This window comes from Heterodontus francisci, chromosome 11 (genome assembly GCF_036365525.1).
Source record: "Heterodontus francisci isolate sHetFra1 chromosome 11, sHetFra1.hap1, whole genome shotgun sequence".
NCBI classification, from domain to species: Eukaryota; Metazoa; Chordata; class Chondrichthyes; order Heterodontiformes; family Heterodontidae; genus Heterodontus; species Heterodontus francisci.
This window is the reverse complement of record NC_090381.1, coordinates 62514232-62658410: the sequence shown is the minus strand read 5'-3', so window position 1 is coordinate 62658410 and position 144179 is coordinate 62514232. Positions and strand designations below refer to the sequence as shown.

Here is a 144179-nt window from a genome sequence, read left to right as displayed (position 1 = left end):
AGACACCTGGTTTGGTTGGCCTCACTCAGGGGAGGGGGTGCGGTTTAATAGATGGTACAATTTGGCTGGGTCTTTCTTTAATTTGGAAAGTTTTAATTGATATGTTAGCTGATCTGTGGAGTGACGGGATTGAATTAACAGTGTGTTGGTCCCACCACAATCGGAATCGTACATTTTGATTGGGGGCTTTGACAGGAGCGGTAAGTCGTAACACTGAAGATGGTTTCAAATGTTTCAACCTTGGCTTTTCCACTGGCAGACTGAGCTCCTCCATCATTGAGGATGGGGATGTTTTTGGAGCCTCCTCCTCCGGTTAGTTATTTAATTGTCCACCACCATTTACGACTGGATGTGGCAGGACTGCAGAGCTTAGATCTAATCCATTGGTTGTGGGATCACTTAGCTCTGTCTGTTAGCTTCTGCTGTTTAGTGTGCATGTAGTCCTGTGCTGTAGCTTCATGTTATTGTATTGTTATTGTTACCCACTGGAATTTACCATCAGGAATTCAAGTGGAATTTCCCAGAATTTTTCCAAGTTGGCAAAGAGTTTTTAAAATCTGTTTTTAGCTTCTCCGCGAGGATTACATGGCTGCTGGTAGGAGGGAAGTATTGGGAGTTTTGCTGCTTAGTTGCAACATGAATAAGTGGGACAGATCTCTTTCCGATGAAGGGTCACTGACCCGAAACGTTAACTCTGCTTCACTTTCCACAGATGCTGCCAGACCTGCTGAGTGGTTCCAGCATTTCTTGTTTTTATTTCAGATCTCTTTCTCCCATTTTGTATGTTTGTTCAGTAGTTACATGTACATATTTTTAAAAATCACAATTACCTTCCTTGTACAAACGTTTTACAGCCATAGCCATATACTGCATAACTGTTGTTGTAGTTCATCATATAACTGGTAACCTTTTGCATGCTCATGCATTTCCCAATCTGTTATACTTGAACCCTGTCCAGGCCCCTTTAATGTACATTCCTCAGGCTAGGGGAGTTTTTCTGAAGCAGTTAAACTTGGCATCCACTCAAAGCTTTGATTTTGATGAAAGGTATCCTACATTAGCATTAGAAGTGGGAACGAGAAAGGAAAATGCAGAAACACAGTGAACGCGAGTATTCAATAACCTAAAAAATAAAGAAATCCTTCTCTCCTTCATATCCCAATATAAGAATTGCCTCTTATCAGCTTTTCGGAAGTACACATCCAAATAAATCTTAGTTAGGCTCTGAAATTTGCTGAAAGTCAAACTGTTTTAACTCAACTCCACTATCCTTCCTCTTGAGAAAGATCAGTGACCATCTCTTGTATTGTTCAGCACTGCATTTTCTGAAAGGTCATCTGATGTACAGGTTAGTTGTGGTGAAACAAATAGCAAAAGCTTCCGATGCTGGAATGATATGGTGGAAGACGGAGTAAATGAAGGTAAAAATTAACAACGAGGGCAAACCTCTGGAATGGATCACTCGCCCATTGTAGAATCCACCCCATTTTAATTTTGATGGACTTAAATGGAGATGATAAGTGGGCAGGCTTCAAAACATTGAGCAATCTGCTTCATTAATTTATCACCTGGTGATGAAGATGGCACTGCAACATACGATACAAGCTCGAAAATCTTTTCCTCACCTATATCTTCAATCCCTCCTTCATTGCAAAATTTTATGGACGGGATTTTATGATAGGTGGACAGGAGCCGGCCACGGACTGAAAGGTTGGTGGGGAACCCGCTTCGGCCTCACCTGGGGATCTGTCCCGTATGTTGAAGGTTGCCGGGCTTCAATTGGTGTGAGGCAGGACTTCCACCCGCTTGAGGTAGGAAGTCCCGCCTCATTGAGCTGCCGGCCAATCAGCGGGCCGGCAGCTCTTGACCCCAGCAGCGCCACAGGGAGTGGTGGTCACTGCTGGGACTACAGCTGAGCTCGAAAAAGATGTCGGGGAACCTGGAAGGCATGTAAGTTTTGGTTGCCTCGCTGGGGGTAATCAGTTGGCAAGGCAAGGGTGGGGAAGGGAGGACATGTTGGGTCTTGGAGGTGGTTGGGGTAGCAGGGGCGGCAGTGCCTGATCATGAGGGCCCCTCTGGGACATTCGACAGCCGCCTGCGTTTGTCAGGCGTCTTCTCTCGGTCCTCAGCCGTCTGACCAACCACACATAAAACCCAGGTGGAGGCGGATGAAGGCCCTTAAGTGGCCATTAAGTGGCCACTGAAGGGCCTTGATTGACCTAGGGTGTTTTTTGCCCCCGCCCCCTACATAAAGTGGCGGTGGAGGCAGGAGCGGGTTGGGAAGGCATCCGGGAGCCTCCTGCTCCATTCTATGCCACTCCCCCGCCACTGTCCTGCTCGTTGGGGTGGCATAAAATTCAGCCCTATGATTCTTTCTATTTTGGTGATCATACTGTTGATTTTACATGGTCTTCTACTTCGTGCACCCTAATTATGTTGAAATCAAAAATGACTGCAATGTCTCCTGCTCTAATTCAATCTTTGCTAGGACATCAAACCTGTGGAACTACTTACCTCCTTCAGTCTCTTCTTACTCCAGCAATGTGGAGGGGTTTAAAACCCAAGCTTAGTGTTACCTAACCACTATTTCATCAGGCTGTTTGTAACCTTTGTGTCCTGCGTGACCCTGCCATTAGTTTCTTATCCTCTCCATCGCAAAGACTACTTACTTCCATATCAGCAGCATCACTGGCCTTAGTCCCCTACTGCTGAAACCCTTACACATGTTTTCATCATCTTCAGACTCAACCACCCCACTGTTCTCCCTGATGATCTTTCTTTACCCTCTGTCAACTCCAGCATGTCCAAAACTCTGCTCCACTTTAAATTCTGATTGTCCATTACCTCTATCTTCATTGACATAGATTGGGTCTGTGGACCCCAACATATTAAACTTCAAAACCTTGTCTGGCTCAGAGCTTTTTGTATTTGTTTCACAATCAAAAGTTCAGTAACTAGAAAAATGGACTATTTACAACTGCTTTGTTATTGACGGGAGAAATAAGTCTGGATGGATTTTTCTGCAGCTGCAATGGATGAACTTTTATTTTCCTTCATGTTCCTTTTTCTTTTGCTCTGTGGGAAACTTGCTGTCCTGCAGCTAATACACAAAACACTAAGATATTGCTAGTCTTCTTCTTTGGGCTCCTTATCTCGAGAGACAATGGGTAAGCGCCTGCAGGTGGTCAGTGGTGTGTGGAGCAGCGCCTGGAGTGGCTATAAAGGCCAATTCTAGAGTGACAGGCTCTTCCACAGGTGCTGCAGAAAAAATTGTTTGTCGGGGCTGTTACACAGTTGGTCTCCCCATGCGCTTTTGTCTTTTTTCCTGCCAACTGCTAAGTCTCTTCGATTTGCCACACTTTAGCCCCGCCTTTATGGCTGCCCGCCAGCTCTGGAGAACGCTGCATTGCTAGTACATTAAGCAATATATGGTACTGTTATCGAAGACACTAAACCCTATCTATAGAAGATTATGGCATAGAAATTCAATTGATCTGTGCCATTTTTCTAGGGCTAATGCTCAAATGACTACTGGCAACACCTATGCAGTCGTATTCAGATGGCCTCTGACACCAGAAACATCAGAGGAATGTATGATGGCATTAAGAGAGCTTTTGGGCCAACCATCAAGAAGATCACCCCCCACCCCCCCTCAAATCTAAATCAGGGGACACAATCACTGACCAACGCAAGCAAATGGACCGCTGGGTGGAGCACTACCTAGAACTGTACTCCAGGAAAAATGTTGTCACTGAGACCGCCCTCGATGCAACCCAGTCTCTGCCAGTCAGGGATGAGCTGGACGTACAGCCAACAATATCGGAACTCAGTGATGCCATTGATTCTCTAACCAGCAGACAAGCCCCTGGGAAGGACAGCATTACCCCTGAAATAATCAAGAGTGCCAAGCCTACTATACTTTCAGCACTCTATGAATTGCTTTGCCTGTGCTGGGACGAGGGAGCAGTACCACAGGACATGCATGATGCCAATATCATCACCCTCTATAAGAACAAGGGTGACCGCGGTGACTGCAACAACGACTGTGGAATCTCCCTGCTCAGCATAGTGGGGAAAGTCTTCGCTCGAGTCGCTTTAAACAGGCTCCAGAAGCTGGCTGAGTGTGTCTACCCTGAGGCACAGTGTGGCTTTCGAGCAGAGAGATCCACCATTGACATGCTGTTCTCCCTTTGCAAGCTACAGGAGAAATGCCGCGAACAACAGATGCCCCTCTACATTGCTTTCATTGATCTCACCAAAGCCTTTGACCTTGTCAGCAGACGTGGTCTCTTCAGACTACCAGCAAAGATCGGATGTCCACCAAAGCTACTAAGTATCATCACCTCATTCCATGACAATATGAAAGGCACAATTCAGCATAGCGGCGCCTCATCAGACCCCTTTCCTATCCTGAGTGGCGTGAAACAGGGCTGTGTTCTCGCACCTACAGAAAAGACAGAAGTGCAAGGAGGAGCATGACCGGACCATGAATGTCAAAGTGGGGGGGGCCGGGTGGGGACTGAATTTACTGAGCCCTTCAACCCTTCGCAGGTCCTGGCAGAAGTGGGTCCCGTTGCCACCTGTGATGCAAGTGGCAGGTGGCAACTTTACATAGTGGAGGCGTGGGGCCTGCCCAATTATGTGAGGGGGGTAGGCTCCGAGGTGGTGAATGCAGCATCAGATGACTGCAATGCAGGTGCTGGCGCCATATTTAAAGCGCTGCCAGCCCTGCTTGTAATGCTGACCTTTACTAAATCAATGATTCTGGATTTCTGGTGGACCCGATGAACAGCTGTTGGAACTCTTGAACCCCCAACCCCCCAACCTTGGAAAGGAAGTACAAATGTTGGCACACAGCGGGAGCTACTGGGCACTATGGCTGAGGCAAGACATCGGGTGGCCCCATGGATTAGCGATGCCTCCCTGGAGATTCTCCTCCAGGCTGAAAGGGAAAGTCAGGAGGTCCTTTCGAAGCAAGTCTGGATGGAGATCACAGAGGAGGTCAGCAGCCGTGAGGTCACCCAACGCAACAGGTTCCAGTGCAAGAAGAGTCAATGACCTACTTCATTCTGCCAAGGTGAGTGCTCCATACCTCTCTCCTCTTTGGCGATTGCAGGATTGCATGTGGCTATACAGGAGGCAGTGTAACACAGGGAGGGAGCCACCACAAGGTGATGGCATGGGGGTTAGACATCACCATATCCATGGTTGCAACATGGCTACAGGGCGCCTTCTTTCACAGCTCAGGCCAATGACATTCCCTCAGAGCGGAGGGGGGGAGGAACCAGGTAGGAAACCCCATCAGGGGATGAGGGGCTGTCACGAAGAGAATTGATCTCTTGCTCTTCCTGCAAAGTCTTACTATGTCCCTTTTTCCATTTTCAGGAGAAACGGGGTCATAACTCCAGGGAGACCTCACAGACTGGCAGAGGAATAGCTGAATCCAGTCTCTTTCCACCAGGTGAGGAGGTATCACTGGAGCTAGCGGGACCCAGGGCGGCTGCTCAATAGTAGATATTGAGACTGGAGGCTCTGCACAAGAGAGTGAGGATTGTCTTCATTCGACGTCCACCACACTTCTGGAGATCCACATCACAATTGGTTGGCATGACAAGATCTGCACAGCCTAACCCACAGTTGTTTGTTTTTTCTCATGCAGGTTGTCGTCCGCAGGAGGCTCCAGCTGAAGGGGCACAACCATCAATCTCTGATGAGGAGCAGTCAAAGGATGCACCATCACATGACTCTCCTGTACCTTCCACCAGTGCAAATACTTTCACCTCAGTGGGGTTGCACTCAGCCTTAGAATCAGGGTCACAAGTTTGTGTGAACACTGTACATGTGCCCGAGCAGCTGACGGAGGCTGTGACAGCCAAAGCCACAGACAGTCAGAGGTCTGTGCATGGCCAGGCCCATGCTGAGCCCCAGGCTGATGATGAGCTTCTGGTGCTGACAGCACAGGACATGCTAGAGTTGCAGAGAGAGGCAATGCACAGTCATGCGCAGATGATGGAGGAGTCCATCCATGCCATGACTGGTGCCATGTCTCAGGCATGTGAGCACATGACTTCCTCCATTGAGAGGTTGGCGATCCTCATGGACAGCCAGATTCCACAGATGCACACAACCTGCACACCATCACCTTGGCCATGAGCTCAACACAGCAGTGGCAAGGCAAGAGGAGGACGAGGCAGTCTGAGTCTTTTCCAGGTCCTCATCCTTCTCTTGTGAGCAAGGAGGTTCAAGTGAGCCTTGAAAGGGAGGAAGAGAGGCTGACCTCCACAGCTGCGGGCTGTCCTCAGAGTGCTCTGAGTGTGCAAAAAACACTCAGGCAGCTAGAGGACGGCGCTGAAGTCATCCCAAGCCAAGGGGCAGCCTGATCAGCAGCCTGCCTCCAGCTCAGCTACTAGCGCAGGGGTCACACCTCATAGAAACACACGAAAACATATTAAGAAAAGCACCTAGACATACCTGGAGTTTCACAGGTGTTTTACATTTGCCTTTTTTATTGTGTTATAAAGTTCTGTTGCTATTGCAGTTCACATTCATTGTTGTAAAATGCTTATTTTTTCAGGCCTTAATTGTGAGATGCAGCCTTTACTCTTGCTCCCTCAATGGGATGCCATTGTAGGCACAGGCCATGTTTGGTAAGCATCTCAGATGTGCCAGAGCATGTGATGCAGCTGGGCACTAGGTGTGGAATCCAGGTAGAAAGGAGGCGACAGACTGAATACATTTCGGTGAGTCTTTATTGAGTTCACTTTGAGAGGCCATCACGGTGGCTGGAAGCGGGTAAGTATAAGACTGTCTCTTGCCTCCCTTGCCTGTCGCTCAATGTGCCTGGCCTCCAGTGCAACAGGCTCAAGGTTCAGCGCTGCCTGCTCATTAGCCTCCTACACATCCTCCTCATCGGTTTAGGACTGTGATCAATCATGTCCTCTTGATGTAAGGCCTCCCCACACTGCAGTGCTAGATTGTGCAGAGCACAGCAGACACCATGATGCACGAGACCCTCGCTGAGGCAAACTGCATACTGCAGGGCTCCACCAGGTCGATCGAGACAATGGAATCTCATCTTCAGCAGTCCAATGACCTGCTCAATGTTCACTCAGGTGAAGCCATAGCAAGTGTTGTACCTCTCCTCTGCTGCATTGCAAGGGTTCTTCACAGGTATCAGTAGCCACGTCTTCAATGGGTCGCTCTTTCCTCTGAGAATCCATCCCTGAACGTGGGTGGGGGCCTGAAAAGCTGTGACATCTGAGACTATGAAAGTATGTAGGCATCGTGGCTGCTTCTCGGGACGTTGACACACACCTGCAGGAAACTCTTATCGTGGTCACAGACTAGTTGAACATTGATTGAATGAAAGCCCTTCCTGGTGATGTCAGTGACATTTGGAAGTAGCTGAATCAAGTTCAGTATACTCTCTAGTGAAGGTGGGCCCTTCTTGGCATGACTGGCTCCTGTGACTCTTGTCGTGGAGCTTCACTGGCAGGCGCAGCTGCCTCCTGGCCCTCCTTCTGTTGGAAGTGCTGCATCACGCCACGGGTCCACAAAGACAGGGTTTAAGAGACCCATGCCAACTGATCAGTAGGCCTCCAGAGCACTACCATTACAGAGACGAACTTGCTTTGGCATCTTTGCCTTTGCTACTCTCCTCAGTTTACACGCTAATGGCCCTCAGTGCCCACCGTTGCTGAGAGCCATCGCAGCACCCAGTAGTATGTCTACCCGACCCTCTCAGCCAGCACTATGGCCACCTGACCCTCTCACCCAGAAGTATGGGCACCAGAGACTTTCACCCAAGACCAAGCACACCTGTGTATAGTGCACAGCACATCAGACTGGCAATAGCCTCCGCTCCCCCTTCTTCACCTATCCACTGCTCCTCATGGCTGCCTTCCCGTCATGGCACTGAGGCCTTGCCTCGGTGCCACCACCTTTCAATGGCTGGGGATTGAAAGGACATGAGGTCTGCCCCCCCCCATTCACCTAATTCCAAATGCCCCCAGTAACTGGTGATCAATTGCACACTAATGTATTACTATGACTTCACAGAATCACAGAATTGTTACAGTGCAGAAGGAGGCCATTCTGCCTATCGTGTCTGCACCAGCTCTCCGAAAGAGCAATTCACTCAGTTCCATTCCCCCGCCTTCTCCCAGTAACCCTACACATTCTTCCTTTTCATATAACAGTCTAATTCCCTTTTGAAAGCTTCAGTTGAACCTGCCTCTACCATACTCTCAGGCAGTGCATTCCAGACCCTAACCGCTCTCTGTGTGAAAACGTTTTTCCTTATGTCCCTTTTGCTTCTCTTACCAAATACTTTAAATCTGTGCCCTCTCATTCTCGATCCTTTCACAAGTGGGAACAGTTTCTCTCTATCTATTCTGTCCAGAGCCCTCATGATTTTGAATACCTCTATCAAATCACCTCTCAGCCTTCTCTTCTGCAATGAAAACAGTCCTAACTTCTACAATCTATCTTCATAACTGAAGTTCTTCATCCTTGGAACCATTCTCGTGAATCTTTTCTGTACTGTCTCCAATGCCCTTGCGTCTTTCCTAAAGTGCGGCACCCAGAACTGGACGCAATACTCCAGCTGAGGCCGAACTAGTGTCTTATACAAGTTCAACATAACCACCTTGTTCTTGTACACTATGCCCCTATTAATAAAGCCCAGGATACTGTATGCTTTATTAAACGCTCTTTCAACCTGTCCTGCCACCTTCAATGACCTATGCACATATACACCCAAGTTCCTCTGTTCCTGCACTCCCTTTAAAGTTGGATACTTCATTTAAATTGTCTCTCCATGTTCTTCCTACCAAAATTAATCACTTCACATTTCTCTGCATTGAACTTCATCTGCCACCTGTCTGCCCATTCCACCAACTTGTCTATGTCCTTTTGGAGTTCTGCACTATCCTCCTCACAGTTCACAATGCTTCCAAGTATTTTGTTATAATTCATGGGATGTGATCATCGCTAGCGAGGCCAGCATTTGTTGCCCATCCCTAATTGCCCTTGAGAAGGTGATGGTGAGCTGCCTTCTTGAACTGCTGCAGTCCATATGGGGTTGGTACACCAAAAGTGCTATTAGGGAGGGAGTTCCAGGATATTGACCCAGCGACAGTGAAGGAACAGTGATATAGTTCCAAGTCAGGATGGTGTGTGGCTTGGAGGGGCTTTGCAGGTGGTAGTGTTCCCATGCATCTGCTGCCCTTGTCCTTCCAGGTGGTTGAGGTCGTGGGTTTGGAAGGTGCTGTCCAAGGAGCCTTGGTGCTTTGCTTCAGTGCATCTTGTGCCACCGTGTGTCGGTGATGGAGGGAGTGAATATTTGTGGATGGGATGCCAATCAAGCGGGCTGCTATGTCCTGGATAGTATCAAGCTTCTTGAGTGTTGTTGGAGCTACACTCATCCAGGCAAGTGGAGAGTATTCCATCACACTCCTGACTTGTACCTTGTAAATGGTGGACAGGCTTTGGGGAGTCAGGAGGTGAGTTACTTGCTGCTGGATTCCTAGCCTCTGACCTGCTCTTGTAACCACGGTATTTATTTGGCTACTCCAGTTCAGTTTCTGGTCAATGGTAAGCCCTAGGATGTTGATAGTGGGTGATTCAGTGATCATAATGCCATTGAATGTCAAGGGGAGATGGTTAGATTCTCTCTTCCTGGAGATGGTCATTGCCTGGCACTTGTGTGGTGCAAATGTTACATGCCACTTATCAGCCCAAGCCTGGATATTGTCTAGGTCTTGCTGCATTTCTACACGGACTACTTCAGTATCTGAGGAGTCGCGAATAGTGCTGAACATTGTGCAATCATCAGCAAACATCCTCACTTCTGACCTTATGGTTGAAGGAAGGCCATTGATGAAGCAGCTGAAGATGGTTGGGCCTAAGACACTACCCTGAGGAACCCCTGCAGTGATGTCCTGGAGCTGAGCTGATTGACCTCCAACAACCACAACCATCTTCCTTTGTACTAGGTATGACTCCAACCAGCAAGTGTTTTTCCCGATTCCCATTGACTCCAGTTTTGCTAGGGCTGCTTGATGCCATACTCGGTCAAATGCTGCCTTGATGTCAAGGGCAGTAACTCTCACCTCATCTCTTGAGTTCAGCTCTTTTGTCCATGTTTGAACCAAGGCTGTAATGAGGTCAGGAGCTGAGTGGCACTGGCAGAATCCAAATTGTGCATCAGTGAGCAGGAGGCTGAGATGGATCATCCACTCGGCACTTCTGGCTGAAGATTGTTGCAAATGTTCCAGCCTTATCTTTAGCACTGATGTGCTGGGCTGCTCCATCATTGAGGATGGGGATATTTGTGGAGCCTCCTCCTCCAGTTAGTTGTTTAATTGTCCACCACCATTCACAACTGGATGTGTCAGGACTGCAGAGCTTAGATCTGATCCATTGGTTGTGGGATTGCTTAGCTCTGTCTATTGCATACTGCTTACACTGTTTGGCATGCAAGTAGTCCTGGGTTGTAGCTTCACCAGGTTGACACCTCATTTTGAGGTATGCCTGGTGCTGCTCCTGGCATGTCCACCTGCACTCTCCTCATTGAACCAGTGTTCATCTACCGGCTTGATGGTAATGGTAGAGTGGCGGATATGCAGGCCATGAGGTTACACATTGTGGTTGAGTACAATTCTGCTGCTGCTGATGGCCCACAGCGCCTCATGGATGCCCAGTTTTGCATTGCTAGATCTGTTCAAAATCTATCCTATTTAGCACAGTGGCAGTGCCACACAACATCGTACAAGTTTCCTATCATCTGCAAACTTTGAAATTGTGCCCTGTACACCAAGGTCTAGGTCATCAATATATATCAGGAAAAGCAAGTGTCCCAACACTGATTCCTGGGGAACTCCACTACAAACCTTCCTCCAGCCCAAAAAACATCCATTAATCCCTACTGTTTCTTTCCTGTTATTCAGCCAATTCCATATTCATGTTGCTACTGTCTCTTTTATTCCATAAGCTCTCAGTTTGCTCATAAATCTGTTGTGTGGTATTGTATCAAACGCCTTTTGAAAGTCCATGTACACCACATCAACAGCATTGCCTTCATCAACCCTCTCTGTTACCTCCTCAAAAAACTCCAGCAAGTTTGTTAAATATGATTTTCCCTTAAGAAGCCCATACTGGCTTTCCTTAATTAACCCGTATTTATCCATGTGACTATTAATTGTGTCCCGAATTATTTTTTCTAGAATTTTCCCCACCACCAAAGTTAAACTCACTGACCTGTAGTTGCTGGGCTTATCTTTACACCCTTTTTTGAACAAAGGTGTAACGTTTGCAATTCTCCAGTCCTCTGGCACCACCCCTGAATCTAAGAAAGACTGAAAAATTATGGCCAGTGCCTCCGTGATTTCTACTCTCACTTCCGTCAGTATCCTTGGATGCATCTCATCTGGTCCTGGTGCCTTATTCACTTTAAGTACAGACAGCCTATCTAATACGTCCTCTTTATCAATTTTAAACCCCTCTGGTGTCTGAATTACCTCCTCTTTCACCTTTGCTTGGGTTGCATTTTCTTCCTTGGTAAAGACAAATGCAAAGTATTCATTTAATACTTCAGCTATGCCCTCTGCCTTCATGTGTATATCTCCTTTTTAGTCCTTAATCAGCCCCACTCCTCCTTTTACCACACTTTTGCTACTTATATGTCTATAGAAAACTTTGGGATTTCCTTTAATGCTAACTGCCAGTCTCTTTTGATGCTCTCTGTTTGCTTCCCTCATTTGCTTTTTCACTTCCCCTCCGGATCTTCTACATTCAGCCTGGTTCTCAAAAGTATTTTCTACCTGGCATCTGTCATAAGCGCACTTTATCTTCTGCATCTTAATCTCTACCCCTTTTGCCATCCAGGGAGCTCTGGATTTGTTTGCCCTACCTTTCCCCTTCAAGGGAACATACCTTGACTGTGCCTGAACTATCTCTTCTTTGAAGGTAGCCCATTGTTCAACTACTGGTTTTCCTGCCAACATCTGACTCCAATTTATTCACCCCAGCTCCATTCTTATTCCATTGAAGTTGGCTTTTCCCCCAGTTAATTATTCTTACTCTGGATTGTTCTTTGTCCTTTTCTATAGTTAGGCTAAATGCTCCCGTACTGATACTTAATCCATTTGGCCCACCTCATTCCCTTTCGCTTTGGACGAGCAACGCACTGCTGTAGTAAATTTTCCTGAACACACTCTAGGAACTCTTGCCCCTCACTGCCCTTTACATTACTACTATCCCAGTCTATGTTTGGATAATTAAAGTCCTCCATTATAACTATCCTATATTTTTTCCACCGCTCTGTAATTTCCTTGCATTTGGTGGCTTATAGACAACACCGAGCAATGTATCTGAATGTTTTTTGTTCTTTCACTCTCGCCAAATTGATTCTGTCCTCGGCCCCACTGTTATAGACACAAGATCATATTTCCACATGGCAATCTCCACCTGTACCTCACCAATCTCATTAACCACACTCCGTGCATTCACATACAAGCACATTAACCCTGATTTATACTTTATTACTTTCTCCCTTACTCTGACCCCACCTAATAACTTACAATTCCACAAGAACACAAGAAATAGGAGCAGAGGTAGACCATATGGCCCATCGAGCCTGCACTGCCATTCAATACGATCATGGCTGATCTTGGGCTTCAGTTCCACTTTCCTGCCCGCTCCCCATATCCCTTGATTCCCTGAGAGACCAAAAATCTGTCTATCCCAACCTTAAATGTATTCAATGATGGAGTATCCACAACCTTCTGGGGTAGAGAATTCCAAAGATTCACAACCCTTTGAGTGAAGTAATTTCTCCTCGTCTCAGTCCTGAATGATTGACCCCTTATCCTGAGACTGTGTCCCTGTGTTCTAGATTCCCTGACCAGTGGAAACAATCGATTCCCTACTCTAGTGCTATCTATCTCCCCCAGTATTCTGTGCACCTTGGTATTCCTCTCAGATATTTGCTCCTGGTTCCCACACCTCTGACAAGTTACCAGTTTTACTTCCATCCGATCTGAGCTCCCTCTCAGGTTCTGATCCTCCTGTCAATCTTGTTTAAACCCTCCCCAACAGCACTCGCAAATCTCCCTGCAAGGATATTAGTCCCGGTCCTGCTAAGATGCAACCCGTCCATCTTGTACAGGTCCCACCTGCTCCAGAACTGATCCCAATCCCTCAGAAATCTGATGCTCTCCCTTCTGCACCAGTTCTCCGGCCATGTGTTCAATCGCTGAATTCTTCTGTTCCTATGCTCACTCGCACGTGGGACTGGGGGTAATCCTGAGATTACTGCTTTTGAGGTCCTGCTTTTTAATCACCTTCCTAGCTCCCTAAAATCTGCTTTCAGAACTTCATCCTCCTTCCTACCTATGTCATTAGTGCCAACGTGGACCACTACCTCTGGCTGGTCACCCTACCCCAGAAGAATGTCCTGTAGCCATTCCATGACATCCTTGACCCTGGCTTCAGGGAGGCAACGCACCATTCTGAAGTCCCGTCTACGGCCGCAGAAATGCCTGTCTGTTCCCCAAAATAACGAATCCCCTATCACTCCTGCTCTTCCACTCTTCATCCATCCCTCCTGTACAGCTGAGTCACTTATGGTGCCACAAACTTAGCTCTGACTGCACTGCTCTGAGGAACCATCACCCTCACCAGTATCCAAAATGGAAAAGCGATTAGCAAGTGAGATCATCTCAGGGGACTCCTGCAATACCTTACTGGTTCTCTTAGACTGCCTGGAGGTCACCCATTCCCTATCTGCCTGCATGCTCCTAACCTACGGTGTGACCACCTCCCTAAACGTGCTATCCACGTAGTCCTCCGCCTCGCAGATGCACAACAGTGCTTCCAACCGCCGCTCGAGTTCTGAAACCCGGAGCTCAAGTTTGTGAACCGGTGTTACTTCCTGCAGATGTGTTTGGCTAGGGCACCTGGTGTGTCCATGACTTCCCACATGCCACAGGCTGTATATCCACTCGGCTGAGCATCCCTGCCATACCTTAACTTTACAGACTATTTATTATAAGTAGAATAGCTTACCAGCTACTCACCAACCAGCTCCTTCCACTGCACCAAAGCAAGAACCAAATACTGAAGGGCGAAAAAAAGTAGGAAAAAGGGAGCACCTCCTCCCTCCTTCACTGAACTCGCCACTCACCAAACTCGTATCTCTGCACTCAGCTTGCAATCTGTTTTCTGTTCAACAATTCAAATGGCAGTCCCATTGTAACAGGGTGGCAACATCGCCTTGGAGCTTTCCCATTGCTGACTAAATCCGGAACCGATATCATAATGTTGGATTTCCAGGTGGGCGCATCCGTTGATCTTCTTCGGCCCCCCACGCCTCTATTCCTGCAGCTAAAGGCCTCACTAAATTCCACCCCGGGATACATTCTGGGGGTGTATTGCAAGGCATTCCCCTTGAGTGATCTAGGCAATGGAATTGTTGCTTCAAGATTTAAGGTGCCACTCAATGTCACATTCTTTCTGTAAAGGTCAGCATGTAGGAGGGTGCATTCTCCCTTGTGATTCAGAAGAAGTTACTGAACAATGATAGGAGACCTTTCAAATACTCAGAATATCTGAAGAATGTAGTGACTCACAGTGCTGCAGGCAAGCTACCTCATTGCCAAGCTGTACCTGTGAGGTTCAGCTTCTCCATCTTCTATTGCCTCCTGGTGTGTCTGCCCAACAGCTGTAGACCTTCCTCCTGATTCCTGATGGTTGCAGGTCCTCTACCTGTGTCATTTAGTTGCAACAAACAAGAAGGTATAAAAAGGCAAGGAATTAAATGTGACCACAAAACTGCAGACATTCCATAACGATCATGCTCACAGATGCAGGCTATACAGAATTCGTTTCACTTTTAACTCATTCATCTTGTTCTCAGAAAGTGGGCTAAGGAAATGTGGAATGGTATGAGAAGAATGCTTTGCTATGCTTGTGTGGAGTATGTGGTGCTCAATAACTGTCTCAATAATCTCTTTATTTCCACTGTGTGAACATGAATGGTGCAGAAGTGAGATGAGTCGTGCTACTAGATTATTTCAGAATGTGCATGGGTACATGTGCCTTCACTCATTTTGGCCAACCTAGAAACCTTTGTGGCACTCTTTTCAGGTGATTAATGTTGAACTGAATGCCTGTGCCACCTCCCTCCAGATCTACCAGCATCATCTTTCACGAGAGGTTTCTGCTTTGGATTCCAAATGCCACTGGGAACATCAACTCCATGGAAGCTTCTGCAAATCTTCAGATCTTGACCAGAGGAAGACCATCTTCTGCCATTCTTCACTCACTGTATTTTTCTCTGGCTTAGACCCAGTATATAGTTGGGTTCCCCAGGGGTCAGTGTTAGGACCAGCGCTTTTCTTGATATATATTAATGACCTAGACTTGAATGTACAGGGCAGAATTCCAAAATTTTCAGATGACACTAGAATTGGAAGTATTGTGAACTGTGAGGAGAATAATGATAAACTTCAAGAGGACATAGATAGGCTGGTGGAATGAAAGGGCAAGTGGCAGATGAAATTTAATGCAGAAAAGTGTGAAGTGATTCATTTTGGTAGGAAGAATGAGGAAAGGCAATATAAATTAAAAGGTACAATTCTAAAGGGGGACCTGGGGTTATATGTGTAAAAATCATTGAAGGTTGCAGGGCAGGATGAAAAAGCAGTTAATAAAGCATCTGGGATTCTGGGCTTTATAAGTAAGGAGCACAAGAACAAGAAAGTTATAAAACACTGGTTCAGCTTCAACTGGAGTATTGTGTCCAGTCTGGGCATCATACTTTAGGAATGATGTTAAGACATTAAAGAGGATGCAGAAAAGATGCACGAGAATGGTTCCAGGGATGAGGAACTTCAGTTACGTGGAGAAGCTGGTGGTGTTCTTCTTGGTGAAGAGAAGATTAAGAGGAGATTTGATAGAGGTGTTCAAAATTATGAGGGGTCTGGACAGAGTAGTTAGCAAGAAACTGTTCCCATTGGCCGAAGGATCAAGAACCAGAGGACACCGATTTAAGGTGATTGACAAAAGAAGCAACCGGGACAGGAGGACAATTTTTTTTTATGCAGCAAGTGGTTCAGATCTGGAATGCACTCCCAGAGAGACAGATTCAATCGAGGCCTTCAAAAGAGAACTGGGTAATTATCTGAAGAGAAAAAAATTGCAGGGCTAAGGGAATAAGGTGAGTTGGTCGTACAGAGATCCAGAACTTTCACAATGGGCCAAGATGGCCTCCTACTGCACTGTAACTATTCTATGATTCTAGACTCTTTAACACTTCCAATGCCTTCTGATTCTTCAAGCATCAGCAGCCTTTATAAATGCCTGCCACAAGTAGGTGTAGACCTCATTAAATGTAAAGACTGGTCCAATGATATCCTTCAGATGCCATCTCAAGTTTGACTGAGGATTGTGCAAGTCACACGCTGTGCCAAGCCTCTAAGCAGTAGTGAGGACAGAAGAGGCTGAGATAAGTTGAAAATGTTAATTTTTTTAACATAATAATAAAAAGGAATGAAACCGGATGGACCACCAGGCATCGACCTAGGCACCGGAAACGACAACGGCAAACCCAGCCCTGTCGACCCTGCAAAGTCCTCCTTACTAGCATCTGGGGACTTGTGCCAAAGTTGGGAGAGCTGTCCCACAGACTAGTCAAGCAACAGCCTGACATAGTCATACTCACGGAATCATACCTTACAGACAATGTCCCAGACACTGCCATCACCGTCCCCAGGTATGTCTCGTCCCACCGGCAGGACAGACCCACCAGAGGTGGTATACAGTAGGGAGGGAGTTGCCCTGGGAGTCCTCAACATCGACTCCAGACCACATGAAGTCTCATGGCATCAGGTCAAACATGGGCAAGGTAACCTCCCACAGATTGCCACCTACCGCCCTCCCTCAGCTGATGACTCAGAACTCCTCCATGTTGAACATCACGGAGGAAGCACTGAGGGTGGCAAGGGCACAAAATGTACTCTGGGTGGGGGACTTCAATGTCCATCACCAAGAGTGGCTCGGTAGCACCACTACTGACCGAGCTGGCTGAGTCCTAAAGGACATAGCTGCTAGACTGGGTCTGCGGTAGGTGGTGGGGGAACCAACATGAGGGAAAAACATACTTGACCTCGTCGTCACCAATCTGCCTGCTGCAGATGCTTCTGTCCATGACTGTATTGGTAGGAGTGACCACCGCACAGTCCTTGTGAGACGATGTCCCGCCTTCACATTGAGGATACTGTCTATCGTGTTGTGTGGCACTATCACTGTGCTAAATGGGATAGATTTCGAACAGATCTAGCAATGCAAAACTGGGCATCCATGAGGCGCTGTGGGCCATCAGCAGCAGCAGAATTGTACTCAACCACAATCTGTAACCTCAAGGCCCGGCATATCCCCCACTCTACCATTACCATCAAGCCAGGACACCAACACTGGTTCAATGAAGAGTGCAGGAGGGCATGCCAGGAGCAGCACCAGGCATACCTCAAAATGAGGTGTCAACCTGGTGAAGTTACGACACAGGACTATCTGCGTGCAAAAATTGCGTAAGCAGCATGCGATAGACAGAACTAAGCGATCCCATAACCAACGGATCAGATCTAAGTGCTGCAGTCCTGCCACATCCAACCGTGAATGGTGGTGGACAATTAAACAACTAACTGGAGGAGGTGGCTCCACAAATATTCCCATCCTCAATGATGGAGGAGCCCAGCACATCAGTGCGAAAGATAAGGCTGAAGCATTGGAAACAATCTTCAGCCAGAAGTGCCGAGTTGATGATCCATCTCGGCCTCCTCCTGAAGTCCCCAGCATCACAGATGCCAGACTTCAGCCAATTCGATTCACTCCGCATGATATCAAGAAACGACTGAAGGCACTGGATACTGCAAAAGTTTTGGGCCCTGACGACATTCCGGCAATAGTACTGAAGACCTGTGCTCCAGAACTTGCCACGCCCCTAGCCAAGCTGTTCCAGTACAGCTACAACACTGGCATCTACCCTGCAATGTGGAAAATTGCCCAGGTATGTCCTGTACACAAAAAGCAGGACAAGTCCAACCCGGCCAATTCCCGCCCCATCAGCCTACTCTCAATCATCAGTAAAGTGATGGAAGGTGTCATTAACAGTGCCATCAAGCGGCACTTCCTCAGCAATAACCTGCTCAGTGATGCTCAGTTTGGGTTCCGCCAGGGCCACTCAGCTCCCGACCTCATTACAGCCTTGGTTCAAACATGGACAAAAGAACTGAACTCAATAGGTGAGGTGAGAGTGACTGCCCTTGACATCAAGGCGGCATTTGACCGAGTGTGGCATCAAGGAGCCCTAGCAAAACTGAGGTCAATGGGAATCAGGGGAACAACCTCCACTGGCTGGAGTCATACCTACCGCAAAGGAAGATGGTTGTGGTTGTTGGAGGTCAATCATCTGAGGTCAGAAGTGGGGATGTTTGCTAATGATTGCACAATGTTCAGCACCATTCGTGACTCCTCAGATACTGAAGCAGTCCGTGTAGAAATGCAGCAAGACCTGGAAAATATCCAGGCTTGGGCTGAGAAGTGGCAAGTAACATATGTGCCACACAAGTGCCAGGCAATGACCATCTGCAACAAGAGAGAATCTAACCATCTCCCCTTGACATCCAATGGCATTACCATCGCTGAATCCCCCACTATCAACATCCTAGGGGCTACCATTGACCAGAAACTGAACTGGAGTTGCCATATAAATACCGTGGCTACAAGAGCAGGTCAGAGGCTAGGAATCCTGAGGCGTGTAACTTACTTCCTGACTCCCCAAAGCCTGTCCACCATCTACAAGGCACAAGTCAGGAGTGTGATGGAATACTCTCCACTTGCCTGGATGGGTGCAGCTCCAACAACACTCAAGAAGCTTGACACCATCCAGGACAAAGCAGCCCGCTTAATTGGCACCCCATCTACAAACACTCACTCCCTCCACCACTGATGCACAGTGGCAGCAGTGTGTACCATCTACATGATGCACTGCAGCAATGCACCAAGGCTCCTTCGACAGCATCTTCCAAACTTGCGACCTCTACCAACAAGAAGGACAAGGGCAGCAAGTACATTGGAACACCACCACCACCTGCAAGTTCCCCTCCAAGTCACACACCATCCTGACTTGGAACTATATCGCCGTTCCTTCACTGTCGCTGGGTCAAAATCCTGGAACTCCCTTCCTAACAGCACTGTGGGTACACCTACCCCAAATGGACTGCAGCGGTTCAAGAAGGCAGCTCACCACCACCTTCTCAAGAGCAATTAGGGTTGGGCAATAAATGCTGGCCTGGCCAGTGACGCCCACATCCCATGAATGAATTAAAAAAAAAATTATCTTGTGGGTCATACAAGTAAACTTGGGCCTCCCATGCTCTGACTTCCCTTTCCCCACCCGTGATCCCCTTAAAGACTCCTTTCCCTGACCATTTACCTCAATGCAAGGGACTTTTTCCCTGGGTCTCTGGCAGTGGCACCACTGTCTGGATCATGATTCCCATTGGGCTCAGGCAGGAGTCCCTCCCGCAGCAAGGTAACGAGGCCCAGGAGTTAAAATGGTCTGCACTTCACATCAGTGCCATCATGGGCTATTCTCTCTTGCCCAGCCTCCGTACACTGCAACTCCTGCTCAGAGTTAAAATTGGGGCTCTAGATGAAATCCTATCCCACTTCTTTTTCATTATGAGCACTTGCCCCTCTTTTTGGTCTCCATTATTTGGAGCAATATTCAATGTGACCTAGTATTCCTGGTATTCCTCCTTTGCATGTTGCTGGTTTCACATGCATGTTTTATTATCAAACACAACCTTATTTCCGAAAGCAGATTTTAAAATCTCAGCAGGTAGCCTGTTTCCAAAATAGAGGCTGAGTCTTTAATGGAAAATATCATTTTGATCAGGCTTCCACACACAGTATTACAATCACATCTGTGCTTTAGTAGTAGAATTAATAACCATAGATAATAAGAGCAAAAATACAGCTGAAACTTCTTAAAGATCCAAATTAAATTCAGAACTGTGATATAAATGTTTAATATTGCTTGAGAGAGGAATGCAAAACCATGTTTTAAAAATAGTAAATTTCCATAGTTTATTCACAAATAAAATCATTTTTGATGTAAATACAGCTATTTTGTAGAGAAATCCAGCTTACACCATTTCATTTCCATTTATTTTTGATCAGCAGTATATCTTTACGTGTGCAGTTTCAAATACATTTTTGCTACTTTTAACAACCATGTTTATGAACTAAGCTACTGGAAAAATTAATCCTGTTGAATTGCCCAACAGAAAGTACACATTCCCTCTCCTTACAGACATACCCTACTGCAGTAAATTTCGAGAATTTTTTTTTAGCTGTTTGTGGAGCATCGGCTTAGGGACCACAACTGTGCACAAAATGTGTTGGGAGTTTAACCAGTTAAAACCAGTTTTTCATGCTGGTTGCACCATTCTCTATTTCCCAATCATTCAAACTGGCAGCCACTGAATGGAAGGGAGGCACCTTGCTAGAGATGGGAGGTAAATTTGGAGGGACATTCATTCTCTTCTATCTTGAGTGGTCAGTTTCAGAATGGAACAGGCTGAGGTCTGGAAACAGGTCATTCAACCACCTTTCAGTTGCAAAAGATGTGCAGCTTGGAGAAAATCCAAGGGTAAGAGGAAAAATATTCACAAAAAAATGAAAAGGATCTATAGAGGTGAATTTTATTTTTTACAAATTGCTTCAGCTCTAATGCTAAGTGCATTTTTTTGACCAGGCAGTAAAATTCAATTCTATTTGTGTAAATCATACTTCTTGTATCATAGAATCATAGAATGATTACAGCATAGAATGAGGCTGTTTGGTCCATTGTGTCTGTGCCAGCTCTCTGCAAGAGCAACTCAGTCCCATTCCCCCACCTTTTCCCCATTGCTCTGCAAATGTTTTCTCTTTAGATAATTATCCAATACCCTTTTGAAAGCCACAATTGAATCTGCTTCCACCACACTCTCAGGCAATGCAATCAATCCAGATCCTCACCACTCACTGCATAAAATGTTTTTTCTCACATCGCCTTTGGTTCTTTTGCCAATCATCTTAAATCGGTGTCCTTTAGTTCTTGACCCTCCACCAATGGGAATGGATTCTTCCTATCTAGTCTGTCCAGACCCCTCATTATTTTGACCATCTTGATAGAATCATCAAATAGATATTCAAATGTCATTCATGCAAGCTTCTGTGGTCCTGGCTTTCACTGACACCTTAGAGACGTAGGAATTAAAAATAGACAGCCTCACCAAATTCCCATCTAATTTTTTTTTATTAGTCTAATTTCATAAGTGCTTAGGCTTGCTGAACGGTGTTACATCGCCTGTTCACTCTTAGACCGAAGATGGGTGGTAAATCCCAGACCGTTCCTTAGTGAGGAGTGAAAGTGAGGGAGTTAAGCTTTCATCTGTTTCCTTGTTATATATATTTGTCAGGATACCTAAAGCCAAATTCTTACAAGTGTTACATCAATATACCATGGCATTACTATGGTGTTTACAAAGCAATGTGGTGTTTAGCCTTGATCATATGCTGTTGCCTGAACTGAATTGACTATGTAAAGTACCTACATTGAACTGTTTGAGGTCAGTTTGTAAATAGCAGTATTTAAATTTTGCCCAATTAAAATTTCTATTATTTTTAGTGCTCTTATTTGATCATTAGAAATCAAAAGAAACCAGGGTTTAAAGAGTCAGCTGTGCATTTACAGTCAGTCACCTTGCCTGGTAAAGTCGTCATATGGAGAGTTGTATAATTCTGCATTGATCTGGTAAAGAAGAACCCCATGTGATCAAGACATTTTTAGGAGGCTATGAAATGATTGCTGGGCATTGGGCTGCACCTCATCTTCGAGTCATAGAGTCATACAGCACAGAAACAGACCTTCCGGCCCATTGTGTCTATGCCGGCCATCAAGAACCGAACTATTCTAATCCCATTTTCCAGCACTTGGCCCGTAGTCTTGTATGCTATGGCATTTCAAGTGCTCATCTAAATACTTCTTAAATGTTGTGAGGTTCCTGCCTCTATCACCTCTTCAGGCAGTGCGTTCCAGATTCCAACCACCCTCTGGGTGAAAATTCTTTTCCTCAAATCCCCTCTAAACCTCCTGCCCCTTACTTTAAATCTATGCCCCCTGGTTATTAACCCCTTCACTAAGGGAAAAGTTTCTTCCTATCTGTCCTATCTATGCCCCTCATAATTTTGTATACCTCAATCAGGTCCCCATTAATCAGGTCCCCTTCTTTGCCCAAAGGAAAACAACCCCAGCCTACCCAGTCTCTCTTCATAGCTCAAATGCTCCAGCCCAGGCAACATCCTGGTAAATCTCCTCTGCACCCTCTCCAGTGCAATCACATCCTTCCTATAGTGTGGTGCCCAGAGCTGTACACAGAACTCCAGCTGTAGCCTAACTAGCATTTTATACAACTCCATCATAGCCTCCCTGCTCTTATATTCTATGCCTTGGCTAATAAAGACAAGTATCCCATATGCCTTCCTAATCACCTTATCTACCTATGCTGCTGCCTTCAGTGATCTATGGACAAGTACACCAAGGTCCCTCTGACCCTCTGTACTTCCGAGGGTCCTATCATCCATTGTATACTCCCTTGCATTGTTAGTCCTCCCAAAGTGCATCACCTCACACTTCTCAGGATTAAATTCCATCTGCCACTGCTCTGCCCATCTTACCAGCCCATCTATATCGTCCTGTAATCTAAGGCTTTCCTCCTCACTATTTGCGACACCACCAATTTTCGTGTCAACTGCGAACTTACTGATCATACCTCCTATATTCACGTCTAAATCTTTAATGTACACAACAAACAGCAAGGGTCCCCGTACCGATTCCTGTGGTACACCACTTCCAATCACAAAAATAACCCCAAAAATCAACCTCTGCCTCCTGCCACTAAGCCAATTTTGGATCCAATTTGCCAAATTGCCCTGGATCCCATGGGGTCTTACCTTCTTAACCAATCTCCCATGTGGGACCTTATCAAAGGCCTTACTGAAGTCCATGTAGACTACATCAACTGCTCTACCCTCATCTACACATCTAGTCACCATCTCGAAAAATTCAATCAAGTTAGTTAGACACGATCTCCCCCTGACAAAGCCATGCTGGCTATCCCTGACTAATCCCTGCCTCTCCAAGTGGAGATTAATCCTGTCCCTCAGAACGTTTTCCACTAGTTTCCCTACCACTGATGTTAGACTCACCAGCCTGTAATTACCTGGTTTATCCCTGCTACCCTTCTTGAATAATGGCACCACATTTGCTGTCCTCCAATCCTCTGGTACCCCTCCTGTGGCCGGAGAGGATTTGAAAATTTGTGTCAGAGCCCCTGCAATCTCCTCCCTTGCCTCACATAACAGCCTCACATACATCTCAAATAATAGCAAAATACTGTGCATGCTGGAAATCTGAAATAAAAACAAGAAATGCTGGAACCACTCAGCAGGTCTGGCAGCATCTGTGGAAAGAGAAGCAGAGTTAACGTTTCGGGTCAGTGACCCTTCTTCGGAACTGACAAATATTAAAAATGTCACAGGTTATAAGCAAGTGAGGTGGGGTTGGGGCAAGAGATAACAAAGGAGAAGGTGTCGATTGGACAAGGCCACATAGCTGACCAAAAGGTCATGGAGCAAAGGCAAACAATATGTTAATGGTGTGTTGAAAGACAAAGCATTAGTACAGAAAAGGTGTTAACGGACTGAATATTGAACAGCAGCAAGCAAGTGCAAACATGAAAAAAAACAGTGGGTAAGCAAACTGAACAAACTAAGATGAAATGAAATAAATGCAAAAAAAGATTGTAAAAACTGTAAAAAAGAACAAAAGAAAAAACAACTAAAAATGAAAGTAAAATGGGGGGTTGTCATGCTCTGAAATTATTGAACTCAATGTTCAGTCCGGCAGGCTGTAGTGTGCCTGATCGGTAGATAAGATGCTGTTCCCCGAGCTTGCGTTGATGTTCACTGGAACAATGCAGCAATCCCAGGACAGAGATGTGAGCATGAGAGTAGGGGGGAGTGTTGAAATGGCAAGCAACCGGAAGCTCAGGGTCCTGCTTGCGGACTGAGCGGAGGTGTTCCGCAAAGCGGTCACCCAGTCTGCGCTTGGTCTCCGGACACAGACACGGTGCTCTTGGTATGACCTCCTTTTTCCTCAACCAAGGATTCCCCCCCACTGTTGTTGACAGGGCCCTCAACCGTGTCCGGCCCATATCCCGTACCTCTGCCCTCAACCCTTCCCCTCCCTCCCAGAACCGTGACAGGGTTACCCTTGTCCTCACTTCCACCCCATCAGCCTCCATATCCAAAGGATCATCCTCCGCCATTTCCGCCACCTCCAGCGTGATGCCACTACCAAACGCATCTTGCCTTCCCTTCCCCTGTCAGCATTCCGAAGGGATCGTTCCCTCAGCGACACCCTGGTCCACTCCTCCATTACCCCCACCACCTCGACCCGTCCCATGGCACCTTCCCCTGCAATCACAGGAGGTGTAATACCTACCCATTTACCTCCTCTCTCCTCACTATCCCAGGCCCCAAACACTCCTTTCAGGTGAAGCTGCGATTTACTTGTACTTCTTTCAATGTAGTATACTGTATTCGCTGCTCACAATGTGGTCTCCTCTACATTGGGGAGACCAAGCGCAGACTGGGTGACCGCTTTGCGGAACACCTCCGCTCAGTCCGCAAGCAGGACCCTGAGCTTCCGGTTGCTTGCCATTTCAATACTCCCCCCTGCTCTCATGCTCACATCTCTGTCCTGGGATTGCTGCAGTGTTCCACTGAACATCAACGCAAGCTCGGGGAACAGCATCTCATCTACCGATTAGGCACACTACAGCCTGCCGGACTGAACATTGAGTTCAATAATTTCAGAGCATGACAGCCCCCCATTTTACTTTCATTTTTAGTTGTTTTTTCTTCTTTCTTTTTTACATTTTTTACAACCTTTTTTTGCATTTATTTCATTTCATCTTAGTTTGTTCAGTTTGCTTACCCACTGTTTTTTTTCATGTTTGCACTTGCTGCTGTTCAATATTCAGTCCGTTAACACCTTTTCTGTACTAATGCTTTGTCTTTCAACACACCATTAACATATTGTTTGCCTTTGCTCCATGACCTTTTGGTCAGCTATGTGGCCTTGTCCAATCGACACCTTCTCCTTTGTTATCTCTTGCCCCACCCCCACCTCACTTGCTTATAACCTGTGACATTTTAAATATTTGTCAGTTCCGAAGAAGGGTCACTGACCCGAAACGTTAACTCTGCTTCTCTTTCCACAGATGCTGCCAGACCTGCTGAGTGGTTCCAGCATTTCTTGTTTTTATTTAAGATTTCCAGCATCCGCAGTATTTTGCTTTTATTGACATACTGTACTTGGATTTCCAGAAGGCATTTGACAAGGTGCCACATAAAAGATTATTGTGCAAAGTAGGACCTCGTGGTGTAGTCGGTAACATATTACCATGGATAGAAGATTGGCTGGCTGGCAGAAAACAGAGTATGCATGGATGGGTCCTTTTCTGATTGTCAGGATGTGACAAATGGAGTCCCACAGGGGTCTGTGCTGGGGCCTCAACTTTTTACAATTTATATCAATGACTTAGATGAGGGTAGCGATGGCATGGTAGCCAAATTTGCAGATGACACAAAAGTAGGTAGGAAAATATGTTGTGAAGAGGACATAAGGAGGTTGTAGACCGATATTGATAGGTTGAATGAGTGGGTAAAGATCTAACAGATGGAGTATTACGTGGGAAAATGTGAAATTGTTCACTTTGGCAGGAAGAATAAAAAAACAGAGCATTACTTAAATGGAGAACGAAAGCAGAACTCTGAGGTGCAGAGAGATCTAGGTGTTCTAGCACATGAGTCACAGAAGGTTTGTATGCCAGTACAGCAAGTAGTAAACAAGGCTAATGGAATGCTATCCTTTATTATGAGAGGAATTGAAAATAAAAGTAGGGATGTTATCCTTCAGTTATCCAGGGCATTGGTGAGACCACATCTCGAATACTGTGTGCAATTTTAGTCTCCTTATTTAAGGAAGGATGTAAATGCGTTGGAGGCGGATCAGAAGAGGTTTACTAGATTGATACCTGGAATGAGCAGGTTGTCTATGAGGAAAGGTTGGACAGATTGGGCTTGTTTTCACTGGAGTTCAGAAGAGTGAGGGGAGACTTGATTGAAGTTTTATGATCCTGAATGGTCTTGACAAGGTGGATGTGGAAAGGATATTTCCTCTTGTGGGGGAGTCCAGAACTAGGGGGCAATGTTTTAAAATTAGGGATCGTCCTTTTTGGACAGAGATTAGGTGATTTTTTCTCTCTCAGAGGGTTGTGCGAGTTGGACCATTCTGCCTCAGAAGGTGGTGGAGGCAGGGTTATTGAATAATTTTAAGGCAGGGGTAGATAGATTTTTGTTAAGCAAAGGAATCTAAGGTTATCGGGGGTAGAATGGACTGTGGAATTTGAGGCACAAACAGATCAGCCATGATCTTATTGATTGGCGAAGCAGGCTAGAGGGGCTGAATGGCCTCCTTCTGCTCCTAATTCATATGTTCGTATGTTTGTATGGTCATGTAAAGTCCAAAACTGAAGAACACCGACTGGAAATGCCTAGTGGGGGAGGAGCCGTTGAGAATACCTCTTCTCTTACAATTTCCTCTTCTTGCACTCTCGGATATAAATGGAGGCAGCTTAATTGCTGAAGTCACCTTTTTTTGATGGAGAGGAAACTGGTAGAAATCAGACTTTCCTACTGTTTTTGCAGCTTGTCTTCTTTTGATTTCCTTGCTGCTTTTGCAGAGTATGAATTTTCTTGCTGGAAGGCCTTACAGAGAAGTGTGCAGCTTCAGGCAGCTGTGGCTTCAGAACAAGCTGTACCCTCAACTGTTGCAGTTTCAAATCCAGTCAAGCTGAAAAGAGTGGTTCCTGGATGCTGTGACTGGACCCCTTCAGGTAGTTGTCCCACCTGATCTCCCTCCTCTATTTTAACAAGTGGAACACAGAAGTAAAAACTTAAACATGCTATATCTCATGGTTGTTGACATTAATCCCCAAATGCACAAAACACAATTTACAGTTGGTTCTCATCTATTCATGACATTAAAGACGTTATAGCAGGGCAGTTAGAAAAATTCAAGGTAATCAGGCAGAGTCAATGCAGTTTTGTGAAAGGGAAATCATGTTTTACCAATTTATTGGAGTTCTTTGAAAAAGTAACATGTGCTGTGGATAAAAGAGAACCGGTGGATGTTCTGTCTTAGATTTCCAGAAGGCATTTGATAAGGTGCCACCTCAAAGGTTATTGTGGAAAATAAAAGCTCATGGTGTAGGGGGTAACATTTTAGCCTGGATAAAAGATTAGCTAGCTAACAGGAAAGAGAGAGTAGGCATAAATGGGTCATTTTCTGGTTGGCAAGCTGTAACGAGTGGTGTGCCACATGGATTAGTGCCGAGGCCTCAACTTTTCGCAATTTATATAAATGACTTAGACAAAGGGACCAAAGGTATGGTTGCTAAATTTGCTGATGGCACAAAGATAGGCAGGAACGTAATTTGTGAAGAGGACATAAGGAGGCTACAAAGGGATATAGATAAGCTAAGTGAGTGGTCAAAGATCTTGCAAATGGAGTATAATGTGGGAAAATGTGAAATTGTCCATTTTGGCAGGAAGAATAAAAAAGAAACATATTATCTATATGGTGAGAAATTGCAGAGCTCTGAGATGCAGAGGGATTTGGGTGTCCTAGTGCATGAAATGCAAAAGGTTAGTATGCACATCCAGCAAGTAATTAGGAACATAAATAGATGTTATCATTTATTGCGAGGGCAATTGAATACAAAAGTAGGGAGGTTAGGCTTCAGTTATACAGGGCATTGGTGAAATCTGGAGTACTGCATACAGTATTGTCTCCTTATTTAAGGAAGGATGTAAATGCGTTGGAAACAATTCAGAGAAGGTTTACTGGACTAATACCTGGAATGGGTGGGTTGTCTTATGAGGAAAGATTGGACAGGCTAGTCTTGTATCCACTGGAGTTTAGAAGAGTAAGAGGCAACTTGATTGAAGCATACAAGATTTTGAGGGGTCTTGTTAGGGTGGATGTGGAAAGGATGTTTCCTGTTGTGGGAGAATCTATAACTAAGGGGTCACTGTTTAAAAATATGGGGTCGCCCATAAAGAACAGAGATGAAGAGAAATTTTTCTCTCAGAAGGTTATGAGTCTTTAGAACTCTCTTCCTCAAAAGGCAGTGGAAGCAGAGTCTATTAATATTTTTAAGGCAGAGGTAGATAGATTTTTGATAAGCAAGGGGGTGAAAGCCTATTGGGATAGGCAGTAATGTGGACTTGAGGTTACAATCAGATCAGCCATGATCTTATTGAATGGTGGAGCAGGCTCGAGGGGCCAAGTGGCCTACTCCTTCTCCTAATTCGTATGTTCGTATGTATCATCGGAGCATCTTGTGCAGTTCTATCTTGGACCTCTGATGAGCAACAAGAACAGCAACACCAACACAAACAGCACCAGAGCAGTAGAATCAACACCAAGAGCAGCAGTAGCTGCCTTGTCCTCAGGCATGTGCCACTGAACAGCACAGAGGGCATGGACACAGAGATCCAGCTCAAAGGAGGCGATACCCCCAGCACAGGATAAACTGACAGAGAGATTAACTTCCTCTACATGATGAGGCGACAGAGCCTTAGGAGGTGCAGGCTGTCATGGCAAGCCATCTGCATTCTCCTGGAATAGGACCTCCTTTCCAGTGGACCAGGTGGGCATGCATGGCCAATTCCTGTCCAGATCATCACAGCCCTGAATTTCTTTATTTTTGGCTCCCTCCAGGGATCTGCTGGTGACATCTGCAGGATTTCACAATCTGCTGCCCACAAGTGCATCTCCCAGGTGACCAATGCCATGGCTGCCACTTACTTCCACTTTTCTAGTGATAAGGACAGTTAGAACCGGAGTTCTCACATTTACTGCAATGTCTGGATTCCCACAAGGTGCAGGGACTGCACATATGTGGCAATGAAGTCACCCTCAGATCAATCAGCAGTATTTGTCATAAAAGCAAAATACTGCAGATGCTGGAAATCAGAAATAAAAACAAGAAATGCTGGAAATACTCAGCAGGTCTGGCAGCATCTATGGCAAGAGAAGCAGAGTTAACGTTTCAGGTCAGTAGTATTTGTCAATTGGAAGGGATTCCACTCCATCAATGTTCAGTTGGAATGTGACCACTGAATGGTTTTCATTGATGTCTGTGCAGGATTTCCTTGAAGCTGCCATGGTGCCTTCTTTCTGCGCTAGTCACATCTCCCACAGAGCTTCGCAATTCCACACACAGTCAGCGGGTGGCTCCTTGGAGCCAAGGACTACCTTCTAAGGATGTGGCTGATGACTACTGATGCAGAGCAGAAGTACATGGGCACTCATAGAGAAGCCATTGGATTGCTTAAGATGCGATTCAGATGCCTAGTGTGATGAAAACGTGCTACCTCGAATGATGATTTTTAAAATCTACTGGCTGGAAACCTGAATATTAAGCAGGTAGATATGAACCACTCAAACCTTGTAAGCTTTGACCTCTGCCTGCTGACTGTGAACACCGAGGCATATCCCCTGCTGCAGACAGTAGTGTTCAGTGGTTTAATTCACCTGCGTTTGATTAAGTTAGTCCGTTCACTGATCGATGTTCACCGTACTTAATTACTAAAGTCTGACGGTGGAGCAAGTGAGCTTGAGAAGGTTTCGGAAAAATCAGAGATCCCCTTGAAGGAAATCAGCCGCATTGCTGCCTCCCGGAGAACCACCAAATCAGCCATCCTCATCTTCAATCAGAAGACTCAGGACTACCAAAGGAAAGTCATGCGGCCACTGAATTCAGCCAGAAGCCAGCCAAGTCACCAACCCCCACAGACTGTAATACCCTTTTATTTTTGTGGACTCTAATTCAACCAATCTACACTTTTCCACTCTGTAATCTATTTGTGTGTGTGTGTGTGTTTGTGTGTGTGAAAGTTGGAGCATATTTTATTATTTTACTTAGATCGGTATAAGTACAATAAAGCGAATCTCTTTTTTTGCTAAATTCTAGGAAACCTGTCCGATTGGATCTTTTTATGATCACAGTGTATAAACAGTTAAATACTCACCGAATTGGCAAGTATATCCACTTCAAAAAAGAAATAAACCTGTTGTGGTCAAACAAAGAGGGAAAAGAGGGAGACCTTTGACCCCCCTCCTTACCTGATGAAAACAGAAATTTGGGGGCTCTACATCCGAGATCAAACCCAAAGACAAACGAGAAATTGGAAGTGGGAAGCCAAATTGATCCCTAGCAATAATTAAAAAAAAACCTTTAAAACAGGTTTTCTTGTGGTTTTCATGCTGCAGTACTAAAATGTCCACATTTAAGGCCAATACCTTCCTCGAACAGAATGAAGCATCTTGGGACAGTTTAAAAGCCCTATCCATTGAAGAGTTAAGGAGTATAGCTAGGCATTTACAGATGAATATCCGTCCAAAAGCTAGGAACATGAAATCCAAAAATTTGTGGCCAACCACTTTGAAATTGAAACTGAAGAACTGGAGACAGGCACAGAACTTATAACAGATACAAAAGCATTAGCCAAGATTCAGCTAGAACAGTTGAGACTAGAACTAGAATTCTGCTATGGTCAAGTGAGAAGGCTTCGAAGGGCTTCCCTCTTTTCCTTCTCTTTGTTTGACCACAACAGATTTAATTCTTTCTGAAAGTAGATATTATGTCCATTTCAGTAGGTGTTTGATTATTTGCTTGCTACGATCAGAACAAGAACCAATCAGACAGGTTTTCTTGAGTTAACAAAGAAATAGGTTAACTTTATTGTACCTAAATCGAAATAATAAAATTAATAAACAATGTGCCAAACTTTACTCACCCTCACATTGTGAAGGTTTACATACACACAAGTAGGTTATAGAGTGGGGAAAGGTAAATTGGTTGAGTTAGAGTCCATAAAAAGGCAGTATACAGCCTGTGGCATTTGGTGATTTGGTGGACTACTAGCTGAATTCAGTGGCCCTGACGCTTTTAGTTTGAAGTGGTAGATGACTGGTTTGGTGTGTCTCCTGGAGACAGCGATGCAGATGATTTCCTCCAGTGGGGTTTCTGATTGTAGCCGGAGTATGCAAAGGTCAACAGGCAGGATTTTAAAGCTTTCAAGCTGGAATGGGGTGAGAGTGAGAAAGAGATAGAGAATCCCACTCGGGTCTGCATGTGTCAGAGTCCAATTGCTTCTCCTCTCTCTGCTGCAGAAAGACACAAGCTTAAAACCACAGATGGGGAGGGGCTTGTCACATGACAGTCACTCAGTCATTCAAACATAGCACTTAGCAGTATTTCTCTCTTGCTAAAAAGAAAAAGAACAAACAGTTCCCTTAAACTTCCTGGCTTTTTTTTCTTGCTGGGGAATTAGCAGACACTTTATCTCCCTTCCCTCAGTCCTTGCATGTAGGATACCGTGTTGCAAATTAGGTGGCCATCAAGCTGCCAGCAAAGTCATACTTTGAGCTTTTCTTTTTTAAATGTCTTTTTAAAAGAATTATAAATTCAGATCTCCAGTCAGTGGATTAAAGAAAATTATCATTCAACAAAGCACATTGGCATAACAATTCCAAGAAAGAGAATTCCAGGAAAGGAAGCAAGAAAGAGCTTTCCAGAAGGAGAAGCAGGAAAGAGAGTTAAGGCAGCTCGAACTGAATAGGGGAAGGCCCAATGTACCCAGTGAAGGAGGCACTGCTAGTGAGGGAACTATCCCGAGCCCAGGACCAAGTGCTGAGCTCTTAAAGTTCTCCCAGTTGTTTCCAAAGTTCGCTGAGGGGGATGTGGAAGCATTTTGCATCTCTTTTGAAAAGGTTGCAAAACAGTTGAAGTGGCCAGCAGACCGCTGGACACTGTTATTGCAAAGCAACCTAACAAGAAAAGCCCATGAAATTTATTCACTGTTGCCTGATGAGAGTTGATCAGATTATGAGATGAGTAAAAATGCTATCCTGGGCGCATAAGAGCAAGTCCCGGAAGCTTACCGCCAAAAATTCCAAACTCTCCGAAAATGGCCTGAACAAACTTACATTGAGTTTAAAAGGGTTAAGCAACTTGCTTTCAACTGATGGATACGGGTGCTTAAGATAGAGTCTACCAATGAAAACTGCAGAGAGGTGATCCTCCTCGAGGAGTTCAAAAACTTGCTTCCGCTTTCCATAAAAATCCACATGGAAGAACAAAAGGTTCCAAGAGCTAGGCAGGCAGCAACCTTGGCTGATGATTATGAGCTTGTCCACAAGCCCTTGCCCGAAGGGAAACCCTTCCCTAGTCTCCTCCAAAAACTTGAACAGGATAGAAGTTGGGAGAGTGATAGGAGGATGAATAGCCATGAACGAGAAGGGAAAGCTGGCAACACAGGGAGCCCTCCTCAGGCCAAAAAGGAAGGTGCTGAGAACAAGAGTGATGCCCGAAAACCTATATGTTTCCAGCACAACAAGGCGGTCACCTTCGAGCTGACTGCTGGAAGTTATGGGGAAAACCCATAGGTTTAGTCTGGGCACATCAGATGAGTGCAGGAAAATGGGCCCTAATGGAGAGCACAGCAGACTAGACTGTGGCTCTAACTGTGGCAGTAAGTCCCTGTAAACTTACCACTGTGAGTGCAGGAGAACTTAAAATCCCTGTGAGTTACCAGGATTTTGTTTCAAAAGGAGGCATGTAATACAGGGGCCATCCAATCCCTTCTGTTGGGAAAAGGCATGACCTTTCCCTCAGAGAGTGCATTGAATAAAGTATTAGGGAACGGTATTGGGAGAGGTATATGCCCATACCTTTATATTGGGTGCATCTTATTTCAGGACCATTAACTGTGGGGATTGTCACTAGTTTACCTGTGGACAGGGTTGTCCTGCTCCTTGGTAATGACCTGGTTTGGGTGAATGTGATAGCTTCCCCAGTGGTTTTAGAGAGAGGGAAAGAGGTCAGGGAGACAGAGAAGTTACAGGAAAAGGTCCTTGGCATTTTCGCTGACTATGCGGTGACCTCGGTCCATGGCCAAACAAGCTCCATTAGAGGAGGCTGAACTGGCACTGCAGACAGATAAACCTGCTGTCTGGTTATCTGAAACCTTCTTCCGTAATTTAGAGGAACCAAAGGAAGTGTTAAGCAGATCTTCCTTGGTCAAGGCTCAGCAAGCTGACCCAGTGTTCAAAAAGTTAGCACAGACTGCCCAAACTGAAGCTGAAGCAGAAGGAGTTCCAAAGTGCTACTATTTAAAGGATGAGGTGCTGATGAGGAAGTGGAGACCCCCTCACAGACCTGTGGACGAAGAGTGGACAGTGGTTCACCAAGTAAGGGTGTCACCACTGTACCATTGGGAAATATTGAGAATAGCCCACGAGATTCCAATGGCTGGACATGTTGGTATCCAAAAAACCCAAGCCCGCATAAGACAGCATGTGGTGGAGTTCTGTAAAACTTGACACATGTGCCAGAAGTGGAATAAAACCTGTGCACCTAATTCCCAAACTGGCTTTTCGGGAACCGTTCAGCAGAGTGCTGGTGGATTCTGTGGGGTCCCTGCTGAAAACAAAAGGGGGCTACCAGTATCTTCTCACCATTATGGATGTGGCTACCCAATTTCCAGAGGCTAAACCTCTAACAACTATCTCTGCCAAGGTAGTGGGGGAGGGACTAACCGAATTCTTTACCTGATGTGGGCTGCCTGCTGAAATCCAGTCAGATCAGGGCACGAATTTTATGTCCAGCATGTTTCAAAAAGTCATGGATAATCTGGGCATAATCCAACTGAAGTCCTCAGCCTATCACCCACAGTCACAAGGTGCTTTGGAGCGATACCACCAGACCCTAAAGACAATGATCAGGCCATACTGCTAAGAGTACCCCCATGACTGGGACAAAGGGCTGGGATTTCTTCTGTTTGCTACCAGAGATTTATGCAATGAATCCCTTTGAATAAGTTTATGGACATGCATGCGAGGTCCTCTTAAACTAATCAAGGAGAGGTTTATAGGACACTGGGACGAACCTTCCATGTTATACCACATCTCCATGTTCTGTAAGTGGCTCGCGAGAGCCTGTGCAGTGGTTCAGGAATACCTAAAAACCTCCCAGACAGCTATAAAAAGGCAGGCAGATAAACATGCCAAGACCAGGACATTTCAGCCCGGAGACCATGTGTTAGTACTACTCCCAAAACAGGGCGAACACCTGAAAGCCCAGTTCAGTGGCCCCTCTTGAGTAGTAAGGAGAATTGGCAGAGTGAATTATTTAATTGACACCCCAGACCACAGGAAAAAGCAAAGGCTGTGCCACATCAATATGTTAGAGCAGAATCACAGCCGGGAAGGGGACAAACAAGCATAGGTCTGTCAGGTTGTTAGTGGGGAGGAGGACGAAAGGGACATTGAGGACAATTTAACGGGAGGCTTGGAGGATTCCCAAATCAAACCCCCTACCATCTGGTTAGCTGATACTGAAATATTAGGGAGATTAGACACCGTACTCTCCTATTTAAATGCAGAACAGAGAGGAGACCTAACAAAGCTGTGCACATCATTTAAAGAGATCTGCAGGGACAAACCAGGCTGCACAACCCTAGCACTACACTTACTGAATTGGCAATATATCCACTTCAAAAAATAAACCTGTTGTGGTCAAACAAGGACAGGGAAAAGAGGAGAGCCCTTCGATCCCTCCTCACCTGACCCATAACACTGGACAGATCTGGACCAGCAAAGGTTCCCATTGTGGTAATGGGTCTGCTGTACCTTGCAAAGCATTGCGATATGGAGAGAACTGGAGCTGCAGGAAGAGGAAGGTGGAGGAGGAGGCTGAGGAGCCTGCAGCTGCTCACTTGGCTGCCAGAGAAGCCTGCGATGGGTGCCATACATGCACATTTGAGATAACCTGAGTGTGAAGTCATATGGTACAACCATGTTGAACCCACTGCCCCTCCCTCCCACTCCCACACAAATCATTTCCACAGTTAGAAATCCTTCCATCTCATTCACCCACTTTGCTCATCTTCCACTCTGATCATTGCATTCTCATCAAAGCTAATGTCCATTTGGAAGGCGGGAGGCAACAATGGAGATGACTGGATAGTGGAGACTCAAAATAAAGTGCATGATTCATTCATATTTTCCAATACGTGAAGACAATGGCATTTTAATAATCACCCAAGTGAATCCCCTTGTGCACTAAAGCTTTTCTTTTCCTTTTTCTATTACTTATACATATTGCTACCCCTGTGGCTTCAGCAAAACGAGTCAGGCTGCTTGTTCCCTGCTCTGACAGCTGAGATGCCAGTGGTGGGTGGACATTCTCTGTGTTTTGGAGCCTATCTGGGCTTCACCAAAGTCTGCCCCACCTGCTGGAGAACATTTTTCTGCCCTTCAGTGAGGTGCTGAATGGCCAAGGTGAGGCTTTTCTCGATCCTATTTAAAGTGGTAGACTGAATGTGGAGGCCATTGGTCAGGGCAAACATGCACTCGGTTGCCTGTCCCATCTGATTCTCCATGCAGGTGGCCTCTTTCCATGGGGGTAGGCATCAATGCAAATGCCTGAGACATCATGACACTCATTTTTTTTTAGATTTAGAGATACAGCACTGAAACAGGCCCTTCGGCCCACCGTCTGTGCCGACCATTAACCACCCATTTATACTAATCCTACACTAATCCCATATTCCTATCACATCCTCACCTGTCCCCCTATATTCCCCTACCACCTACCTATACTAGGGGAAATTTATAATGGCCAAATTACCTATCAACCTGCAAGTCTTTTGGCTGTGGGAGGAAACCGGAGCACCCACGCAGACACAGGGAGAACTTGCAAACTTCACGCAGGCAGTACCCAGAATTGAACCCGGGTCGCTGGAGCCATGAGGCTGCGGTGCTAACCACTGTGCCGCCCATATGTTTGAGACAGACTCCTCCAATCTCTCTCCAAGGCTGCGCAGTACCTCTGGGAATGTTGACTGAACCTCACACATTTTCTGTTGCTGCTGCAGAATTGTCCTCTTCGTGGATGGTTTCTGAGGCTTAGCATCTGTTTCTAGTTGAGCATAGCTTCGAATCTCCTCCACCCTCCGACAGAGACTCTCTACTGCTATCTCTGTCTCCAGCACCTGCACCTGCTCACATGTAATGTGTGCCTCACCATGTGACAATCTAACTGTCTCCCATGGAGGTCCGCCGAGGTATGTGTATCTGAGCTTGTGGAGGGTGCGCATGAGTCTTGTGACGATGCTTCCTCAGAGTGCGCATCCTCTCCTAAGGATTCCACAGCCTCCTCCCACTCAAGCTCCTGGGTCACGCTTGAAGGACCTATGGGAGATGAAAGACATGAATTAGAACTGACATGAGGAAAGGATAAAAAGTTAACATTGCACAGAGGTTCACATTTCAGTTAGTGGTGTCAGCAAATTGATATTAGTGATTGTTATGTGCCAGGTGTTAGTGTGATTTCTAATTCTGTCACCAGGTATCTTGGTGACTCCAATCACTCCATCTCCAATGGCCTTGCACTTCACCATCCTGCTGATCTCCAAGGCCTCCTCCTCCACAGCAGTCAGGGTGGTTATCATTTAGAGGCCTACTTTAGGTCAGGAAAACGAACCCGACCCGAACCACCATGGACCCGAGCCCGACCCTGCCCGAGTCCATCCGCTTTTGCCCCAAGCCAGACCCGACCCGAGCCCGTCCCGACTCGACCCGACCCCAACCCAGCCATCTGTTTACTTACCTCCCGACTCGGAACCTCCACGAAGCTGCCACGCAAGCGTGATGACGTCATAGTGACGTCACTCGCTCATTGCGCAGACTCAATTTCGTCCCGGACTCCCAGCTCAGGTAAGTTTTTTATTTTTAATACTTACCAGCACAGCACTGACCCTGCGTGTCCGACGCGAGCCCGAAAACTGGAGCCTAAAGATGGGCCTGACCCAACCCGAACCTGACACATGTTGTCGGGTCCCGTCAGGTTCGAATCGGGTAGCAGGCCTCTACTATCATTGGACGGCCACCCCATTTGCAGAGTGTAACTGTGAACGATGGATGTGAGAAGTCTAGAAAATGAGGGTGAATATCAGTGTTGGCTGTTCAGATGGGGTTGTGAGGAGGTGCCTCAAGAGAGAGGAATGAATGAAGCTGCAAGGTGTGTTGGCTTGAGAAGTGCTGTGCAAGAGAATGCTGGGAAACTCAAGTGTGAGGGTTGGCACCTGAAAATGGATGCCACTCACCTTTCCAGCCCTCAAGAGGTCTTTGAACCTCTTGCGGCACTGAATTCAAGTTCGAGAAACCACTCTCCTGCTGCTAACTGCATCCTCTAATTCCTGCTACTCCTGTTTGTTTGCGAGGCTGACCTCTTCCTCCCATCCCCGGGAAGCAATACATCTCTGTGCACCCTCACAGTCCATAGCAAGACCTCCAGGGAAGAGTTAGAGAAAATAGGGGCGTGGGGTGGGGGCAGCCTTCCCACATAGCGCTTCCATTCTTGTGCTTTCTGAAGCCCCAGGAACCAATCTAGAATGCAGCCATTCTGACTCCTTCCAGGATCACTTTAAATAGAAATCCTTCTATTGGCAGGTGCAGGTCATCATCATGTCCACACTCTGTGATTGGTTGGAAAATCCAGAAGCACAATACGAACGCCATGGCTGAGTTAAATAGCCACGACAAAGTCTGCTTCTCTCACAAACTCCCCCACAGCGAGCGAGTCAGTTTGATAAAAATTCCATGTGTCTGGAGCAGATGAATTGTGTGGAAATGTCAGTAAATTTACTTTAGCTTGTTATGCTAATGTATTAGACCCACTGCCTTGTTCAGTTTATTCTAGCAACAGAATAGTTGCTTGCTATTTACCAGAGTAGCTTGGGTGCTCAGAAGCTCTTGGCAACTTATGTTTTACGTGGACCAGCTTTTCTTCACTTGTCTCCTTAAGGGCATTCCACCATGTATTAATATCACCATTTTTTTCACTTCATAGTATGTGCAATTATATTTGGCCTCTGATGTTATTCTGGGCCTTGTTGTTGCTAGCCCTGATGGAGGACTCGATTCGTGGATGTTTTGGGGTGGCAGTAATTGTACTGCTGTTTTCTTCAGCAAACAGACTTAAAAGAACATGGATATGGAAGAATTATCTATGGAAACATGAAAGAAGGATGCTTATTAATTGAAGATTTTTTAAGCCTTTGGATTGCTCCAGAGTAAATAGAATTAAGTAATTAATTTACATAATTCATCCAATAAAACTTAGAGAATTAGAATCATAGATCTAATTTGTAAAATGTTACTGAATATTATTGCCATAAGAGCAGGGGTTAGCCATTCAGCCTGTCAGGCGTGCAATGTATTCAATATAATCATGTCTGATCTTCTACCTCAATTCCACCTTTACGCTCTATCCCCACAATCCTTGATTCCCTTAGTATCCAAAATGTAATCGGCCTCTATCTTGAATATACTCAGTGACTGAGCATCCACATTCTCTGGGGTAGAAGAGTCGATTCACAACCATTTGAGTGAAGGAATTTCTCCTCATTTCAGCCCTAAATGGCCAATGCCTTCATGCATAGTATGGAAGCAGTAATGCAAATCTTTACAACTGTTATTTATTTGTCCATTTTTAAAAATTTATCACACAACCAAAATTTGGATGCTGGAGAAGTTTGTGTTTTTGTCCAGAAGATGGAGAAAACGTATGTTGAGATTTTTAGGGTGATATATCCCATCCTTTTCCAATGATGGTATTATGGTTAACTTCATACAAGCAGCATAATTTAGAATTTTGCACATTCTGCAGTATTCTGAACCAATTGGTTCAATTCCAAAATAGTAGTTATAGTACGTCTGCGACAAAAGTTCTAGTTGAGTCCATAAAGTGGCGATTGTGTGGCTGATTTTCCTCTCCTATGTGCCTGAAGAATATTCAGTTCCCATGAAAAGGTTATGATGGCTGATGATGCCAGGTCTTTATGTTGCCCCAAGATTTCCAGGACTTTCCTGAGGGGCAAGGGAAGAGTGCCTGCGCCTATTACTAGTAGTGTTGAACAATAGCCATGGAAGTGGGGTTTTCAGGCCTCCTTTCTCATTTTCCCACACATTTGACAGAAGGGTGCCCATTTATAAGGGGACCAGAAAATGCCAATGTAGCCCTTGTGCAAGGATCTCTCACGTTAGACGATCTGGGGAGGGCTGGGGGTGTTAGGACAGGGGAGCATGTAACAGTGCAGAGGTCCCAAAAGGATAAGCAACATACTTTTTCTACAAACAGCATCCACATGGATCATCAGGTCTGAAGACCTTCTAGCTTCTGTTTTTGGACTATTTCTAGGCTTAAGGCCCTGCCAGAGGGCAGGCGTGTGACGAGGGCATGTCAGATATAGGGTAATGACCTGAAGCTTAAAACAGAGGTGAGTTAATGCATGCTTTGAGAGCACATTGTCTGCCTAGTCCTCAGGTTTGAGGAACAGGAAATTCCTTCAGTAACTGTTCAAAATATTTATTTTCCTGATAATTGAGTTAAGTTTAACAACAACAACAAATGAATGATAAAACATTGAGCACAAATGGAGATCATTTTGCCCATTATGCTTATGTCAATGCTAGTTCTACAACTGGAGCTGTAAATTCCAATCCCATTTCCCTGCCTTTTCTCCATATCCTTTTATGTTGTTCCTTTCCAAATAATTATCCAATTCCCTGAAATTTTGCAGGGATTTCATGAGTCTCCTGCCATAACGTCAGCAAGAGATTGATGGAATCCCCAGGAAAACAATGGAGATCCATTTGTGCCAGATCATCACTGTTCACAATGGTTTCTTCACTGCATTGTTAGGGGTGACCCATTCAAGGCAAATAACAGCCAAGTAGCAAAAGGCAGGGATTCCCAAGCTCTCTAAACCCTAAGGTTTGATCAGGAATCCATTATTTCTGTGGCAGCAAGCACACTGATTGAGTGGGAGTGTATCGGCTTCCAAAAAAGGTATATGCGAGCCAAACCAGTGATGTTCAGGCTAAGGGGGCCAATATGAACATTGGTGAATAAGAGATGAGAGGAGGGGATAATGAGCAAAATTCTTCCTCCACATGGATGGGCAGTCACAGAAGATTCAAATCATCAATGGGCAGCAGAAACGTACCCAAGAAGGTACTTTCATGGGCTAGGCAGCAAAACTGAGATGCACTCCTGTTGACCTCACACTCTCCAATGGAATTTCAGGGCTAAAGTCCCTATGTGAAGAGCCACTTGTAAAGCATTGTGCATTCTAATAATCCTCTACATGAAAAAAAAATCTTCTGATGTCCTTCTTTCTTCTTCTCGTGATAATCCTGAGTCTTTGCCCCCTCATTACTGATTTACTGATCTTTTAATTGTTACCTTTACAAAACCTTTCAAAATCTGGAAAACCTCTGTTATTCCTCACATTAATCTTCTCTGCTACAGAGAAAGACACCCCAGTTTTCTGAGTTTTTCTGTGTAACTATAAACTCTTTGCTTTACCCATTCCACAGATGTAGTATTGGATGAGACATTAAACCGTTTCACCTACTCAGGTTAATGTCAAAGATCACATGGCAGTATTTGAGGAACAGCAGGGGAGTTCTCCCAGTATCTTGGACAAATTGATGCTTCAACCAAGACCTAAATCAGATTATCTGGTCATTATTACATTGCTGTTTGTGGACAAATTGGCTGCTGTGTTTCCTACATCATAATAACGACTACACTTCATAAATACTTCATTGGCTATAAAGCACTTGGGGAAATCCTGAGGTCATGAAAGGCACTATGTAAATGCAAATCCTTTTTTTATATATATATGATGGAATGCCCAGAAATGCAATCAGCATTCCAACTATGGTATAACAATATCTTGGACAAAAAGTGAACATCACTTTTTTACTTTTATAATCAATATGTATTCAACAGAGAAGCTGTTTGCCTTCATATGGCATTTTCTGCCTGGACATTTAAAGATCGACTTATCTGCAGTCCTATATTTATCTGCAAAACCACTCTAAGAATCTTACTATTTAGTTCCTTTCATTGTCGATCAAATAAGCAGAAGGAAAGAACAAAATGCCCACATTAAAGGAGAACCATCCAGTACTCACAGGTGACAAAATTCCTGAATCACAGCTCTGCTTTGGAGTTCCTTTCTTTCTGCAGGCAACTGGCAGTGAAATGTTTGTATCACTGAGGTTGGACCATGGTGAAGATTGAGTCTTAGGAAAGCTGCCACTGCTCGTATTCACTCCTGAAGAACTAGAAATACAATAGAAATTTATTAAGGCATTGATAAATATTTTCCATACATTTGATTCTACTTTACTTACCTGATAAAATTCAGAAAACAGCAGCAATAGAGGATCGAATTAGACAATGATTTAACATATTACCTTTCTATCTTCGGAAACTGGATTCTGAAGCCATCCAGACTATAAAGGCCCAATTTTAACTCTATGTAAGTGGCTGGGTTTTGAATGAGTTAAAAATCTTACCCTAAATACCTAAAGAGACTTGGCAGTGCCAATGCTGTTCTTTTGTAAACCCATACCACAAAACAGTCCATTATTTAGCACTAAGTGTATTAAATTTGACTTCCCGGATTTCTGGATTCTCTGCCATTAGGACTATGCTGCTCCACACTATAAAACTCAGTGTCTGTGGTTTTTCTCTGTGACTCGATCACTACTGCTCTCCTCTGTTAAAAATGCTCATTATTCCTGAATCATCCTACAATGCAAAAGACTATTCCTGGCTTTTTTCTCAATTATCAACTATTTCCTTAAACCTCTCTTCCCTGTCCCCTCCAACAAGTGCAAAGAGCTTTTGGGCTTCTTTGTCATTAGGATTGAGATCATCCATTCTGCTGGCTCTGCTATTTCCCTTGCCCACTAAGCCAAACCTCCCAAGTTGTCTCTCAGTCAGAGTCCTGAACCTTAATCTTCCTCTAGTTTTGCTCACCTCATGCTCTCTTTTCAGCTCATCTTGTCCATGAGACCCACTCCTTGCTCGCTTGATCCAATTCCCAATAAATTGCTAACCATCCAAATTGCCTTCCTGGCTAGCTGACATTCTAAACATTTCCTTTTCTTCTAGTATTGTTCTCTGTCTTTCAAAACTGCAGTCATCACTTCCCTCCTGAAAAAAACATCCTTGTACTTGCAAACTACTGCTCCATCTCCAACCTCCATTACCTCTCCAAACTCCTTGAATGTGTGGTCCTCCAAAAAGTCATGCCAAAAGAGAATTTCACCCCGACCATGGCATTGAAACAGCCCTAATCAAAGACACAAATTACATTGTCTGTAAGTGTGGCCATGATAACTATCGCTCCTTGTCCTTCTTGACCTCTCTGAAACCTTTAACTGGGTTGACCACACAAACCTATAATTCCTCATCAATGTGCTGTCCCTTGGTGACATCATCCAAAGACATAGCATCAGATTCCACATGGATGCTAATGACACCCTGTTGTATCTCTTCATCTCTGTCAGCCTCTCTATTGTCTCTGTGCTCGGTGTTGTACAAAATCTATTCTTGTTAGTCTCAATTTCCTCCAATTAAACATTGGACAGACTGAAGCCATTGTCTTTGACCCTCCCCCCACCCCCGCGCTACAAACTCCATTCCCTCACCACCAATTGCATCCTACTCCCTAGCCAATATCTTAGGTTAAATCAAACTGTTCTCAAGTAACTAGACATACCGCCAACATTATTCCGCCAGTTGTATAATTAAAAACATTTTGGATGCAGTAATGGAAGAATTGTACATTTGGTTTGTATATGTGACCTAAAATGACCTTCTTCAGCTGCATATAATGTGTGACCTATTCACATCTCATCCATCAATTTTCCACAAAGTTTTGTTAGTTTTCACATTTATTTTTACATGATTTTTCTTCTATGCACTCACTCTATGATTCATTAATTAAAAGATGAGCAGCTGACTTACTGTCAATATTATTCTGTGACTGAGCGTTCAGAGTGTCTCATTCTCAGATTTTACTTTTGATTTGGTGATAAGTGCCGCACCACCATGGCAGCGCATTGTAGGTGGTGGAACAAATAGCAAAGAAGGGAAGCATCAATAAGGGGTACCATGCCATCATCTGTGCACATCAGTGTGAACCAGAAGCTGCAGTGCAAACATACTTTTCAATTTCTTTAAAATAAACCCTTTTGAAACTTTCATTATTTTAATGTGTGAGTGAGCCTCACTCTCTAAAAGTGGAAAAGTACACAAACGTGTAAATGTCTTTTCTCAACTGACTTGGCTTTCTGCAATTAAGTTTGGATTTGGGAGGAAAGTTGTGGATGATTCTTAAGATTTAGGTTACAATTAATTCCCAATTCTACTCCTGAGGTAACGGTGGTAACTGCATACATGAGCAGATGTAATTGAGCCATGAAGGTAACATGTTTCTTTAATCAGAAATACGTTCACAGCTGTGAAATATAATACCAATTGTACATATCTTACAAGGTTAACAGTTGTTCTTTCTCTGTCAGTATTTCTACAAACTTAGATTGTTACATTCTTTTAACTATTAAATGAAGCACTTACACTAATTTTAGCTTTGACAGCTTCAAACCAAAATGTTCTTGCCTCATCCAATGTGATTTGGATGCAGGTTGTCATCCCAACAAGCTGTTTTAAAGTTCTTACCTTTCTGACATGTCGTGCCTCCTTTATCGTCCGTTTGTTGGCTGTATGAGTGTCAATCACTTGTGTAAAATACTTAAATTGACCTGAATCCATGAGAAAGACAAAGGGCTTGAGAACCGACCAACCTGCACTGTTACTTGGTAACTTCCAAAACTAAAATGACAGACACGTGAGATGGGCATCAGGTTGCGAGTTAGGTTGCATGTCAGATGAAGGTGGTATCAAAAAATACTGCTCATGAAGGAAATCATTACTTATAACAATGGACAGCCAAGGAGAGTATCAGTTTAAACATATGCAAGCTGTCACTGTTGCCCAATACCTGTGTGAATGATATTCATGATGAACAAGTGTTCCTGTAATTCAATGAATGCATATTGATGCCAAGTCCGAAGGATTTCTGTGCTTCCCAGCATGATAATCTGCATTCAGAGTAGAACGGACAATGTGATTGTGTATCATGCACACGGCCTGAACAGAACTTAGGTCCTCCCAAAAGGCTAAAATGGCAAATACATTATGCAGAGAATATCCTCCGAAGTTTGCATTAAACACAAATCAATAGTTGATATGTTGATTGTGATTTTATTTGATAAAAATCAAATGATCAATTTTCTTTAATTAGTCCAAAAATGCTTCCAATAATGTCCAAATTACATCTTTGATAAGTCAAAGCTGCAGTTTAAAATTCCAGTTCCATTTTAGGAAAATTTACATTATGTTGCTCCACTATTTGTTTAATTCATTGGTGTGATGTGGTCTTTGCTGACAAGGCCAGCATTTATTGCCCATCCCTAATTGCCCTGGAGAAGGTGATGGTGAGCTACCTTCTTGAACCACTGCAATGTGGTGTAGATGCACCCACAGTGCTGTTAGGAAGGGATTTGCAGGATTTTCACCCTGCGACGATGAAGGAACAAGGATATAGTACCAAGTCAGGGTGGTGTGTGACCTGGCGGGGAACTTGCAGGTACAGGTGTTCCCATGCACCTGCTGCCCTTCGTCTAGGTGGTAGAGATTGTGGGTTTGGAAGGTGCTATCAAAGGTGCCTTGCTGCAGTGCATCTTGTAGATGGTATACACTGCTGCCACTGTATGCCAGTGGCTTAGGGAGTGAACATTTAAGGTAGTGAATGGGGTGCCAATCAAGCAGGCTGCTTTGTCCTGGATGGTGTTGAGCTTCTTGAGTGTTGTGGGAGCAGCACCCATCCAGGCAAGTGGAGAGTATTCCATCACACTCCTGACTTGTGCCTTGTAGATGGTGGACAGGCTTTGGGGAGTCAGCAAGTGGGTTACTCACCACAGAATTCCCAACCTCTGACCTGCACTTGTAGCCACAGCGTTTATGTGGTTGGTCCATTTGAGTTTCTGGTCAATGATAACCTCCAGGATGTTGATAGTGGGTGATTCAGCGATGGTCATGCCATTGAATGTCAAGGGGAAGTGGTTAGATTCTCCCTTGTTGGAGATGGTCATTGCCTGGCACTTGTGTGGTGGGAATGTTACTTGCGATTGATCAGTCCAAGCCTGAATGTTATCCAAGTCTTGATGCATGCGGACATGGATGCTTCCATATCTGAATTCAACTGAACACTGCAATCATCAGCAAACTTCCCCATTTCTGACCCTATGAAGGAAGCAAGACCTGTGATGAAGCAGCTGCAGATGGTTGGGCCTAGGACACTATCCTGAGTAATTCCTGCAGCACTGTCCTGGGGCTGAGATTATTGGCTTCCAACAACCACAACTATCTTCCTATGTGGTAGGTATGACTCCAACCAGTGAAGGGTTTTTCTCGGTTCTCATTGGCTTCAGTTTTACTAGGGTTCCTTGAAACAGCACTCTGTCAAATGTTGCCTGATGTCAAGGGCAGTTACTCAGCTCTGGCATTCCATATTAGGATTAAGGCTGTAACACGGTGTGGAACTGAGTGGTCCTGGCAGAACCCAAACTGTGCATTGGTAATCAGGTCATTGGTGAATAAGTGCCGCTTGACAGCACTATCGATGACACCTTTCATCACTTTGCTGATGATTGAACATAGACTGATGGTGCGGTAACTGGTTGGATTGGATTTGTCCTGCGTTTTGTCAAGGTCATCTTTTCCTTCTATCATTTTGCTGCTATTTCCTGCTAAACTATTGCTCACTAAGCAGAATGCTATTTATACTGTTGCTGTAGCTACTTGCCAAATGCTCGGCACACTGTATTTCTTCTTAATTTATTGATTCACAGGATGTGAGTGTCATTGACAAAGTCTGTATTTATTGTTCATATTTAATTGAAGGTGATGGTAAACTGTCTTCTTGAACCACTGCAGTGCACGTGGTGAAGGTACACCCAAAGTGCTCTTAGGTAGGGATTTCCAGGATTTTGACCCAGCAACGATGAAGGCACGGTGATATAATTCCAAGTCAGGAACTATACTGACTTAAAAACAGAAAGTGCTGGAAATACTCAGCTGATCTGGTGGCATCTGTGGAGAGGAAAATGTAGGGCAAAGGGCAGGAGGGATTAAATGACAAAGATGTCATGGGACAAAGACAAAGGGAGTGCTAATAGTGTGCTGAAAGGCAAAGCATTAGTCCAGAGACAGCGTTAATGACAAAATAATGAACAGCTCTGTCCAAAACCACAGACAGGAAAAAACAAGTTTAAGGCAGGCACATGGTTAAAAAAATAATAAAATAAAATAATAATAAAAAAGGCCAGTCATGCTCTAAAGTTATTGAACTCAATGTGGAATCCAGAAGACTGTAGCGTACCTAATCGGAAAATGAGTTGCTGTTCCTCGAGCTTGCGTTGATGTTCACTGGAATCTTTGCCTATCACACACTTTCCCTTTTGTTCTCTTCACCCCCGCCCCCGCTCCTGCTTCACTTGCTTAAAACCCCGATTACATTTCTAACCTTTCCCAGTTCTGATGAAAGGTCTGCTTTTCTCTCCACAGATGCTGCCAGACCTGCTGAGTATTTCCAGCACTTTCTGTTTTTATTTCAGATTTCCAGTATCCACAGTGTATTGTTTTTATTTTACTATACTGACTTAGAAGGGAACTTGGAGGTGGTGCTGCTGTTCCCATGAGCCTACTGTCCTTGTCCTTCATGGTGGTAGAGATTTTGGTTTTGGAAGATGCTGTCAAGGAAGCCTTATTGAATTGCTGCAGTGCATCTTGTAGATGGTATACACTGTTGCCACGTTGTGTGATGGTGAAGGAATGAATGGTTAAGGTGGTGGATAGCGTGTCGATCAATTGGGCTGCTTTATGGAGAAAGGAGGTCATTCATTTTCCACAGAATACTGTAGGTAGGTGAACCCACACCTTTCCTCTTATACTCTAATCCCAGAGTCCAACCTGAACCCGCCTGGGCGGGGTAAAATAGTCAAGGCTCACAACTCAGTACAACTCTGTATTCTTTTAACTGTTTATTGTATTACGGATAGCATACAAACATTCCTTTAACTTCAAACAATACTCACATACATTGTTCCCTTTAACTCTCTTTAATTTCAAATGCCACTCACCCTGGCGATCACTTGGAGGAATATGTTTTCATCTGTATGGGTGATCAGACCTGTCCACAGTTCCCTTGCAAATTGCTGAAGTTTGTCCCTAAACACACCTTTTTTATAATACAAAGATCATACCCACAACAATGGATTAATGCAATGCCCCTTCATTGATTGTACCATCTTGAATAAAGTCAGTTAAATTTAGACAATTACATGTCATTGTGTGGTTTGATTACTCTAACTACTTCTTTGGTTAGCATTTTTGTGAAGTCAATACATTGGGCTGAATTTTATTAGCATGCCGCAAATCACGGCGCCTTCAGGCGTGGATGCGCCATTGCTGAGTCCCCACGATATTTCGCACGGGAGCTCATTTAAATGGAGGGGGCAGCTGTTCCATCCCCAGCAACGGCGTCCGGCACCATTGCACAGGCGCCAGCGCCATTTTTAAAGGGCTTCAAGCACTTCAGTGCCATTTAAATGTTTAAAGAGACAGGGTTGTTACAAAATTAAAATAAAATTTTATTAACACTTCTAATCCCTTCTCCCACCCCCCCCGCCATGAATAATCCGTTGATTTTTTTTGTCCTATCCCCACCAAAAAAGTGAGTTTTCACTCACAACCATCCCCCCTGAACTTTATTTGCTTTGACCCGAAACCCCTTCCCACTATCCCCGCAGCTAGTCGGAGCAGTTTTCCCAGCACCCCCACACCCTGCCCTGAAATTTTCACTCCTCCCCCCTCCACACCAGTGTCATGCCTTGGAACTCCAAATGGAGTTCCGTAGACATGTGAGTTGCAGCCGGCAGCCAGAATATTGGCATGGGATGGCAGTCGGGACAAGGTAAGTTAATTTGCATTTATTTTACTTCATTCTAATATTTAAATGAAGGTCCCACCACACGGTGGCGGAGGGGGGTGGCGTACCGAGGCTTCACCGCCGCTGGTAAAATGTGGCGGGGCCTTCTCAGCATCGGAGGTCATGGCGGGCCTCTCCCGGAAGATTTTTCCGGGCTCCCCCGGCCATGACCCCAGAAGCCGGAGGCCTCGTAAAATTCAGCCCATTGTGTCTGTGTCTATATAAATAATTACCTTTCAGCTCACAGCTTGTTTTAAAAGTTCATTTAAAAGTCCCTCCAGGCAAGCTGGGATATGAAGCTTGGTCAAATTCTGATGACTGGTCAATTTACAAAACTGCCTTTACAGTACAGCCACTTAACTCTTTAATGTTAGTTTACTTTAAGTTAAATGCATTCTTGGTACAGTACTGGCTACCATACCCAGCCTCCAACCTGCTCTAATAGCCATAGTATTTATTGTGACTGCTCAAGGTTAGTTTCTGGCTAATAGTGACCTCCGGATGCTGATGGTGGTGGATTCAACAATGGTAATGCCATTGAATGTCAAGGGGAAGTGGCTAGACTTGTGCTTGTTTCACTGTGCTGCATTATGGAATCACAGAATGAGGACTTGTTCCCACAGTTCAATAATAGCAAATTGTTCATCTTAGACTGGCCATAAGACAAGGTGCCACGAATAAGGGGGAACAGAAAATTGGTAGTTCTTGCTATGGAGGGAGTGCAGCGAAGGTTCACCAGACTGATTCCTGGGATGGCAGGACTGACATATGAGGAGAGATTGGGTCGATTAGGCTTGTATTCACTAGAGTTCAGAAGAATGAGAGGGGATCTCATAGAAACCTATAAAATTCTAACAGGACTGGACAGACTAGATGCAGGAAGGATGTTCCCGTTGGCGGGGGAGTCCAGGATGAGGGGTCGCAATCTAAGGAGAAGCGGTAAATCATTTAGGACTGAGATGAGGAGAGATTTCTTCACCCAGAGAGTGGTGACCTGTGGCATTCTCTACCACAGAAAGCAGTTGAGGCCAAATCATTAAATATATTCAAGAAAGAGTTAGATATATTTCTTAGGGCTAAAGGAATCAAGGGATATGGGGAGAAAGCGGGAACAGGGTACTGAGTTTGGACAATCAGCCATGATCGTATTGAATGGCGGTGCAGGCTCGAAGGACCGAATGGCCTACTCCTGCTCCGAAGTTTCTATTAACAGGCTTGTCAGTATCAGTGAGCAATTTTTAAAGATTGGAAACAGGGAAGAAGCTATGGGGGGAACACGACAGGGTTATGAAGACGTGAACAGTATGGAGGGCCATGAGGGCTATGGGAAGGGCGGCTTAAATTAAAGCAGAGGCAGCAAATAAAGCTCAGCTGCTTCAAATGTGTCTCAGTGTTGCTATTGCTGCAGCTGGAAGAATTGAATTTCTCAGTGTTGAGTGGCAGGAAACCAGAGAGGGACATGAGGCCGTTGGCATCACTGTGGCAGCTGGGGTTAGCAGAGAAAGGCCTGGAGAATGCACAATGCCCAGCTGAAGGAGTTCAGATGGGAACAGGCCACACTGAACAGCCAGATCTAGTTGCCATCTCGCAGTCAGCAGCTCATCAGGCCATTGGGTGGCAAATGCCATTTTCAGAAGGGCAGGGGACAGACCGTACTGTGCAGGCACAGAGGGAATTGGAATCAGCCTCCATCACTAGATTCCCCCAGTTGAAGGGCATCATCATGCATGCCCATGTGGCTGTCAAGGCACCCAGTGACCGGCCAGTGAGATCCATCACCAGGAAGGGCTTCCACTGCCTCAATGTCCAACTGGTCCACGAACACAAGAGCTTCCTCTATTGATTGCTCTCGCATTCCTGGCAGATTTATTTATTTATTTTATTTAGAGATACAGCACTGAGACAGGCCCTTCGGCCCACCGAGTCTGTGCCGACCATCAACCACCCATTTATACTAATCCTACACTAATCCCATATTCCTACCACATCCCCTATATTCCACTACCACCTACCTATACTAGGGGCAATTTATAATGGCCAATTTACCTATCAACCTGCAAGTCTTTGGCTGTGGGAGGAAACCGGAGCACCCAGCGAAAACCCACGCAGACACAGGGAGAACTTGCAAAATCCGCACAGGCAGTACACAGAATTGAACCCAGGTCGCTGAAGCTGTGAGGCTGCGGTGCTAACCACTGCGCCACTGTGCCACCCAACCACTGCGCCACTGTGCCATGACTCCTCCATCCTCCGCCAGACCAGGCTGCCTCAGTACTTCACTCCATCCCTGAAGGTACATGGATGGATCCGAAGGGCCAAGGGAAATCCCTTGAAGAGGTGGCTACTGATCCCTCTACAGGAGCCCCATCTTTGCATTGAGCCAAATGGCCTCTCTCATCCATACTTTCCTTACAGATCACAGCAATCTCAAGCTACTGGGTTGTGAGAAGGGTGGCCCATGGTGCTTCATTGGAGCATGCCTGCAAGGAGGTAGAGACAGGGTTGAAGCCCCAGCTGATTGTTTTCACTAAATATACTGCATGGTATTTGCAGATGTCCTTACAGCAGTTAGCACAGTTCTATGTCTGGCTCTCTGATCAACTGGATCTTATTGAGATAGTTCCTCCCAGTTGTCACTAGGTATATACTAGGTCTTACCTTTCGGGAGCGGAGAGAAAAGGAGCAGAGCAGACCTGTGGGGAGAACACTGACAGCGGAGCCTATAAATCGAATCTGAGGATCGAGGCCCAGCCTCTTACCTTCCGGGAGAAAAGTCCAGGCACGCCGGAGTTTGAAAAAAAAGCGTCAACAATTACTTCACAGGAAAGCTGCAAGGTCATTGGTTTGTGAGTAACTGCTGTTAGGGAATAGCTCTAAATAGCTGGCTTAGTAACTAAGGTAAGAAAGGTCCACAGTTTATTTTCATAGATAGTAAGTAATGTTTTTTAGGGAGTTCTGTAGTAACAAGGACCAAGGAAGAAGGGCCCTCGAGTAATTAATATTATTTGATATTAAGCATCTTCCAAAAGGTTTAATTTAAAGGGTTAAGTCATGGCAGGAGAGCTTAAAGCCATGGTGTGCTCCTCATGCTCTATGGGGGAAACTGGGAACAATTACAGTGCCCGGGACCAGCATGCGTGCAGGAAGTGTCTCCAGCTGCAGCTCCTGGAAGCCCGGGTTTCAAAGCTGGAGCAGCGGCAGGGGACATAGTGGAGCATCTGCGAGGCGGAGAGTATCTTGGATAGCACGTATAGAGAGGTGGTCACACCGCAGGCTCAGACACCACAGGCAGGAAGGGAATGGGTGACCACCAGCCAGAGCAAGAGGACTCGGCAGGCAGTGCAGGAATCTCCTGTGGCTATTCCCCTGCAAAACAGATATACTGCTTTGGATACTGTTGGAGGGAATGGACTCTCAGTGGAAAGCAGCAACAGCCCAATTCATTGCACCCACGGTTGGCTCTGCTGCACAGTGGAGGAGTAAAATGTGTGGGAATGCAATAGTTATAGGGGATTCAATTGGAAGGGGAATAGATAGGCGTTTCTGTGGCCGCAAATGAGACTCCAGGATGGTATGCTGCCTCCCTGCTGCTAGGGTCAAGGGTGTCTCAGAGCGGTTACAGGACATTCTGAAGGGGGAGGGTGAACAGCCAGTGGTCACGGTTCACATTGGTACAAACGACGTAGGTAAAAAAAGGGATGAGGTCCTAAAAGCAGATTATAGGGAGTTAGGAAGTAAGTTGAAAAGCAGGACCTCAAAGGTAGTGATCTCAGGACATGCCAGTCAGAGTAGAAATAGCAGGATATATCGGATGAATACGTGGCTGAAGAGATGGTGTGAGGGGGAAGGTTTTAGATTCCTGGGACATTGGGTCTGGTTCTGGGAGGAGGTGGGACCAGTACAAACTGAACGGGTTACACCTGGCCAGGACCGGGACTGATGTCCTCGGGGGAGTATTTGCTAGAGTGGTTGGGGAGAGTTTAAACTAAAATGGCAGGGGGATGGGAACCTTTGCAAGGAGTCAGAGGAGGGGGGATCAAGGACAAGAACAAAAGACAGTAAGGGGAATAAGAAAAGTGATAGGCAGAGAAATCAAGGGCCAGAATCAAACAGGGCCACAATGAAAAATAGTGGGAAAGGGACAGGTAATGTTAAAAAGACAAGCCTTAAGGCTTTGTGCCTTAATGCGCGGAGTATTCACAATAAAGTGGATGAATTAATCGCGCAAATAGATGTAAATGGGTGTGATATAGTCGGGATTACGGAGACTTGGCTGCAGGATGACCAGGGATGGGAAATGAACATCCAGGGGTATTCAGTATTTAGAAAGGACAGACAAAAAGTAAAAGTCGGTCGAGTTGCATTGCTGGTTAAAGAGGAAATTAATGCAATGGTGAGGAAGGATATTAGCTCTGACGATGTGGAATCTCTATCGGTAGAGCTGAGCAACACTAAGGGGCAAAAAACGTTAGTGGGGGTTGTACATAGACCCCCAAACTGTAGTGGTGATGTTAGGAATGGCATTAAACAGGAAATTAGAGACGCGTGCGATAAAGGAACGTTTGTAATTATGGGTGACTTTAATCTGCACATAGATTGGGCAAATCAAATTAGTCACAATACCATAGAGGAGGAATTCATGGAGTGTATACAGGATGGTTTTCAGGACCAATACGTTGAGGAACCAACTAGAGAACAGGCCATCCTAGACTGGGTATTGTGTAATGTGAGAGGAATAATTGACAATCTAGTTGTGCAAGGCCCCTTGGGGATGAGCGACCATAATATGATAGAATTCTTCATCAAGATGGAGAGTGATGTAGTTGATTCTGAGACTAGGGTACTGAATCTTAATAAAGGAAACTATGAAGGTATGAGGCGCGAGTTGGCTACGATGGATTGGGAAATGTTACTTAAAGAGATGACGGTGGAAAGGCAATGGCAAACATTCAAAGAGCGCATGGATGAACTGCAACAACTGTTTATTCCTGTCTGGCGCAAAAGTAAAACGGGAAAGGTAGCCAAACCATGGTTTACAAGGGAAATTAGAGATAACATTAGATCCAAGGAAGAGGAATACAAATTCGCCAGAAAAAACAACAGACCTGAGGATTGGGAGCAGTTTAGAATTCAGCAAAGGAGGACCGAGGGATTGATTAAGAAGGGGAAAATAGAGTACGAGAGTAAGCTTGCGGGGAACATAAAAACTGACTGCAAGTGTTTCTATAGGTATATGAAGAGAAAAAGATTGGTGAAGACAAATGTAGGTCCCTTACAGTCAGAAACAGGGAATTTATAATGGGGAACAAAGAAATGGCTGCCCAACTAAATGAATACTTTGGTTCTGTCTTCAAAAGGAGGACACAAATATCATACCAGAAATGTTAGGGAACACAGGGTTTAGTGAGAGGGTGGAACTGAAGGAAATCAGTATTAGTAGAGAAATGGCTTTGGGGAAATTGATGGGATTGAAGGCCGATAAATCCCCAGGGCATGATGGTATGCACCCCAGAGTACTTAAGGAAGTGGCCCTAGAAATAGTGGATGCATTGGTGGTCATCTTTCAAGATTCCATAGACCCTGGAACAGTTCCTACCAATTGGAGGGTAGCTAATGTAACCTCACTACTTAAAAAGTAAGGTAGAGAGAAAACAGGGAATTATAGACCAGTCAGCCTGACGTTGGTAGTGGGGAAAATTCTAGAGTCCATTATCAAAGATTTTATAGCAGAGCACTTGGTGAACAGTGGTAGAATCGGACAGAGTCAGCATGGATTTACGAAAGGGAAATCATGCTTGACAAATCTACTAGAATTCTTCGAGGATGTAACTAATAGAGTTGATGAGGGGGAGCCAGTGGATGTGGTTTATTTGGACTTTCAGAAGGCTTTCGACAAAGTCCCACATAAGAGGTTAGCGTGTAAAATTAAAGTGTATGGGATTGGGGATAATGTATTGCGATGGATAGAAAATTGGTTGGCAGACAGGAAACAAAGGGTAGGAATAAACGGGGTCTTTTTCCGAATGGCAGGCAGTGACTAGTGGGGTACTGCAGGGATCGGTGCTACGACCCAGCTATTCACAATATACATTAATGATTTAGATGAGGGAACTAATTGTAATATCTCCAAATTTGCAGATGACATAAAACTGGGTGGGAGGGCAAGTTGTGAGGAGGATGCAGAAAGGTTTCAGGGTGATTTGCACAAGTTGAGTGACTGGGAAATTGCATGGCAGATGCAGTATAATGTGGATAAATGTGAGGTTATCCACTTTGGTAGCAAAAACAGGAAGGCAGATTATTATCTGAATGGCTATAAACTGAGAGAAGGGAATAGGCAGCGAGACCTGAGTGTTCTCGTACACCATTTGCCGGAGGTAAGCATGTAGGTGCAACAGGTGGTAAAAAGGGCAAATGGTATGTTGGCCTTCATAGCAAGAGGATTTGAGTACAGGAGCAGTGATGTCTTGCTGCAATTATACAGGACCTTGGTGAGGTCACACCTGGAATATTGTGAGCATTTTTGGTCTCCTTACCTGAGAAAGGAGGTTCTTGCTATCGAGGGAGTGCAGTGAAAGTTTACCAGACTGATTCCTGGGATGGCAGGACTGACCTATGAAGAGAGATTGAGTCGGTTAGGATTATATTCACTGGTGTTCAGAAGAGTGAGGGGGGATCTCATAGAAACCTATAAAATTCTGACAGGACTTGACAGGGTAGATGCAGGAAGGATGTTCCCGATGTTGGGGGAGTCCAGAACCAGAGGTCATAGTATAAGGATATGGGGTAAACCTTTCAGGTCTGAGATGAGGAGAAATTTCTTCACCGAGAGTGGTGAGCCTGTGGAATTCGCTACCACAGAAAGCAGTTGAGGCCAAAACATTGTATGTTTTCAAGAAGGAGTTAGATATAACTCTTGGGGTGAAAGGAATCAAAGGATATGGGGAGAAAGCGGGAACAGGTTACTGAGTTGGTTGATCGGCCAAGATCATAATGAATGTTTCTATATGTGCCAGGGCCTGCAGTGAGGCTTGGTAACATCTTGGCGAGTATGTCCAATCCAGGTACACCGACTGTAGACCATGCTGGTGTGCCTTCTTTCATGCAGTACCATTGCAAGCAAGACATACAAGATTGAAGTGTTTCTGAGGAAGCAATCAAAAGTTCGTCAGGTGTTCTAAGATATTAGTGCTGCCATTGGGTATACTAGGAAAAGGAGCATCTGTTTGCCAAAGTAATCTATTCCATTGTCTGCAGACGTTGGTGTCCAGGCACAAGCAGCTAGGAGTAGACAATGGGAAACGCAATAAAAATAAAACACTAAGGCTACTTCAGGGAGTGACTGATGCTACTGAACTCAGGAAAGCATCAACAGCAGACGGAAATGCGTCACACTTTCATGTAGAACCTAACACCTCAAATTCTTTTGCGAGACTTATGTCCTGCTTTTTCCTACGTCATTAGTTCCAATTGCCTTTCTAGAGTTCTCCATTATATCCCTTAACATTACACTTGGAAGGTTACACATCACATAAATGCATTCAAAAAAATCTGTTTTTTTAAAGAAACTTAGCACTTGGTTGCTGTCCTCCTATTTGGGGGTCTCCAAATTTTGTCACATTTCCCCTGAAGTTTGTTTCCCCCTATGTTTTTATCAAGCTGTTCATTGGAAGTAAACGGAACAATAATGATTTGAACATTCTACAGATCATTCCTTCTGTTTATTATTAGTCCCAAAACAATAAATACTCTTCTATAATACAATGAAAACATGTCAAGAAGTTGACCTGTGTGTTTTCAAAACAATTAGACAGATAAAGTCTCCTCATCAAGGAGTGTTTCTGTAGTCAATATCACATTGCACTGAAAGCTTTTATACAAGCCTGATCAAGAAGAGAACCAAAGGTAAGAATGTTAAATCTGCCATTATAAACCAAGGCAATCTTCGTCAAGTTAATAAACACAAGCTATTCCTAAAAAATACTTTCTGAGTTTGGTAGTAGTCATGATATTATGTATTAAAGCTTGTGAAAAGACTGTGGATTCTCGTTAATGGTTCTAAAAAAATCTTAAAACAATGTTCAAGATGTAGAGATACGACTTAAGATGGCATCGAAAAGTCAGAAAACCACTTCCAAGTTAATTTGACAATAAGTAATTCTTGGAAAGTAAACAACAACAATTTGACTAGTATTTTAGTTCAGATATTGGAATTTAAATGTGTTCAGAAGGTAGGCAAATAAATGCCCATTGTAAAACTGGGATAATTTGGAACTTTATTTGCAGTTTCATTACTTACAAATGCTGTGATAACACAGCATTTTGAGTTAAAGCAATAGAATACTATCATCATTTCAGTGTTTCAAACAGAGACACATGTAAACTGATGCCCATTACTTAATTGTTTCTCTTGTAAAGAGAAATTTTCTACATTAGTCAAATGGGCACAGTCAAATTATCTTGCCATTTTGTTTTAGCAACAATATTTAAATTCTTGACACATTAACAAGTGTAATGCAAAACTTAATACCAAACTATAAAACTGAGGTTACTTAGTGCACCTCAAATTTACGTATCTCCAGTTTATAAAGAAAAAGCAAATAACCAATAATTTTAATGAAATAAAATAGAAATTAAGAGTGTGTGCTGAAAATATTTCATATATGAACATACTGCTAACTGTAACTAATGGGAAAATTCATATAAGTTGCATACATTTATTTTTTGAATAAAGTAATAGAAATATTTATGTTTAAGAATATTTTAAAAGGTATTTTGAAGATATCTAATTGGTATAAATTGCGCAAATTGGTAAATGTTTATGAAACATTAAACTATGTAAAGCAGAGTTTGTTAAAAAAAAAATCTTGAGTATTTTCCATTTCCCCTTTAGGTTATCTGCCTGGCACTGAGAAGATTTCAAAATTAAAAATGTTAACAGAATTATAATCTTTACAGCATATTCCAAGAATATATTGATGAGGTTAACTGATTGTAGTATTCATTGCTGAATATCATATTGTAGAATTATACAATCTATTTTCACCAATATTATCTCATAGAAAGCTGATATATATTTAATAGACTATATAAGATGCTAAGTATATTAATGAACAAGATTTTGAGAATAAAATGACTGAAATGTGAGCTTCCAATGTGGAGTCTCATCCACCACCAACACATCTACTGAACTGACATTTGCACTCATGGCAATTTATTGTCCATTAATTTTGTGAGGAGCATATGCCTGTATTTTACAATACTTCTGGTAGGTTAGGCCCTTAGTTTAGGAGCGAACATTCAGAAAATCAATTCTAATATGCTTTTATTCTTGAAGCAATGCTTATAAAATGTCTTCTCCTCTTTCTTTTTAAAGGAATCAACAGGACCAGAGGTGCTCAAAGTATCTTATTAAGTCCACATGTATATCACAGTGAACATGAATGATACAGCAAGGTAATTGACTTAAAGAACAAATATATAACAAAGCTGAATGATGTAACAATCTGTAAATGCAATAGTTTGAATTTTAGTCATTTAGTAGTTCAGAACTTGAGTATTGGTGAAAATAGAGACATGTTGTTGAATCTTTTCGTCTTGAACTCATCAGGACAATCCACAAGAATAACCAATGTAAGGGAAAATAACATGCAGTATATGTTGTTGTTTTTCCTTACATTGGTTATTCTTGCAATTGTCCTGATGAGTACAAAATGAAAAGCTTCGACAACATATCTCTATTTTCACCAATACTCAAGTTTGAATTTTGTAGAACAGATTATAGGGGATGGGGAACATATGAGCCATACAAACAAGATGGTATATTGCAATGAAAGATTTGGTAAAGAAAGCAGTATTTGTTTAAAATGTGAGTATCTTCACTTTACTTTTGATTATTCTAACTGGACACTGAAAAAGGAATTTTAAATTGAATGCTTATGGATGAGGTGTTTCAAATAATGGGACCGGTTTTCTAAATGGGAGCTTCCAACATGCGCCTAATATTTTTTCCAAAAATATACTTTATTCATAAAATATTGTAAAAAATACATCAAAAACAGTTCAAATTTGACATTTCAGAAAGTGTAGTAGAGATCAGATTCCTTCGTTACAGTACGAGGTGCCTTACAACTCTTGCCATTCCATTTTCTATGCAATGTACATTTGCATTACATTGCAAAAACATTTTTTGGTGCATACAGCCCGAGTGGATTTACATGGGTTCCAGCCCCTTGGTTCACTATGGCAGGAAGCCCTTACGCAGTGGCCTTTCCCCATTGAGCCTTTGTGACCGCTGCTCCAAGCTTTAGTGCGTCCCTCAGCACATAGTCCTGGACCTTGGAATGAGCCAGTCTGCAACACTCAGTCATGGACAGCTCTTTACACTGGAAAACAAGCAAATTTCAGGCAGACCAAAGCGCGTCTTTAACTGAGTTGAAGTTATGGAGCTGCTCGGGTTGAACCTCGACAAAAGCCACTGCATCGCTTTCTATACCTGCTTTGCAAAGGCACATTCCAGAAGGAGCTGGATGACGGTCTCTTCCCCACCACAGCCACCTCGAGGGCAGCGTGTGGAGGCAGTGAGACTCTGGGTGCAGGAAAGATCTGACAAGGAGGACCCTTCTTACTGCCAACCAAGCTACGTCTTGGTGCTTGTTTGAAAGTTCTGGCGATGAGGCATTCTGCCAAATGACTTTGACAGTCTGCTCGGGGAACCATCTGACAGGATCCACCATCTCCAGTTCCCGCAGGGTCTCGAAGACATTACGTGCAGACTACTGCCTGATGGACTTGTGGTCAAAGGTGTTTGTTTAGACAAACTTTTCCACGAGGCACAGGTGGTCCGGCACGGTCCAACTGAATGGAGTGTTCCACAGCAACGGGGCAAGACCCATTCTTCACAACACCAAGGACAGATAGAACCTCAGCACGTGGTGACACTTGCTGTTTGCATACTGGGGGTCTACGCATGGCCGGATGCAGCTGCACACAAAGGTGGCCATCAGAATGAAGCGACGTTGGGTACTTATTTTCCCCCTTTATCTGGAGATTTGAACATCGTGTGCCTGTGAACACGGTCCATTTTCAATCTCCAGATAAAGCAGAAGATGGCTCAGGTAACCACCATGGCGCTGGAGTGGGGTATGGGCCAGACCTGCACCATGTACAGCAACACCGTGAGCACCCCGCACCTGATGACCAGGTTCTTACCTACAATGGAGAGAGAACACTGCTCCCAAATGTCCAGTTTCTGTTTCACCATGGCTCCACGCTCCTTCCAGTTTTTGGTATATGCCCCAGCCCCTCCAAACCATATCCCCAGCATCTTCAGGTAGTCTGACCTGACAATGAAGTGAACGAAGGATCAGTCGGCCCAGTTCCCAAAGAACATGGCCTCACTTTGGCTCCTGAAGCCTGTTCGAACTGGTCGCAGATGCTCATCAGTCTGCGAACAGACAGAGGATCCGAGCAGAAGAGGGCGACGTAATCCATGTACAGGGAGACTTTCACCTGTGCACCTCCGCTGCCTGGGACTGTCACCCCTCCTATGCCTGCATCCTTCCTGATAGACACAGCAAAAGCTTCGCTGCAGCAAACAAACAAGACAGGGGAGAGAGGACAGTCCTGCCTGACTCCAGATTTGATCGGAAAACTTTCCGATTCCCACCCATTGATTGAAACTGCGCTAATGATGTTTGTGTAGAGCAATGGGATCCAATTGCGGATTCAAACCCCATGTTGGACAGCACGTTCATCATGTAGGTATGTGATATCCTGTCAAAAACTATCTCCTGATCCAAGCTGAAGAATCAGGTGTCCACCCCCCTGTTCTGTACATAGATGATCATATCCCTGAGTAGCTCGAGGCTATCTGAGATCTTCCTGCCAGGTACAGTACAGGTCTGATTGAGGTGAATCACCAACTCCAGAGCAGACTTGACCCGATTGGCAATGACTTTGGACAGAATCTTGTAGTCCACATTAAGCAGTGAGATGGGCTGCCAATTTCTGATTTCTGCCCTCCTCCCCTTCCACTTGTAGATGAGAGTGATGATGCCTTTCCTCATGGATTCAGACATGCTTCTGGCCAGAAGCATACTCTTGAACATTTCCAGCAGGTCTCGGCCGATCCAGTCCCACAGGGTTGAATACAACTCGGCTGTCGCTTCCGAGGGTTTTACCCGTTTCGAAGGACATGTGCCTCATTCACCAACTGAACTGAGCCATTTATGGTTTACAGGAACAATTTAAATTTTGGAGCCCTTATTGTTGGTTCTAGTGGGGGCTGGTGACGGGGAAACAGGATGGTGGTACCAACAGATAAACATGAGATAGGTGTCAAATTTCAACCTTTATTTAAGCTTGAACATAATATAAAAATACTGCGATAATCTTATTGGTCGCAATTTTGATACTGCATTTTATTTTTAGTTTTGGTTAGTCTACATCACAGCTTGAGAATTTAAAAAGTTTGCGTATCAATCCTTAGACTAAGCTACAAATTTAAGAAGGGAATAAGTTTCTTTTCGAACCACATGAGATTATCTGACATTAAGTGTGTTTTAAATAGATTTGAAATGACTCTAATGCTTAATTCTTTGAATAAGTACAGAAAAAATGTGTTTTTGCAGGCATGGAAGTGAGTTTTTTAAAGCAGCTCACATAAATGACACTGTCAGCATGAAGTCCTTTTTGACAAGTCAAGATTTTGATCCTGGCATTCGAGGTGCGTTTATACTATCCTAATAAATAACAGTCGTAACTATTACTCTCTCCATTTTTATTTTTTCCTCCCCACTTTTATGCTCCCCTGCCCATCATGCACTATCTATAAATCCAGGCGGGAAATGGGATTTTCTCTGCTCGAAGCAGTTGATAACTGAAAGTTAGCACCAGTATGAATGGGATCCAGATTAACTTGTCTATATTTTTCTCCTCCCTTCTTGCCTCCCCTCTGTGTTCAACCTTTCTTTCAAGTTTCAGCTGAAATCAGGGACATGACCTAATAGAGTTTGAAGATTGTGAGGCTATGTTATGGCACTCCGTCCCATTGACCACCCTCATTCTTCTTTCAAAACCATTAGCTGTTGTCCAACATCTTTCAACTACAGGGACTTTTCTTTAGTGGTCTGCAGCCCTAGCACTTGAATCGATGAAAGTCCAATTCGGGCTCAGGTATTGATACTCATCCATTGAAAAAATGCCGATAACACAATATTTAGAAACCAAAACATTAGTTGTGAATATATTATGATCAAAATTGTAAGTTACAAATCACAGACTTATCACAATGCTTCAGCATTGATGCACCATTGCAGCTTGACAGTATATTCATATTATATATAGACAGCACTCAATAGAAGTTCATGGAATACAAAATTTATCCTGTACATGAGAGACTACAGATAACTGATGAGCACAGCAGATATTAGGTTTTTATTTTAAGCAGCTTAACACTTGGCATTTTAAATACCCTAAGCTACGGTTTAAAAATCAAATTATGTGTTTTTAAAATTCTTATATTTGATTTTAGTCTGAGCTTTTAAAAAATTCTCACCCATTTTTTCCCATTTTCTCTTCGAGTCATTGACTCATGCTAGGTAAGGCTTGATAGGTGCCAGCAGTTTGTTCAAGTGACAATCACCCTATCTCTACTGTCATTTTTTTGGCTGAGATATAAAGCATCACAGCTGAACTTGATACTACCCTGATACAAAATCCACAGGCTGAATTTAGTGGAACCAGCAGGGGTCCCAACCCCAGGATGAAAAGACGATGGGAACCTCGCCTCCGCCCTTCCGAGCCCCCACTCCAGCGCAATTCAATGGTGCTCAAGAACTTAACTGCCCAGCACCGAGGTCCCTGTCCCTTTAAGGATGGGCATCCTGTCTCCATGAGATGCTGGACAATCAGACGGATGACTGCTCAGTAGCATCAGCAGTGCCACGGGGAGTGGTGGCCACTGCCAGTACTACACCAGGCCTGGGACCATATGAACATACGAATTAGGAGCAGGAGTAGGCCACTCAGCCCCTCGAGCCTGCTCCACCGTTCAATAAAATCATGGCTGATCTGATTGTAACCTCAACTCCACATTCCTGACTATACCCAATAACCTTTCACCCCCTTTCATATCAAGAATCTATCTACCTCTGTCTTAAAAATATTAAAAATATTCAAAGACTCTGCTTCCACCGCCTATTGAGCAAGAGAATTCCAAAGATTCATGACCCTCTGCGAGAAAAAATTTCTCCTCATCTCTGCCTTAAATGGGTGACCCCTTATTTTTAAATAGTGACCCCTGGTTCTAGATTCTCCCACAAGGGGAAACATCCTTTCCACATTCACCCTGTCAAGACCCCACATGATCTCATATGTTTCAATCAAGTCATCCCTTACTCTTCTGAACACCATCGAATACAAGCCTAGCCTGTCTGACCTTTCTGCATAAGACAGCCCGCCCATTCCAGGTATTAGTCTAGTAACAAAAACAAGAAATGCTGGATTCACTCAGCAGGTCTGGCAGCATCTGTGGAAAGAGAAGCAGAGTTAACGTTTCGGGTCAGTGACCCTTCTTCGGAACTGTTCCGAAGAAGGGTCACTGACCCGAAACGTTAACTCTGCTTCTCTTTCCACAGATGCTGCCAGACCTGCTGAGTGAATCCAGCATTTCTTGTTTTTGTTTCAGATTTCCAGCATCCGCAGTATTTTGCTTTTATATTAGTCTAGTAAACCTTCTCTGAACTGCTTCCAATGCCTTTACATCCTTCCTTAAATAAGGAGACCAATATTGTACACAGTACTCCAGATATGGTGTCGCCAATGCCCTGTATAACTGAAGCATAACCTCCCTACTTTTGTATTCAATTCCCCTCGCAATAAACGATAATATTCTATTAGCTTTCTAATTACGTGCTGTACCTGCATACTAACCTTTTGTGATTCATGCACTAGGACACCCAGATCCCTCTTCATCTCAGAGCTCTGCAATCTCTCACCATTCAGATAATGTGCTTCTTTTTTATTCTTCCTGCCAAAATGGACAATTTCACACTTTCCCATATTATTCTCCCTTTGCCAGATCTTTACCCATTCACTTAACCTGTCTATATCCCTTTATAGCCGCCTTATGTCCTCTTCACAACTTACTTTCCTACCTATCTTTGTGTCATGAGCAAACTTAGCAACCATACTTTCAGTCCCTTCATCCAAGTCATTTATGTAAATTGTAAAAAGTTGAGGCCCCATCACGGATCCCTGCGGCACATCACTCATTTCATCGTGCCAACCAGAAAATGACTCATTTATGCCTACTCTCTGTTTCTTGTTGTTAGCCAATCTTCTATCCATGCCAATATGTTACCCCCTACACCTTGAGCTTTTATTTTCTGCAATAACCTTTGAAGTGGCACCTTGTCAAATGCCTTCTGGAAATCTAAGTACAGTACATCCACCGGTTCCCCATTATCCACAGCTCATGTTACTTCCTCAAAGAACTCCAATAAATTGGTTAAACATGATTTCCCTTTCACAAAACCATGTTGACTCTGCCTGATTACCTTGAATTTTTCTAACTGCCCTGCTATAACATCTTTAATAATTGTTCATTTTCTCCAAGACAGATGTTAAGCTAACTGGCCTGCTGTTTCCTGCTTTCTATCTCCCTCCCTTTTTGAATAAAGGAGTTACTATTTTCCAATCTAAGGCACCTTCCCTGAATCTGGGGAATTTTGGAAAATTAAAACCAACACATCAACTATCTCTCTAGCCACTTCTTTTAGCACCCTAGAATGAAGCCCATCAGGACCCATGGACTTCTCATTCTGCAGCTCCAACAATTTGCTCAGTACTACTTCACTGGTTATTGTAATTTTCTTGAGTTCCTCCTTCCCTTCTATTTTCTGATTTACAGCTAATACTGGGATGTTACTTGTATCCTCTATAGTGAAGATTGATGCTAAATACCTGTTGAATTCATCTGCCATCTCCTTATTTTTGCTTATTAATTCCCCAGACTCACTTTCTATAGGACCAACGCTCACTCACTTTGTTAACTCTTTTCTTTTTTAAATATCTATAGAAACTCTTACTATCTGTTTTTATATTTCTAGCAAACGTTCTCTTGTACTCTAATTTTTCTCTCCTCATCATTCTTTTAGTCATTCTTTGCTGTTGTTTATATTCTGTCCAATCTTCTGACCTGCCACCCATCTTTGTGCAATTATATGCTTTTTTCTTTCAGTTTGATACTACCTTTAACGTTTTTAGTTAACCATGGATGGTGAGTGCTCCCCTTGGAATTTTTCTTTCTCATTGGACTGTATCTCTTCTGTATATTCTGAATTATCCCCACAAATGTCTGCCACTGCATCTCTATTGGCCTAGCTCTATTGGCTCTATTTTCCTAGCTTCCTGTTCTTCCTAAATGTCATGTACCCTTCAATATTCAGGTCCCAATCTATGTCATCCAGCAGCCATGTCTCTGTAATGGCTATCAGATCGTACTTATTTATTTCTATTTGTGCTATCAGTTCATCTGTTTTGTTTCGAATGCTACGTGCTTCAGATACAGAGCCTTTAGTATTTGCCTTTTTATTATTTTTGTAAAGTGTAGCCTTGACTGCTGATTGCTGAAGCCCCAGACCCAGGGTGAGTATGGCAGAGTTGCTGGAGCCAGTCCGGCAGACCCTGGTGGAGTGGAAGTGGGCGATAAAGGGTGGCCGTTGAGGGCAGGGGAAGGGGTTAGCAGAGGGATGACCTTTGCTGCCATGGGCCCTCCATGGGCCACAGATTGTCCCCAACTCAATCCCGCAGGGAGGCCACCTTGTTTTACTGAGCGACCTCCCCACATGTCAGAGGCACCCCGCACCCCCCCACTGATATAAGTCCAGTGGTGGTGGAAAGAGGACCTCTGGACGGGAAGGCCGTCTTCGGCCTTTCCTTCCCCCGATCTAATTGTGGTGCAACGGGCCTTCTACCAGCCCATCTCCTGGGGTCTCATTAAATTCCACCATACAAGTGCACTTTACAGCAGAGCTCACTGTGAACATCAAATCTATTTGCATTTCTCTCTCGTTGTTGGCCATCACTGACGGCCATGCTTTCAGCTGCCTGGGCCCTAAGCTCTGTAATTCCCTCCCTAAAACTCTCCGCCTCTTTATTGCTTCTCCTCCTTCAAAATGCTCCTTAAAACCTACCTCTTTGATCAAGCTTTTGATCAATCTGTCCTAATATCTCCCTATGTGGCATGGTGTCGAATTTTGATGGATAACACTCCTGTAAAGCTCCTTGGGACAATTTACTGCATTAAAGGGGCTATATAAATGCAAATTTCCATTATTGTTGTTGTCTGCTGAGGTCAGTAATAATGGTCCTGATACTATTCCAACTGGGATCAGTTAATTCAACACAGATTGATAATTACATTTGGAACCTTTCTGATTTGTGTTGTTACTTATGACACAAGACAATACATTTACCTAATCAACTATCAATCTCATCATGAGCTTTTGTAAACAGAGGGCACTTGGCAAGACTTTACGTGAAATAATTTTCAACTCAACTTCCGTGAATTTAGTCCACCATCTTTAAACTCATATTATTGGATACTCATTTTGCAGAAACTATAGAAGATATCAGCTCAGTAATTATATTTTTCAATAGCATCCTGGAGCTGACTTAAATTTATAGCCTTATGCCGCTACTGTAATTTAAACACTGTGTGAATATAAACAAACTGTACTAGTAACACAGTGGCCTGAATTTTTCTCAGTCCAGCCAGGACTGTTGGGGCAACACTTCTGTCCATTGCCCCAACACCATCTTCACCCAGATCCATTTTACTGGGTCAGGGGTCATTCGTAATGCAGGATGGAGATTACCATCACCAAGAAGGAAATTGCCACTGACAGAGAAGGAAAGTGCTGGCAAAAAGATGAGAATACTACTTAACGGGGGCAGAAGAGCCCCGATTATCAGTTTTTTTGTTTAGGCCTCAAGCGTCGACTCTAACCAGTGAGTGGTTGCACCCTGATGATGGGCCCTCTCTCGACAAGATGGAGTCCAGTGGGTCTTCTGCTACAACTCCAGGAATTGTAGCCATCCCTCTCCTGTCAGTCTCTGGGTCAAAGGCTGGGAGATCAGTGTGACTTGTTGTAAGATGCCCCTGCTTTGTCCAAGGATTTGAAACACGGCTTCACAATTCCTATAGGGCATTCAAAAATCAAGGAACTTACAGCAGGATGTCATTCAACTCATCATGCCTGTGTCAGTGGTGGCTTTCTAATCTGGTCTGTCTAATTTAATCCCATCTCCCAGCCCTTTCTCCTTATCCTTTTATTTTCTGTTCTGACAAGTGAGGAGGGGTCGAAGGGCTTTCCTCTTTTCCCTTTCCTTGTTTGACCACAGCAGGTTTAATTCTTTCTTAAAGTGGATGTACTGACCATTTCAGTAGGTGTTTGGTGCTATGATCATGTCAAGAACCAATCGGACACGTTTTCTTGAGTTAACAAAGAAAGAGGTTAACTTTACTGTACCTAAATTGAACTAATAAAATAATAAACAATGCAGCAACTTTCACTCTCGCACACACTAGAGGTTTACACACACAAATAGTTTATAGAGTGGGGAAAGGTAGATTGGTTGAGTTGGAGTCCATAAAAAAGGTATACAGTCTGTGGTGTTTGGTGATTTGGCTGGATTCTAGCTGAATTCAGTGGTCCTGAGACTTTTAGTTTAAAGAGATAGATGACTGGTTTGGTGAGTTTCTTGGAGACAGCGATGCAGATGATTTCCTCCAACGGGGTTTCTGATTGTAGCCAGAGAATGCAAATGTGGTTAGTTAACAGGCAGAATTTGAAAGCTTTCAAGCTGGAATAGAAAGAGAGAGAGGGACCCCCACGTAGAGTCTGCACATTTCAGAGTCCAGTTGCTTCTCCGCTCTCTGCTGCAGAAAAACCCAAGCTTAAAACCACAGATGGAGAGGGGCTTGTCACGTGACAGTCACTCAATGATTCAAAACATAGTTAGCAGTATTTATCTCTTGCTAAAAAGAACAGATAGTTCTTGGTTCTTGCTGGGGCTTGAGCAGACATTTTGTCTCCCTCCTCATAAACATTGCCGTATAGGATACAGTGTTGCAAATTAGGTAGCTATCTTAAGCTGCCAGCAAAGTCATCCTTTTACTGGTCTTTTAAAAATGTCTTTAAAAAAATAAATTCAGATCTCCAGTCTGTGGATTAAAGAAAATTATCATTCAACAAAGCACATTGGCATAACAATTCCTTTTCAAATACTCATCCAAGTCCCTCTAAATGTTATAGACTCTGCCTCAATAGTCAGTTTTGGGAAAGCATTCTATGTTCTAATAAGCCTCTGTTTGGAAACAATTCTTCCAACTTTCCTTTTGTTCTTTTAGGGATACTACTGAGTCTATGCCTCTAATAACTGATTCACCAAAATAAATAATCTTCCACTACTTACTCCTTTAAAACCTTTCAAAATGTTGAAAACCTCTCTAAGAAGCACTTAGATTCCCTCGTATTCCTATTTTTTTAACCTTTCTACACAACCATATTCTCTCATTCCTGATTTCACTCAGGTGAATTCTCATTGCATCCTATTACAGCTCTAATAATCTTGCTATAATGGAGTGCCCAGGCTGCATACAATACTTCACTGTGTCTGTCTGACTAGTGTCTTATAAGGATTCAACATCACTTCTTTACTTTTATGTTTAACATATGAAATATAAAACCCAGAACCATTTGTTGTATAATCACTTCAAGAGTGATGCCCCTTTAAGAGCTCAGTATGCGAATGAGATAAGTGCCGGGATGTAGTCATGTGACTAGAAGCCATATTCACTCTGCAACTGTAACTCTCTAGACAAAGGTTCTGTACATAGTTTGCTCTGTATTGTAGATAATATTTAGCTGCTAATAAACCTGTTTTGAGACCTTCAAGGAATTGGAAGCCATATAACGCATTGTGTTACTGAAGACAACACAAAGAACATATGACGTGTTGGCAGCTGTGGTGAAAGATCAAGCTATAACTTTGAAGACTGTGGGTGAAAACAGCAAACCAGTGAAGAAACTTTAACAAGTACCTGAAAAGAATGAAAGAAATACTGGCCCAACAGTGGAAAGCAGAAAATCTTACCTCCAGCTGCAGGACACAGAGCACTGAATGACAGGCTGCAAATACATTCCTGTGATCGGGTGAGTCAATGTGCCAATGGTTGAGGGATCCTGGTTTGAAAAAAATGTTTTGAAGTGCTTAAAAAAGTGACTATTTAAAGGCTCAGTAGGAGAGAGAAAAAGTTGGTGAAAACATGATTCCTCTCTCAGGCTGATTGAGGTTGGCACCATTATGAGAATCATCCAGGAAAACAAAAGGGAAGCCCCGAACACTGCAGAGCCTCCATTCACACAGCCAAAGCTGAAAAAAAAATTAAACCAGTCAACCATGAAGAAGATAAACAAACTCTCACAGCCAAAGCTAAAAAAATCATTAAACCACTCAAGAGTGAAGAACATAAACAATCTCTAGAAAAAAAGCAAAGGGGAAAGCCCTTGAACTGCCTATTGAACAACTGTGTAAATATACAGGCTGAAGTGCTAAAAGCAATATAAACAGAGAATACTGTCAAGCACCTGCTACTCTCCATCAAAGCAGCTAGTTTAAATAAAAGGGAATTTCTTAAAGATGAAACAATGCAGAGTTAATAGCACAAGTCTAAAGCAGTTATTAAGTCATGAATAGATAAGTCATAATAAATACAGTGCTACAGGCACACACAGAGCTGAACAAAGTTAAATACAGAGCAGAAAGCAAAGGAACAGCAGAAGGATGGCTATTAAATTTCCCAGCATGAACTGGAAGGCCATTGCTATCTAGCTGAGTTCAAACTTTTTAAATAAAGAATGCTTCACAGACCAAGCGGTTGTAGAACCAGAGAGGCAAGCTATGAAAATACTGATAGCAGTTGGAAATGAGGGGTTATACAGAATCAATACCTCTGGCTTATCTGAAGAGGACCAGAAAGATCCCGCAAAGATATGGAAAGTGCTAGAGGATCAGCTTCGGGTAATAGTGAATTTTAAAACTCATCGCCTGAAATTGATGTCCTACAGGTAACAACAACAGGAATCGATAGACCAATTCATCAGTAGATGCCATAGTAAGGGCAACAAATGCAATTTTCCAGAAACTGAGCTGTCGGGGCGAATAATAGATTGTCTCACCTACTGAAGCATTTCAAAAAGACCTCTTGGAAAAAGAAAGATCACACATTAATGCACTGTTAGAAGATGGCAGGAACTATGAAGCCATTGTAGCTGCACAATGGCATCATCAAGCAATGGGTGCAACCAATAGCATTGCATGATAAACAGTCGCAAAAAGCAAGCACGCTGTGCGGTAAGTGTGGTCTGTCCCACTCAACACAAAATTGTCCTGCATTTCAAGACCTGTGCAAGGACACTGGGCTCACCTATGCAAGAAATCTGGCTCCAAGGATGCAACCAGAAGTCATAATAGGACAACAAGCAAACAGAAGATAGGTGCAACAACAGGGCAACAGCAGCAAGGAGAGTGCTACAGTCCTGCGCAAGCCGATACAAGAAGTCCACAGTGAAATACACCCAACACAAGGCTCAGAGTGGAGCAATTCTCAACCAGAAGACGATCAGGCATTTTACATTGTGAACCTGACACATTGGGTTGATGAAGTCAAACAACTGGAAGCTTTTACTATGGTCAATATCATGTGCCCAAAGAAAGCTGGCAAATACACACTCAGGGCTAAGATTGACACGAGAACTAGTGCAAACATCCTACCAGTCCAAATCCTGAAGGATATGTACCAGGGTCATTGGAAATTAATGATACAACCGACAACTGCAAAGTTAACTGCATACAATGGGTCACCCATCCCTTGCAGTGGCACACTAACAATACAATGCAGCTATGACAAGTCAGCCTGGAAACCACAAATATTTTACCTGGTAGACACAAGCTGTGGCAGAGCTACCAGTGTGTAAGGACCTCAACATTGTAACTATCCACGAGTTCACCAAGGTACCCATTACAGCTAAACAGACCAAGGGTACCCACATTGAGTCTGTCTATGACCTACAACAAATGTACCCGGACAGGTTCGAGGCCATAGGAGATTTCAAAGGCGATGCCATACTGCACCTCAGAGAGGAAGCAATTCGACCGTCCCAAACAGTTCAGTGTGTAACATAGAAGAAAAGCTTAAACATGAGTTAGATGACATGGAACGCAATGGCATCATCTGTCGTGTGCAGCATCACACAGACTGGTGCAGCTCAATCACGTGTGTACTGAAGAAGGATGGAGCAATCAGGGTATGTCTAGATCAGAGGCATCTAAACCCCTCCCTAAAGAGATGCCCCCACAAGATTCCAACTGTAGAGGAATTGAATCCCAAGTTCACGGGAGCCAAATACTTCTCCAAGTTGGATGCTAAACATAGATATTGGTCTGTATACCTAGCTAAGGAATCTCAGGAAGTCACCACCTTCAGAATACCATTTGGAAGATATTGTTTCCAGAGACAACCCTTTGGCTTATCTGTCAGTCAAAATCTGTTTCAGCAGCACATGGACAGAATTACAGAAAACGTGCCTGGATGTATATGCATTGCCGATGATATCGCGGTAATGGGCAAAACCAAAGAACAGAATGATCAAATCTTCACTCGCTGATGGCTATAGCTCATCGTGAAGGGATCATTTTTAACAGCAAGAAGTGCCAGGTGAATGTAAGTCAGATCAATTTCTTTGACTCCATCTACTCAGGTTGCGGAATCTATCCTGGCCCAGGCAAAACCAAAGATATAAGGCATATGCCTACCCCACAAGACAAGGAAGACCTCCAGAGATGTCTTGGATTTTTCAACTTCTTGGCGCCACACATTCTGAACGTTTCTGACAAAGCAGCATCATTGAGAGAGCTCTTAAAGAAAGAATTACCATTTGTATGGCAGCAGGACCATCAGCATATGTTTGAGGCTCTCAAACAAGCATTGTCGGCAGAAACCTGTACCCGGCAGTTCTATGATCCAAGGAAGAAGGCATTCCTGGAAGTTGACACCTCACAAAAAGGATCTGGAGCATGCATCCTGCAGGATGGCAAACCAATTGCATTCGGATCCAAGTGTTTATCATCAGCACAATCCAGTTACTCAAACATAAAGTGTGAAACACTTGCTCTGATATTTGGGATCACATGGTTCCACACCATCTGTTCAGTAAGCAGTTCACTGTGGAAACTGACCACAAACCACTGGAGACGATCTGGCACAAACCATTGACAAGCGCACCATTTCGACTACAGCGACTCTTAGTGAAAGTACAGGGGTACGTCTTCGACATCTGCTACACACCAGGTACCAAAATGGTCACCTCGGATACGGTGAGCAGATTGCCAAACCCAAACAAGAATGAAGAAGTTCCACTGGATCTACAAGTTGACAGTATGGACATCGAGGTGGAAAATGTGCTCAAAATCAATTTATTGCATTTTGTGCAGGACAAATGTGACCAACTACAATCAAAACAGCAAATGACCTACAACTGAAGGCACTGTGGAGAGTCATCATAGAAGGTTGGCCGGATAGGGTAAAAGAGGTGCCAAAGACTTTCAGATGCTTTTGGCCTTATAGAGATGAACTCGGTATCTGGAGAGGCGTCACTTTCAAAGAAAAGCAAGTAATTCTGCCCAGAGCTCTCCGATAGGACATTTTGTCATAACTTCACCAAGGCCATATGGGTTTAGAGTGAATGAGATGACTGGCATGAGACACTGTTTATTGGTCAGGCATCAACAGTGACATTGAAAATTTAATGAGGGTGTGCAAGGCATACCAGAGCCACCTGCCACAACAAAGTAAAAAATCCTCTCCACCCTCAAGAGAGTCTGTCAGTCCCTTGGTCCAAAATCGCCATTGATCCATTTTCCATCAATGGAGATGACTTTATCTTAGTCACCGACTATTTCTCCAAATTTCCAATTATGGGCAGCACAGTGGCGCAGTGGTTAGCACCGCAGCCTCACAGCTCCAGCGACCCGGGTTCAATTCTGGGTACTGCCTGTGTGGAGTTTGCAAGTTCTCCCTGTGTCTGCGTGGGTTTTCGCCGGGTACTCCGGTTTCCTCCCACCACCAAAAGACTTGCAGGTTGATAGGTAAATTGGCCATTATAAATTGCCCCTAGTATAGGTAGGGGAATATAGGGACAGGTGGGGATGTGGTAGGAATATGGGATTAGTGTAGGATTAGTATAAATGGGAGGTTGATGGTCGGCACAGACTCGGTGGGCCGAAGGGCCTGTTTCAGTGCTGTATCTCTAAATAAACAAATAAATTATCAGACAGGTAAAGACACCTCGTGCATGGTCATCACAGACACATGAATGTCATATTCAGTCTATCTGGTGTGCCTGAAGAAATTATCTCTGACAATTGGCCACAGTATACGGGCAAACCTTTCAGGGTTAAGTGTGCCAAATGGGACGTAAACCATGTGACATCCTCACATTACCCTGAATCTAACAGTCTTGCTGAGTGAATAGTTCACACAGTAATATCACTTATCCTGAAGTGTGGGACAACGAAACAAAATTTTCATGTTGCATGCTGCACCTCAGAGCTACACCTCTGGATATAGGCTTACCAGCAGAGATCATGTTTGGCAGACAAGTGAGGATGATCCTGCCTAGCCATCATCTGTCCAAATTCTCTGAGATGCAGGAGACACTGATTGAAAAACAAGAGGGGATGAAGATGGTGCATGACCAACCTACAGGGGCACAACTATCTCAGCTACACATAGGATAAAAGGTCAGGGTCATACATCCCACAATGAGAACATGGTTACTTGGAGACATATCCAAAGTATTCAGTGAGCCTAGGTCCTATGAGGTTACAATATCTAATGGAGCAGTGTTGAGGAGGAACGGAAGCCAATTAAGAGAAGTGTGCAATACTCCAATTGCACACTGCGGACTCGAAAGAACACACTCCGACGATGAGGGTGTGATGGAACAACAGGACAACAACCAACGCAGTGACAACGCGTCTGCAAACCAAAAACAGCCAAGGGTGAAATCCACATCCCCAGAAGGTTATACCATAACAAGATCTGGAAGAATTGTCAAACCACCAAAACGATATTTGGACTTTTAAGCTTCTGCACATTACATTTCATAATCGCAATCTCTATGTAAATAATTTTGATGTTATCCAATTTTATATATTTTTACTTACAGCATCTGAGATTTAACTTTGAAAACAAAGGGGATGTTGTATGATTGCTTCAAGAGTGATGTCCCTTTAAGAGCTCAGTATGCTAATGAGTCAAGTGCCAGGATGTAGTCACGTGACTAGAAGTCATAGTCACTCTGCAACTGTAACTCCCTAGACAAAGTTTCTGTACGTAGTTTGCTCTGTATTGTATGCACTAGTTAGCTGTTAATAAACCTGTTTGAGATCTTCAAGGAATTGGAATGCATGTAAGACAACGCAAAGAACATATGACACCATTTATCTTTTTCATGTTCTTTTCTAGCTGTACCCCTGCCTTTAAAGATCAATATATCTGCATTCAAATAGTCGTTTGGTAGTACAGAACTTGTAGGATGCAGGATGCCTTTGATTTGCCCTATTTCCCTTTCTTTGATGTACTCGTTGAGAAATCTGCTTGGGGGTTCTCTACCATGGTCTACCGCAAGCCTACCTTCACTGGTCAATATACGCATTGGGATTCTTACAGTTCCACGCGCTATAAGATTGTCCTTATCAGCAACCTTGTAAGTAGGGCCCAAGCCAATTGCTGACCATGCAAGTTTGATGCTGAAATAGGGTGAATCAAAGACATCCTGTGCGACAATGGCTACCCTAATCAGATAATTTCTCACTGTATAACGCGCAAACTTATGAACGGGCCTAAGGCTGTCATTTTGGCCCTGAAAAGTGCCCAGTCTACCTCCGATTACCCTGGAAGGGTAATGTATCCCAAAAAGTTGAGCAATAGGTGAAGCTAGGTGTATTCACATTGCTACTATGCAGTATGTCACACAAATGAGGAAAGTGATATATGAATTTCAATGTCAGTGTGATGTTAGGTATATAGGCCGTACGTCCCAAAGGCTGGCGGATCGTATCAAACAACACGTCCCTTCCGCTGTTCGTAATGGGCAGGGTACAGGCCATCCCAACCAGCCCGTGCTTACAAAACTCAAAACACAGTGTCCAACATTAGATATGATTCTGCGATTGGACAACATTTGCTAAATAATCCTCAGTATGCTCAGAATTACGCTGACAACCAGTTTAAGATTGTCAGTCGGGCTCGCAGTGTGGTGCATTTGCACATACTGGAAGCTACATATATTAATACACAGAGCCCTGTTCTTTGCAGACAGAAAGAACATGTACACATATTGTGCCTGTTTCAGCTTAACAAAACAAGTGACAGCCATTCACTGGTGCATTCCTCAGGACAATGCCTCTACTAATCAGAGTCCACTTGCCAACCAATCAACATTCTTTTCTAATACGGTATAATTTGTTGCTTTCCCTTACATTGGTATTCTTGCGAATTGTCCTGATGAGTGCAAGACAAAAAGCTTCGACAACATCGCCGAAATTTTACCCACCCCCCCCCCCAAAAGAGAGGGAAAGATGTATGGGTGGGGGTGTAAAATGGAGCAGGAGGCTCGGGGAGCCCTTCCTGACCCGCACCCACCGCCGCTGTCACTTTACGCAGAGTGGCGGCGACGAAAAATGGCCTGCCCGCCTCAGGCCAATTGAGGCCCTTAAGGGGCCACTTAACGGCCACTTATGGGCCTCTGCCCGCCACCACAGGGATTTTACCCGTGGCCAGTCGAGCAGCCCAGGCGCAAGAGAAGCTGCCTGACAAAAGCAGGCGACTCTCTGACAGCCTGGAGGGGCGACCCACATCATCGGGCACCCTGTGCCCAACGGAGGGCTGCCCCTGCTGCCCCAACCACCTCCAACACGCACCCCCCGTTCCCCCATTTGACCACCCTTGCCTTGCCGGGGCCTGACCAATCACCGGTGAGACCCCAAAAACTTACCTTTGTTCCAGGTTCCCTGACATCTTCTTTGTGGTGGCTGGGTTGCAGTCCCAGCAATGGCCACCGCTCCTGGTGGCGCTGCTAGGACTAAGAGCTGCCAGCCTGCTCATTGGCCGGCAGCTCCATTAGGCAGGACTTCCTGCCTCAAGTGGGTGGAAGTCCCGCCTCAGACCAATTAAAGGCCGGGGAACTGTAAAATGTGGATCGGATCCTCAGGCCAGGGGGAGACAGATTCACCACTGACTTTTCAGTTGGTGGACGGCTCCCGTCCACCAAGGGAAAAATCCCAGCCTATGTCTTTGTTTTCAGCAATATCTGCATTCATAGATCTCTGTACTTCCCCAGTCTGCTAAGAATCTTACCTTTTAATTAATAATTCTTTCAGTTCTTTTCCTTGATTAAGGGTATATGGACTCCACTTGATGTTTGCCCAGCTGTTGTTCATAGCTATCTCAATTTTGTCTTGACCCATTACTGAAGAGGGTAGCCCTGGTCTCTCAGAAGATATCCTTGCAGTTTGTTTTCTCCTTCAAATAGGCCAAGAACTGAAGCTTGTTTTGAAAGCATGTCATCACTGCTGCTTGGAAATCTGCAAACTCTTTTGTTGTTGGTCAGTGACTGTCTACATATTAATAAGAGTGGAACTCCTTGTGGTTCATGAAGACCATATCATTGCAGGCCCTGATGGCCACACGGGTGCATTCGATAAAACCCAGATTTTGGGTAAATTTACATTGTGAAAAATTGCAGTGCCTTTTCAAATGGCTACTTTTATCCTCACCCCCCCCCCCCCCACTGCTGTGGTTGACAGGGTCCTCAACTGTGTCCTTTCTATTTCATGCACTTCTGTTCCCACCCTCCCCCTGCCTTCCAGAATGAGAACAGGGCTCCCCTTGTCCTCACCTTTCACTCCTCCAGCCTTTGTATTCAATGGATCATCCTCTGCCAGTTCTGCCACCTCCAAACACATCTTTCCCTCTCCTTTCAGCATTCTGAAGGGACTGTTCCCTCTGTGACACCCTGGTCCACTCCTCAGTCTTCACCAACATCTTCCCCTTTCCTATGGCACCTTTCCATGTAAGGAGATGCAGCATCTGCCCTTTTATCTCCTCCCTTCCCACTGTCTAAGGCCCCAAACACTCCTTCCAGTGAAACAGCGATTTACTTGTACTTCTTTCAATTTAGTATACAGGATTTGCTGCTCGTGATGTGGTCTCGTCTACAAGAGCAGACTAAATGCAGACTGGGTGACTGCTTTGCAGAAGACCACCAATCAGTCTGCAAGCATGATCCTGAGTCTCCTGTTGCTAGTCATTTCAATTCTAGAGAGTCATAGAGAGATACAGCACTGAAACAGGCCTTCAGCCCACTGAGTCTGTGCTGACCATCAACCACCCATTTATACTAATCCTACATTAATCCCATATTCCCTACCACATCCCCACCTTCCCTCAATTCTCCTACCACCTACACTAGGGGCAATTTACAATGGCCAATTTACCTATCAACCTGCAAGTCTTTGGCAGTGGGAGGAAACCGGAGCACCCAGTGGAAACCCACACAGTCACAGGGAGAATTTGCAAACTCTGCACAGGGAGTACCCAGAACCGAACCCAGGTAACTGGAGCTGTGAGGCTGCTGTGCTGACCACTGCGCCACTGTGCCACCCTCTTCCTTGGTCCCACTCTGACCTTTCTGTCCTTGGCCGATAGTGTTCCAATGAAGCTCAATGCAAACACAAGGAACAGCACCCCATAACTCATCTGGGCACTTTACAACCTTCTGGACTCAACATTAAGTTCAAAAATTTTACATCCTAACCTTTGCCCCCATTTTCTTCCGTGTTTTTCTGCTGGTTCATTTTTTTCTCTCTTGCTTCTTTATTAAACCTTTACTTTGCATTTGGATGGCTGCTATCCTGCCATTCAGACCTTATCTAGACACAGCCTTTGTTTCTTTACTTGTCCCATTACCACGTCCCTTGGCTTTGTACCATGAAATTTCTTGTCATTTAATCTGTTCTGCCCTCCATCCTATCACAGATCTTCCCTTTTGTTCTTCTCCCCACCCCACCCTCCCCCATTTCACTTGTTCAAAACCTATTATGTTTCTAACTTGCTCAGCTCCAATCATAGGTCACAGACAGGCTGGTCCACTTGTAATGGCTGGGAAGCAGCAAGGCTGACAAAATGATGGGGGGGAGGCATGGGAGAGCCTCATATCTTCCCACTGCCATGCCATTTTGCCACAGCGGGAAACTGGACAGCCGATTGAGCCCCTTAAGTGGCAATTAAGGGTCACTTGCTGCCTCTGTGGGTGTTTTACCTGCACCGTGAGGGTCCACTGCTGTCTGAGGAGACTGCCAGTTAAACTCTGGTGGCCTCCCAGCAGTTTTGCGGCAGGGGGGCCTGCTTGATGGGCACTCCATGGCTACTGGAGGGGCCCGCTGGTGGCAATGGTCATCCTTGTGGCAACAGTGCCACCAGCTTTCCACAACCATTGCCATCCCTTTAATTGCAGGCCCCAGAATTCCCCAACTCAACTCACCTGTCTTCGAGGGCACCCACCATTGAGGCATTCTCATCCTGCAGCTGCAGCCTCAGCAATGGCCACCACTAGCAGTGACACTACAGAGGCTGCTGAGCTCCCAGCCCTCTGATTGGCTTGGCAACTCTTGGGAGTAGGCCACCTTCATAGGATGATGGTCTCTTAATTGGCCACTGCCAGCAATATGCCTGGTCCTGCCGCCCGCCAAAGCATATCAACATTACAAAGGAGGAGGTGTTGGATGTTTTGAAGTGCATTAAGGTGGATAAATCCCCAGGGCTGGGGTCCTGGCAGAGATTTTTGTATCATCGTTAGCCACGGGTAAGGTACTGGAAGACTGGAGGATAGCTAATGTTGTGCCTTTATTTAAGAAGGGCAGCAGGGATAAGCCAAGGAACTACAGGCTGGTGAGCCTTACATCAGTGGTGGGAAAGTTATTGGAAGGGATTCGGAGAGACAGGATTTACATGCATTTGGAAAGGCAAGGTCTGATTATGGATAGTCAGCATGGCTTTGTGCGTGGGAAATCATGTCTCACGAATTTGATTGAGTTTTTTGAGGAGGTGACCAAGAGAATTGATGAGGGCAGGGCAATGGACATTGTCTACATGGACTTCAGCCAGGCCTTTGACAAGGTCCTGCATGGTAATCTGGTCCAGAAGGTTCGACCACATGGGATCCAGGGTGAGCGAGCAAATTGGATACAAAATTGGCTTGGTGATAGGAGGCAGAGGGTGGTAGTGGAGGGTTGTTTTTCAGATTGGAGGCCGGTGACCAGTGGTTGGCCACAGGGATCGATGCTGGGCCCTCTGTTGTTTGTCATATATATTAATGACTTGGATGTGAATGTAGGGGGCATGATTAGTAAGTTTGCAGATGACACCAAAATTGGTGGTATAGTGGACAGTGAAGAAGGTTGTCTAAGGTTACAACAGGATATAGGTCAACTGGGAAAGTGGGCAAGGGATTGGCAAATGCAATTTAACACAGACAAGTGCGAAGTGATGCATTTTGGGAAGTTAAACCAGGGCAGGACATATACAGTGAATGGCAGGGCCCTGGGGAGTGTTGTTGAGCAGAGAGACCTTGGGGTGCAGGTACATAGTTCCCTGAAAGTGGCAACACAGGTAGACAGGGTGGTCAAGAAGGCGTATGGCATGCTTGCCTTCATCGGCCGAGGCATTGAGTACAAGAGTTTGGACGTAATGTTACAGTTGTACATAACATTGTTTAGGCCACATTTGGAGTACTGTGTGCAGTTCTGGTCGCCACACTACAGGAAAGATGTGATTAAGCTAGAGAGGATGCAGAAAAGATTCACAAGGATGTTGCCTGGTTTGGAGGGCTTGAGTTATAAAGAGAGATTGGATAGGCTGGGTCTGTTTTCCCTGGAGGGAAGGAGGCTGAGAGGGGACATGATAGAGGTATATAAAATTATGAGAGGCATAAATAGGGTAGATAGCCAGAGTCTGTTTCCCATGGTAGGGGTGACTAAAACTGGAGGGCATAGATGTAAGGTGAGAGGGAGGAGGTTTAAAGGGGATCAAAGGGGTAAGCTTTTCACACAAAGAATAGTGGGTATCTGGAATGAGCTGCCTGAGGAGGTGGTGGAGGCAGGAACAGTAGCAATATTTAAGAGGCATCTAGACAGGTACTTGAATGAGCAAGGCATAGATGGATATGGAATTAATGCAGGCAGATGGGATTAGTATAGATCGGCATTATGGTCGGCATGGACGCGGTGGGCCGAAGGGCCTGTTTCTATGCTGTACGACTCTATGACTCTGTGACTCTAAAGCAGAGTCACCTCCCATTTTAAGCCCCAGTGGCGGGACTTCCAGCTATGCAGCAAATTTTAGCTCATTAACTCTGGCTGGGATTTTATCGGCCACCCTGAGGCAGGGTAGTAAGGAGTATCACGATGGGTGGCAGGCGGTGGCGGGGCGATGGGCCTGTCGCCAAGCGATCTTCGTGTGGGTGGGATAGGCCTGCCCACCCAGAGGCCAATTGAGGCCCTATTAATGGCCAATTAATGGCCTGGTCCTGCTACCACTGGGATCTTACCAGTGGTGGTGGAGGGGCCTCTGCCATGCGGGGAGGACACCTTGCAACACATGACACCCTCCCTGCGGGCATGTGTGGGAAGGTCCCTCCTTCGTGGGCAATTTGTGGCCCATGTAGGACCCCCACCAGGAACAACTTTACTCCCACGGGACCCCCCTCCCGCTGGACTTCACAACCACCACAACCCCCAACCCGCCCTCACCGGAGCCTTCCGGATTGGCCCCAATGACCCTGCCACCTACTTCTTGTTCGGGCTTCCAGCACTGGGCTTCGGTCTGAGACCTCTGCAGTACTGGCGTAGCTACCGATACTGCTGAGCTGCCAGCCCTCCGATTGGCCAGCAGCTCATGGAGGCCGGATGCCAGTCTTTCAAAGGATGGGGATCCCGGCTTGTGAATCTTTATTTGCTCCATGGGACTGTGAAAATGCGGAGGTGGGGATCCCACCCGCCTTTTTGGCTCAGTGCTGGGAGCCCCGCCTCCTACACAAAAACCAGCCCTCTGCTTCTCCCTGCACAGATGCTGCCAGACCTGCTGAATGTTTCCACCATTAGCACAGTCTTTCCACTTCCTCAGCTTTTCCAACCAAGTTATGGCAGACGAGCAGGAGAACCCTGCAGAAATTTACTGCCCAATTCTTTAGGTTGCTTGAAAGCTCTCTAAAGGTCATGCTACCAATCATTCACATACTCCAAGCTGGCAGAATCACACCCACTGACCAGAAAATATACACTCCGATGTTAGCCTCATTAAACCTGAAAATCTTGACAGGGAACACTTCATAGAATCATAGAATAATACAGCACAGAAAGTGACCATTGTGCATCGGCTCTTTGAAAGAACTATCCAATTAATCTCACTCCCCTGCTCTTTATGTTGGAGAAATGCAACTCTTTCTATCATCTTGTTTTCAGCTCTGTGACTATGGGCCTGAGAACCGAACAAAGTTTAGGAATCAAATCCAATTTCACGTATACAAATAAACTATACAGATAAGAGATGATTGAATAGCAAGAATATATATGTTGATCTATAATGCCAACATCCAAATCACAATCATACAGACAATGATATTGCCAAACTGGCTGGTTAGATAATGACCCCTATTTTCACAATGCTCTGAATGGTAATAACAAACATTTGTTTCTGAATCACACAATTTATTTGTACAAACTGTAAAATATTAGTTGTAAAATATCACCGGTGTTTTGGCATTCCATTGTGTCTTTGTCCTGAAACTGAAATTCAAAAATATCATTTAAAGGCAATTTAGAAGAAACAATACTACACACAGCATTGTTAAATGGCAATAAGGAAATTGCAGAGTTCATTCTGGATATGGTGCCATCACTCATTAATGAACCAATGACATCTGACATGTACAGAGGTAAGATATAGTAATAGCGCTCTCATTGTTTATAGAGACAATTCTGACTATGTTGAAGATGCTATACAAGTGCAAGTTGTTGTTATTTCAGAGTTTTAATCTCAGACTCACTGAAATTCAAATCCCAGTTTATACGTATTTATCTAAATGAGCACATTTGAAAGACAAAGTAAATGCTCATTTTAACCTATTTGCCTAGTCATTATGTTATGAAATGTTAGTTCACAGATGCTTAGTGCATTCATCTGAAATTTGTTTATCTTTAATGGAGGTCTTATAAATTAAAATAACTGCTTCTGAACCTAATTGCAAGGCCTATATATAAGGTCAAAACATCACTGCAGTGCTATAGGATGATGCTGTTGGTTAAACACTGGCATGTCTAGCATGTGGCTCAAAAGCAGCCCAGACTGGTGGGATGAGAGGCTCTTCAGTTTGCTGTCTATAAGAGACTGTAATGTGTTTGGACTGTCTCAATTCAGTTCCTAATATGGCATAGGAGACAAAACTGCCCTAATTTGCTGCGAAACAGCATTGTCACTCAGGCAGGCCTAAGGATGGTTGATGAAGGAAACTGAAAAGAATGTCGCTGTGTAGTTGGAGATGCTCTACTGAGGATGGGGCTGATGGCCAGAGTTCCAAAAGGTTTGGGGTAGAGTTTCTGCTTATTTATGCCAGTAATATCAGTGCAATCTGGGCAGATTCAGTGCAAAAGACAGGAAGTGCACCTAAAAGCACATGCATACATGTTTTTTTGCCATCTTTTACACAGATTCAAGGTTCAATTTTCTTGGATGAGGCTGCGCCCACAAAACTAGCTACAGCCCTAGTACTAAATTGCAAGACTGCGCTGATTGCACTGGCTCCGGAAGGTTCTTCAGATTGTGTTTATTTTCTTAGGTGCACAAGCACTAGTAGGCACATTTTAAAAGTTTTTTTCATAGAAAAGTACATTTAATTTACTAAGAAACCCATTAGTTTATACCAATGACCCTATTAAATGTTTCAGTATAATTCCTTTAAGTAATTTTCAATGATTTTAAATCAGGTTACTCACAGGTGGAGGACTGGATCCCCTTAGTAAAAATGCTTATTTTTGCAGATAACCTCATTTTCAGCTGTATTAATAAAACTTCACGAGGCTACCACTTAAATATGTAAAGGAATACTTTTTAATGGAAAGAAAAAAGGATTTGATTACTCTGCTCAAATGTGCTGGCTTGAGGAAGATGTTGCTTTTGTGATTATGCAAATTAATTTTAATGCAAACTGAAACTGTAACATAACCAGCACAATTTCTAGTGCACTTTGGGCACAGTTTCCTCATTGCGCCCAAACAGAAATTCTACCCCTTGATCTAATGTGGGAGTCACAGGACAAAACATTGTTAAATGGCTGTACAGAGATGAAATTTTCACCCAACAGTTACCAGGTCACCTTTTCATCATAATATTTTAACACATTTAAGATCAGTAACAAAAAGTGAAAATTCATAGAATCATAGAATGGTTGCAACACAGAAGGAGTCCCAGCTTTCTGAGTGCAACTCAGCTAGTCCCAATCCCCTGCCTTTTCCCCGTAGCCCTGCAAATCTTTTCTCTTCAGTTAACAATCACATTTCCTTTTGAAAGCCTCGATTGAATCTGCCTTCACCAGACTCTCAGGCAGTACATTCCAGATCCTAACCACTTGCTGCATAAAAAAGATTTTTCTCATGTCGCCTCTGATTCATTTGCCAATCACCTTAAATCAGTGTTGTCAGGTTCTCGACCATGCCACCAATGGGAACAGTTTCTCCCTATCTACATGGTCCAGACCCCTCATGATTTTGAACATCTCTATCAAATCACCTCTCAACCTTCTCTTCTCTAAGGAGAGCAGTCCCAGCTTCGCCAATCTATCCATGTAACTGAAGTCTCTCAACCCCAGAACCTTTTCTGCACCCTCACCAATGTCTTCATAGCCTTCCTAAAGTGTGGTGCCCAGAATTGGACATAATACTCCAGAGGCTGAAACAGTGTTTCATGAAGGCTTACTAAAGCTTGCTTGCATTTGAACTCTATGCCTTTATTTATGAAGCCCAGGATCCCATAAACCTTTCACCTTATTCATTTATGATTTTGTTTTTGTGCTCAGCTGGCTGAGGAATGTTAGACTTCTGGAATAAAAGCATTTCATTTCAGTGAGCCAATGTCAACATCAGGCATTCTCAAGTTAAAATAAATCTTTTGGCAAAAAAGAATCAGGAAAATTTATTACTGTGTGGACAGTGGTAGGGAAATTATTGGAAAAAATTCAGAGAGACAGGATTAATCGCCACTTGGAGAGGCAGAGATTACTCAGGAATAGTCAGTATGGCATTGTCAGGGGGAGATCCTGTCTAACAAATTTGATTGAATTTTTCAAGGAGGAGACTGGAGGTGTAGATGAGGATAAAGCAGTTGATGTAGGCTACATGGACTTCAGTAAGGCTTTTGATAAGGTCCCGCATGGGAGATTGGTTAAGAAAGTAAAAGCCCATGGGATCCAGGGCAATTTGGCAAATTGGATTCAAAGTTGGCTTAGTGGCAGGAGGCAGAGGGTGATGATAGAGAGTTGTTTTTACGAATGGAGGCCTGTGACCAGTGGGGTACCGCAGGTATCGGCGCTGGGACCCTTACTGTTTGTAGTGTATATTAATGATTTAGATGTGAATATAGGAGGTATGATCAGTAAGTTCGCAGATGACACGAAAATTGGTGGTGTCGTAAATAGTGAGGAGGAAAGCCTTAGACTACAGGACAATATAGATGGGCTGGTAAGATGGGCGGAATAGTGGCAAATGGAGTTTGATCCTGAGAAATGTGAGGTGATGCACTTTGGGAGGTCGAACAAGGCAATGGAATATACAATGGATGGTAGGACCCTCGGGAATACAGAGGGTCAGAGGGGCCTTGGGGTGCTTGTCCATAGATCACTGAAGGCAGCAGCACAGGTAGATAAGGTGGTTAGGAAGGCATACGGGATACTTGCCTTTATTAGCTGAGGCATAGAATATAAGAGCAGCGACGTTACGATGGAGCCGTATAAAACGCTGGTTCGGCTACAGCTGGAGTACTGTGTACAGTTCTGGGCACCACACTATAGGAAGGATGTGATTGCAATGGAGAGGGTGCAGAGGAGATTCACCAGGATGTTGCCTGGGCTGGAGCATTTCAGTTATGAAGACAGACTGGATAGGCTGGGGTTGCTTTCCTTGGAGCGGAGAAGGCTGAGGGGGGACCTGATTGAGGCATACAAAATTATGAGGGGCATTGATAGGATAGATAGGAAGAAACTTTTTCCCTTAGCAGAGAGGTCAATAACTAGGGGGCATAGATTTAAGGTAAGGGGCAGGAGGTTTAGAGGGGAGTTGAGGAAACGTTTTTTCACCCAGAGGGTGGTTGGAATCTGGAACACACTGCCTGAAGAGGTGTTAGAGGCAGGAACCCTCACAACATTCAAGAAGTATTTAGATGAGCACTTGAAATGCCATAAAAGACAAGGCTACGGGCCAAGTTCTGGGAAATCGGATTAGTTAGGACAGGTGTTTGATGGTCGGCGCAGGCGCATCGCGCCGAAGGGCCTGTTTCTGTGCTGTATGACTCTCTGACTCTATCTTTAGTGTGGTACTATTTCTTATAGAGTTTACATAAATGAGCTGTTTCTAGCACCACTTTCACTTCCTTTTTTGTCAATTTACAGGTGAGACACCCATGCACATTGCTGTTCTGAAACAAGATGTGGAAATGGTTAAGGAACTGTTGAAGCGAGGTGCCGATGTGATGAATGCACGTGCAACCGGTTCCTGCTTTGTCCCAGGAGAGGAATGTCAGTGTTACTATGGTAAGGTCTTAAGATGGTCAATTTTCCATTATGTTAACAGATTGAGCAGAAACCAAGTGCATGCATGCTTTATGCCTACTGGCTTTGCACGCAGCTCAGTCGGGCCGAATTGTATGCACAGTGAGCTCCTGGTACTTAATGTGCCACTGATTGGAAGCTTATCATTTTTGGGGAGGAAGGAGGGTGCAGGATATATAGTACAAATACACAAAACTAAATTAAATTACAATTGACAATGCATCAGCAGAAGTGCTGCTGGAAGAAATGCAGCACAAGAGGTTTGTCCTGTATTACACTGCAGGCATCATCCACACAGGTGAGCTGGACACAGTTCAGAAGAGAAAGTAACAGTTCACATCAATGAAGAGATTAGGCTGAAAATGCAGAAGATGTTTGACCTTAGCAAATTTATCAAGGTAAGAGTATCTCCATGTATCAATTAAGTTTGTAAAATACATACACCATAAAGTTTTCTTATCACTCAGACTACCAACTTTTTGGCATATACCTACTCTACAGCACAGCACAATTAGCAATACTTATACCTATAACATTTACCACACTGATATCCTCAATAGTCTTCAGCCCAAACTTCAAAATTTAACTACATGATGTATTTACCATCCTTCTCTTGTTCTTTCTTCTCAGTCTATTCATTAACTCACTACCCTCCAGGCCTGCACTCAAGCACAATACCCTATCATGCAATAAATTTCATATAACAATATCTGAAGTCTATTGTAGCCAACAATGTAACATAAGTTCCTCTTCTCTTTCTATAGGCACTAGAAACTAGAAGCAGAACCTCACAGCATCATGCATCACTTTTCATACTACAAGCAACAGAACTGGTATATCTACCTTAGGGATTTAGATACTGATTTTCAGGAGGAAGCACAGGTCAACCACAGAGTATGGGTGAAAAGGAGTGAATGGAGGAATAGGACCTGCTAGCTGAAGGGACAAATCAAGCCCTGTCTCAGCTGCACAATCCTGTGATTTGGAACTCCTCCCTAGGGCCTACATTTTATGCAGTCATTAAAGGATGCGTCAAAAACCTATAAGATCTGACAGTGGGTGGTCTACAAGCCATCTCTGTGCAATAGTTCACAAAGTCTTTGCAATGCTGCATTCTTCCATGCCAACACCAGGGCAGTCTGCCGTGGCTTCCAAGTGGTGGAGGTCCTAAGCTCCATCTCATAAATGCTGCTATAAAGGCCTTGGATTCCAATCTACAACAGATCACCTTGTCAATATGCTGGTGATCAGTTGAACAGAGCCAATACACAGAACTCTAGTGCCCCCAATTGCTTCTCAGAGGTTGTCCAGTTGCAAAGGTATGACTGGAGTAGGCATGGATAAGCCTTTTGCCATTAAAGAAGACATGCCATGTAGCCTCTACCAGCTTCCAACCACTCTCTTCCTTCTCAAATGACAGAAGATATGGCAGAAAGCAGGTTAGACCAGGCAGCCACCGCAGCAGAGGACATGATGCTGAAGGGCTAGGCTGTGAGATGACAGTATTGCAGCTCCTTCCAGCTGAGCAAGGAGGGGGATGTTGAGTAAAAAAGTCAAGATTCCAGGGTAAGAGAGAAAGGCAAAAGTCAAAGCGCTGTTGTGTTCTGACTTGTGCCATGATACAGTTTATTATATAAAATAAAAACAAGAAATGCTGGAAATACTCAGCAAGTCTAGCAGCATCTGTGGAGAGAGAAGCAGAGTTTCAGGTCAATGACCCTTCTTCAGATTTTTATTTCAGATTTCCAGCATCCACAGTATTTTGCTTTTACACAGTTTATTATCATGTGCCCTTTGTTTCGCACAAAATTGTGTCTAGAGTTTCTTTCAAAGAATGTATGCAATTCTGCAGGTGGGTCTTCACGGTGGTGGAATCAATTGCTGGTCCACCTGATGACCATCACATGGGGACAGAGAGTCCCTTCAATCCTAAGATGCTCCCACAGACATGCAGCAGCTAGTCACCTCTTATGCAACTCATAAAAATAGCTTCTTTACAGTAGGGCTGTTGATATCAGAAACAATAATTGATTTGTTTGTCTATTAACAAAATATTTTTCCTTATGGTCAAATTGGAAAAACTAGGAGAAGTGTATCCAAAGTAACTTACCTGAAAGATAGCCTTTGCTTTTGTGTATTTGGTTTATCTGTGCCGCTTACCTTTAATGCCTGATCTGAAGGAGCAGAGTACTGGTAGATGTCACTTCCATCCAAACACCAGGGAATCAGTGGGCCCACTAAAGGCATTCATTAGTATGCAGCATGCATGAATGAGCGAGGATAAAATAATGTGGACGTATAGCCAAGCCAAAAATAGTAATACAGGAATTTCCAATTAGATTTACTTGTCCCTGATTGCTGTCCAAACTATCAGTTGAAAAATCTACCCTGATATCAATTATTAACCAGAGAAATGGTTAGAAAGTGAGTGGATTGGCCATGTTTAGGTTTTCAACTTTTTGTATGGCAAGTTGCTGCAAATGTGTGGTGATAGCAAGGGAAATGGGGCATCTGGGATGTGAGTCAACAGGGCAACTAACATATATCTCCTTAAACAATCAGATTGAAGAATTGTGAAATTGCCAGCACAAGGACTGAGAAGGAAGTGTACATTAGAGTGAGTGAATTTAATGTCAAAACAAGTACAGAAAGAGAAATGAAGAGAGGGAAAAAAGATTGTATCAAAAAATAGAGAAAAAAATTCACAGAAAGGAACAGGAAAATTTAAAACATTTACTATTTAAATCTCCAACAACAATTAAAATTGAAGGAGTGAGACTTCAAGCTTGTATTAGTTAATTTTCAGTGCTAGCTGAGGTTGACTGGCAGTAATTAATATTTATCATGTCATTAAAAGGATATTTAGACTGAAATGTCAAGATCTTAATGTGGTACTGCCTGACAAGTTTTAAGGCACAACGGAGCATCTTGTTACTTCAGTATAGGTATGTAACAAATAATGACAAGTGCAGAATAATCCTTTTACATATTTTCAATAGTTCTGAAACCTCTACAATAATCTATTGCAACTGTCTTTTACAATGGTCATTTTTGTGAATTATTACATTCTGTTATAAAAAATTAAGTGGACTTTATTTGATTATGGTGAAGTAACATTGGTAAAACTGTAGACTGATGAGCATAGATGGTTGTGCAACTAGTTTTTGATTCAATTTTACACTCGTTATTGTGTTTGTATTTGACCATATTTTCTTATCTACAGGTGAATATTTGTTGTCATTTGCAGCATGCATTGGCAATGAAGAGATTGTCAGAACTCTTATTAAGCACTGTGCTCCATTAGAGGCACAGGATTCCTTAGGTAAGTATTCCATAATTATTCCAAGAATTGTGCCTGAATTACTTTTTTTAAGGAATGTAACCTTTCCTCCCAACATATCCATATGAGTTATAACTGACAATCAAAAATTATGAACTTTCTTAAAATGCCTAGATGGATTAAAAGTGTTCAACAATTATTTGTTCTGAAATGTTAGACAACTATGGAAACTATTTCATTTTATATTTTTAAAAAAGACAAACCAAGCCCCATGGTGCAGGAGTAGGAAAGAAGATGTGATAAGCTGAGAAGCAGTAGTAGGTAATGACAAACTTGGGTTTACATACCCACTTGGATGTAATTGTATTCTGTAATAAAACTAGAATAATCCTAGATAGTGGAATATAAACCTCTAACATGTTGTGGAACTGGGCTCACAATGGATTGAATTTAGTCAATCTGGTAGGGGTCCTGATGCCGGGCCAAAAAGACGATGGGAACCCCGCCTTGGTCCTTCAAAGCCCCTGCCCCAGTGCAATTCAGTGTCGCTTGGGCAATTAACTGCCTGGTGCCTGGATCGGCATCCCTTTATGGAAGGAGATCCCACCTCCAAGAGCTACCAGCCAATCAGAGGGCCAGCAGCTCAGTAGTTTCGGCAGCACCACTGGGAACAGTGGCTACTGCCAGTATGACACTAGGCCTGGGACTAGAACCAATGCAGTGAGGGCACGGAGGCATCTGAAGATGGGAATGAAGATTTTTATTTCAATGGTTGGAGGACAGGAACCCGATATAGGTCAGTAATAACACAAATAGCAGGTGTATAGACCAGGATATGGGAATCTGAATTTCTGAAGTAAATTGGATTATAGGGGATAGAAGATGAGAAATTGCAAGATGGCATTGTAGAAATCGATTCTGTGAGGTGATAAAGTGTGGTTGAAAGCTCATAAACAGTGTCGATGAAATAGCAACAGATATGAGCACTGTTGTGGAGGAAGAATTAAGCAGCCTTAATTTTGGATAGCATGTGGCATAAATTCACTCATGGCCAATTTAATTCCTAACGCTTGAGGATAGGTGGCTTAATTTGGCTGTAAATTTAATTTAAATTAATTTATTCTAAATTTGACAAATATGTAAGTGCAGGAGGTGAGTAGAGGAAAATTTGAGAAAGGAAAAAGGTTGAAGATCATAGAGTGCAGTCAACCTCCCCTACCTATCCTGCTACTAATCAAAGACCATCCTGGGGAATAAAGAAACTAATGCTCCTCCCTTTTGCTGTGACAAACTATTTCCTCATGCCCCCATTTATTTCATCCTTACTTTGAACATCAAGACAAGGAACACATGGGCCAAAATTTTACACCCCCCAAAGAGCAGGAATGTGGCAGCGGCATAAAATGAGTGGGAGGCTCCGGGGGCCCTTCCCGACCCGCTCCCGCCTCCGCCGGCAAAAACCGTCTGCCCGCACCAGGCCAATTGAGGCCCTTAAGTGGCCACCGATCATCCCCAGCGAGCTACCAAAAATTTACCTTTGTTCCGGGTTCCCCGACATCTTCTTTGCAGTGGCTGGGTTGCAGTCCCAGCAGTGGCCACCGCTCCCAGTGACGCTGCTTGGACTAAGAGCTGCAACCTGCTGATTGACTGGTAGCTCCATTAAGTGGGACTTCCTGCCTCAAGCGGGTGGAAGTCCCGCCTCAGACCAATTAAAGGCTGGGGAACCGCAAAATGCAGATTGTATCCCCAGGCCAGGTGGAGGCGGGTTCACCACCGACTTTTCAGTGAGGGGAAAATCCCAGCCAAGGACTTGCTTAATTTAAAGATTGAGATCATTCATACAGTTACTTCAGCTGCCAGCTCTCAATACTCCCCCAGAACTCACTAAGTCTGACACCCTGTCATTCTGCAACTTCTCAAGCAATTCACCCCTGCCGTCTGCAACTCCATTCATACTCAATGTCTGACCACTCAACTACTTTACCTGACACCATTATCAGTATTGTTATTTGCTCACTTTATCAGGCTTAGTGCTTTTCCCATTCAAAATTGCCATAATTACTTCTGTCCTCAAAAAGCCCTGTCTGTCCCCCCACCCGCCTCCCCATCTATCTCTAACTTTTCTATCCTCTGCAAAGCCCTCATTTCCCTGCTATAGACTCAGCTGTCACAACTCCTTATTTGAATCCATTTAGTCTGCATTGCACCCTAATCAGGGCAAGACCACCTTGGTCAATATAACCAATGGTATCTTATGCAACTGTGTAACCAGCATCTTATCCCTCCTTGTCTTCCTTAATCTTCCTGCAGCATTCAAAATATTTGACCATGTTATCTTCCTCTTGCATGGTCAAGTTTTTGGGAATTCCACAACAAAACCAGGAAATCTCAAGCATTGGCTTTTCCTATTCCAAAGTGACCTCCACTTCCTCTTGATGTACCTGCAACATCTTAGTGACATCATCTTTTGTCATGAGGCCAGCTTCCATATGCATCCAATGAAACCTATCTATGCCTCTGAACTACTTTTCTTAATATGAACATATAAAAAAGTGAGTCAGAAAAAGACCAGCTGTTCCACTGAGTCTGCATCATCCAGTCATCTTGCAACATGAACGTCAATAATTCCCATCCACCAACAGTCGTATGATCTAGTAGAGGCAGAAAAACAGATTCAAAGAAAACATAGGTCAATTTAAAGGAAAAGAATAATTCTTAGACATTCCTTTCTGACCCAGAAATAACAGTGACCATGAAGTACATCACCCATTCAGATGATCAAGATCTATGTGCCATTGTGCTTTTTGATTTTTTGGATTTCCAAGGGTTTTTTGAGCTTGTTCTGCTTAATTTTTGCCTTCCACACCTTGAAAAGTACTCACAGCCTATGATGGGTGCCATTCTAGTTTCATTGTTTTGGATTGAGGAAAAGTTTGAGGAACAGCAGAACAAAACTTGCAGCCTCAAGAACCAGGAACAGCAGCAGGTGAGCCTGTTAGAAGATAGCAGATGAAGCAGGCTGCTCATGGGATACTATACTCAGCCCACAAGATCTCTAGGTCAAGAGTAATTTTCCTGGATATCTCTGAGCAACAGTACATGAGGAAACAACAGTTCTCGAGGCAGGCTGCTGCTAATCTCTGCAACATCCTGCAACAAGACCTGCTACCTTCTGGACCAGGTGGCCATGCTTTGCCAGTGGCTGTTAAAGTCATACTCCCTCAACTTTTGTAATTTCGGCTCCTTCCACCACTGCCTTGAGTTGTAGACTACGTGTCTTCGAGGAGCCAAATTTCCTTCAACTTAATCATCATTTTTTATTTGCTGGAGTTCAGAAGAGTGAGGGGGGATCTCATAGAAACCTATAAAATTCTAACAGGACTTGACAGGATAGATGCAGGAAGGATGTTCCCAATGGTGGGGGAGTCCAGAACCAGGGGTCATAGTCTAAGGATACGGGGTAAACCTTACAGGACTGAGATGAGGAGAAATTTTTTCACCCAGAGAGTTGTGAGCCTGTGGAATTCACTACCACAGAAAGTAGTTGAGGCCAAAACATTGTATGTTTTCAAGAACGAGTTAGATATAGCTCTTGGGTCAAAAGGGATCAAAGGGTATGGGGAGAAATTGGGAACAGGATATTGAGTTGGATGATCAGCCATGATCATAATGAATGGTGGAGCAGGCTCGAAGGGCCGAATGGCCTACTCCTGCTCCTCTTGTCTATGTTTCTATCAACAAGACCAAGGCATTTTTTTTTATGTTTGCCACAAACTCCACACATTTAGGAAAGTCCATTCCTTTCACTGCTTGATGGCTTGGGCTGAATTTGACAGGGTGCAGCTTTGATATCTTGCTCAACCAAGAGCTGAGCTTTCAACCCTGTATTCTAATCATCCTTAAAATGGCTTACTTTCAGCTTCATGACATTAACTGTCTCTGCCTCTAGCTCAGGGAAGTCCCTATCAATGCTTTCATCACATCTGAACTCAATTTCTCCATTGCAATTCTTGTTAGCCTCCTAGTCATCCAAAACTCTGATATCCACATCTTGTCTAACACCAAGTTCTCGCTGAACTATACCATCTCCCCAACTCTATTCTTCAAATTTCTCCACAGCCTAGCCATACCCTAGCTCTGAAATTGTCTCCAACCCTATGTCTTCTCATGTCTCCTTTATATCTGGCCTCCTTGCATCCCTCCTATTATTATTGACAACCAATCCTTTAGTTATCTCACCCTTACTCTCTAGAACTTTGTGCCTAAACCCCTGTGCCTCTCTATCTTCCTCCTCACTTTCAAGCTTTTGCTGTCATCTCCTATCTCTCAAACAAAGGCTTGGTGTCTGTTGCTTTCCTGCTCTGTGCAAAGCCTTGGGACATTTTTCTACGTTCAAGATGCTAAATAAATGTATGTTGTTACTGTCATTTCTTCATTGACTTAGTGTCTGTATGTTTGAATTTCCTTGGATATCTTCTAGTACATGAGTGCAAGTTGTTTCCTGCCATCTGCATGTATCTGAATGCTGAAAACAGAAGCTAGTAGTAGCAGTTATGTTATGTATTTGCTGTTGTGAGTCTGTGAAGGAATTGAAATGCTCTAGGGCTGGTTGAGAGTTATAGTCTCATATGTTTGTTATTAGGTAATATACAATGAGATAGCAAAATATTTCACTTTGGAACAATAGTCTGAGTTTTACAATATCGGCAAAATCTATCCTGTTACTGAAGAGGATTGGCTTCACTGAATAAAGGGCATGTACTTGCCATGAAAGGGAAGGGAATGTTTATCATGGTGAAAGTTGTGCTTGCTGCAAAAATACTGAACAGCTCCAGACAAATTGGCTAGAGGCACATTCCTCTAAAGATGATGGCAGGAATGTGGGGAACCTCTTACTTTTACTGATAAAACCATGGAGATTCTGCTACAGGAGGTTGACTCTCTCTGGAGCAAAAGACTATCCTGGTCTTCACCCCAAACAATCTACAGAACATTACCACGTTACCACACCATAAAGACGTTACCAGAGGTAGAAAGGTGGCTTTGGGGATAGTATGGCAGTAGTCTGAGTTTTGGATTGTACAAAGAGCTAGCACAGACACTGAGCCAATACCCACCCCTGTGCTGTAAATATCTCTGGTTCTTGGTATTTTGATTTGATTTGTCTGGTGGTGGGGATGGGATACACGGTACCATTCATGACAGCTTGTACAGTATAGCCCAGATGATGCACAAAAATATTCTGGAGGCTGCAGAAAGAAAATGCTGAAAGTCTTTTTTTTAAAATCTTACATTGTACACTGTTTTCAAGATGATGTGATACAGCACTGAAACAGGCCCATCGACCCACCAAGTCTGTGCCGACCAACAACCACCCATTTATACTAATCCTACATTAATCCCATATTCCCATACATCCTTCCTTCAATTCTCCTACCACCTACCTACACTACAGGCAATTTACAATGGCGTATTTACCTATCAACCTATAAGTCTTTGGCTGTGGGCGGAAACCCATGCAGTTACAGGGAGAACTTACAAAATCCGCACAGGCAATACCCAGAACCGAACCCAGGTCGCTGGAGCTGTGAGGCTGCAGTACTAACCACTGCGCCACTGTGCTACCCTGATCATATTCAAACGAGATGTAGAAATTAAGAATGCCGAGGAGTGACACTGCTGATGTCAGGCCTGTTGCCAATCGCTCTACCTTCCACCCATTCAAATCTCACTCCAAATTAAGAGTTCCTCCTTCAGGTTTCTTGTATGCATTTTATGAATATGCAAATGACAGGAAATAGATTATGGTTGTGCTTGAGAAAGTCCACAAAACCTCAGATTTTAGAAAGTTCTCCTGAACTTAACATTGATTTCAATGACTTCAGATCATAAACACTGCTCTTATTTTTTCTAACAGCTGGTGTTGGTGATGATTCTGCTGTTGCCATTTACACCTCCTTGAGACCCATTTTTTTGTTTCTTTACTTCCTGTTACTACCCTGTTTTGCCCTGCACTGTCAACCCTTTTTCATTTAATCGCTCCTGCCTTCCATCTTATCACAGACATTTGATCTTTCCTCCCCTCCTCCCTTTCCCTGCCTCTGTACTTACTTAAAAACTGTTACATCTCTAGTTTCTTCCAGTTCTGACAAAAGGTAATTGATCTGAAGCATTAACTCTATTTCTCTCTCCATGATGCTGCCCGCCCTACTGAATGTCTCCAATATCTTCTGTATTTATTTTAGAATAACTGTTATAGAGTCACAGAGTCACAGAGTCGTACAGCATAGAACCAGGCCCTTCGGCCCACTGCGTCCATGCCAACCATAATGCCTATCTATACTAATCCCACCTGCCTGCATTAATTCCATATCCCTCCATGCCTTGCTTATTCAAGTACCTGTCCAAACGCCTCTTAAATGTTGCTACTGTTCCTGCCTCCACCACCTCCTCTAGCAGTTCATTCCAGATACCCACTGTTGTTTGTGTGAAAAATTTACCCCTTTGATCCCCTTTAAACCTCCTCCCTCTCACCTTACATCTATGCCCTCTAGTTTTAGTCACCCCTACCATGGGAAACAGACTCTGGCTATCTACCCTATCTATGCTTCTCATAATTTTATATACCTCTATCATGTCCCCTCTTAGCCTCCTTCGCTCCAGGGAAAACAGACCCAGCCTATCCAATCTCTCTTTATAACTCAAGCCCGCCAAACCAGGCAACATCCTTGTGAATCTTTTCTGCATCCTCTCTAGCTTAATCACATCTTTCCTGTAGTGCGGCGTCCAGAACTGCACACAGTACTCCAAGTGCGGCCTAACCAACATTATGTACAACTGTAACATGAGGTCCCAACTCTTGTACTCAATGCCTCGGCCGATGAAGGCAAGCATGCCATATGCCTTCTTCACCACCCTGTCTACCTGTGTTGCCACTTTCAGGGAACAATGTACTTGCACCCCAAGGTCTCTCTGCTCAAGAACACTCCCCAGGGCCCTGCCTTTCACTGTATATGTCCTGCCCTGGTTTAACTTCGCAAAATGCATCACTTAACACTTGTCTGCGTTAAATTCCATTTGCCAATCCATTGTCCACTTTCCCAGTTTATCTATATCCTGTTATAACCTTAGACAACCTTCTTCACTGTCCACTATACCACCAATTTTGGTGTCATCTGCAAACTTACTAATCATGCCCCCTACATTCACATCCAAGTCATTAATATATATGACAAACAACAGAGGGCCCAGCACCGATCCGAGCGGCACACCATTGGTCACCAGCCTCCAATCTGAAAAACAACCCTCCACGACCACCCTCTGCCTCCTGTCACCAAGCCAATTTTGTATCCAATTGGCTCGCTCACCCTGGATCCCATGTGTTCGAATCTTCCGGACCAGCTTACCATGCGGGACCTTGTCAAAGGCCTTGCTAAAGTCCATGTAGACAACGTCCGTTGCCCTGCCCTCGTCAATCCTCTTGGCCACCTCCTTGAAAAACTCAATCAAATTCGTGAGATATGATTTCCGACGCACAAAGCCATGCTGACTATCCCTAATCAGACCTTGCCTTTCCAAATGCACATAAGTCCTGTCTCTCAGAATCCCTTCCAATAACTTTCCCACCACTGATGTAAGGCTCACCGGCCTGTAGTTCCCTGGCTTATCCTTGCTGCCCTTCTTAAATAAATGCACAACATTAGCTATCCTCCAGTCTTCCGGTACCTCACCCGTGGCTAACGATGATACAAAAATCTCTGCCAGGGCCCCAGCAATCTCCTCGCTTGCTTCCCATAGCATCCTAGGATACACCTGGTCAGGCCCTGGAGATTTATCCACTTTAATGCACTTCAAAACCTCCAACACCTCCTCCTTTGTAATATTGAGATGCTCCAGGATATTCCCTCCATGGAACTCACTAGCTTCCAAGACTTTCTCCACGGTAAATACAGATAAGAAGTGTTCATTTAAGACCTCGCCCATTTCCTGTGGCTATGTTGCTATGTTATTCACCAAAAAAATGTTCTTCATAAACTTTTATCTTGGAAGTCCATTTCAAAATTATGTTAGCATAGCATAAAATTTACACACAAAATGTTACTTCTGGCAATCACAGTTAATCACCCTGCTTTCAGCAATAGAAATGAGAAATTTAGGATTTTTGATTTAACCAAATGGAATCAAAAGTATAAATTAGTGCCAATACTGTAGATGCAAATTAACCATGAATTTACCCAGTTCAGTTGGTTTTAAGATTTCAGTTTGATTGATGAGCTCACTTTAAACACAGGCACACATACTCATGTTTAAAATGCACATTCATACCTACTCATGTTTATACACATAGTTCATGTGGGCTGCGAACCATCAACATCACTCTAAGGCAGAAGAAACTACATAGGTATGAATGCTTGCGTGCATTATATTGATTTGGAAGACAAACTGCTTATGATTGTGATTAGAATTTATAATCCTTTTCTGCAGGTAATACAGTGCTTCATGTATTAGTTCTACAACCAGAAAAAGAACAGGCGTATTCCATGTATGATCTCATCACATCACTTGTGTCTGAGAAACATCATCAATTTGTTGAAAACATTGTGAACAATGATGGCTACACTCCATTGAAGCTTGCAGCAGCTGAGGGTGACTTTGTAGTAAGTAAACCACTTCTCTGCAATAAAATGAGTCTAACAAATAAGCTGGTTATAGAAAATAGGATGAAGTCTAAAGTTCCTCCTCCTTTATGCTAAAGATCGGGTTGGCCGTGGCTCCATTCGTAGCAATGTCGCCTCTGAGTCAGATGATTGTGGCTTTAAAATCCACTCCAGGCACTTGAGCGCAAAATCTAGGCTGACACTCCAGTGTAGTACTGGGGAGCTGCCATTGTTTGGATGAGATATTAAACCAAGGCCGTGTTTGCCCTCTAAGGTGGATGTAAAAGATCCCATGACACTATTTCAAAGAAGAGCAGGAAAGTTCTCCCTGGCTAATATTTATCCTTCAACAACACCTAAAAAGACAAATTATCTGGTCATTATCACATTGCTGTTTGTGGGACCTTCTTGTGTGCAAATTGGCTATCATATTTCCTTTATCATAAGTATTGAAAATTTCATATGAAATTAAAATATCAGATTACTTTAAAAACATACATTTCTATTTTTTCAGACAAAATCTTTCAAGTATTGGAAAAGAGCAGATGGGTTATGCTGGAACCATATAAAACACCAGTTAGGCCACAGCTAGAGTACTGCATACAGTTCTGGTCACCACGTTACATGAAGTATGTGATCGCACCAGACAGGAGATTTGTAAGGGTGTTAACAGGACTGCAGAATTTTAGCTGTGAGGAAAGGTTGGATTGCCTGGGAACAGAGGAAACTGAGGGGAGATTTAATTGAGGTGTATAAAATTATGAGGGCCTGGATCGAGTGAATAGGAAGGATTTATTTCCCTTAGCAGAGAGGTCAAAACTAGGGGGCATAGATTTAGAGTTATTGGCAAAAGGATCAGAGGGGAGTTGAGGAAAACATTTCTCACCCAGAGGATGGTGAGGGTCTGGAACTCATTGCCTAAAAGGGTGGTAGAGGAAGAAACCCTCATCACATTTAAAAAATACTTCATATCCATTTGAAGGACTGTAATCTTCAGGGCCTTGGATCAAGAGCTGAAAAGTGGGCATAGACTGGATCGCTCTTTATCGGCCAACACAGGTACAGTGAGTTGAATGGCCTCCTTCTGTGTGATGAATTTTCTATGTTTCTACGTTACTATGTTAAATAACATCCATAATAGTTAATCTTCATTGATATCAGTATCATATTCGTTTTAATGTTTTCGAACAACTTACACTACGAATCTGACTGTGTTCCTTGAGCGATATTCAGTTGTTTTGGTTTTCAACTTTACGGCAGCCGCATAATATTTGTAGCAATCAATCCTAAGAAGTATGACAGCAGAGACCTATCAACGTGAATCCTTGTCCATGTGCTTTCACTTAATGCTCCTTTAGGCTAATTGTCATTCTTGACAATAATTTTCAACAAAATTATCTGAGTCATTAGTTCTCAGTCTTTCTTATCTGGGCCCATCATGAGCTCCTCAGCCTATCATGCCCGACTAAGAATACGGGTCATGGTAAGTCTGCAAAAATAATCACACTCTCGTTCTCCACTTTGTTTCTTTCTCCATTATTTTTGTTTGTTTTATTTTTATTTTCATTTCTCTACTAATTCAGATTTTTTTTTAACTAAATTTTCTTTCATCACTTTTGTGCTTGTCTTTTTATTTTATGCATTTTCTTTCTTATGTTTTTCTTGTTATGCCTCTGCTCTCCTGCCTGCTCCATTCCACAGGACAACAGCAGGCCTAGTCATGGCTGCCATTTGCCTGTGAGAATCGCCCTCCAGAACTAGTTCCTGCCTCCAGGCACCATCCGGCACCACAAATTGGGTAGTGAACTCGTGTCCGGCCCAATTAGGGCCTTTGCATATCAAATAAGTGTCAGGTTCTTGACCCTGGTTGAAAATCCAGCCCAAGGTGCCAGCCGAGCTTATGTCTCTGAATTGGGCTTGAACAAATGACTCTGTGCCTTAGAGGTGAAGATACTCTAACTGAGCAAGGCTGACACTTGAGAGGCAGATATTTCAGTGGTAGGACTTTCACCATTGAGCAGCAGGTCAGTTTTATTGAGGACTGGATTTCTCTTGCACTGAACATTTTTCTTTCCTAAAAGGGATTCAAAGTTTGTACGCTGATCATAGAATTATCGATTGGTTACAGCATAGAAGGAGGCCATTCAGCCCGTTGTGTCCTGTTCTGCTCTCTGCAAGAGCAACCTCCCCTGCCTTTTAGCTGTAGCCCTGAAAATCTTTACTCTCAGATATTGGCAGCAGTGTGTACCATATACACTGCAGCAACTCACCAAGCCCCCTTTGGCAGCATCTTCCAAACCCACGACCTCTACCACCTAGAAGAACAAGGGCAACAGACGGTGGGAACACCATCACCTGCAAGTTCACCTCCAAGTCACACACGACCTGACTTGGAACTATATTGCTGTTCCTTCACTGTCGCTGGGTCAAAATCTTGGAACTCCCTTCCTAACAGCACTGTGGGTGTACTTTCACCAGATGGACTGCAGTGGTTCAAGAAGGCAGCTCACCACCACCTTCTTTTTATGAGCTCACAGGACACCAGTCTGTTGTATACTGAGTCTTTATTGAAAGGCTGTGTTTGCTGAAAACACAACCAGTAGGTGGCGCAGTACTTGCACATGTGCAAATGCAGGCTCTTCAACTGGAACGTCAGTGTCTGCGACATTCAGGCAGCTGCCAGGATTAAAGATGGCTCTGCTCAATTTATCACTGGAAATGCTTATGGCTAGAACTTTCTAGCAAACTAACCTTACATTAAGTTGGATGGAAGGCCAGTAATATGCTACTATGTAGTTATAGGATACTAACTGTAATCCTCAGATCCATTTAATATTCCAGTAATCCTATTAAATACAAAAGGAATTTTATGATTGAATTTCCATTGGAAGATAGTGAATTGGCACCCTGATTGAATGGTGCTCCACACCTCGCTGCTCATCACCACCACCAGCCTCCCCCAATCCCCTGGCTGATTGTTCCCCGCTCGCGCCACCCTGTTCACCAGCCGCTCGCTCCCCACACACCCCCCCACCCACTAGCTCTGGGCCGCGCCGCTTCCCTCATCTTGGCCACTCGCTCCCATATTTGATCAGTCTCCACGCGCCGCCCGAAGTAGCAAGGCAGGCTGCAAGGGGTGCTGTAGGAGCGATTGACCGAGAGGAGGGAAGCAGCGCAGCCTAGAGTTAGCGGCTCGGAGGGGGGGGGGGGGGTGGCGAGGAAGCAGGGAGCAAGCGGCCGGAGAATGGGAGCGGGGAACAATCGGCCGGGGGATGGGGGAGATGGCAGCAGCGAGGTCTGGAGCGAGCAGCTGAGGGGAGGAAGTGTCGAGGTCTGGAGCGAGTTGCCAAGGGGGGAGAGCGGCTATTGGGATGGGAGTAAGTGATGGGGATCAAGCTCCAGCCTCAAAGTCTCCCATTCAGCCGCTTCCTCCAGGCGAGTGGGGGGGCTGGAGATCCGATGACACTTTAGCGTGCATGTGCGAAGATGGACCAGGCACGGGTACGTGATGACGTTGGTGCTGTGCGATGATGTCATCATCCGCACGTGCCACATAGTCCTGGCAAGATGTAGCTGCGCATGTGTGCATCTTGGCGCACTCTGATGATGTCAGTGGGCCGCTGTGTTGTCAAGAATCACTTTGTTATTGAAACTGCTTGTAATGGCTGCCCCTTGTTAGAGTACCTCATGGTAGAGGTCATAGAAACATAGAAACATAGAAAATAGGAGCAATAGTAGGCCATTTGGCCCTTTGAGTCTGCTCCGCCATTCATTATGATTATGGCTCATCATCCAACTCAGTAACCTGTTCCTGTTTTCCTCACATGACTATGGCAAGCAAGGAGGCACAGTGGTACGGTATTGCATTTCTATCCCAAACATCCCCCTTTTCATATAAAAAAACTAAAAAAATTGCATGCATTATTAGTGACATTGTGAGTTGCCCAAGTTACCCAAGTGCACACAACTGTTCTCATGCATTAGTAGTTCATCATTCTTGTCAGTCTCTGCACATGCATTGCACACATAGTCATTAAATTGTGCCATTCTCTTAATGGTGTGCGTTGTCACTGGTTGCTCATCTGGTTGATTTTCCTTCTCCGGCAAGTGGCATTCCCTTGTCACTTGTTGCCGCAGTAACTGTTGTTCTATTTCTGTTGTTGGGGTGCTGTGGACCTCTGGGGCTGATGGTTGTTCTGTGGTCTGTGCAGTTGGTGAGTTCTCATCTTCCTGATTGGCCGCCTGCTGTGACGGAACAGCTTCTCCAGTTGTGCGTGTGTGCCTGCGGTTGTGAAGGTATATCTGGTCATTCACTTCCACCGCATACGATCGAGGTGACAACTGTTCCAAGCAGAGGAAAATTTGCAGCCATTGTCTTACCCTGTGCTTTCAGCTGTTTCTTTGTTCCTTTTCTGTGACTTCCTTTAGCTTTTAGCAGCTTTTAGCATTTTGCACCATTCCTGTGGCCTTTGTTCCGTAGCTGTGCTTCTCAAGAGCTTTTCACTACTCAGTCTCAGTTCCACTCTCACACCATGTTACAAGCTCACAGGACACCAGTCTGGTGGATACTGAGTCTTTATTGAAATTGCTTGGAATGGCTGCCCCTTGTCAGAGTGCCTCATGGTAGAGGTCACATGACTACAGCAAGCCAGGAGGCACATTCGTACAGTATTGCATTTCTATCCCAAACACTTCTCAAGGACAATTAAGGATGGGCAATAAATGCTGACCTTGCCAGCGATGCTCACATCCCATGAAAGAATTTTTAAAAATTATCTTATTTACTTTTGAAAGCCACGATTGAATCTGCCTCCACCACACTCTCAGACAGTGCAATCCGGACGCTAGCCACTCTCTGCATAAAAAAGATTCTCCTCATGTTACCTTTGGTTCTTTTGCCATTCACCTTAAATCAGTGTCTTCTTGTTCTTGACCCTTACACCAATGGGAACAGTTTCTGCCTATCTACTCTGTCCAGACCCCTCATGATTTTGAACCCTTCTATCAAATTTCCTCTCAACCTTCTCTTCTTTAAGGAGAATAGCTCAGCTTCTCCAATCTATCCTCATAACTGAAGTCCCTCAGCCCTTGAACCATTCTCATAAATCTTTTCGCACCCACTCTAACGCCTTAATATCCTTCCCAAATTGTGGTGCCTGGAATTGGAAACAATACTCCAGCTGAGGCCAAACCCGTATTTTATAAAGGTTCACCATAATCTCCTTGCTTTTGTACTCTATGGGTGGAATTTTATGCTCTCCCCCTACAGTGAGTTTGGAGGCGGGGAGAACATAAAATCAGGTGGGTTGTTGCCACCATCCCACCTCTGCCAAAACTTAGACCAAGGGAGCTGACATTGGGAAGGGCCAGCCCCCTACCCTTGATACCCCTTTCCCCTCACCAATGACCCCCACCCTGCGAGACCCCTCCCACCCTAACCTACCTCAGGCCTGGATCCAACAATGCTGCTTGGCCTCCAGTAGGTGCAGCTATAGCAGCAGCCACTGCCTCCATGGTGGCGCTGCAGCTGCAAGCCTCTGATTGGCCAGCAGCTCTGCAAGACCAGGACTTCCAGCGACAGGGTCCTAAATCCTATGGAAGGCCTGCCATTGTCCACTTAAGTGCCTGACTGGCACTACATTTGGTGAGCCTTCTGGAAAAGAGGCAACGCGGGGATCTCAGTGTTGGTTTCCCCTAACATCGAGACCCCCTCCACAAGCATAAAATTCCCCCATGTCTCTATTTATAAAGCCCAGGATTCCTTGTGCCTTGTTAATCGCTTTCTCAACCTGCTCTGCCACATTCAATGATTTCTGATATACGCCCAGGTCCCTTTGTTCCTGCACCCCCATGTATGAGTTCACACTTCTCTGCATTAAATTTCAACTGCCACATGTTGGCCCATTCCACCAGCCTGTCTATGTCCTCTTGAAGTCTATCTCTAACCTGTTTTTAGTTCACAATACTGCCAAGTTTTGTGTTATCTGCAAAATTTGAAATCGTGGCCTGCGCACCCAAGTCTAGGTCATTAATATAGATCAAGAAAAGCAGTGGCCCTAATACTGATCCCTAGGGATCCCCACTATGTCTTTTTCCAGTCCGAAAAACAACTGTTTACTACTACTGTCAGTTTCCTATCACTCAGTTAACTTTGTATCCATGCTGCAACAGTCCCTTTTATTCCATGGGCTTTAACTTTGCTGACAAGTATGTATGACACTGCATCAAACACGTTTTGGAAGTCCATGTACACCACATCAACCGCATACCCTCATCAACCTTCTCTGTTACCTCATCGAAAAACTCAATCAAGTTAGTTAAACACGATATGCCCTTAACATATCCATGCTGGCATTCCTTAATTAATCTACATTTGTCCAAGTGATTGTTAATTTTGTCCCTGATTATCATTTCTAATAGTTTTCCCACCACTGACTGTCCTGTAATTTCTAGTCTTATTCTTACACCCTTTTTTGAACAAGGGTATAATATTTGCAGTTCTCCAGTCCTCTGGCATCACCCCTGTATCTAAGGTGGATTGGAAGATTATGGCCAGTACCTCTGAAAATTCCACCCTTACTTTCCTCAGTAATCCTCGGATGCATCTGATCCTGTCCTGACTTATCAACTTTAAGCACAACGAGCCTTTCTATCTTTATCAATTTTTAACCCATTCAGTGTCTCAACTAGCTCCTCTCTCACTATGACTTTGGCAGCATCTTCTTCCTTGGTAAAGACAGATGTAAAGTACTTATTTAGTACCTCAGCCATGCCCTCTGCCTCCATGCATAAATCTCCTTTTCGGTCCCTAATCATTCCCACTCCCCCTTTTACCACCCTTTTACTATTTATATGTCTGTAGGAGACTTTTGGATTTCCTTTTATGCTAGCCACCAATCTCTTCCCATACTCTCTCTTTGGTTTTCTTATTTCTTTTTTCACCTCCCTTCAGAATTTTCGATATTCTGTCTGGTTCTCACTCGTATTACCAACCTGACATCTGTCATATGCATCACTAACAGTTATAGCAACACTTTGTTTCTGTATTCATAGGGACAATTATATGGTGATGTGGTACAAGAAATATCAATCTCAGCTCGATTTTACATGCCTCACTTCTCCCTCTGCTGAAATGAGAGCTCTCCTAGCTTTTATACTGAGATAAGACTGAAATACAAAACTTAGTTCAAACTGAGATTTATACTCATGCAGGGGGGAAAATTAGGACCTTGCAAAGCAAATTACAGTGGAACGAGTGCATTTCAATTAAATTTGAATCAGATCACACCATTCTTTAAGAAATTTACTTAAATTAGTTTAATACTAAGTTTAATATATTAATTGCTTTTTCTTCTGTAGATGTTCAACTACTTGGTGCAAAAACAAAAGAAAATATACTGGACAATGGGGACAATATCCTACTGTGTCTATGATCTCACCAACATTGATACATGGGGTGACCAAAAATCAGTTCTGGACATCATAACAACAAGCAGGAATAGTGAGGTAACCGTAAGGAATGAAGTGCCTGTACTTTTCTGTAATTGTTCATTATGCCATACATTTCCATGGGCTAATTTTACATATTTCATGACTTTGAGTTCTCTATTATGAAAATATATGTTTACATTTTCAATGTGTATGGACTTTAGTAAATATTGTGGCCTTACTCACTTCAACTCCACATTCTGTAGCTCAGTTAATGACACCAGCCAGAAGTGAGGATCACAACTGCAAGGCCACAAATCCATGATCTTTAACTTTGGTTGATTTCTTAATTGTCTTGACTTCCAGTCATGAAACTAGAAATGTAGACTAGTTTCATTAAAAATAACAGTGGAACATTTTATGCCTCTTAGTGTTAATTCTTAACAACTTCCTGCTCTTTTGAGCAAAAATGTTAATAGAGTGAATAATCAACTATGGAGAGAGATGAGAGTCAGTTAGCATTAACCAACAGTGAGTATCAAAAGAACACCTTTCCTTCACAGTGCTCACTGATAAATCTATTTTAAACAAAAATAAAGTAACTTTGAATATCTTCTGGATAGCTGTATAATATGGTGTAGATGGCAGGGGATTTCAAGATTTCTGCGAGAAGAAGGCTAAGAACATTTACGTTTTAGACTGGCTCATTCTCACCTTTGCTTGGGTTTGGATGTTTTCCATTGTGGGGGTCAAGAAATGGCTGCTGCACAGGTCAGATGTCTGTAATACCTTAAAGGAGCAGGCCAGCATGCCAAAATAATTAAAGTTGCTGCCTTCACAGCAGATCCAGTAATAAAGCTATGTGGATCTACAAATTGGCAATACCACTTTTGATGTCGTGATTCGCTTTTAAAATATGTCTTACATTTCACCTCACTTTGTAATGCTTGGTGTCTGTTGAAGACAGGTTTTCCTAATGTTTATTATTGCCAAACTGTAAATGATAGAAAATATGATGTATGCTGTCACCTCATCAGAAGGAAAGAGGGTTGGCTGAAAAAGGAAGAAACCACTGATGAAAAAATGAACAGATATTAATTAAGCTTGTTCTTGTAGGTTCGCAAACTTGTTGATGCTAAACCAGTGAAGGAGTTATTACATCAAAAGTGGAATTCTTTTGGGTATAAGTATTTCCTAATATGGATGTTCTCCTATATTATATACATTATTATTTTCACCGTTGCTAGCCTTTATCGGCCCTTGAAGCCAATTCCACCTGGGTTATCCGACAACCTTACCATTAGGACACAGAAGACTTTGGCAGTAAGTACAAACATTTCCGAGTATGGAGATTCTCCAGTTATTTATGTTAGTATATTTATCATCTCAGGCCTGTACAGGCTTTTAAAACCAATTTCTTCTATGTTCTCTTATAACCTCACCATTAGGAGGCATAACATTTAAGTGCTAAAATAATACAATTCTACAGACTAATAAATCCTTTCGAACAATATTTAGTATTGGTGCAGGAGGATCTAAAGAGTGAAAAATTGTGTGGTAGGGAGGAGATAATCAGAGATCAATAAATAATCCATTCCAATGTTCCCTGTGAGCTGCAGGGTTGTACAACAACCTGAAAGTCCCCTCATAGGGCACACACAAGTCGGCCCCTTTAACACATCGTGTATCACGGCTGTGCAAAAAATTTAAAGGGGCCAAACAATTAAATAAATCACCCACACATGCAAAAAAAAAATTAGAGGGAATGTTGATTCATTCCCAAAATTTATGAAGTGATCATCAATGAAATATCCCGTAACAAATATTCATTGAAATACTTTACAGAATCCTATAAAGATCGAATAGGTTTTCAGGATATATTCTAACCAACAGATATTAATCTGGTTGGATTCGTCTTTCCCATATCATCTATAAGATAACTGTAAAATCCTGTTTTGTAAGGTTGTTGAATAATCCAATGCAACCATTTTGGTCAGTTTTACTTAAGGGCTGGATTTTCCGCCATTATTCTACACCAAATCAGGTGGAACAACAAGAGATATTTGGACAGGGATGACTATTGCCATCTTCCCACTCTGAACTGCATTGTCCATCATCTAACAAAGTAACTAATGCCACTGGCCACCCCTACATTGTCCCACCGCATGTAATGCTGAGAAGGCGAGGCTCGTCAACTTGGGTGCTTTTCCTGCCTTCAACCACTGGCCCACCAATCCCAGGCAATTCTGTGGTCACACCACAGGTAAAGGCTGCACAGGCAGGAAGGGAATGGGTGACCGCCAGGCAGAATAGAAAAACTAGGCAGGTAGTGCAGGAGTCCCCTGGGTCCATCTCCCTCTCTAACAGATATTCCGCTTTGAATATTGTTGGGGGAGATAGCTTCTCAGGAGAATGCAGTGATAGGGGATAGAGAAGGACATGGTGGATAATGAGTGTAGATAGTCTGGGTCATGTCGATATCAAAAAGGAGGAGGTGTTGGCCGTCTTGCAAAACATTAAGGTAGATAAGTCCCCAGAACACTGAGGGAGGCAAGGGAGGAAATTGCTGGGGCCTTGACAGAAATCTTTGTATCCTCATTGGCTACAGGTGAGGTCCCAGAGGACTGGAGAATAGCCATTGTTGTTCCTTTGTTTAAGAAGGGTAGCAAGGATAATCCAGGAAATTACAGGCCGGTGAGCCTTACGTCAGTGGTAGGGAAATTATTGGAGAGGATTCTTCGGGACAGGATTTACTCCCATTTGGAAACAAATGGACATTAGCGAGAGGCAGCATGGTTTTGTGAAGGGGAGTTTGTGTCTCACTAACTTGATCGAGTTTTTTGAGGAAGTGACGAAGATGTTTGATGAAGGAAGGGCAGTGGATGTTGTCTACATGGACTTGAGTAAAGCCTTTGACAAGGTCCCTCATGGCAGACTGGTACAAAAGGTGAAGTCACATGGGATCAGAGGGGAGCTGGCAAGATGGATACAGAACTGGCTCAGTCATCGAAGACAGAGAGTAGCAGTGGAAGGGTGCTTTTCTGAATGGAGGGCTGTGGCTGGTGGTGTTCCGCAGGGATCAGTGCTGGGACCTTTGCTCTTTGTAGTATATATAAATGATTTGGAGGAAAATGTAGCTGGTCTGATTAGTAAGTTTGTGGATGACACAAAGGTTGGTGGAGTTGCAGATAGTGATGAGGATTGTCAGAGGATACAGCAGGATATAGATTGGTTGGAGACTTGGGCGGAGAAATGGCAGATGGAGTTTAACCCGGACAAATGTGAGGTAATGCATTTTGGAAGGTCTAATACAGGTGGGAAGTATACAGTAAATGGCAAAACCCTTGGGAGTATTGACAGGCAGAGAGATCTGGGCGTACAGGTCCACAGATCACTGAAAGTGGCAACGTAGGTGGATAAGGTAGTCAAGAAGGCATATGGCATGCTTGCCTTCATCGGTCGGGGCATTGAGTATAAAAATTGGCAAGTCATGCTGCAGCTGTACAGAACCTTAGTTAGGCCACACTTGGAATATTGCATACAATTCTGGTCGCCACACTACCAGAAGGATGTGGAGGCTTTGGTGAGAGTACAGTAGAGATTTACCAGGATGTTGCCCGGTCTGGAGGGTATTAGCTATGAGGAGAGGTTGGATAAACTCGAATTGTTTTCACTGGAATGACAGAGGTGGAGGGGTGACCTGATAGAGGTTTACAAAGTTATGAGCGGCATGGACAGAGTGGATTGTCAGAAGTTTTTTCCCAGGATGGAAGAGTCAGTTACTAGGCGACATAGGTTTAAGGTGCGAGAGGCAAAGTTTAGAGGGGATGTGCAAGGCAAGTTTTTTTACACAGAGGGTGGTGAGTGCCTGGAACTTGCTGCCGGGGAGATGGTGGAAGCAGGTACGATAGTGATGTTTAAGAGGCATCTTGACAAATACATGAATAGGATGGGAATAGAGGGATATGGACCCCGGAAGTGCAGAAGGTTTTAGTTTAGACAGGCTTCATATCGGTGCAGGCTTGGAGGGCCGAATGGCCTGTTCCTGTGCTGTACTGTTCTTTGTTCTAACCTCTGGATTACTCCCGGTGCCACCTGCTACTGAGTATAGAAATAAGAGGATAGAGCAGATGAAAGCGTGGCTGAAGACATGGTGCAGGAGGGAGGGCTTTAGTTTCCTGGATTACTGAGTCTGTTTCTGGTGAAGGTGGGACCTGTACAAGTTGGATGGGTTGCACCTGAACCGGAATGGGACCAACATCCTTGCAGGGAGGTTTGCTAGTGCCGTTGGGGGGGGGTGTTAAATTAATTTGGCAGGGGGATGGGATACAGAGTGGAGGTACAGTAGGGGGTGATGCACAGCCAAATATAGAAGAGAAATTAAGTCAGTCTGGAAGGAAGAGCAAATATAGACCTGTTAAGGCACAAGCGAATAATGCAAGGCTGGATGGCATCTATTTTAATGCAAGGAGTCTTACAAGTAAGGCAAATGAATTTGAGGGTGTTGATTAACACATGGGAATATGATATTGTTGCTGTCACAGAGACATGGTTGAGGGAACTGGCAGCTCAATATTCCAGGATATAGGATCTTCAGGCGTGACAGGGGAGGGTGTAAAAGAGGAGGTGGCATTGCACTTGATCAAGGAGTCAATTACTGCAGTAAGGAGGGATGATATCTTAGAAGGTTCCTCTCATGAGATCATATGGGTCGAACTTAAAAACAAAAAGGGGGCAATCACTTGGCTGGAAGTGTACTACAGGCCTCCAAATAGTCAGGGAGAGATAGAGGAGCAGATATGTAGGCAAATCTCAGAGAGGTGCAAAAATAATAGGGTAATAATAGTAGGGGATTTCAACTTCCCCAATATTAACTGGGATAGTCTTAGTGTAAAAGGCTTAAAGGGGGCAGAATTCTTAAAGTGCACACAGGAGAGCTTTTTGAGCCAGCACATAGAAAGTACAGGAGAAGGGGCATTACTGGACCTAATCCTGGGGAATGAGGCCGGACAAGTGGTAGAAGTGTCAGTGAGGGAGCATTTCGGGGATAGTGACCATAACTCTGGAGGATTTAAGGTAGTTATGGAAATGGACAAAGAGGGACCGAAAATAAAGGTACTGAATTGGGGAAAGGCCGATTTCAATATGATAAAACAGGATCTGGCCAAAGTGGACTGGGAGCAGCTACTTCTAGGAAAGTCTACATCAAACCAGTGGGAGTCATTCAAAAAGGAAATACTGAGAGTTCAGGGCCATCATATTCCCGTAAAGATGAAGGGTAGGACCAACATGTCGAGGGAACCCTGGATGTCAAGGGATGTAGAGGATTGGATAAGGAAAATAAAGGAGGCTTATGGCAGATTCAGAGCACTGAAAACAGAGGAGTATAGAATGTATGGGAGGGGGGGTATTTAAAAAAGTAATTAGGAGAACAAAGAGGGCACATGAAAAAGCACTGGCGGGCAAGATAAAGGAAAATCGCAAGGCATTTTATAAGTATAGTAAGGGCAAGAGGATAACCAGGAAAAGAGTAGGGCCCATTAGGGACCAAAGTGGCAATCTGTGTGTGGAGCCGGAGGATGTAGGTGAGGTTTTAAATGATTACTTTTCATCTGTGTTCACTATGGAGAAGGATGATGTAGGTGTAGAGATCAGGGAGGGGGATTGTGATATACTCAAACAAATTAGCATTGAAAGGGAGGAGGTATTCGAGGTTTTAGTGGGCTTAAAAGTGGATAAATCCCCAGGCCCAGATGAGATGTATGTGAGGCTGTTATGTGAGGCAAGGGAGGAGATAGCAGGGGCTCTGACACAAATTTTCAAATCCTCTCTGGCCACAGGAGAAGTACCAGAGGATTGGAGGACAGCGAATGTGGCACCATTATTCAAGAAGGGTAGCAGAGATAAATCAGGTAATTACAGACTGGTGAGTCCAACATCAGTGGTAGGGAAACTATTGGAAAAGATTCTGAGGGACAGGATTCATCTCCACGTGGAGAGGCAGGGATTAATCAAGAATAGTCAGCATGGCTTTGTCAGGGGGAGATCATGTCTAACAAATTTGATTGAATTTTTCGAGGAGGTGACTGGATGTGTAGATGAGGGTAAAGCAGTTGATGCAGGCTACATGGACTTCAGTAAGGCTTTTGAAAAGGTCCCACATGGAAGATTGGTTCAGAAGGTAAGAGCCCATGGGATCCAGGGCAATTTGGCAAATTGGATCCAAAATTGGCTTCGTGGCAGGAGGCAGAGGGTGATGGTCGAGGGTTGTTTCTGCAATTGGAAGCCTGTGACCAGTGGTGTACTGCAGCTATCGGTGCTGGGACCCTTGCTGTTTGTAGTGTACATTAATGATTTAGATGTGAATATAGGAGGTATGATCAGTAAGTTTGCAGATGACACAAAAATTGGTGGTGTTGTAAATAGTGAGGAGGAAAGCCTTAGATTACAGGACGAAATAGATGGTTGGTAAGATGGGCGGAGCAGTGGCAAATAGAATTTAATCCTGAGAAGTGTGAGGTGGTGCATTTTGGGAGGACTGACAAGGCAAGGGAATATACAATGGGTGGTAGGACCCTATGAAGTACAGAGGGTCAGAAGGAACTTGGTGTACCTGTCCTTAGATCACTGAAGGCAACATAACAGGTAGATAAGGTGGTTAGGAAGGCATATGGAATACTTGCCTTTATTAACCGCGGCATAGAATATAAGAGCACGGAGGTTATGATGGAGCTGTATAAAATGCTAGTTCGGCCACAGCTGGAGTTCTGTGTCCAATTCTGGGTACCACACTATCGGAAGGATATGATTGTACTGGAGCATTTGAGCTATGAAGAGAGACTGGATAGGCTAGGGTTGTTTTCCTTAGAGCAGAGAAGGCTGAAACCTGATTGAGGTTATGCAAAATTATGAGGAGCACAGATAGGATAGATAGGAAGAAACTTTTTCCCTTAGCTGAGGGGTCAATAACCAGGGGGCATAGATTTAAGGTAAGAGGCAGGAGGTTTAGAGGGGATTTGAAGAAAAAAATTTTCACCCAGAGGGTGGTTGGAATCTGGAACATACTAACCGAAGGAGTGGTAGAGGCACGAACCCTCACAACATTTAAGAAGTATTTAGATTAGCACTTGAAACACCATAGCATACAAGGCTATGGGCCAAGTGCTGGAAAATGGGATTAGACTAGATGGCTGTCACGGACACGATGGGCCGAAGGGCCTGTTTCTGTGCTGTGTAACGCTATGACTCTATGACTATAATGCTAGGAGAGGGGTGGCCAGAAACAGAAGGCCCACTGGACCTCACTTTAGAGAAAGTGGGCTGTCCAGTAGTGGGTACATCTGTCTCTCTCTGTCTCTCTCTCTATCTCCCCTCAACCTCACCAATAACAAATGAAAGCCTTGGACCAGTCTGAGGCCTAAATGAAAAACTGAGCCCTGAACTTCAGGGCACTTCTGCTTCCGTTAAATGCTCCCATCTTCTTCAGGTGCTACATCGGGGTCCCGCTGCAGCTCCCCTTACCTTTTCTTCTCTTGTTGATGTCGGGGTCCCTCTTGGTGGTGGGGATCTCAGCGGGATCCCCGACCCCATACACAAACCCCTCTGTAACCATGAACCAGGCTCCAGGAAAATGGGTCAGGGTTGGGATAGTGAGCAAAAATCTCACTTTCACCCTCCTGGGATGGGTTAAGCAGAATACAGGCCAAGGTACCTGAATAGCATTCTGATTATATCAGACATTGCATAACATTGTTACAAGCCTATCAGATCAAGCCCGATTCTTGTTAAAGTAGAAAAATATTAGTGTTATTTAAAAAAATTTGATAATTATCCAGTCATAACGTGTTTGCATTTCTCTGTGGTTGAAATTAGTTGGACGTGAACAGCTAATAATGGTACTACTGTATGCAATAGAATTTTAGTTGTCACAAAAATCATGAAAAAGGCAGGTTTGAAGTGATATTGTTTTTAAAATGAAATAAATATATTTCCAGAAGAATAAGTGTCAGTACACAGCAGAATGAGTTAGCTTCCTCAGTGGAAAGGCTTGTTCAATGCAGCATTATTGTTCCTGAAATGAAAGTCTATGGGCAAGAAATTGGACTGATTGGAGACCCTTTTTCTTGGCACTATGAGAAGGGCCTCAGAGCTCCAAAATGTCATTCACGGGAGATCACACACACTTCTGTGGCAACTTGTGCCAGATATCCTTTGGTGCATGCGTGCATAGTGAACGTCCATTACATGCTGATTTGACAGTATTGGTGCCATTTTGTAGTTCACACAGCTGAGCACGCATACAGCAGCAAAGGGATCATCAACTACTTACAGCTGAGTAAATGATTGACTTCTAATGGCTGTTGCTAGGATTCTACAACTGTTAAGTCCTTTCTATAGATGTTTAAAGTTGCAAAAGTCTTTAGGAGTGGTGTGGCATGTGTAGAAGGGCTTTTTGCTGACCTCAAGGCTTCTGCACAAACCAAGGCATGGGTGCTGTTGCAAGCATTTCCCTTGGAATACAGCAAGACTTGGAGAATGAACAGTGATCATGCAGAGCAGGACAAGCTGCTGGAAGAGGGAGGAGAAGGAGGGGAGGGAGAAGGGCTCTCTACAAGTGGTCATTTCCCGGGGATTCTAGGCTTTCCATGGTTCAGAGTGCCATTGACTACACACACATCATTTTGCAGGCACTGCATGTCAACTCTTCTCTATACCACAACTGAAAGGGATTCAACTCCCTCAACATCCAGCTGGTGTGTGACTAAAGGCAACGAATCTTGCTGGTCAATGTCTGGAATCCTGACAGCAATAATGATAGCTTTATTCTGCAGCAGTCCACTGTGTCAGCTGCATTTCAACCACCATGACAAATTGAAGGGTGGCCATTGGGTGACAAGGGTTATCTGCTGATAGCATGGCTAATGACTCTGATGCGCAACCCTTGCACGTGTGTGCAGTATGCATACAAAGTGGAGCACAAGTGCAAGCCACATAAATACTGTGGCTACAAAGAGTGGGTCAGAGGCTGAGAATTCTGCAGTGAGTAACTCACTTTCTGACTCCCCAAAGCCTGTCCACCATCTACAAGGCATAAGTAAGGAATGTGATGGAATATTCCCCACTTTCCTGATTGAGTGCAAGTTCAACTACACTCCAGAAGCTTGACACCACCCAGGAGAAAGCAGTCCATTTGTTTGGCACCCAATCCACTACCTTAAACATTCACTCCCTCCACTACTGGCACACAGTGGCTGCAAAGTGTACTGTCGACAAGATGTACTGCAGCAGCTCACTAACACTTCTTCAAAAGCACCTTCCAAACCCACAACCTCTACTGCCTAGAAGAACAAGGGCAGCAGGCATATGACACACCACCATGTGCAAATTTCCTTCCAGACACACACCATCCTGACTAGGAAATACATCACCATTCCTTCAATATCACTGGGCCAAAACCTTGGAAATTCCTACCTAATAGCACTGTGAGTGTACTTGCACCACATGAACTTCCATGGTTCAAGAACGCACCTCACCACCACCTTCTCAAGGGCAAATAGAGATGGGCAATCAATACTGGCCTAGCCAGTGATGCCCACATCTCATGAAAAAATAAAACAAATGTGGGTAAGGGTGAGGTGAAGCATATGAATGATATAAATGAGGCCTGATTGATAGAGATTGTTGGTAGGTGAGTGATGACAGTGGTGATTTGACCAGTGTCTGAGGCTATTGGTTCAGTTGATAGGATATGGCATTTGAAGATGCATTCACTGACCTTGACCACTCGTGTGAGGTCATTGAACTTTTTGTGGAACTGCATCCAGGTCCTTGGAGCTTTGACTCCTGGCATTGACCTTCACAGCTATCTGCTCCGACTTCCTTTTGGCTGTCTGTGTTGGAGGGCTTCTTTCCCCCTGCGGATACAGGACATATCTCCTTTCCACCTCCTCCACCAAGATCTCCAGTGCAGAGTTCGAAAACCTTGGAGCCCAATCTCTTCCGCTGTTGTGCCATTTCTCACTCCTTCCCAGATGAGAATTTCTTCAGCCAAAACTCCCAGTAGCTGCTCCAGCCACAATGCAGCACCCCTTTAAGAGGTGCAGGCTAGCTTTAAGCAGTGCAGGCTAGCTTTAAATGGTTGTTAGCCATTCATGATATTGACCACATGCTGATGCATCCAGCCAAAGAACAGTACAGTTAGCAGTGGCTGGATGCAGAGATTATTTAAATGAGCACGCAGCATGAAGTTGGTGTGCTGCCTGAATTACAATCAATGGACCCAGGTTCATCACATATCGCGATCCCTGCAACCGTTTTCAGCCCCCTATGTATGATTCCAAGTTGCCAGTTTTCCCAATAAGCACAGAACAGCATTAATAGCCATTCTTTACCTTTGTTTGTGATAAATGCAGTCAATTTTTTTATTATTAATTAATTATTTTAGGAATCTTATCAAACAAAGGAAGACTATCTGAGACTTGTGGGTGAACTAATAACCATCATTGGAGCACTGCTAATACTCATCAGCGAGGTAAGTCAGAGACTTTTCTTCTGTAAACTTAAAGGCTGAATGGTACACATACAGTTTTTGCCATTTGCTTATGGAGAGAGCAATAGCTAGTGAAAAATTCTTTGACTACTCACCTTTGAGAGCTGTTTGAGAAGATAAATCTAAAAATGACTGAGCAGTAGCATTATCCAGACAATATTCAATTATCCGGTCTTTGGGGCCAATGATGCAATTAACAGAACAGTTAATGGAGCTGAAGGTTGCCGTAGTCCATAAACTGAGCTGTAGTCTCCTCCTCCAAAATGCTGTTTCTTCAAAAGTCTGTGATAACAAAGTTTAATTTGTCTACAAGCTAAGATTTATTTATTATTAGTGAAGAAGTATCTTGGAGTTCCAGTTCACTGTTCAATAGAATGTTAGTAGGTTGGTTCAGAGCTGTGAATCCTTTCATGATAAATTCCCAGCCTCAAAGCTATGACAAAGCTTACTAACAGTTTTTAATGTGAATATTGGCACAATTTCTGATTCTGGGAATTCATTACCATCATCAAACACCGAGAGCAGATATAACACAGTTAGCTGCAGAGTTACTGGGGGTGCACTGCACATACACACTGGTATTCCCACACCAGAATGTACAGACTTATCTCTTATTGTTCCAAAAACAGAACTTTCAGAGACTGCACTACACAAAAGAAGCGAATAATGAATATGATAGTAGAGTTGTGATAGATCTTTAAAGATTAATTCTATTCAGGTTGGAAGAAAGAAACATGCCCTACAGTCTGTCTCCACCACAGGTGCCACATTGCCAGTGGCTGTAAGAGACACACCTGTGTTCAATAATTATGCAACATGATCTTAGCAAGCTGCATTGTGACATTAGCCAATTTGCTAAGCTCAGGCACATTTAAGCAAGCATCATACGCATTGCAACCAGAACAAGTTATTTCATCCACTTCCCCAAGGACAAGTGCTGATGACATGACAGGGAAGTATAATTTTATAAAGTGGCAAGATTCCCAAGGTCCAAGGAATCATCACTAACAAACTTGCGTTCATGATCTGTGCTATCATGCATATCAATAGCAAAGGATTCCACACTCTCACCGTTCAGCTCATTCTTTGACTGCGGTGGGGACGTGGTATTATCACTGGACTAGTAACCCAGAGACGCAGGGTACTGCTCTGGGGACAGGGGTTCAAATCCCACCATGGCAAAAGGTGAAATTTGAATTCAATTCATAAATCTGAAATTAAAAGCAAATCTAATGATGGCCATGAAACCATTGTCGATTGTTATAAAAACCCATTTGGTTCACTAATGTCCTTTAGGAAAGGAAATCTGCTGTCCTTACCTAGTTTGGCCAACATGTGACAACAGACCCATAGCAATGTGGTTGACTCTTAATGCCCTCTGAAAAAGCCTAGCAAGACACACGGTTATATAAAATCTACAAAGTCAATAGGAAAGAAACCGGACGGACCACCCGGCATTGACCTAGGCACCGGAAACGACAATGGCAAACCCAGCCCTGTCGAACCCACAAAGCCCTCCTTACTAACATCTGGGGTCTTGTGCCAAAGTTGGGAGAGATGTCCCACAGACTAGTCATACTTGCCATCGTCATACTCACTGAATCATATCTTACAGATAATGTCCCAGGTGCCGCCAACACTATCCATGAGTATGTCCTGACTCACTGGCAAGTCAGACCCAGCAGAGGTGACGGCACAGTTGTATACAGTCGGGAGGGAGTTGCTCTGGGAGTCCTCAACATCGACTCCAGACTCCATAAAGTCTCATGGCATCAGGTCAAACATAGGCAAGGAAACTTCCTGCTGATTACCACCTACCAGACCGCCTCAGCTGATCAATGAGTATTCCTCCATGTTGAACACTCCTTGGTGGCAAGGGTGCAGAATGTACTCAGGGTCGGGGACTTCAATGTCCATCATCACAAGTGGCTCGGTACCATTAGTGACTGGGCTGGCCGAGTCCCAAAGGACGTAGCCGCTAGACTGGGTCTGCGACAGGTGGTGAGGGAACCAACAAGAGGAAAAAACATACTTGACCTTGTCCTCACCAATCTGTCTGTCGCAGATGCATAGGTCTATGACAGTATTGGTAGAAGTGAACACCGCATAGTCCTTGTGGAGACAATGTCCTGTCTTCACATTAAGGATACCCTCCATCATGTGTAGCACTACCACTGTGCTAAATGGGATAGACTTCGAACAGATCTATTAACTCAAAACTGGGCATCCATGTGGCACTGTGGGTCATCAGCAGCAGCAGAATTGTAGTCAAGCACAACCTGTAACCTCATGACCCAGCATATCCCCCACTCGACCATTACTATCAAGCCAGAGGATCAACCCTGGTTCAATGAAGAGTGCAGGAGGGCATGCCAGGAGCAGCACCGGGCATACCTCAAAATGAGGTGTCAACCTGGTGAAGCTACAAGCCAGGACTACTTGCATGCCAAACAGCGTAAGTAGCATGAGATAGACAGAGCTAAGCAATCCCACAACCAATGGATCAGATCTAAGCTCTGCAGTCCTGCCATATCCAGTCGGGAATGGTGGATGACAAGTAAACAACTAACAGGAGGAGGTGGTTCCACAAATATCCCCATCCTCAATGATGGAGGAACCCAACACATCAGTGCAAAACATAAGGCTGAGGCATTTGCAACAATCTTCAGCCAGAAGTGATCTCCTCCTGAAGTCCCCAGCATCACAGATGCCAGTCTTCAGCCAATTCGATTCACTCCACATGTTATCAATAAACAACTGAAGGCACTGGAAACTGCAAAGACTATGGGCCCCGACAACATTCCGGCAATAGTACTGAAGACCTGTGCTCCAGAACTTGCCGTAGCCCTAGCCAAGGTGTTCCAGTACAGCTACAACACTGACATTACCTGGCAATGTGGAAAATTGCCCAGGTAAGTCGTGTACACAAAAAGCAGGACAAATCCAACCTGGCCAGTTACCACCCCATCAGTCTACTCTCGATCATCAGTAAAGTGATGGAAGGCCCATGACATCAAGGCCGGATTTGATCGACTATGGCATCAAGGAGCCGTAGCAAAACTGGAGTCAATGGGAATCAAGGGAAAAACGCCATTGGTTGGAGTCATACCTAGTGCAAAGGAAGATGGCTGTGCTTGTTGGAAGCCAATCATCTCAGCTCCAGTAATCACTGCAGGAGTTCCTCAGGGTAGTTTCATAGGTCCAACCATCTTCAGCTGCTTCATCAATTACCGTCCTTCAATCATAAGGTCAGAAGTGGGGATGTTCGCTGATGATTGCACAATGTTCAGCACCATTCACGACTACTCAGATACTGAAGCAACCCATGTAGAAATGCAGTAAGACCTGGACAATATCCAGGCTTGGGCTGATAAGTGGCAAGTAACATTTGCGGCACACAAGTGCCAGGCAATGACCATCTCCAGGAAGAGAGAATCTAACCATCTCCCCTTGACATTCAATGGCATTACCATCACTGAATCACCCACTATCAACATCCTAGGGCTTACCATTGACCAGAAACTGAACTGGAGTAGCCAAATAAATACCGTGGTTACAAGAGCAGGTCAGAGGCTAGGAATCCAGCGGCAAGTAACTCACCTCCTGACTCCCCAAAGCCTGTCCATCATTTACAAGGTACAAGTCAGGAGTGTGATGGAATACTCTCCACTTGCCTGGATGGGTGCAGCTCCCACAACACTCAAGAAGCTCGACACCATCCAGGACAAAGCAGCCCGCTTGATTGGCACCCCATCCACAAGTATTCACTCCCTCCACCAGTGATGCACGATAGCAGCAGTGTGTACCATCTACAAGATGCACTGCAGCAACACACCAGGGCTCCTTTGACGGCACCTTCCAAACCCACGACCTCTACCAACTAGAAGGACAAGGACAGCAGTTGCATGGGAACACCACCAGCTGCAAGTTCCACTATAAGCCACACACCATCCTTACTTGGAACTATATCACCGTTCCTTCACTGTCGCTGGGTCAAAATCCTGGAACTCCCTTCCTAACAGCACTGTGGGTGTACCTGCCCCACATGGACTGCAGTGGTTCAAGAAGGCGGCTCACCACCACCTTCTCAAGGGCAATTAGGGATGGGAAATAAATGCTGTCCTAGCCAGCGATGACCACATCTCATGAATGAATAAAAAAAATGTACAGTCTCATGCAAGTTAACGTTTGCTTTCCTGGGTCTGGGTAACACTTTTATTGAAAGGCTGTCCACCATCCTATCATTCTTTGACTCACAAAATCGGGTCCTTTGAAGGCTCCTTTATGATCAAGCTTATGCATCTGTACATGCTATCAAGTTACCAGCTGAGTGCTGATACGATGAAACCATTTATCTTTGCCACTATAGCGGACACAGTTGGAATGATCTACCCTATGGTGTACTGTGGACTACTGCGATAGGTATATCTGTGAAAATATTCCAGAAAAATGAAATGGATATTTGAGTTTCAATTCTTTTGGGCCTCCTTATCTCGAGAGACAATGGATAAGCGCCTGGAGGTGGTCAGTGGTTTGTGAAGCAGCGCCTGGAGTGGCTTTTAAGGCCAATTCTAGAGTGACAGGCTCTTCCACAGGTGCTGCAGAGAAATTTGTTTGTTGGGGCTGTTGCACAGTTGGCTCTCCCCTTGCGCCTCTGTCTTTTTTCCTGCCAACTACTAAGTCTCTTCGACTCGCCACATTTTAGCCCTGTCTTTATGGCTGCCCGCCAGCTCTGGCGAACGCTGGCAACTGACTCCCACGACTTGTGATCAATGTCACAGGATTTCATGTTGCGTTTGCAGACGTCTTTAAAGCGGAGACGTGGACGGCCGGTGGGTCTGATACCAGTGGCGAGCTCGCTGTACAATGTGTCTTTGGGGATCCTGCCATCTTCCATGCGGCTCACATGGCCAAGCCATCTCAAGCGCCGCTGACTCAGTAGTGTGTACAAGCTGGGGATGTTGGCCGCCTCGAGGACTTCTGTGTTGGAGATACGGTCCTGCCACCTGATGCCAAGTATTCTCCGGAGGCAGCGAAGATGGAATGAATTGAGACGTCGCTCCTGGCTGACATACGTTGTCCAGGCCTCGCTGCCATAGAGCAAGGTACTGAGGACACAGGTCTGATACACTCGGACTTTTGTGTTCAGTGTCAGTGCGCCATTTTCCCACACTCTCTTGGCCAGTCTGGACATAGCAGTGGAAGCCTTACCCATGCGCTTGTTGATTTCTGCATCTAGAGACAGGTTACTGGTGATAGTTGAGCCTAGGTAGGTGAACTCTTGAACCACTTCCAGAGCGTGGTCGCCAATATTGATGGATGGAGCATTTCTGACGTCCTGCCCCATGATGTTCGTTTTCTTGAGGCTGATGGTTCGGCCAAATTCATTGCAGGCAGCCGCAAACCTGTTGATGAGACTCTGCAGGCACTCTTCAGTGTGAGATGTAAAAGCACCATCGTCAGCAAAGAGGAGTTCCCTGATGAGGACTTTCCGTACTTTGGACTTCGCTCTTAGACGGGCAAGGTTGAACAACCTTCCCCCTGATCTTGTGTGGAGGAAAATTCCTTCTTCAGAGGACTTGAACGCATGTGAAAGCAGCAGGGAGAAGAAAATCCCAAAAAGTGTGGGTGCGAGAACACAGCCCTGTTTCACACCACTCAGGATAGGAAAGGGCTCTGATGAGGAGCCACCATGTTGAATTGTGCCTTTCATATTGTCATGGAATGAGGTGATGATACTTAGTAGCTTTGGTGGGCATCCGATCTTTTCTAGTAGTCTGAAGAGACCATGTCTGCTGACGAGGTCAAAGGCTTTGGTGAGATCAATGAAAGCAATGTAGAGGGGCATCTGTTGTTCACGGCATTTCTCCTGTATCTGAAGAAGGGAGAACAGCATGTCAACGGTCGATCTCTCTGCACGAAAGCCACACTGTGCCTCAGGGTAGACGCGCTTGGCCAGCTTCTGGAGCCTGTTCAGAGCGACTCGAGCAAAGACTTTCCCCACTATGCTGAGCAGGGAGATTCCACGGTAGTTGTTGCAGTCACCATGGTCACCTTTGTTTTTGTAGAGGGTGATGATATTGGCATCGCGCATGTCCTGGGGTACTGCTCCCTCGTCCCAGCACAGGCATAGCAGTTCATGTAATGCTGAGAGTATAGCAGTTTCAATAGACTTATAAAAGGTTATATCTATTCACGTTGTAAGAAATAAAGTCATGTATGGGGCATGATCTATGTCTTTATACATTGATATTTGGCAAGATGGATTAACATAATATTGTAAGCTGAAGAACCCATGAAGCAGACTCATTTTAAACAATAGCTATTCCCATTCTTTCAGATGCCAATGGAAATATTTGATGGACTCAATATTCTTCAATATTTATTTTCATTTCCAGATCCCTTATCTGTACAAGATTGGTCCAAAAAATTATTTAGGGAATACATCAATAGGAGGGCCTTTTCCATTGTTATTGTAAGTATAATCTTGCCCTGTTTATTCTAAGAGGATCTGGGTAGCATATTGGAATCTAATTAGAGAAGGTGAGTGAAGTTACAAATTAGAAATCACAAATAAAAATTGATCAGACTGTACAATGATGTCTCTTTCCACACTACATTTATAATTTGGACAGATCAAGGTCTCAATGATCCTAGGAAAGATTTTTCCCTGTTTGCTATTGTTAACGAAGTTGTCGGTATATAAAGTGTGGAAACCTACATTTCTACATATTTTGGCTTTTATCTTCTGCTTAGCCATGATGCAAAACTTCTGCCTGCCCACACTCTGACCCCAGCTGAGTTTTTGGAATTAATTTGGGGGACATACCAGTGCTCGGAGAAAGGTTGTAGCAGGACTTAATGCAGCCACTGGCCTTCCAGGCAAACAAATAGCGGGGACAATATTTTTAACATTATTCCAAATTGCGGGATTGAGGAATTGAATTGATTGTCCTGCCTCCTTCTACTGTGTGCAACAACACTGATGTTAGGGTCTCAGAGGCATTCCTGATAAGGTGCAAATACCAGAAAATACATTATATGACATACTCTTATCATTTATGTCTCATTTTCATACACTGCTCATATTTGGGTAAATATATATGCTCGGCATCACTTCAGCAGAAAGTCTGTAAGTGGACGCAACGAGCAGGAAGCTGGGAAAGCAGCTCACAATGAATTTCCAATACACTCCACTCCAGGTACACCAAAGAACTGATGTAACCTGAGTGGAAAATTTGGACCGCTATCTTGTTGCTGATGGTGGTGAGAAAGGAAGATATATTTCACTGTTCTTTTTAAGATGTTAAAACAAATAGCTAATGTGGGCCAATTGATGAAGTAGAGTTATTTTGCTCCATTAGATCATTAGTCTGCAATGTTTAAAAAAAGGATATAGGTTTTAACTTTCACAACTAGGCGGACCATTGGCAGAAGTCGTCTAGTATACAGTATGCCTGAAGTCAATTGATAGAAAAATTAGACAGGGTGTGTGTCCAGCAGCTGACCTGCTCCCACCAGTTTACTGTTCTAATATATTTATCACACATTATAGCACCTTTCACTACCTCAGGGCATTCCAAAGCACTTCAGAACCTATCAAGTACTTCTGAAGTGTAGCCTGGCCATTTCAGCAGGACAAATTGCAGGCAACTCCCCTTTAAGGGTTTTCCCAAATTTACATCTTAGAACCAATCAGCTTCCAGACTCATTCTATTCCAATAAAGAAGAGGAGCTTACCTAATGAAATAGAATGAGGCCAGCACTCCATATTGCCAATGTCGGCCACCTTGGAAAAGCACAGCTCTTATTTTGCCAGGTGAAGGAAATCAGGGCTCAAATATTATATTTACTGGCAGTGTATGTTTCAAGACAATTAACATATTGTGTAAAATGTATATCTATATATCATAGTTAAATTACTCACTTTCACACAGGTTTGACTTTTCATAAATCATGAGTTTTCCCATTGTTCCAGGGTCTGTTACTCCCTCTTGATTGCTGTGGCGGTTATCATGAGAATCCTCGGTAATGTTGAAGAAGCAGTTCCAATTTCTTTGGCTCTTATCATTGGGTGGTGCAACACCATCTATTTTGCCAGAGGTTTTAAAATGCTTGGACAATTTTCCATTATGATCCAAAAGGTAGGAAAACCAGTTGAAATCATTTAGCAAAGATGGAAACATTTTAGAACATATTGTCTAAGTTGTATTATCCCTGGCTACCAATAAGCTGTATTTTCATTCGTCAGTTTTCACAGGAGCGTCTCCCTGAAAACTTCACATCCATCTCCTTTTCAATTAAATCTTCCCTCTCCTGCCAAAGCCATTGTTATCAAACTCAAATATGCTGCTATCTACTCAGTGATTTTTGGCATTTTTTTATCGTCTCATTTATCACTGACAGATTGGGGAATCCAAATAGTAAATGTAATTTTAATAAGGTTTAAATAACAACAAATACTTGCATTTATATAACATCTCCAACACAGAAAAATGTCCCAATGTAGGTCAGCAAGCACAGTATAATGAGTGGTACTTGGTGTGTGTTAGGATGGAGTTTTGGAACAGCTGGAGTTTATGGAGGGTGGAAGATGGGAGATCAGCCAGGAGAGCACTGGAATAGTTGAACTGGAGATGACGAAGATGTGGGTGAGGGTTTAGACAGCAGATGCTCTGTGGCAAGGCCAATAATTGGCAATGTTTCAGAGGAGGAAGTAGGCAGACTTTGTGATGGAAAGAATGTGGGTCAAAAGCTGAGTCAGAATCAAATAAGGTGTTGAGGGTGTGAACAGTTGTCTTCAACCTGACCCCCTGGCCAGGAGGGGATGGAATTAGTGGCATGGGAACAGAGTTGTGGCAGTGGCCAAAGATGATAACTTTAGTATTCCTAATATTTAACGAGAGAAAAGTGCAGTTCATCCAGAACTGGATGTCAGTCAAACATAGGAATAACATCGAGGTGGTGAAGGGGTTGAGAGAGGTGGTGGAGAAGTAGAACTAAGTGTTCAACATGTGGAATCTGATTCAAATCTCTTTGGATAATGTCACCTAGGGGCAAACTGTAAACGAGGAATAGGACTGATCTTGTCAGAGCTGTCAGCAGAGGTTCCATTACAGTAGGCACTGCTATCGTGTTCATGGTGCTGACTTAGTCCATATTGTATAGAATGGTCTCATGCACTGCACAAAGCTTGACACCAGGTGGAACTGGACTGTTCCATGCTCCTAGCCATTGTACACAAGCTCTCTGGCAGGTTGCCCTCCCAATTCCTGGTACATACACATCAGCCTTCTTCAGTAGCCTGGGATCTTGATGGCAGCATCTAAGACTATGCAGCAGAGCTGATATCACCCTCTGGCAGGCTGACTTGTGTGGCATCCCCTCTCCTCGCTCCTGCACATTGATTCACCACGTGAAGACCCATCATTTAGTCTAGTCTCTAAGTGCATGTGTTGCCAGTCTCTGACCTGGTATTTGCTCAGATCAGATCAGATCAAGCTGACTGTACATTTATTTATTTATTGATACAGCACTGAAACAGGCCCTTCAACCCACTGACTCTGTGCCAACCATCAACCACCCATTTATACTAATCCTACATTAATCCCATATTCATACCACATCCCCACCTTCCCCAGCCACCTACCTATACTAGGGACAATTTACAATGGCCAGTTTACCCATCAACCTGCAAGTCTTTGGCTGTGGGAGGAAACCGGAGCACCCAATGGAAACCCACGCAGTCACAGGGAGAACTTGCAAACTCCGCACAGACAGTATCCAGAATCGAACCTGGGTCGCTGGAGCTATGAGGCTGCAATGCTAACCACTGCACCACTGTACATCTTCAGGAAGACTGGCCACCTCCACATTTTCAGCATTTAAAATGAAAAAGAGGGGCAAAGGTTAACTTTTACTGTGAAAGAACAAAGCGTTGAGTAGAAGGTGAAAATATTTACTGTCTGTTACGCAGAGTGTGTAGGGTGAGACAGAAGTCAGAAGGGAAAAAGGATTAGGTGCGATGAAACCCTGCACAACATTTCCTCCAGCTTTGCCACTTGCCATGAAAAATTAAAGTTAACATTCAACTAATTTCCAATTTACATATTTTTAAAAATTTCTATTTAGAAGTTGTAGGTTATTTAGTCACCAATACAGCTAAATAATTTGTAAAATCATGTGAGTATTCCTGAGTGTTATATTTGTGGACTTTTATATCCTTACAGATAATATTTGGTGATTTTATGCAATGGTGCTGCCTGGTACTTATCTGTATCACTGGATTTACCTCTGGTATGTGTTTCATGTTGATAACTAAAAATAATTTTTAGGTTGTAGCTTAATAGGAAAATTTAAAACAGAACATTTGAGTCTGGTGTGCTTACCCTCACATCAATCTTCTATAGTTTGATTTTCTTCAAAGTCTTTTAGTTACAGGATGTCACAGGGGCCCAGGGAATATGGAATGACTGTGCTAAATAGGTGAATTTCTTTACAATTAGAAACTAATTCACAGAATTAGAAACAGTGGGTGTGTGATTATGGTCTCTGTAATGTAAAAGATCATGAGTACTTTCTAATCCCAGCAGAGACAATAATATTGAGTTGTTTAAATTGCACAGTTAATGAAGGTGTTTCCATTATCACAAGTCATGGATAGACCATACATTTGTGCATATTTTCCCCTTTTTCTTCTACCCCATAGAAATTTCTATAATTCAATATGCTGCAGTATTCACAGTGCACATTTCAATTCAAAACAAATCTCACATAGCTTTGTTTTTTTTTTGCTTTTATCCTGCAGCTTTTTATGTTTTGTTTCAGACTCTGGATTTGAGAAATTATCCATATTTCAGGGACTTTTCAATGACAATGTACACCACAGTTGAGTTAATGATGGGCTTGATTGATTTTCCTGTTCCTTATGATAAGCCGACTCCCAGCATCATATATATTGGTTATGTCCTATATATGATCTTTGTGTACCTTCTGCTGTTAAATTTGTTGATTGCAATGATGGATGACACATATTGGAGAATTGCATATGAAAGAGAGGAACTGTGGAAAGTGCAGGTAAGCTATGTTTTTTTAACCCAGTTTATGAACTAAATAAATCAAAAAGTTAGAAAGCAGAAAACATAGCCATGTAGGAAGTGATCTTCTTCCTTGACTGGAACAAGTGGGGTTTGCCTATTTCAAATAATACAGTGAAAAATGTATACTGCAGTACTTGAATCAGCTGCCTATAGAGACTAATTTACCAATTCTGTAAGTTAAACATGCAAGTACCATGATATTTAACTTATAGGAGAAAGTCTACATTGTAATCATCGCATTTTGTAAATTTCAAGCAAAGCTAATGAACAACTGCCTATCAGAATTTAGAACAGATTTTTCCACTCTTCACCCATGAGGAGATTCCTCATCTACAGTGTGTGCCAATTGAAATTTCTGGGTACATTGCCTGTGTTATTCAATTATACACTCTCAGCAGGTGAGGTAACTTGCCACATGACAAAATCTACCTTGCTGCACTCAAAAGGAGCACGCCTGGAATTGTCCACTCTGGTGGAAGTAAAATTTAATCATTACTCAGCTGGATGAATACCTGATTTATGGTGCTAGTACATCAAATGCCTGTAATTAGTTCATTAATAGTTAATGATCATATTTCAAGCAAACTATTTGAAATATATAGTGTAGAAATAGTAGTCTAATGTTGTAGCATATATTTTGATTAATTCTCCAATGCCCTTATTAATATATGCACTGTATGTTGCAATACTAGGTTGCACCAATCAGGAAATTCCTGAGTTCAATCATTGATCTGTGGTGATTTAGGTGTTCACAGCTACAGTGGAAGCAAATATTCTACAATTGGATTGTTTATGGTTCAAAGGCCTGGCCCAATGATCTATATTTGCTATCATTTAAATAACATTACAATATACCTGTCCATATATGGAATGCATCTCCAACCTCTGACCTGACCCCGCCCATTTTTGTTCCACTGAAAAATTAGCGGCGTTAGTTAATTATGTTTGTGAAGCAAAAATGACTAAAACCCTGCTTTAGCCAGTGTAGGTAATGACGTTCACTGGAAGCATACTACTGCTGTTTTTAAACTATACTGCCATTCTAAGACCAGAATTTTGCTGCCCCGCCCCAATTCTGTTGCCTACCTGCCTGCATTGGTATTTTGCCAGTGATGGGGGAGGTGGCGGGCGGTCTGCTCACCCTTGGGTCAGTTAATGCCCTTAAGTGACAAATTAGTGACCATTTAAATGCCGCTTCCTGCCACCAGTGACATTTTACCAGCGGTGGGGAGGAGGGGGGCCACACCATGTGGCGAGGTCACCAGGTATACCCTGACAGCTTGACTGCAGGTTCGGTGTGGGGTGGGCCCTTCCTGATCAGGCATCCTGTGCCCTACGGAGTCCCCCTACCCAACTGCATGGGACGCTCCGGCATAAAGAACTCCCCAGCCTCTCAATTGCACCTCCAACACTCCACCTCACCAGGGCCTGTCTGACTGGCCCCGGTGCGCCCGTCCCCCTTATCTTTTCTCTGGCCCTTCAGTGTTTCTCCTGGTCCCGAGCTTTACTGCATTCCCAGCAGAGCCTAACGCTCCTCTAGGTCTGGAAAACTGCCAGCCCTCTAATTGGTCAGCAGCTGTTAGAGGTGGGTCATACTACCACGGGGTGGGGGGGGCGGTTGTTGTGGGGGGGGGGGGGGTGGGGGGTTTGCAGAAGCCATGACCTCGAATAACTAATTGCCTGACGACCATAAAATCCAGTCATGACTTTCAGGGCCAGCGGAAGTGGTCTTGCCCCTGATGTTCCAGCCAGTATGAGGGGCCACTGCCTCCGCCTTAAATACCAGCCTAAGAATACACAATTACAAAGCTTTGACCAAATGCTGTTTCAATTTATAATAATAATTTTTGTATGCCTGGGTTTTTCTCCGCACATATGTAATGACCCTGATTTTGTGGTCAGCGGTGAACAAAAGGCACCAGCGGTTCATTGCACTTACATTTGCCCACTGACTTTTTGTGGGTTTTTGCACTGGAACCTGCAGTTATTTGAGAGCCATAAAATTGTAGCAGCCTCTACAGAGGATCTGGGACCTGTGTGAAAAGGGCCAGCAATGGTGTGTCTCTTAAACTGATCAAAATGAAGAATCCTTACGAAGACATGCTGGGTGAATTTTAAGCTGCAAAAAGGGTTGGGTTGGGTTTGGGTGAGATGTTAAAATTTGAAAAATCTCAAACCTGACCCCACCGTGCCTCCAATCTGTCTAGTTTCAGTTTTAAGGGAGGTTGGATAAGGGGTGGACAACCAACCTGCTCACAGGAGGCGGTTGACTATGTAAATATTTAATGAGGCTGGCATTCTCAGAGTTAAGCTGTTTTACAGGTTTAACCCTGGCTGGCCAGTTTTCTCAGCCCTTGGAAAAGCTGGCAGCTGAAGGCATGAGGGTAGTTTTAGGAAGAAGGTGAGTGCCTTTAAAGCACTGCTTGTGAGCCAAGAGCAGCAGGAATACATCCCGTCAGCACCACCCCCCCCGCACCCCCCCCCCCCCCACCCCCCCAAGCTTATCTTCTTCGCTTGGATTGCCCCCTCCCTATACAAAGACATTTCCCCCACTCCCACTCCCACTCCCACTCCCACTAGAAGCTGCAAGCTCTTTACCTGGGGCTATGGCCTGCTGCGAAGTGTTTCCTGCCTGACTGGAAGCCAAGCCTGTCAATCAGGCTTCTATGTGGGGTTCTTGCTATTAAAAAAAAATGCACGTTGTGGAGTCAAAACTCTATAGCATGCGGCCTGACCAAAGCTCTGTCCATCCTCATGGCTTACCAAACTCACCCCAGTCAAGATCAAGACCAAAGAGTCTAAACCAAAAAGTGTCACTTGGAATATTGAATTCAATATCAAATCATGTTCTGAAAATGAAATAAAGAGAGAGAAAGAAAGATAGACTTCAGAGAGAGTGAGAGATAAATGAGACAGAAAGAATAATATTAAAAAATAATTATTTAAATGTTTTAATCATTTTCAAGCCTTGAACAATAATTAAAATCTGAAGGGATGAGACTCCATACTTCTAGAAGTTAATTTTCAGTACCAACAAGGTTGTTTGGCAGAAATTAAGATTTATCATTGTATTAAAAATTCACATATCAGAATGCAATAGCCCTAACTGTATCTGGCGAGTTTAGTGGGATCTAGGGAGTAAGTGCTATAAGTTCAAGCCCTTCCATGTTTTTTCACATGGTGTCTTTTAGCAAGATACTGTTGTAGCAAAGCCTTTGTAGGAGCAGGACAATTTCGGACAGCAACTTTCTGTTTTCCACATTTGGCACATGTGGATATTGGCAGTTGCTGTTCACTTTACACTTTTATAACAGTGACCACTGATAGACCATGGTTATTTCTACCGCAAAATCGGGGCCATTACCTTTTCAATTATATTGAGCTGTACTGCTGTTGACAGTCATGCATGTAAGTGAGAATATGGGATGGAGGATCAAGATTTGTGTCCACGTTCTCAAATCTTTGTATTTTGTTTTGCAGAAGAATGTAAAATGGTAATAGTATGAAACATAGCATGAATTAGAAAGTAAATTGGTAAGTCACCTATTTTCAGATTGCAGCTACCATACTGCTTTTAGAGCGACGAGTGCCAGTATTTCTGAAGATCCGTTCTGGAGTTCCAGGAAGATCACTAGGTTTTGATGATGACAAGTGGTATATTGGGTAATCCAAAAATTACATTTCAAGATTTTACTTATTCATTTTTGATCTTCAAATGCAAGTTTAATTTATCTAAATTATATATTTTATTACAGAGTTGAAGAAATTCTTACAGAGACAGTAGGAACAAAAATGCAAGCTCCAGCATTGAATGCACAGAAATATTCACACCATCTAGGTTGGGATGCAATTCGAAAAAATCTTGCAAAAATCATAAGCATGAGAGATTCTTCTGAGTCCACCTCTTTTTAGAGAGCATTTTTTTTCAAATTATTCATGAGCCCCAAATATATTTTGCTCAATTTTGTTAGTTTTGTGCAATACTATTCAAATGACAACACACTGATATAAACCTGCAATTTACTGTGAGTACTTAACATGCTCATTTTAAATTCTTCTTTTTGCTCAATTAACAGAGAGAAAATTTACTTACTTTAAATACCTTTGTTAAAATAGAGGAGACAGTACTTTGATACAAACCTGTTAAGCCATTTATAAAATAGCATTGGTGACAGTAACATTCAGACTATAGCCAGCTAACAGCTTCCTCTCAAGCCAACTTTTGTGAGTTAACCATTCAGTTGTGAATACTCTACATTATACTGAATGATTGAAATGCTATTTTTAACATAATGATTAATTACAAAGTGATTAAAACATTTAAATAATTATTTTTTTACAATCAAAGATTATTTTGAACACAAAGGGGTTTCTGCAGGGATTCTCCCATCGTAACTTTAGTGGAAACCCTAGAGAAAGGCAAAGATTTTACCCCAAACAAATTTCCCAAAAGAAGGAAAAGTGGCCTGAGGATAAAAAAAGAGGATGACCTATCAAATGATAGTGGTAAGTTTGGAACCACATATGTGAGGACAATGGAAGAATGCTATTAGGATCAGAGATCGCATTTTTCCGTTTGGTTATTGGCCTAACAGTGAACATATAGAGGTGGCAGCGTAATTGCTGCGGCAGAGAGCAGTTCAACTCACTGCGTTCTGAATGAGCTCATATCTTTAGTGGGAATTTTTCCCCAGTGTCAAGCTTTTAAAGGGCTATTAAGATCTATGTGTTGCATTACTGTTTACAACAGTGCTGCAGTCCAATTAACTATTTAAGTCATTATTTGTCTTTACTTAGATTTCAGTAAAAATGAGTGAGGAAGATGCATCCTCGCTGGCTTTTGATTTTATGATACAGTATTTCCATTTGTCCCTCCTGCAGTTGGTTAGTTGTTGATAGTCTAAGAACTGATGATCAAATTTCCTCTAATTTCTCATCCACAAATGTCAAATGAAAATTGGCTACCCACTTCGCCCAAGACAAACTCACTGGGGGTATTTTTGACTTTGTGTGACAGTTTAAAGAGGATACTAGCAAATTGGCAGTCATTAAATCACAAATGATGTAAAACGGGCTGAGAATATAAATTTTGAACTTTTCTGATGATTGGGAGGAGGTTAACAGGGTGGTATTGCCCAGATTACATTTAGCCTTTTTTGTGGGTAGGCATAGTGACTATAATACAGTAAGTTTTATCATAATCATGGAAAAGGATAAAGGTAAAACAGGAGTAAAAGTTCAAAATTGGGGGAAGGCAAATTTTACAAAACTGAGAGGTGACCATGTGAAAGTGGACTGGATACAGCTACTGGAAGGAAAATCAGTGGGAGGCATTCAAAAGCGAGATACTACAGGCACAGTGTAGGCATGTCCCCACAGATAAAGGGTGGTACAGCCAAATCTAGAGCTGCCTGGTTATCTAGAAGCTTACAGGGTAAGTTTAAAGTCGAAAAACAAAGCTTATGACGATCACAAAAGACTTAATACTTTAGAAAGCCTAGAGGAGTATAGAAAGTGCAGGGGTTAAGTAAAAAAGGAAATTAGAAAAGCAAAGAGAGGACATGAAAAATTATTGGCAGGTAAAATCAAGAAAAACCCAAAGATGTTTTATCAGAACATTAAGAGCAAGAGGATAACGAAGGAAAGAGTAGGGCCTATCAGAGATGTACGAGGGAACTTATGCGTGGATGCAGAAGATGTGGGCAGGGCTCTTAATGGGTTTTTTGTTTCTGTCTTCACAAAGGAGAGGCATGATGCAGACATTGTAATTAAAGAAGAGGAGTGTGAAATATTAGATATGATAAGCATAATGAGAAAGGAAGTGCTAGATGGTCTGACATCCTTGAAAGTGGATAAATCGCCAGGGCCGGATGGATTGCATCCCAGATTGTTAAAGGAAGCCAGGGAGGAAATAGCGGATGCGCTGAGGATCAGCTTCAAATTCTCACAGGATACGGGTGAGGTGCCAGAGGATTGGAGGTCTGTGAACATTATACCATTATTTAAAAAGGGGGCGAAGGATAGGTCAAATAATTATAGGCTAGTCAATCTGACCTCAGTGGTGGGTAAATCATTAGAATCAATTCTGAGAGACAGAATAAATTGCACTTAGAAAAGGACAGATTAATCAGGGATATCCAACATGGATTTGTTAAGGGAAGGTCATGTCTTACCAACTTGATTGAATTTTTTGAGGAAGTAGCAAGGAGGATTGATGAGGGTAGTGCAGTGGATGGGTCTACATGGATTTTAGTAAGGCATTTGACAAGGTCCTGCATGGCAGCCTGGTCAGTAAAATGAAAGCCCATGGGATACAGGGGACTGTGGCAGGTTGGATCCTAATTTGGGTCAGTGACAGGAAACAAAGGGTAGCAGTCGACGAATGTTTTTGCGAATGGAAAGCGGTTTCCAGTGGCATTCCACAGGGCTCAGTGTTAGGTCTCTTGCTGTTTGTGGTATATATAAATGATTTGGACTTAAATGTGGGAGGCATGATTAGGAAATTTGCTGATGACACAAAAATTGGCCGTGTAGTTGAGAGTGAAGAGGATAGCTGTAGTCTCCAGAATGATATTAATGGTTTGGTGGAGTGGGCAGAAAAGTGGCAAATGGAATTCAATCCAGAGAAGTGTGAGGTAATGCATTTGGGGAGGGCAAATAAAGCGGGGGAATATACAATAAAAGGGAAGATATTGAGAGGGGTAGAAGATGTGAGAGACCTTGGAGTGCAAGCCCACAGGTCCCTGAAGGTAGCAGGACAGGTAGATAGACTGGTGAAGAAGGCATATTGAATGCTTTCCTTTATTGGTCAAGGTATAGAATACAAAAGCAGGGATGTAATGCTGGAACTGTATAAAACGCTGCTTAGGCCACAGCTGGAGTATTGCGTACAGTACAGTTCTTGTAACATTACAGGAAGGGCATAATTGCTCTGGAGAGAGTACAGAGGAGATTTACAAGAATGTTGCCAGGGCTTGAAAGTTGCAGATATGAGGAAAGATTTGATTGGCTAGGGTTGTTTTCCTTAGAACAGAGGAGGCTGAGGGGGTGACTTAATTGAGGTGTACAAAATTATGAGGGGCCTAGATAAAGTAGACAGGAGGAACCTGTTTCCCCTAGCAGAGAGGGCAATTACCAGGGGGCACAGATTTAATGTGATTGGTAGAAAGATTAGAGGGGACAAAAGGAAAAACTTTTTCACCCAGAGGTTGGTTGGTGTCTGGAATCCACTGCCAGAAACAGTGGTGGAGGCAGAAATCCTCAACTCATTTAAAAGGTACCTGGACATGCACCTGAAGTGCTGTAACCTGCAAGGCTATGGACCAGGTGCTGGTAGGTGGGATTAGACTGGGTGGCTAGCTTTTTCGGCTGGCGCAGACACGATGGGCTGAATGGCCTCCTTCTGTGCCGTATTTTTCTACGGTTCTATGGTTCTATAGCTGGGCAATCCTCCACATTGTCAGATAGATGCCAGTGGCATAGCTGTATGGATGATCTCATTCAAAGAAGCTACAATGTGATAATTACTACATTTTTGTTTTAATTGCATTTGCTTCTAAAATCAACTGTTGTGTAATCTTCTTTTATTGTTGAGAGCAAGCCATTGATTTCTGTTATATTGTATAAATGATAATAGTGTTTTAAAGTCAGAGATGTTTGTTTAGTCAAAAAAATGCAGTTAAATGTGGTTCTTTTAGATTGAATCAGGGAATCAGTGTGCTTATATCATGGAATAAAGATTATTATTGCAAGATTATCTGATTTCATCCATTTTTATTTTCAGTCCTTTAGTATTAAACTTCCTTTAATTGGATACACTTTGCTAGCATATTACTCCTTCAATTATATTTTCTAGAAATTTCAAATGCTGAATGTATTTAATGATATTTGAGTTCATCAAGGTGAAAGATGTAACATTTTCCATTTCGGGAACCTAGTATCGATTTAAAGATTCACAGTCTAGGCACAGCACAGTTTGGTGCAAACAAAAGTGTCCTTAATTTTGCCTCAGCAGGGAATACAAGAAGAATACTTCTCATTACACCCAAAGTCATCATTTTTGATTTTCACAGGAACCATCTGTAGTTTTTCTGTGTATTATGCCAGATTTAGTGCCAATTAATGTCAAATCAGGTAGTGATTGAGCCTACCCAAACTCATTTGATGTGACATCCTGATAGTCAACAGATCAGCTTCTCTTCCATCAGGCTAGGCCAGATTTGAAACCAGAAGCGAGAAATGAACAGCCATTATACTAACCCAGTCTAATCCACTCCAACATTGGCTTCCTCCTTTCCTGAAGATTGTTTTAGGTTTTTCTTGCATCATCATTCATTCTTTTATTCATTGCTGACTTGAGAAGCTTGTATCAGCTTTTCCTTTTACTTACCTTCATATTTTCCACTGTCAAGCTCCATCTTGCTGTCTCTTGCTCTCCTCGCCATCTTTTGCTTGTCACTGTCTCTTCCTTGCACTATTGCTCCTCCACCAAACAGGAGAATTGCAAAACTTTATCCCACATATTTGTGCAATGGATGTTTTCTGCTGTCTCAGTTGTATTTTCAGGCTGGAGCAGGACTTTCCCCCTTCTTTGATCAAATATGAATGAAATGCTGGTCACTACATGAAAACAAACAAATCAGCTTTTTAACAAACCAGAATAAACAGCTACAACAACACAGCAGTTTGGATGAAAGGTCACAGAGCTGAAACTTTGGGCAGGATATTGTGCTGTCCTCGGAAATGGGCACAGAGGCAGGAGGGCAAAAAAATGTCAGGGAGCACTGTTCCAACATTGCCCCGGCCTCCTGCCATTTTTTCCGGGGCAGCGAAGGCTGAGGATGCCCCAGGCCAATTAAGACCCTTATTTTTTTCAATTATTTCAATTTTACTGAAGGCGGAGAGGCTCACCACCACAGGGAGATACCACCAGTAAATTATGGCAGCCTCCTAGCAAGGTCAGGGTGTCCCTCCTTTGGGGGCAATCCAGGGTCGCAGGAGGACCCCACCGGTGCGATGACTACCCCCCTACGGGAAGACCCCCCACCCCACCCTCACCAACCTCCCCCCAACCCCTTCACCAAGACCTGCCTGAATGGCCCTAGCAACCCTGACCCCACTCACCTCTCCCAGGGTCTCCTCCATTCTTTGGGACTGCAGGGCCTCCTGCAGTACTGGCAGTGGCCACCACTCCCGGTGGTGCTGCCAGTACTGCAAAGCTGCCAGCCCTCCGACTGACTGGCAGCTGTGGAGGCAGGAGCTCGTCCCTTAAAGGGACGGCATCCCCGATGTCAGCTGTTAATTGCCTGCCTGCGATGAGATAGCAACGCCCACCGCCAGCACCACCGTCTCCAGAATAAAATCAGGTCCATTAACTCTGTTTCTCTCTCCACAGATGCTGCCAGACCTGCTGAGTATTTCCAGTATTTTCTGTTTCCAGTAAAGAATATACAGCTACTTAAAGGAAAAGGAAAGTTTAAGGAGTAAAATTTCTATCCAGTTTTCTCCCCTGTTCTCTCTTAAAAATATGCGTGGACTGTTGATAGTCACTTGAAATACACATTGTTAATTTTAATCATTTTACATTTCCACTTATCCCCAATAATCACTCTGGTAACATTGAAATATGAACATTCTGATCTTAATGTAGCTGTCACTTCAATGAGTGAGCCTCACCCAAGTGCTGATCTTGTTACAAAAATACAATTAAAAATTTTTGCTATCAGTTCTACAGGATGATGTTATGGGTAAGTAAATAAAAAGGTTGCTAAATTACAGATATATAGCTATTAAATTGTTTTATTTTCTGAAGTAAAGAGCCATTCCCTCTAATCTGAGTCTGGGCAATGGATGATCTGCTCTGTGCTGTTTTGGGTAGCTTGAGGTAGGATGTATATTCAAAGATTACTTAAAGGAAAGAAGTAACAAAGAGCTACATCATTGACTGGGAAGGACTCAAAAGCACATCGAGTGGAAAGGAGGACTCAGTATCACATCTGCTGCTTACTATTTCTGCCAACCGACCACTTCAAATTGACTAACGATGGTATGTGACCTAAGTCACAAGCATCTAATAAACCTAATCAGAGGGCAGAATGGAGGGAACCAGGCGCTAAAGTTTTAGTCACCACTCAGCGAATAGAGGAAAGCGTCCAATACTGTCTCCCAGTAATAGATCTGTCAATTGCATTTGTTCATTTTCAGTACATTCCATAGCTACATTTTCCATATAATTCACCTTGTAATATCCACTATGTTTTCATTGGATTAGAAATAATTTTTACTTCACAGAAGCAGCTATTGATGTTCCAGATATTGGTACAAGAGACAAGAACAACTATAGATGAAGTGAAGCAAATTTAAGAAAAGCATATCAATTAGATTATTTTGTTTAGGGAAGGCATGATGAAAACGGCTACAGAAGATGTTGGGAGGACTTGAGGAAGGTTGTGAGCAGCACAGTGGAGTTATGGAAGAGTGTATGGAGCATATTAGGACAGGAATCAACAGCTTTGAACTAGCTCGTCAATAAAAAAAAGTCCAACACTGGATTTTTCCACAGCCTGTAACTGAACTGTAATGCCTACATATAATGCATCTAAGAGATACAGCCAGTTTCCATTCTCCAAATCATACCTTACTCAGAGGGTGAGGAGAAGGAGGTCTTTGCAAGGATCCATTCAAAGCAAGTTGGAGTTTTTCTAAACCTATGGTAGAAAATTTTCTGTAATAATCACCAGTGAAATCCATTTTGCTCTAGTTTCGTCTTGCCATTTATTAACAAATATTGTTTTTATACAAAATAAAATCATTTGTATATGGTATGAACGCATTTGCACTCTTCAGGTTATTTTTATGAATGAGTCAAAAAATTCCTCACTTACAACATTTTTTTAAAAATGACTTTGAGCTATAGTATTTCTTTGTAAATGTCTATAAATAATTTTGATGATCACCCAGCATGGACTAGTTACCAAAGTGACATGTGACCATAATTGGCTATTATACATGTGAAACCCTACAGACTTGCAACTTTGATTCTATCTGTTACAATATACTACTAAATCTAAAAATTGTGCTCAATATTCATTCCGAAACGTGATCAAATATTTGTCATTTCGCACATCCAAGGTCTTGTTATCCACTGTGTGTCTGTCATTGCTATACTATAATATGATCACAGAGCATCTTATGGTTCATGAGTTGTTAAAAGTGTCAGCTTCACTCAGAGGTAGCACTCTCATCAGCAGATGCTGAACTCAAGGTTCGTTCCAGAAACTTAACCATATAATCTCAGCCAATGCTTCAGTGAAATGCTGCACTGTCAGAGGAGCTGTCTTTTAGATGAGATGCTAAACTGAAGCAGAAGAACACAAAGCAAGAATCAACAGAAGAAAATAAATGCAAAATTCCTGTGTAAATATACATAACTATGCCAACAATGCTTATAAATGCTGTAAGAAAATATACTGCACAAATATGCAAACTAGTGTATGATTGTTCTCTTTAAAGGATTATAACATTTTGTTTTATTGGGTTTAATATTTGACTGTTTTGAATTGTAATGATTTTCATTTTGGAGAACTACAGCTGTAATGGTTTGAGCAGAGCACTCGGCTGGGAGTGCAAGGTGATGAAATTACCTTTTATATACTAAAAATCTGCGGGAAAAGACTTTTTCCTGCAGTTTTATAAGGTGATATAATTGTTAAAAATACACAACCAAGTAACTGTGAAAATAGGTTGAAAATCTACAAGAAATGTGACAACAGCACAGAACATTTGGAGCCAAGCCATTTAAACAGGAAAAACACCAAACAAAAAAATCAGTAACACGTATGTTTTTTGCAAGGTTCATTTTTATTTACGTTTACAAAAATCTGACTAATGCATCCAAAATTACACGTTCATAAATCTGGCTTCTTTATCTACACACGTATGGGCTGAACTTTTAGGCCCTGATGGGGGCAGGCACTGAGGCAGGTGGACACAGAATTTCATGCCGCCGGCCGGCCTCTCGATTCCCTGGCTCCATCCCAACCCGGGCCATGTTCCTGCAGGCGGGTTAAGGGGTGGGGGATGCAGCAGGGCTACCCGCTCACAAGCGATGGGTAGCTGACTGAACGAATTACAGGCCTATTAAAGCCTATTGTCAGAGACCGACTGTGATTTCCCAGTCGGCCTCCAGGTCCCCGGTGGCCCTGCCCGCCTACCAGTTTTCAGCTGCAGCCACAGGCCATCCTGTGGATGGGATCACCCCCCACAATGGTGGCCCAGCTGCTTGATCTATTTTAAATTTTAGAAAATTGGAGAGGGCACCTCCATTTTGGGTGCCCTCTCCCTCACTTCCCTGTCATGTCATCCTGCTGCTGCTTCCAAGCTGGAGGGCCTCCTAATGGCCCTCCAGCTTTGAGAGACCACCCATCATCTGTAATTGAATGGTGAGCCAACCTTCTGGCCATTAATTGGCCAATTCAGGGAAAATCAAAGGTCAGTCACTGTTCCCTACACTATGAGTTGTGACCCCTCCCCATTTGAGCCTGAGGGCGGGATCCTGATGCCTGCAGGGAAAAACCTGCCCCATGTCTAACGCCTTCTTAACAAATTGCCAGCTTAACCTTTCACATCACCCCATGCTTAGAGTGAAATAGAGCCTTGAGTGCTCAGAGCACCAAAGTCATACTCATTCTGCTCAGATTAGCTTCAACAAAATACATATGGACACTACCTCCTTGCAACACAGGAGTCATTTTCATGTCATTACTACCCTGTTTGCACCTAAAAAGGGAGCAGTAATGAGACTAAAATTGTGTGGGAAAAGAAGTGGCAATTCTAGTTGGCTGATTTTCAGGCAGATCTCAATTTGGGCATTAGAGATTCCCACGAGATACAGGTGGAGGCAATGAATAAATGCAAATCGGGGTCCGATGCTGCAGTTAGATTCTGATCCCACCCACAGATTATTGGTGGTACTAGTTGGGAAGCAGCTATGAACAGTGATATTATCGGGGGTCTTCAGTTGCTCTCAAGTGAAATGCTGAACAGTTTTGGAAGAGATTTTTCTTGTGTTATCTTGTAGTTCTGCAATCAGATCCACATTTTAAATGGAGCCCTGACAGAGCAGATCATTGGAATCCTCAAGGAATGACTCTAATGCCTGGATGGTCTGTGTAGCTTCCTGCAAGTCAGCCCACAAAGAACATCCCCATGATAGTAATTTGCTGCATGCTGGAGAGCTTTTCTCTGTATTGGAAATAACACACTGGATGTGCACCATCAGCATGATGATAAAGAGATTACTGAAGGCATAGATGATACGAACATACGAATGCTCCGACATTCAATAAGATCATGGCTGATCTGATTGTAACTGCAACTCCACATTTCCACCTACCCCCAATAACCTTTCACCCCCTTAGATATCAAGAATCTATCTAACTCTGCCTTAAAAATATTCAAAGACTCTGCTTCCACTGCCTTTTGAGGAAGAGGGTTCCAAAGACTCACGACTCTCTGAGAGAAAAAAATTTCTCCTCATCTCTGTCTTAAATGGGCGACACCTTATTATTAAACAGTGACCCCTAGGCCAGAATTTTATGCCATCCCAATGAGCCAGACGGTGGCGAGGGGGTGGGTGGTGTAAAATGGAGCAGGAGGCTCCGGGAGGCCTTCTCAACATGCTCCCGCCTCCACCCCACTTTACGTAGGGTTGGGAGTGGCGGGGGGGGGGGGGGGGGGGGCGGGGTGGGGTGCGAAAAACAGGCCGCCCACTCCAGACCAATCAAGGGCCTTAAGTCGCCAATTAACGGTCACTTAAGGTCCTTTGCCCTGCCTCCATGCGGATTTTGCACTTGGCAAGCAGGCTTCCTAGAGCCGGGAAAGGCCACCCGGGAAATGTGATCAGCCTCTCCGTGCCCCGGGGGTGCCCGATAGAGGGCTGCCCCTGCTTCTCCAACTACCCTGAGGACCCAAGACGCACCCCCCTTTCCCCCCAAAACGAACACGCCTGCCTCGCCGGGGCCCGACCATTGACCACTGGCGAGGCAACCCAAACTTATCTGGACTCCTGGCTCCATGTCCTTGGGCAAGCTGCAGTCCCAGCAGTGGCCACCGCTCCCTCAGAACAATTAAAGCCTGGGGACCCGTAAAATGCGGGACAGATCCCCAGGCTGGGCGGAAACAGGTTCGCCACCAACTTTTACATCGGTGGCCAGCTCCCGTCTGCCCACCGTAAAATCCAGCCGCTAGTTCTAGATTCTCCTATAAGAGGAAACATCCTTTCCATATCCACCCTGAAAAGACCCCTCAGAATCTTATATGTTTCAATCAAGTCGCCTCTTATTCTTCTAAACTCCAGCGGATACAAGCCTAGCCTGTCCAACCTTTCCTCATAAGACAACCTGCCCATTCCAGGTATTAGTCTGGTAAACCTTCTCTGAACTGCTTCCAGTGCATTTATATCCTTCCTTAAATAAGGAGACCAATACTGTATACAGTACTCCAGATGTGGTCTCACCATTGCCCTGTATAGCTGAAGCAAAACCTCCCTACTTTTGTATTCAATTCCCCTCATAATAAATGAGAACATTGAATTAACTTTCCTAATTACATGCTGTACCTGGGTACTAAACTTTTACGATTCATGCACTAGGACACCCAGATCCCTCTGCATCTCAGAGCTCTGCAATCTCTCACCATTTAGATAATATGCTTCTTTTTTATTCTTCCTGCCAAAATGGACAATTTCACCTTTTCCCACATTATACTCCATTTGCCAAATCTTTGCCCACTCACTTCACCTATCCATATCCCTTTGTAGCCTCCTTATGTCCTCTTCACAACTTGCTTTCCTACCTATCTTTGTGTCATCAGCAAATTTAGCAACCATACCTTCAGTCCCTTCATCTAAGTCATTTATATAAATTGTGAAAAGTTTGAGTTCCCAGCACTGATCCCTGCGGCACACGACTTGTTACATCTTGCCAACCAGAAAATGACCCAGTTATACTTACTCTGTGTTTCCTGTTGGCTAGCCAATCTTCTATCCATGCCAACATGTTACCCCCTACACCAAGAGATTTTATTTTCTACAATAACCTTTCATGTGGCACCTTATCAAATGCCTTCTGGAAATCTAAGTACAGTACAACCACCGGTTTCCCCTTCATCCACAGCACATGTTACTTCTTCAAAGAACTTCAATAAATTGGTTAAACATGATTTTGCTTTCAAAAAACCATATTGACTCTGCCTGATTACCTTGAATTTTTTAAGTGTCCTGCTATAATGTCTTTAATAATAGCTTCTAACATTTTCCTTATGACAGATGTTAAGCTAACTGGCCTGTAGTATCCTGCTTTCTGGCTCCCTCCCTTTTTGAATAAAGGAATTACATTGGCTATTTTCCGATCTAATGGAACCTTCACCATATCGAGGGAATTTTAGAAAATCAAAACCAACATAGAAACATAGAAAATCGGAGTAGGAGTAGGCCATTCAGTTCTTAGGGCCTGCTCCGCCATTCAAAAATGATCATGGCTGATTGTCTAATTCAGTACCCTGTCTGACTTTTTCCCCATATCCCTTGACCCCTTTGGCATTAAGAAATATATCTATCTCCTTCTTGAATATATTTAATGATTTGGCCTCCACTGCCTTCTGCGGTAGAGAATTCCACCGGTTCATCACCCTCTGAGTGAAGAAATTTCTCCTCATCTCGCTTCTAAATGGCAAGCCCCCTATCCTGAGACTGTGACCCCTGGTTCTGGACTCCCCAGCCATCGGGAACACCCTCCCTGCATCCAGCCTGTCTAGTCCTGTTAGAATTTTATTGGTTTCTGTGAGATCCCCTCTCATTCTTCAAAATTCTAGTGAATATACTCCTGGTCGACCCAATGTCTCCTCATACGTCAATCCTGCCATCCCAGGAATCAGCCTAGTAAATCTTCTTTGCACTCCCTCCATGGCAAGAACATCCTTCCTCAGATGAGGAGACCAAAATTGCACACAATACTCCAGATGTGGTCTCACTAAGGCCCTGTATAACTGCAGTAAGATATGCTTGCTCCTGTATTTAAATCCTCTTGCAATGAAGGCCAACATACCATTCGCCTGCCTAATTGCTATTAAATCTCTAACCTCTTATGGACCTTATCAAAAACTTTCTGAAAATCCAAGTACACCACATCCACTGGTTCTCCCTTATCTATTCTACTAGTTACTTCCTCAAAAAACTCCAGTAGATTTGTTAAGCATGATCTTCCTTTCGTAAACCCATGCTGACTTTGCCTAATCCTGTTCATGCTTTTTCAGAATCCTGTTTATGCTTTCCACATCAACTATCTCACTCGCCACTTCTTTTAAGACCCTCGGATGAAGTTCATCAGGACCTGGGGACTTGTCAGCCCACAGCTCCAACAATTTGCTCAGTACCTCTTCCATGGTGATTATAATTTTCTTGAGTTCCTTTATCTCTTCCATTTCCTGATTTACAGCTATTTCTGGGATTTTACTTGTATCCTCAATAGTGAAGACCAATACAAAATACCTGTTCAATTCATCTGCCATCTCCTTATTTTCCCTTATTAATTCCCCAGACTCACTTTCTACAAGACCAATGCTCATTTTGTTAACTCTTTTCTTTTTTAAATATCTATAGACACTCTTACTATATGTCTGTCTTTATATTTCTCGCCAGCCTTTTCTCATACTCCAATTTTTCCCTCCTTCGTAATCTTTTAGTTGTTCTTTGCTGCTTTTTATATTGTGTCCAATCTTCTGACCTGCCACCCATCTTTGTACACTTATATGCTTTTTCTTTAAGTTTGATACTGTCTTTAACTTTTTTTAGTTAACCACGGATGGTGGGTCCTCTCCTTAGAATTTTTCTTTCTTGGTGGAATGTATCTATACTGTGTATTCTGAAATATCGCCCTAAATGTCTGCCACTGCATCTCTATTGACCTATCCCTTAATCTACTTTGCCAGTTCACTTTTGCTAGCTCTGCTTTCATGCCCTCATAATGATGAAAAGGAAGTGGGAGGGCTCCTGTACTTGTCTGCATCAAGAAGTCTTCATCAACAGCTCGTTGAAGAGCACTTCAGCTGAAGAATCCCTGCCCTTTGCATTAATAATCATGTCCAAAATCTCTCTCAGTCCTTCCATCCTCAAATGAATTGCATCTATTTGAAGACCAACATTGATAATCATGACAACTAACAATACAGGAAATTTGTCTGTGTACCCATTGCCAATGGAGGGAAACAGCAACTCCTTCCTACTGCTGGCTTGGTCTTTCAGCATCTTCACAGTTGAATCTGAGAATCTGGGGGCCCTGGTTGCAGTCATTCCAAGTGCTGCTCCAGAATATGGATGTCTGCAGTCCACCAGTGAAAAATGCACTTCCCCTTTAAGGTGTTGCAGGATGTCTTTAAGTAGCACCAACCTTCCAATCAGTAAGCAGCCTATCGGAGTGGGAGTGTGCTAGCAACTTGCCAATCCCCTTTAAATTCACCTTGTACCAAAATAGCATGGGTCCCATGCCAATTACATCAGGTCAGCGGAACACATCCCCCACCCACCACCTGCCCAATTAATGTCACAATGTGAAACTCACCCTCACAGTATGCAGGTGGGTCAGGCATTCAACTGAACAGATTTTGCCACTTGTCAATTTTCTGATTGCGATAGTTAACAAGTTACAGCCTTTGTCCTATCACAGTTAAATTCCATTACCAAAAAAAATCAGTCTAGTTTTTATTATAATTTGTGTTAGTTAAAGAAATTAATCCCAGAACCTGTATTTTGAATCCTGTATTACGATATTGTTTGTAAATTCCTTTATTAATTTCATTTATGCATTAATTTCATTCAGATCAGCATTCATACTGAATTTTGATCACCAGAACAATCATTCTGGACTGAATTAAACGCTG

At 43.7% G+C, this 144179-nt stretch overlaps 1 protein-coding gene across 1 annotated transcript; it reads left to right on the top strand.

Moving 5' to 3' along the window:
• The first annotated feature begins 57646 nt into the window (after window positions 1-57646).
• LOC137375031 (transient receptor potential cation channel subfamily V member 6-like) lies at window positions 57647-130157 on the top strand. Its single transcript, XM_068041654.1, has 15 exons — window positions 57647-57681; window positions 60858-60952; window positions 81228-81350; window positions 85074-85214; window positions 88456-88554; window positions 96997-97169; window positions 104529-104675; window positions 105714-105920; window positions 115042-115128; window positions 121545-121621; window positions 123125-123290; window positions 125376-125442; window positions 125954-126222; window positions 129799-129908; window positions 130001-130157. The coding sequence occupies exons 1-15, from the start codon at window positions 57647-57649 to the stop codon at window positions 130155-130157; spliced, it is 1953 nt and encodes a 650-aa protein (XP_067897755.1).
• The last annotated feature ends 14022 nt before the right edge of the window (window positions 130158-144179 follow it).

Excerpts from the sequence above, each read along its gene's own strand:
- LOC137375031 (XM_068041654.1), top strand. The coding sequence starts at position 57,647 with ATGTATATCACAGTGAACATGAATGATACAGCAAG. Across the intron at positions 123,291-125,375 it reads TTTCCATTATGATCCAAAAG|ATAATATTTGGTGATTTTAT; the intron begins GTAGGAAAACCA and ends ATATCCTTACAG. Across the intron at positions 125,443-125,953 it reads TATCACTGGATTTACCTCTG|CTTTTTATGTTTTGTTTCAG; the intron begins GTATGTGTTTCA and ends TTTATCCTGCAG.